Source organism: Anser brachyrhynchus (genome assembly GCF_964034855.1).
Source record: "Anser brachyrhynchus genome assembly, chromosome: 7".
NCBI lineage: Eukaryota > Metazoa > Chordata > Aves > Anseriformes > Anatidae > Anser > Anser brachyrhynchus.
In genome coordinates this window covers 1,345,982-1,467,877 of record NC_137701.1, presented here as the reverse complement: position 1 = coordinate 1,467,877, position 121,896 = coordinate 1,345,982, and the positions used below count along the sequence as shown (strand labels likewise).

The 121,896-nt window shown below is 48.0% G+C and overlaps 2 protein-coding genes, 2 long non-coding RNA genes and 1 other non-coding gene across 91 annotated transcripts; 4 read left to right on the top strand and 1 right to left on the bottom strand.

The window, feature by feature from the left end:
* Nucleotides 1-2,399: 2,399 nt before the first annotated feature.
* On the bottom strand, nt 2,400-44,452 carry TRAK2 (trafficking kinesin protein 2). 26 transcript variants are annotated; one of them, XM_080599644.1, is made up of 22 exons: nt 44,238-44,452; nt 43,318-43,370; nt 41,408-41,460; nt 35,031-35,349; nt 34,157-34,233; nt 26,557-26,669; nt 23,670-24,003; nt 22,546-22,737; nt 18,540-18,593; nt 17,928-17,998; nt 17,177-17,293; nt 16,760-16,969; nt 14,857-14,935; nt 13,632-13,762; nt 13,356-13,430; nt 12,006-12,143; nt 10,952-11,031; nt 10,090-10,290; nt 9,656-9,954; nt 9,038-9,316; nt 8,247-8,346; nt 2,400-6,615 (listed from the first exon to the last, which is right to left on the bottom strand). In XM_080599644.1, exons 7-22 carry the CDS (start codon nt 23,704-23,706, stop codon nt 5,937-5,939), a joined length of 2,742 nt encoding a protein of 913 aa, XP_080455770.1. In that variant the 5' UTR covers nt 23,707-24,003; nt 26,557-26,669; nt 34,157-34,233; nt 35,031-35,349; nt 41,408-41,460; nt 43,318-43,370; nt 44,238-44,452; the 3' UTR covers nt 2,400-5,936. The 26 variants fall into 26 exon arrangements, with proteins under 26 accessions (XP_080455770.1, XP_080455762.1, XP_080455771.1 ...); XM_080599636.1 differs by having other exon boundaries at nt 34,157-34,215; XM_080599645.1 differs by lacking the exon at nt 34,157-34,233.
* Nucleotides 22,765-29,826, top strand: LOC308198105. Its single transcript, XR_013953638.1, has 2 exons — nt 22,765-23,564; nt 28,419-29,826. It is a non-coding gene; the product is annotated as an uncharacterized lncRNA (long non-coding RNA).
* STRADB (STE20 related adaptor beta) lies at nt 32,724-41,247 on the top strand. 13 transcript variants are annotated; one of them, XM_080599713.1, is made up of 13 exons: nt 32,724-32,830; nt 33,740-33,833; nt 34,921-34,977; nt 35,272-35,352; nt 35,712-35,811; nt 36,308-36,429; nt 36,894-37,002; nt 37,532-37,655; nt 38,253-38,424; nt 38,834-38,938; nt 39,162-39,391; nt 39,983-40,025; nt 40,430-41,247. In XM_080599713.1, exons 3-13 carry the CDS (start codon nt 34,966-34,968, stop codon nt 40,580-40,582), a joined length of 1,251 nt encoding a protein of 416 aa, XP_080455839.1. In that variant the 5' UTR covers nt 32,724-32,830; nt 33,740-33,833; nt 34,921-34,965; the 3' UTR covers nt 40,583-41,247. The 13 variants fall into 13 exon arrangements, with proteins under 13 accessions (XP_080455839.1, XP_080455838.1, XP_080455836.1 ...); XM_080599712.1 differs by having other exon boundaries at nt 32,726-32,858; XM_080599716.1 differs by lacking the exon at nt 32,724-32,830 and adding an exon at nt 32,875-32,906.
* Nucleotides 44,453-44,528: 76 nt separating the features above from the next.
* Nucleotides 44,529-73,163, top strand: LOC308198093. Of its 50 annotated transcripts, XR_013953594.1 has the most exons (20): nt 47,224-47,415; nt 47,592-47,742; nt 52,436-52,581; nt 53,773-53,860; nt 55,687-57,740; nt 58,887-58,937; nt 59,063-59,271; nt 59,369-60,952; nt 63,430-63,565; nt 63,649-63,699; nt 68,171-68,226; nt 68,467-68,513; nt 68,614-68,782; nt 70,182-70,317; nt 70,401-70,451; nt 70,577-70,785; nt 70,883-71,655; nt 72,209-72,344; nt 72,428-72,486; nt 72,604-72,903. It is a non-coding gene; the product is annotated as an uncharacterized protein (transcript). The 50 variants fall into 50 exon arrangements; XR_013953605.1 differs by lacking the exon at nt 47,224-47,415 and adding exons at nt 44,548-44,754; nt 45,724-46,030; nt 46,798-46,994 and having other exon boundaries at nt 63,430-64,226; nt 68,171-68,782; XR_013953623.1 differs by adding an exon at nt 63,778-64,226 and having other exon boundaries at nt 47,222-47,415; nt 68,171-68,782.
* A 157-nt stretch (nt 73,164-73,320) lies between these two features.
* On the top strand, nt 73,321-77,856 carry LOC308198104. The gene is made up of 2 exons (XR_013953637.1): nt 73,321-75,961; nt 76,596-77,856. It is a non-coding gene; the product is annotated as an uncharacterized lncRNA (long non-coding RNA).
* The last annotated feature ends 44,040 nt before the right edge of the window (nt 77,857-121,896 follow it).

Sequence of the window (121,896 nt, the reverse complement as noted above, 5' to 3'; positions counted from 1 at the left end):
TTGTTTGAGCAGCAACTGCTGTGTGTCCAGTAATATTTCTTCAAAATTTGTTCATAGAGGAATGGATCTAATACCATGTTTTGGGCTTGTGCACAAGTACTAGAGACTAGTCTTTTCTGTAAACAACTTGCAATATACCCAGTTTGGTCACATAGGTAATGGTAGGCATGAATGTATCGAGTGTTTTACAGGCTCTGCAGGCAGATGCCTACTTTCAGCAGAATTAGCTACTTATATCAATACAGATAACGGATTGAGAGTACAGATCGACTTTATATATACACCAAATAAAAGTGAAAATGATCACACATATTTTAATACCCTTCTTTGAACATGAGCTTCAACTGATTTAAAAAAAAAAACACACTAAAATGGCAATTCAACTTAATAAAAGCAGTAAAGCCTACTCAATTCCCCCCAGCTGTCACCTGACAAGAGCTACTAAACATGCATTAAGAGATTAGCAAGATCTACAGGTGCTGAGCAAGCAGAAGAAAAGTCTGTCCTTCCAACTATTAATATAATACCAGAAAGAGTGAGGGTAACTCCCAGCAAGAGTCCCACAGGGTCCTCACTAAATCCTGCCCTGCTGAATCAAAGAACTTTTGTAACTGAACTCTAATGGCTTCAATTTAACTCACTCCCCAGAAGCCCAACAGCATCAGACCTTTCCCCTTATTACATCTGAAGTGCTAGAGAATAAGAAAAAAAAAAAAAAAGTCCACAGACTCTTAAACCTGAGAGTGTACCGGCTTAGAACAAAGCTGGCTGGGCTCGGCTGGCTGAGCCGTTGGGCTCAGGTGTTTCAGGACAGATGAAATCAACAGAAAAGAGTGGCTGCTTTTCAGGGCCTTCTTCCCCCAAACTCACCTTTCTCTCCAGTGGCAGCGGAATCCCTCATCCCCCTGGAAACTGGAGAAGAACTTTAAAGAGTACATGCAATGTTTTACTGGGCTTTCTGAAGGATACACAGACACGTTATGTCAGCAGCTGAGAAGCTAGGAAGCCCAAACCTTAAGGAGAGAATGACTAAAATACATAAACATCATCAAATCAGTATTTATATATGTATGCTTTTTTAACATCACCATGTTATGTATGTATGACATGTATGGCAATAATAGGAACTTTTATCTGTCTAGCAAATGGTGTAACACAGCACAGCACAGAAAGTGTCCCAAGTTTGTTGTGGTGGCCTATTATAAGGATGTGCAGCTATCAGAGACTGCGTCATGACCAGTTCAACCCTCAAGACATCCAACTCAGGCTTCAGCATATGAAATGTTGAGCTGAAAAGTCAGCTTCAGTTTGACAAGGGTGCAAGTCTCATGTTAGAAAAGAAAGAAAGCTAAATAAATACAGGATATATACTGTAGGATAGTGGTGATTCCCAGTTCCTTGAAATGTTCGACACACAGACTACTAGAGGAACCACTGCCAGTAATTAAGTTCGGTGAACCAGAGTAAGAACCCGTTAGTTGCAAATCAATGCTGCTTCCATTCTGTACCATGGAAGGAACCAAGTGTTTTGGGGAAAATGATAAGAGCCTTTCAGCCAGAAAAGCACCTGCAGAAGTGTGCACTGGAAGTATGCACAACTGGAGGCTGACATAACAGACAAAAATTTGGCACCAATGTGCAAAGGGAACTTCAGTGATACCTGCACAAAGGCAGTACTCCTCAAGGGTAAGTAGCTTGGTTTCAATCTCTTCTCCCATTTTATGACAAATATAGAGGAGGGCTGACATAACATCAGCTACTAAGACAGAAAAACAACAGCATTGATCACACACTTCTGTGTAAAAAGACTCAATCCTCCCTTGAAGGCCTGAAGAAAACGAGGGAAGAATATATACTTCCAAACAGGAGACCATAAATGCAGAACCCCTCCCCAGCCTAATGGATACTTAAGTCTAGCAAAGAAGTCCAATCTCTTTTCTATTTTTTGCTAGTTGACACCATAATGCTAGAACACATTATGTGCTGTAAAATGATAGGAGAGAAAAACAACTACAAGAGTAACAGAAAACACGAGGACATTCATTTAAATTGAGGCTCACATTCTGTCTAGAAATTGATGAGCTATTCGTGAATTTCTGTGAAGTTTTTCATTACGTAAAATGCTTTTCAAAATGCAGCAGAAGGTACTCTTTAAGTGTGTTTTTTCTTTTTTTTTTCTAGATTTAACTATCACACTTTTACATTGCAATCAAAGTCTAACTGCAGCTTGTATTGCACATCTATACTACCTTTAATTGCTTAGGTATAAACACAACAGCAAACAGCCTAGCACAGCCTGATAAAATTTTTGAATCCATTTGTCAGATAGCTTTTACAGACAGTGCTTGTGCAGATATCAGCTCACCAAGCTTGTGCACCACTCACTAAATTCCAGCCGATTTTTAAAAAGGTCTAATTTTAGTTTTATTAAAGAACGTTGCAGTATAGGAGACGATACCTGGACTAAACCACACAAGATGACCAATATATTGAAAAATGACATGTTATACATGTTTATTATGAAATTTACATTCCACTGTAAAACAACAGTAAGTGCAATAAGCTGATGAAAATAAAAACAAAACAACAACAACAAAAGTTCCTAGACCATTCAAAAACATTGTGTGTAATCCTCTTGTGTAACAGTCAAAGAAGGCCCAAACCTAACATTCTCCTTCCCTCTCTGCTGCTCTTTAACTTAAAGTAGACTTTTGGCTTCATCAACCACAGGTATTTGAAGTGTGCAGTTATCTCCAAGTTTATCAAACACACTGAAACTTGAGCTGTATGTCTATAAAACTAGAAAGCTATATATTTGTACTTGGTTTAAGCCAATCTGAGTAAAGGTAAAAACTACAAGAATTTCTCTCCCAGTGTCTTGAAACTTTCACAAACATGGGTAATTTCTTTCTTTGTAACACCTATTTTTGTCTCAAACCTGCAAGGTAACAGAACCTTTGCCAAGTGCATTTCTCCATCAATTCTCCATTAATTCACTCAACCAAATCACATTTGCACAGGACAAAATGATCTTATGCAGGAGCTCAGTCATCTTAGTCACGCGAGTTCATTTCATCTCTTGTAAGAGGCAACAAGCCAAATCAGTTCCTAGAACAATGGCAACTTTAATATATTGTCAGAAACATGTATGTTATTCAAAAAAAGTTTGTCTTCTAGGTTTTGGCACAAAGCAGTAAACTTGGAAGAAGTGGTAAATCTTTCCCTGTTGCTGCAAGCCAGACACATGCATACAAAAAGCACAACAGAATTTCAATAGCACTGTGCCACAGCATCAAAAACTGGATAAATGCAACAGTATACAAATTCTTTCATCATCTTCCTGCCTTGTGTAAAGTATCTGAGAATACATTATCCTACAGAAAACAGACAAACAAACAACCTTGCAACATATCCATAACACAGTTTGAACTGAACCAGTTTATATTGCTAGGCTATGGAATATGGAAGTGTCCCAAAGAGAAACATGCATTTAATTAATGTGCTGTTATATAAATTTTAATGGAAACCTGGTCTGCCAAAGGAATTCTGATTTAATTGATTTGCTGTTTATATTGATAACTCCAGCCATTCGATCAGTGTGTTAACTAATGAAGCTAGTTAGAAACACAGTGATATACCTTTAGAAATTGTCTGTCACTTACTTACATGTATTCCTATAATAAATGTACATAAAATGGACATACTTTTGACACATTATATACTTCTCTGTTTATACCAAAACTGTCTAACCTTTTGTCAACTCATTCCTTAGTTCACTGGAGAGCAACATTACCTCCTCCCAGCCCTTTCATTCTTACCTTATTTAGCTAGGTAAGACCCTGTGCACAGTTAAGGAAGTACAAACAAATACTTACACAAAAGAAGTAAATATTTTTCATTAAAAAAATATTAACCCATATATAGTATTTTAAATAAAATTCACCTTTTATAAGTTTAAGTTTTTGCTTAGATATCAAAAGGCAACTCCAGGAATTCCTGAATATTTCTGTGCGCTGCTGACAGACAAGTTTCTGTTGAGAATCCCTGTGCAAGTTTGAGGTGGTTACTCGTTTTAATTTTACAAAAAAAAAAAAAAAAAAAAAAAAAAAAAAAAAAAAAGACTGCTATATCAAAGAGTCATCATAAGATCTATAGGGATGTACAAGCAGAAGGGCCACATATAAATCAGTTGAAGAAGCTTTGTTTTCCTACCCTATTCCACTCAACCCTGAAGCAAAAATGGTGCTGATTATTTTGTTGTGCCATATGCCAAATGCAAATCAGTGTAATTATACCAATGCTTCACACCACGCACCCAAAAAGATACCAGCCATTATGTTCCACATACACTACAACAGCCAAGGTAAATGTTGACTGTTTTATCTAATTGTATGGAAACAAACTTTAAAATAATTTAAATATGTTGATAAGTACAGTGAAAAATCACATACAGATTAAGAATCCCTTTCCACTCTGGTCACTAGCCTATTCCTCCAAAGAACTTGGGGCAAAAACTTCTTCTTCTTTAAGTTACCTTACAAATCTATTGTAGATTATTCAGTTATAACTAAAAGCTTGAACAGAAAGGAAACCAAAAAGCAGCATGGACAATAACACTTCGCTGAATACCACTCAGAAATCAGATTTCTCCAAATGATTTTTCTTTTGGGACAGAAAGCCTGCCTTAGTTCTGTTCAAAAGCAGATTCGGAACCATTCTCCATCATTGGAACACCGGATTCCAACAGATAAAATGTTCATAATGTGTATCATAAAATACGTGTTCAAAATACGTGTACAAATAAAATATGTGTTCATAAAATGCTACAAAGAATACTAGCTTTCACCTCGTTTCTGAATATAGAATGGTAAATTTTGCTCTGAAGGAAATCTTTTAAACAAAATCCTGCCTAAAATCAGAAATACCTGACTGAAAGGCATGATGTTTACTGCAAAACTCTAAAATGTATAGAATGTCTACCTGTCAAGAGAAGAGTCAGATTACGGAATTTTCAAGCACTTAAGTAAATGCTCTCTGTGTATTTCAAATAGAATTGAAATAATTGAATTGAGAACCTAGTTTCAGTGTTGCAAAAGGAAATAAGAATGTGCCTGAGATTTTATTGCATGTGCAAAAATACCCTCATTTAAAAAGATGCATGGGACACTTTGGAAAGATTTCTTAGCTTGAAATTTTCACCTAATATATACTTTTCTGCTTCGTAATTCTTATTCTTTGCACCTTCCACTGTATGCTTCAGAAGCTCTGGAAAGAAATTAACTTCTGTTAATACCTCAGTAGCACAATTGCACTCTTAAAAAACAAATGCTGACCACATATTTTGGTGTTCATAAGTATAAGTACTGTTTTCTTACATAGAATTAAAGGTTCTCTCACCTGATTCTCAATGTGGGGAGTTCAAAAGAGTATGGTTTCTGAACTAGAAAATACAAGAATCAAAAATGTCCCAAGTTTTTGCATTTGTTTGTTACAGAAAACTTGGACCAATGATGCTCGTCAGAATGATCATTATTTTAATATTGTATTTAAATGATATGGTCTGACTGCTAACAAATAGTAAAATCCTATGGTCATATGACAGAAAAAATAGAACAGCACCTGCAAGATGGTTTTACAAATACAGTTTAAAAGGTTAAAATACTGAGAATGTCTACAATGGTCTTTTATTTAAGCTAAGACAGATGCTGAAGGGATCACAAAACTAAGCTTTGGCTTATTTCTTTTCTTATCTTCCACCAAAGCCTTCTTCCTCAAACCTAAGCATTGTTCTTTTCTCCTTGATCCCAACACTTCTCTCCCCCCCCATCTTTTAACATGCACATGCCTTCTTCAACTCTTCTGTAACACACCTAACCATGCCCATACTGGATGTTTATCCCTCAAATATTATTTACTATGCTAGAAGTCCATACCAGTCAATCCTCCTTTAGGATATCCATTTTTGACGACTGTGTGCAGATTGGAGCTCCCAGTGCTCCAATCATGGCTGGAAGACTCTGGTTTCTTCTCAGTCCTGCCATTAAGTTGCTACCAGCATTTAAAAACACAGCTGAGTCCTGCCTCCGCAAGCTAACCTCTGGCCCCTGATTCTTCCTGTGGTCCTCTGTCTCAGGGGGCTTAACCACCCTGGCAATACCCAGCCTCTTCAGCCTGTCCACTAGGTTCATCTTCAGCTGGCCTATGTCTGGAGCGTTGCGGGAGGGCTTTAGGCCATACATTTCCTGCAAGAATGTTTCTGCTGGTCGGGAAGCCAGGAAATTTTCTGAGTGATGCACTCGAGGCTCAAATGGTGAAAGGGAAGGACAAGGTGAATGTGAGGGAGAATTGGGTGGAGTAGAAGGAAAAGGGACTGTTTGAGGGGGCTGTAGCAAAGGCAGTTTTTCTAATAGGGGGCTATCATAAACCTTGGCAGAGATGCCTCGTTCTTGCAAAAGCTGTGCCAGACTGCTGGTGCTGCTGAGGGTAGTAGTTGAATCTCCTCTGTTGGTGAGAAATTCTCCAATATTAAGCCTGTAAGACATGGCTGGAGTGCTCACTACTGGATTTCCAGTGCTGCTGCCACTATTTCCAAGTGAAAATGGGGCACACGTGGAGCTGAAATAAAATAAAAATGAAACAGAGAAAATACACACATTAGACATCTTCATACCTGCTTGACTCTGTATGTGCCTTTTAGTGTATGAAAGAAACAAGAAAAAGAAAACTCTTGTTACTTATTCTGGTAACTTCAGCTTTAGTAGTTTCACTATTTGTGTTCTGCAAAATATCTAGACGAAATTGGTTGACAGAGAGGTTTTGGTGTAAGTACCAAAGAATTTATTTTTCATACATAATTTTTAATGTCTGGCCATGGAGAGGAAAAACTTCTGATAGGACAGGGAGTAATGTTTTTAAACTAAAAAAGGGTAGATTTAGATTAGGTATTAGGAAGAAATTCTTTACTATGAGGGTGGTGAGGCACTGGCACAGGTTGCCCAGAGAAGCTGTGGATGCCCCATCCCTGGAGGTGCTCAAGGCCAGGTTGGATAGGGCTTTGGGCAGCCTGGTCTGGTGGAAGGTGTCCCTTCCCATGGCAGGGATTGGAACTACGTGACCTTTAAGGTCCCTTCCAACCATAGCCATTCTACGGTTCTATGAAAGAAAAATAAATTGTTATGACAAGATTACGCCAAGTGTTCTATAATCAAGTTCATTGTTGTGTTTTACCTTCTGTTTAGAACAAAACTTAATTTTTGAAGTTAAGGTTAGATATGATAGCATAAAACTTTTCAAGACCAGCTGTCAGTTCAGAGCTTTTAGGTGAACGTTTCATAAAACAATTACAAAGGCATTTAAGATGACAAAACATCGAGAAACTTCGCTGAAGAACACATTAGTTGAATTGCTAAATTTCCAGACAATGAAACCTGAATACCCAAAGCTACCTATGATAAAACTCTAACAAGTGGCACATTTGGATGAAAGACCCTGTTGAATGATACTAGCTGTAGTGTATCACACAAATACTAATCTTTATTTCCCATGTACAAACGCTGCAATCTCTTCTGCTCTATATTAATTCAAGATGATGCTTCCTGAAACACTGAGTATAATTATGTTTTCTGAAAGGACATTTCTTGATGGATACTGGACGTTGGACATACTTAGGGGACTCTTAATAGAGGAGATTAATAACTTAAAAAATGCAAACAAGTTAAATCAGGATTTGCAATTTGAATTGGACACTTGACCCACTTAAACTGGTATTCTGCTTTAAAGAGCACAACCAGCCAAGCCACAATGTATTCAGCCAATTGTCATGAAAACCTTAATACTATAGTCACTTTTTTTTAATTTTACACAACCAGAAATATAAACTGTGCTCAACTACAGTGTATTAGATAGAACATCGACATCCAGCAATAACTTAGTTTTTAAAAAGGACAGAATAAAACATATTATGTCAGGGTTTTGTTGTTGTTATTTTTGTTTTAATACAACAGGTATATGATACAAGGAATTTGCTATTTTAAGAGTATAAATTTGCTTCCTTTAAGTTACCTTAACCTATTCTAACTCTCACTGTGGAGAATTTCTAGTTTCCCCTTTGTAAATACAACCATTTTTATGTGTAACTTTTTATGTGCTGCCTAACTGTCTTGGTATTTTTTAAAACTTGTTCATATATCAGAAGACAGAACACAATTGTTCAATCCCACGCAGCAATTCTTAGGATGTTATCATACCTGGGAGTAACTTGGGTGATATCAGATGGGTGAAGGATTCTACATGTAGTAAAGGTAAATGTGGAATTTGTTGAAGATAGACATTTTCCAGGATTTGAGGCTGCAATGTAGAGAATTTACATCCCGTAAGACTGATTAGTACTAATGAAAGCAAAGTTTAAGATGATGCTATTAGCATTGCTAATCTTTTTGTTGTTGTTGTTTTTTGTTTTGAAGTAAAGAACAAACACAACAAAGACATCATTACCCCAAGGCCAAATATTTTCCATTGAGAAAAAGATACTACAATCAGTTTATTTTAAAATCCATTTAGTTACTTGCTTTATGCTTTTTTTCCCAATTTAAGATGAGCTGAAACTACACTCTTCAAACGTTAGTAACATTAATAACAACAGAAGCCAACTAGCACTACAAGAACCACTAACATCCAACCTGAACCTAAAAGCAAGGATCATTCTGCACAGACACAGGCTTCTAACCTTGCAAAATGCTCTGAAGATGAAGAGAACTGGAAGCAACTGTACCACCTGTATTAAATTGTATTTGAGCTAGCACTTTGAATTACTGTAGTATGGAACTGCATAAAACTAAGTTCTTGGAGGCAAATTCCTAAACCAAAATAAATGTTAACAACGTCCTGAAAAAAAAAAAGTCCTGAAAAGAAATTCCAGTCTGAAATCCCACACTGTAATCAGACAACTCAGCAAATAAACAGTGATGAAGTCCTTGCAAAAAAAACAAGCAGAAATTGGCATGCAAAAGGAGGAAAAACTACTAACTATGCTTCTTACCAGTGAGTGGTACTGCTACTGAAGTAATAGGTGACAGGAAAATCCCTGACTCTTGCTTTGACACTGCACACTTCTTTTTCTCTGGAAAGGATGGTTGCACTTGAAATGTTATACCTCCTTCACCTTCTTCCTCATCATCCTCCTCCAAGTCAGAGATGTGGTACACACCATCATCAGTCAGAGGGGTAAAACCTTTTGTAACAACACCTGGTCTTGGGTCCAGAATGGTGCCTAGGTTGGGTCGAGCAAGCTGCTGCCAGTGAAACAGGGTCTGAGATCCTGGTGTGTCAAAAGAAGAGTTCCTGAGAGCCATTACTTAAAATTACACTGAGTTACAAGAATGCTTGTTATAAAAATTTCAGCCAACTGGTGCGGACATTGATACACATAGTGCGCTTGGATGGCAATGCCAAGCACAAGAAAAAGCCTAACACTTAGCACCTTTATAAGAAAGCCAAGTACAAAGCAACACTCTGGTGAGCTAGCTGGTACATAGCCAGCAAATGCTACTTCTTCCTCTTATTACATATCACATCTACCTGTACACACACCAACAATAATTTAGTTGGCAAATTAATGTGAAATCTTTTTCTAGGAGAAGGAAGATCATCCTCTTACCTTCGATGGGCTTGACAATTTGCAATTTTTCTGGTAGGAGGACACGGAGGTTACTAGAGCTGGCAGAGAAATCAGTGAATTCTGAGTTTGTACCCAAGGAAAAACAGCTTTCTGTTGGTGTATTACTACCACTTGCCCCTTCTTTCTGCTCAGCCAGCAAATGCATTTTTCGCTCACATTCCTCCTCAAAGAACTGCTTCTCACTCAGGTAGTTCTGATGACGGAGGGAGAGCCTGTGCAGAGCTGTGACTAAGTCATTGTCTCCAGGGGTTCCTGGCTGGCCACACTTATGCGTGCCCCTGTGAGAAACATGAAATAATAATAGATATTAAGACTGCCAAATTAAATATTTCTCTCTTTTGCATGGCAGAGGTCCAGTGTGGATTTAGTTTTAAGTCACTTAGTTTAGAAAGACAACAGACTGTGTTTCCTACTTCAAATTCTTCTCAGAGCTGCTCCTCTGGGTCATCTGTGTTTGGCCCTCCGAATGTAAGCCAGACTGAAAAGGCTTTGCTGTCATAACAACACTTGACCTATTAGAACCAGGAATCGGTAATGGGACAGAAAAGGAAGACGAGCGTCCACGAGTGACATTAGCAACCTTGACAGTGTTGAATACTCGTTTATGTTGACCCCTGCAGGAAAAATCAAGGAAACAAACATGAGTTTCAGAAACACTTTTTAAAGGATAACAAAGTTTTGAGCAACAGATTTGCAAAAGATGGCAGACACTGGACTAAAAAGATTTAAGCCCAGAAGAACAGGATTGCCTAACACACCCATGTTTTAGGGAGTACTGCTCTAATAAGTATCTGAATTACCACTCACTTTGACCTGAAAGAACAAAACAGTCTATTGATAACCACCTGATAAATTTCAGGAGCTTATATTTAACTCTTGCTCAAAAGTAAAGTCTTCAGGAATGTCTTCAGCTTTATAAACTGTTAGCAGTCTTTCAGCTATAATTTCATTTGCCAGAGATTTTTATATAAGCAGTAAAAGCAATAAAACTAGTGCTGCGTACCAGAGCATCTGCATCAAAAATCCCAGAAACTGAAGAATGAATTAACATTTTAGCAAATTCCCAACTTCCTCAATGGAATCAAATAATAGCAGGTTTTGAAGTTGAAAAGTTACAAATACTGCAAAGAAGTTACAAATACTACAAAAAAAAAGTAGAAAATTTATCATAGAGTGAACATTCACATTTATAGATTTCCAGAAATCAGTTTCACCTTACTTAATACAAGCACATGAAAAAGTATTGAAATGACACACAGAGATCTAAAAACATACTTCTGCTTGGATAGAAGAGATTCATCACCCTGACTCAATTCCTTCCGCATTGTCCCTTCAATTTCTGCTGCAAGGGAATCCTAGAGAAAAATGGGAACCAGAAGAGTTGACATGTTAATAGAAATCTTCTTCCTAACAATTTTAGCAGAAAATATCTTTTTAAAATACTCTAAAATTTCTTTTTTTTTTTTTCCCTCATTATTATGTTTCACGCTGTGTGTAATACACAAACCTGTAAGTCTTTGAAGGGGGTGGCAAGCAGGAGAATTTTTACACCATAATTACACCTAAATATAACTGGTTTGGGTTCAGTTTTCATTTTAAAAATCTGTTCTTTTTTGGTACTTCTAAAGTTAATTTCTAAAGTTAAGCTACAACTGTAAGAGCACTTCTTACAAGGTCAAAAACATACATGAAGGATTCTGTATATGCAGAATGATCAACGAAAGCCTGACAAAGTCCCAGCACAGCCCAGAAATTTGTGAGTACACTACTCAGAATATACCTGACACTTAGAAGAAGAGGAAAATAAATGCTTTTTTTTCCATTGGTTTAGTTATCTTCAGCAATTAGCCTAAGGTTATATATTTCTGATTATGCTTAAAATTTAATCTCACAAGATAAGGAGCTGAGGAGATAAAATTACATCATAAACTACATAAAGAAAGAAAAATACAGTTTGAACTCTCTCTCAAAAAAAGGTTTGTTTCTTAAAGAAATGCTGTCAAGTTATAAAATTTAATACACATATACTGGCATAATGGAGCACTAGCTATTGATCATACCAATTCCTGTACTTAACAGAAAAGTCATATAAAAAGGAAAAAACATTTTAATATCACAAAATGGTAAATGAATGATTAGTTTACTAAACATTAAATTATCAGAAGCGTACACATTAAAGAAATGAAAAACTGTTAGCTCAGCTCCTTTGCCTATTACAAAATCGCTTCCACTGCAGCTCCTGTAACAGCTGTTTTACTCTTACAGTTCTACGCTATTACAGGCCCTATATGTGCCAGTAGGTATACAACATGCTAGCAGTATTTATTACCACAGGAAATGCTCCATGTAACTGGGGATGGCAGAGACAAGCAACAGAGCGGGCTCTGCTGCGCAGCAACTTCACTTCTTCTTGTGATTCGTGCAATATCCCTAGACACTCTGCGTTCCGATCTTGCAGCTCATGTAGCTGAAAGAAAAAAAGTATATGTGATACCATTAAACTTCAACAGAAGCAAATAAAATACACAGTAAAGCTGAGTAACTCCTACAGAAACCAATATAGATGGGACTATAATATTTCTCCCATTGCACAGCACACACCAACATCTGGAATTGGAAGCAGTAATAGACAATGCTCAGCATATCACCCATACCAATTTTAGTTGTGACACATATATACTCAAGAGTATACAATTCAAAGTAAAATACCTTGAAAAACTCCGCAAATATTGATGCAAAAGAAGCAAAAGAGAATTTCCTTAAGATCTAGTGAGCTACAGTATTGATATAAGCAGCAATATTCACATGAAAGCACTCCGTTTCTCATAACTACTAATAACAACAAAATTTACCTAGTCTGAACACCTTGTATGCCTTTCAGACTCCTGTGAACTACAAAAATATTTGTGTAGACTTAACTAAACATAGTTATTCTTTTCCCCCATCATTTGACTCCAACCACAATGAAAAAACATAAGTTTTAAATAATTAAAAGTTCTTGCTGCTTTTATGCTGGTTTCAGCTGGGATAAAGTTAATTTTCTTCCTAGTAGCTCGCATGGTGCTGTGTTTTCTATTTAGGATGAGAATAACACTGATAACACCCTGATGTTACAGTTGTTGCAGAGCAGTGCTTACACTAAGTCAAAGACTTTTCAGCTTGTTGTGCTGCCCAGCCAGCAAGGAGGCTGGCTGTGCTTGAGGAGCTGGGAGGGGACAGAACAAAGACAGTTGACCCAGACTATCAATGGGGTATTCCGTAACATATGGCATCGTGATGAACAATAAATATGGTGGGGTGTTGGCTGGCGGAGGGGTGTGCTGCTGCTTGCGGTCTGGCTGGACATTGGTCAACTGGTGGTGAGCAATTGCACTGTCCGTCACTTGCCTTGTATGTTCTTTTATCATTATTATTATTTTTCCTTCCTTTTCTATCTTACTCAAGTTTTATCTCAATCTACAAGGTTTTTCTAACCCCTTTTTTTTTTTTTTTCTCCAATTCTCTTCCCTATCCCACTGGGGGAGTGTGGTGATGGGAGTGATTGAACAAAATGCAGTGCTTAGCTGCCTGACAAGTTAAACCACAATAGTCATTTAGTTTTTTTTCCTCTTGTATTCTCTTTACTCGCCCAACCATCCATCCATCCATCTACCCATCCACCCACAAAAGCCTTAAGTACCTCTGCTGTCAGTTGTCTCTGAGCATCTTTGGAAGCTTGTAAGTGAAGTTTCAGCTCTTCCTTTTCAATCACATGCTGAAAGCACAAAAAAGCGCTAATTATTTTCTTAGCCAATTCCCCTAAGGAAGTCGATCCTCTGCCATACTTTCCTGAAACAGCCACTTTCTTGTGATATAACCCCTGGTCTGCAAGTAAATTTTTATCCACTATAAGCATGCACATATGTACGTGAAAGGTACGCACATACACACACACCCTCCATCAGCACTCCCTTACTTCTTTGAGTTTATGCTGAAGATCAACAATCTGAGACAGAAGGGATGAGATCTCTTCCTGGTAGCGAACCAGCTCCTCACTCTTCTCTGACAACTCCTCTGTTATTCTGGAAATTTGAGCATTTGTTTGCCCTACAAAATTAAAAGCAACTTAGAAGAAAGGAAAAGGAAACAGAAAGGGAAACAACTCGCTCCCCCCAACTAACTGAAACAAAAAATATCCTCCCCAAAACAAACAAAGGCTCACCCCCCCCCCCCCAAAAAAAAACAAACAAAAGAAACCACACACACCAGAAAAGATCAACCAGAAAGTCAACAACAATCTGCAAAATAGCTGATATTCTTAGGAAGTTAATTCAGAGTACATATGAGTAGGAGCCTTAGAATATGCACAAGGAAATCAAAAAGAGAAGGGATAGGTAGGAAGAGAAAGAGAGTTAACTTCAAATGCAGGTGTAATATATTAAGAGTTGAGTATGCAGAACCTGACATACATAGCACAGATACGTGTAATGACCATAACATAATCCAAAGCAAGCTGCTATAAATTATTTTAAATGACATAGGGCCTCATGAGCAGGGCCAGACTTATTGGAATATGATGAAGTCAGGTTCTGAGTTGATCTTGTTATTAACTACCATTCTCTGTAACCAAAGAGATTTTGTCATACCTTCTCAACATAACATACACCTACTTAGCTTTTGATTTTGGTGACTATCTATTCCCCAAAGTCCCACTGCATAGAGTTTTCAGTTTTTTTTTTTTTTTTCCTTTGAACATCTCATGAACTAAGGTGACAAAGCACCTCAGAAAGCTGAAATATTTTTATACAGTTGGAGTTTCTTGTGCACTTGACCTGAAAGGATAGCAAAGTCATAGTAAAGTCTGATCGATTTTGCATAAAGATGGGACTACATATTTAGAAGCATAACCTTTAAGCAACAAAGTATCTATCTTATTTATTTCTAAACAAGAAAAAATCTTCCATCAGTGCTAACCAACTGAGTTAGAAAAATGATTCTCTAACAGTGCTAAATATTTATTTTTTAAAATACTGTAAATTAGCTAAATATACCCTTTCATTGATAGCGGTTTTTGTACCTCATAGATTTACTATAAGACTGAAATTACTGAAGCTCATTTTTCAGGGATAACTAAGAGAAGGTTTAGGCACTAGATGTTCAAATACTATTTTGCTTTTGTGAGAAACAGCTTGGATACTCACGGAGCTCTTTGACACAGTCACTGACTAGCTGCTGTTCCTTCTCTTCATACGTAATGGTTTCTGTCTTCAGATGGCAAGCCTTCAAAAAAAATTATTGGTTTTCCAATTTCAGTTTATCCATACATATATTAATGTTACATGTTTTTATTTTGGATATTGTTACAACGGAAGAATTTCTCCTCTCTCTCTGATTTCTATGCATCTCTCTGTCCTTACTAACCATTTTTTTCCACCATAGTCTGTTTCCCTGAATTGTATGACTTTTGAATAACAGACATCCACCCACAGACACATGAGCAAAACCTGATCTCTCTCATGCCTCTACTAAAATAAAAAATATTGCAGAAATATGTAATTTGGTATGGAAATGTAAACCAACACAGTAATCAGAAGTAAACAACTGAATTTGCTTTTGAGCTTCTTAAGGCAATGAAACTTTGAAAACTAAATTTTTAGCCAACTCCATGACAGTGCTGAAAAGCTCTCAATAGAACAGCTTTTCCCCTTATTCCTCAACTGTTTTACTTAGACCGGAAATTTTCTGGGCCAGAGACTGCATCACAACAGGTCTAAACAACATCGATCATAGTAAATTCCCATCTCCATTTGGACTGTCAGGATGATTCCTGATATTAAACTTTGCACACATAAGCATGCAAGTTCACAGGACTGCATTTGACTCACCCTAGTACTTAGTAATGGTGTTTAAAGATTGTCCAAACAAGCAGAAGTACAGCTACACAAGTGTAGATAAACACACTTCTTTATATAAAGCTGTTACACAAAAATAAAAACGTGCAAATACAGGCTCAATATGATTGAGGCTACTTCAAGTCAGTGAAGGTTATGTTATATCACAGAATGATAGCAGTCTCTTTTTAATTCCATTCTTTCCCCCACTAAGATAGATTGAATTCACCCCTGGTCCATAAAGTTCTGTAATCATATATGGGGTTAGGAGCATAATAAAATAAATCTGACCTTTCCCTCTTTCTTTTCTATTCAGCACTACTGAACTATCCATTTGCTCCTAAGAGTTTTAGGGAATATGTGCATCTCATTCTGAATATTTTGGAGACAAATCAAGGAGAAGAGTGTATCTTTTCACATTAAAGAATTCTAGTTCTCACTGTATTGTTGTAACAAGCTCAAAAAACAACAAACAAACAAATCACCCAGCTTTCTTACAAAGGACACCCAAACTTTCTTAAAAGGAGAAAACAAACAAACACACACTTGACCGATTTCCTGTTTTACAAATTTTCCACTTTCCACCTCCAAACAAGAGACATTGTGCATCTGCAGATTTCAAATCTTGTGACCATTGGTTTCATGAGTTCTATAGCCATTTGTTTTGTCTAGCCATTTAGTCCCTATGCTTGTAAAGGAACACTTACCTATATTAATGTTTTATACATGAAAGAGACCAATTAAAATATGGAAACTAATAACATAGTCAGAACTTACTGAGTCTCTAAGAGGATTTGAATGAAAGCTTATTAATCCTTAAGACTGAATATACATTGACAAAGATGTACTGTCAACTCAAAGTTTGAATTCACAAAAGACTGCTACTAATTGCAGTCAGGTTTACACCAGAACTGGTCGCACAAACTTGAGGACCTGATGGGTCCAACTACTTTTGCTGGGTGCTCACATAGGTTCCCCTATTTCATCATATACCACAAAGGTATTGAGAAAGGAGTACCAGAGGACTCAGAAAATAATGAATAGTAGTAAAGGAAACGGAAGGACGTGGAGGAAAAGTGTTTGGATATGATTTGCATACAGTGAAACAAAATAGTTATATATTCTGAGAGAAGCCTAGATGCTGCATTTTTTTTAACAATCCCAATTTATCTCATATCCAGTAGATAAGGTACACACTGTAAGTCAGCTATACCTTCGATCGGAGAGCAAGGTTCTCCTCTTCCAGCTCCCTGAGTTTATCTTGCAAGATATCCAGCTGCAAAAGACCTTGTGATACACTGAAAGACTCATTGAAACGAAGTGGTGTAGAACAGCTGGAATCTGTTTCACTTTCCTCAGAAGCAATTGAAACAATACGAAGTAGGTCATCCTTCTTTGATAGTTCATGCTGCAGCTGGTTAACCTAGCACAAAAGAAGATCACCAGCTTGTCAGTTCTTGGACCATGAAAGCTGACTGAACTATGGTAATTAGGAGAATGTTTTCTAAGTATACTTACGTAGTTTGAAAGCAGAAATCAACTGTTTTCACAATGAAATAATATGTTTTTATTAATTCTCTTCTCATCATCATAAAGAGATGGAAAAAAAATGAAAAAAATATTCACTCACTTGATCTAGAGTTTGTCCTAACTGTTCTTCTAGTGCTTCATTCTGTTCTGTCAACAGCTGGTTTCGCTTAAGCAGGGCTTGTCCAATTCGAGCTGCCAGTTCCAGGTCCCGGTCCTTCTGCTCATAAAAAGTGTACAAGTGTCTACTTTTAATCAGATAAAGTTTAAATACAGAGTAATTTTAGATTTTCATAGCTACTGTTTAACACAGCACTCTGAGATCCCTACTCACTCTCAAATGGATTGCTTCTGCAACATTGATAAAACAATAATTAATGTTTCATCCTTTGGATCCAAAACACATCCATCACTATGCTTCTCTTCCACAGTCATTGTCAGTAACAGGGGGAGGGCACCTAACCTGGGTACAGCACTGGTGAAGTTATATGGGCTCTATTGTGTCATTCCAAGAAGTCGTGTACACTTAGGCCTGTTGTCTTTCAAGTGACAGATTCTCCAGAAACAGACTGCTTAATTGGAATAGTGATGAGAAGGTAAAAGCCAAGTGGCACTGGGAAAGCAGAAGAAATCTCTTTCTTTCTCATTACATGCTAGCTCCTATGAGGTATCCATAGTATTGCTAAATTTTGTTTCTGAGGTGGTGCAAATGACTGGACAGCTTCTTGTGAAGCCATATGTTTGATAAGCAGCTCCTGAAGATAACTGAAGCAAAAATTCCAGGAGCTGAATAATTTCCTCAAATACATGTCCTCATATGTATTAACACAATTATATTACAGAGATGAGCATACCTCAGCTAGCAGATGTTTGACCACGTCAGTGTCACTGTAGGTTTTCTGCTCCACATTATCTGTGCCTAAAACTGAGAAGAAAAAAGCATACTTACTGAAGTTGCTTAAGTACAAGAAGACTGCTTGGAAGGGAGAGAACTAAAACACAGAGGACATTGTTTATACATGCTCAAATACAGCAACTAGTTGTGGAAACTAGCAGAGGTTATCAAAATGCATCTTAACTTCAGAAGTATGAAACGATGTTCATTTAAGAGATTGATCCAAACTATTGAGCATTTACAGCTTTTAGCAGAAAGAAGTTGAGGTGCTTGCACATCCTTCAAATTTAGAAAAAGGAGAAGAATCTCTTTAGATCAACTTTTTGAATACAGATAAGCTATTAAATCATCCAGCCTGCTGGGGAGAGAGAGAAGTAATGTATATCCATATATAGCTGAAAACACCTGCAGACTTTATTGAGAACAAGTAGTATTTCAAAAACAGGACTAAGTCAAGAAGAAATGAAGAGCAAAAAGAATTTGTCACAACTCTGAACAAAACTTGGAGCTACAATATAAAAACACTGTCCTGAGAAACAGAATATGCTAGTAAAGAAGAAATCTGAATTACCTTGTCCAAATTTGTGAGATCCAGCAAAGGAGGAGGGAGGAAGTTCAATAAGAGCTACAGTACCAGAAAAGGAAAGACGGGGAAGAAAGAATAAAAAGGAGAAAAAATTAAAATTCAAGGAAATAGTCAACTGGGTCTGGCTGGGATGGAGTTAACTTTCCCCATAGCAGCCCATATAGTGTGGTGCTCTGCACTTGTAGCTAGAACAGCACTGACAGCAAGACTGTCTTAACACACACCCCCCCCCAGTGACCTAAACAAACTAAAGGGATTTTCCATACCATATGACAGCATGCTCAGCAATAAAAGCTGAGCCAGAGGAAAGAGAAGGGGGGGGACTCTTGTTATGACTCTTGTCATCTGTCTTCCTGAGCAACCACTATGTGTATTGAGGCCTTGCTTCCCAAGACATGGCAAAACATTGCTTGCTGACAGCAAGTAGAAAATAATTGTTTTCTCCCTTTATTTCTGTGTGGCCTTAAATTTGCTATTTTTGCTTTAGGGACTCAGGACCATGAAAGCAAAGAAGGCAGCAAGATAAGTTGAATAAATATGAAAGTATCTACTTCAATTGAAGACATAAGTTAACCTGTTTTGAAACTAATTCTATCATCTCTGCATTGTAAAATTATTATGAGATTATAATGGGATTTGGTCTAAATCTATTTCTGAGATTTTTCTGCCTTGTTGAGACTTGATTCATGCTCTGAGTACATAGTAGTATTGGTTCTGTTTGTTGTTGTTTTTTTGTCTTTGTTCTTATTGAGGGCTGCTGATGTGGTTATGAGATAGAGAAGTGCTAAGCTGAAGTGCACACTAACTTTATATACGCGTGTTATGTAAGCTATGTATATCCTTTATGTAGGTAATGCCCACAGATAACCTTGCATAACATAACACTGAGGCTATACGTTAGGAACAAAAATAAGTTGCATTTTAGTATAGAAGAAAACTTATATAGTCTTGAAAGACAGGAGAAAAGAAAGAACAATACAGAAGAAAGAGAAACAGTTCAGTAAACCTCAAGCAGTTTAACAGGGAAGAAAAATGAAACTAACAAATCAAATACTTTTTACCAAGTAGATTAGTAGGCATAAAAATCAAACACATGCTATTAAGGAGTGTTGAATTTAAAGCACTGCCATTTGCTAACTCTATTTCCAAGTGGTACAAAAATAGAAAACCATCCTTACAAAATTTAAAGTACTTGTATTTGCATTTTGGAGGTCAGTTATACTGTGCCACTTTGACATCGTTTGCCGAGAGGGCACTCATCTTACTAATATTTTGAAAATTCACTGCCCAATAACCTCCAGCCCTTAGCAGGCAGAATATTATAGCCAGCTCTCCTGTGGTAAGTATTCCCACCAGATGATTTCAAGTAGAAGTTTCTATCCAGTGCTAAGTCAGTTTAATAAAGATCTATGTTAGTTACATACATGGTTACTCTGATAGGTAGGTTCCTAAAAACACAAACAAGTATATCTGCTCTGGTAAATGAAATCTCAGAACAGCTTTGAAACTTAGCTCCATACAACTTTTGTTACTTTCTTACACTACAGAAAAAAATTATACATAGTTGTTATAACTCTCTACTGTGAACACGTGCAATTTCTGCTTACTCACCTCGCCATGGGAAGGCTGCAAGCAACTCTTCATTTTGGTTAATATTCTTGTTATGTTGTGCCATGTTCCTTTATTCACATATACAAAGTAGTTCTAAAGACAGATGTTTTGTAATTTGAGGTTTCTTATTCTACCAAAGTTGAAGGAGAAAATATTTTTCCACCTCACAGAAGACTAGGTGAGTACCAGTAGGAACTCACACTAAGTGGATCGCTAATTAGATCCACCTTCTAATAGGCAGCAGCAGCTATAAAAAGAGGAGGAGCAAGTGCAGCAAGTATTGCATTGCTATTTTCCCCCTAGATGTCAAATACAAATTGAGTCAAATGATAAGTTCACCATTCTTTTCAGCAAAAGTTGCAAAAAATTTCCATTTGTATATAGAGGGAGAGAGAGATGCATAAAACTCCCAAGTTATGCTTCACAACTATGATTGTCACATTTATTCCCAATTCCAGTCAATACTAAGAAAGATATAAACTTCAGCTAACAAGCTATTTAGCAGTGACTATAACTAAATACTGATTTTTATTTCTATCTGTCCGGGACCTTCCCAGTATTCTCCTGTAAGTTACTAGGCTCAGATGATAACAGTTACATTCCTTCTCTTTGTCTAGCCAATTTCTAGGGGAAACAAAAAAGCATATTTCTCTTGAATTTATATGACTCAACAGTTACAACAGTGTTGACAGAGTTAGTTATACCTAACAGTGATCTTTTAAATTAACGTGATGTATTTCACATCCAAGTTGGGCAGCCAAATTTTAATCTCACATATAGAAGCATCTATGTTATCCTAAAATTCTAAGACAGACTCATTCTAAAGATTCACTTCTGGACAGACATTTACAATGATAGTTACAGTGCATTTTTAAGAATATCAAGAAAACTAAGAAAACTGTTTAAAAAAAAAAACAACACCTCTCACAAGCAGTTCACTATTTTCACAGGAGAAATTCCTGTAGTTGCAAAGAACTTCTTGCTGGGTGAAAGAGGAAGACACCAGTTTCTGTAGTATTTTGACAGCCAAATAATCATGACTTAAAACCCCTGCCACCTCTCACTGCTTGAAAATGCAAGCTCACGCTGACTGAAGTGTCTTCTCTTGGAGCAATGTGCTTCATTACACTGGAAATGCAGGCACTGACCAGAGACACATTTGATGTAAAGTTGCTATCAGCACTGACAGACTTTGAACCCAATTCTTTCTAATTAAAGCTTAGAGATAAGTACACACCCCACTGACTACACATAATCACTTCAATTGAACTATAAAAGTGGTCACTCAATATAAAATTATTTGTTTACAGTATTATTATCAGAAACAGACCAAGCAATAATCATTAAGTGGCTTTCAAAATGCTTTCCACAGTTAAAAAAAAAAATTCAGGCATGAAAGTTCAATCAAAAACAAGCTTGCTTTAAATCAGGGATTGCTGCATGTGTAAAAGGTAATATGTTACTTTTACTTAATCATTTGCTATACGCCCTGGGTGGAGGCTGAAAATACAAACAACAAAAAATCCCTGTGCAGAGGTGACACATACGTCAGAGAGGCATTGATTACAGAGAAATAGTAAGTTGAACCTAAATACCAAGTTAATTCTCCGAAGTGGTTCCTTCCAATAGAGGGAGGAAACAGGACGTAGCCATTTCTCTAAACTGTTTACAACGTTCCCCTCTTTTCACATGAAAACACTTGAAATTTCAGGCAAATTACTGTTTAGTTCTTCTGGCAACCTTTATATATGTTTAAAATCAAACGGTATAGAAGGTTTCTTCACATGATACGATGCCGTTCATTTTCTTCTTAATGATCTGCTAGCTTTAAGGACTGCTGTAATCACAACTGACTGGTAGCAAAAAGTTACTTAGTATTTTCAGAACCTGAAGACAGTGATCAACATCCACATAGTGCCCACCTACAGGACATTCACACAATTTGTATCTCCAGAAGAAACCATTAATAGCATTTCAAAAGCAACATTGACACACAACATCAGAACAAATACCATCAAAAGAACCATAGCATTGTTAATGTTCATAAAAACAGAACTGCTGTATACTCCATACCTCTCGTATCACAACTAATCTAGCACAATTCTAGGTTCCTTCCTCTTTTTCACTATCAGATGTTTCCACTCTTATTTCTAAGTGAAATCTAATGATTAGGCAGCCATGGGACATGCTAGCTCAGCTCTTAGAATGGCAGAGCTGAACTACAAGCACTTCCTCTGTACTCAGCTTTTCATTCCACCTCTGCAAAAATGTCCAGATTTGAACACTACACTTAAACATTAACCAGTTTATATTTACATTTTGCTCTTCAATAAATGTCAATGCCAAAAAAAAAATAATTCTTAGGCCCAGGTATACTCACTCATGTAATGGAAAGTCTCCTCATTGTGAACTGGAGAAGAGATTTTGGGAAGATGACCATGGCAGTTCGACTGAATCCAGTCTTGATTTTCATACAGATACAGAGAGTCCACTCGTAACTTGTAATCTGGCAACTGTTCTTCTAGCATGCTCACCAATTCTACCTCAGGGAGGTCCTCAGTGGAGCAGACATCTAAAAGTGAGTAAATGCCACTAACAGTACATTACTATTGAATATGCCATATATTTATTATATGCTACAGCAGTATAGATTCTACATACTATAAAATACTTTTATAAACTTTCAGTAGGTTTGAAAAAATTCTTCTGTACTGGACAAATTACCAGAAAACTGATTGATATTGTAGTATTTGCAAATTCCTCATCCCCAAGTGATTCCGTAACTTCCTGCAAAGCTGTTCTAGCCATGGCTCCATCTGACTTCTTAAATACAGTGCATTTAATGAGCTTCAATTTGTATCTTTCCCTGCTTATTGAACTAAAACACAGACCTACATTTTAGCAGCAGTTGATTTCCTGAAGGAAATTCAGTTGATTTCCTGAATGAAATTCACATACTTCTTTGTCTTCTGTTTATTGTTTTGTTTGGTAATTAACATAGGCTTGAATAAAGTAAATAAAAATATCAACGGAATACTACCTTAAAATCAGGCAACTTAAATACTAAATTCTATTATCATCCATATGGAATCATCCTTTATGTGAACATGGTACCCAAACTTCTAAACAGTAAAATTTAGCTCTTCCTGTTTTTCCCCCTTAGTCTCTTTGAGATTATTGCAAAAAAGGAACATTAAGTTGCTAAAGTACTGCACATCAAGGGTATACAATGATTATCTTTTGAACATTTCCACCAAAGATGAAGACTGTCTTCAGTATCTTTCAATGGAAGAAATGCCAATATTGACAATTAACACTGAATCAAAAACATCTTACAATGGAAACTGATTTTACAAGCTAATTAAAGGACTCACCATTTTTGTTGATTTGCAATATCAGGTAAGCAATACAAAGAATATCAAATTCAAGGCAGTTTTCAGGTTGGTATTATTTAAAATATTAGATACATTCAGGACTTGTAACAGAATTATTTCTCCAACTTACCAGAGACGCTCTCCAAGACCTTATGATCAAAATTCATGAGTCTTTTCTTCACAGTTCACTTCTTTAGAAGTAACATTCTGTAGTCAGATTGTGCACTGTCCCCTTATTGCTTTGGCAGAAAGATGGGTTTGATTTACAGAATAAGGGACAGCCATCAAGCTACTGAGATGTTAACAAATCTGGCATCAACTCACTTCTGTACACGGATTCATACTCCAGATCTATTGCTGTCTTAGGACATGCTCATTTCTTTCATCTGACTTACTACTCATCAGCAGAAATATCTATAGGATATTTCATATAAGCTTCACAAGCTTCTCAGCTCAGCCATCACCTAGAAATAAAACAAGAACACCAGAGCTTAACAGATTTCACGCTTTCAAATGAGACCAGTCGATTAACATGACCTCATTTCTTTCAGACTGAGTTTCCACCCTGTACTACTGTTTAACCCCCAAAATAAAAATAAATTAAAAGATTAAAAAAAAATAATCCTTAGTTTAAACATTACATTATATATTAAATGTGTCATTAAAAATACGCCTTTTCCCTGCAAACATGACATCTCACCTTCACCACTGACTTCGTCAATTACTGTTTGTTTATACTATTCCTCCTCTTCCATATAATATTTAGTATACTACAGGCTCATTTACTGTAGTGAGGCACTTTCCTTCAACACTGAAGGACAGCAGCTCCAACTAAAGATAAATTTTCTTCAGGCTACTAAGTGCATTTAAAGCAACGGGTTTTAAAGGCAGGATTTCAAAATCATCATTCTGAACATTAGATTGGCATAAAGAAATTTTACTGGACTGTTGTCTTCAATCTCTTCCACTTTAGAAGTCCACTGATTAAGATTTGGATCTATCAGAAATTTACGATCTTATTACAGACTGATGATCTTCCATGTAAAATGTAAGAGTAATCCTACACAGAAAAACAAAAAATGCAAGAGAACAAGGTCTCATTTTCCCTCCTTCTACATTCAGTAAACACATGATTCTCTTTAAAGCTTACATTAATTTCAAATTTGCTCTTAAGAGTTTCCCCAAGCACAAACACAAATTTGTCTTGTCATCTGTAGTAATCTTTCATTTGACAAGCTCAAAATGGACAGTGCAGGAGCTTTTTAAAGAAAGCCAAGAGCCTGCCTGTTCATCTGCTTGTACAGTTTAGCAGGAGATCAAGAAAGAATTTTCTTCCATTAAAGTCAGCTTATACTTATGAACAATACCTTCTTCCTTTGTATTTTATTTACCTGTTTTAATTATTATCTATATTAGACACTTACTAAGAACTGTAGGACTGAGATTTCAGATACATTTGTTATTTGAAAGTTAATTTGTTATGGGACTTTGATTCTTAGTGATGTAAGACCATTTATTCAATTTTTATATTGACATTCCTCTTGCATTATATTATGTATTTCTGTCAATGATCCCCAGGTCCTTTTCTGCAAAGCTGCTATCCAGACTGTTAGCCCCCAGCATGTACTGGTACACAAGTTTATTCATCCCCAGGTGCAGGACTTTGCATTTATCTTTGTTGAACAAGAGGAAATGCCAAAATCTGAAATGCAGGACATCCTGACTGAACTGAAGAAGCACTTTAAAAAAAAAAAAAATAATAAAAAAAAATGAGGGTGACTGAGCACTGGAAAAGGTTGCCCAGATAGGTTGTGGAGTCACCACCTTTGGAGATATTCAAAAGCCATCTGGAGATGGTCCTGGGCAAGCAGCTCTGTGTGGCTCCGCTTAAACAAGATTTATTTCTCAGTTAAACAAGTACTTAAAAGTACTCACAGCAGTTCTTACTGTGTTTGTGATGTAAACCACATTTGACATAAGGAAAAACCACCTCACAAGGCAAGGTGGTTTGGGTCTCTTTTTTTTTTCTCCATCAGACATGCCAAGATTACATTCCTTACTTTGCAAGTATGGTATTGAGGGACTTCAATACAGTATCAAATGTTGATCAGAAGGAAGAACAAAAATTTAAGAGACAACTGTTTAACAAGCAGTTAGATAGGTAACATAATATTAACAGGGAGAAGCTTGCAAGTGGCCTTACTAAATAAACTGAATAAAAATGCAAAATTACTGTTTCTTTTGGTTATTCAAGCTTTAATCTCAAGACTGTTATGCTGTTGTATGAACTATGGTTATGACCTCTACCCTAAACCATATTCAAAAGCTGCCAATTAAACAAATCCAAATCACATTAAAGGAAGAAAGACAGCATACAGTTACAAGACAATGCAGCATTATAGCAGTTGTGACTAGTCAGAGCCTGAGGCCGGTAATAAACGTTTGCAATGGCAATCCTGCCCCACAGATGAGATATGTCAGCATCCATATGTATGGTTTCCACCTACATTACCTTTGTAGTGTTATTAATGTATAAAGTGCAATTACAAAAGGTATTAATTAAAAGCAGTACAAAGAGATGGAAGACATCCCAGAAAATCACCACAGGACACACAAAATCAGTTCTATTTCTAAGCAGAACGCTTCATGCAGCACAGAAGCTACAATTCTACAATAAATACCTTAATCCTATACTCGTTTTGCACAGAAATCTCATGGAAGCATTGTAACACCAGAGTTGTCTGTGTCTGATAAGGTAGATGCATTGGGCTGTGCCACCTACCAGTAGTAACTATGCCACTTAAGCATCAAAGCAGCACACTTTTGATAAAAATTATTAGAGTCCAGAGCTTACTTTATTGTTCATTATTAGTGACTGTAATCTCCAAACTTAAGAAAGTCCTGTCTGGACTAAAAGATCAAATTACTTATTTAATAAATAACTGTAAATATTCTATACAAGTCAACCCTGATTAATATTCCAGACACATGAAAGTGAGGAAATTTGTAACTAATACCTGATTTTTCTTGCTTTTTTCTCCCTCACAAAATTTATACTCTTGTCCAATTTTAAAAACAATTATCCAATGCAAGGCAGAATCCTTCTTTAATCTGTCACTTCTGCAGCTTTCTAGGAAGGCAAGGGAAAATCAGAGGAATGGTCAACATGAGCACAATATTTCTAGGAAGGCAAGGGAAAATCAGAGGAATGGTCAACATGAGCACAATATTTCTTATCAATTGACACTCAAGCTTTTATTGATTTTGTCTACCTTAAATAGTCATATGACTTGAAACAGATTTACCTGAGAATTTAAAGACTGTCATTAGCAAAGACATTATCTCTGCATTTAAGTGACATCAGAAATGATGGAGACTACTGAGACACAAGTGGCTGAAATACTTGGAAGTTTCCAAGTGCACGTATATAAGGCCAAAATTCTGAACAGCAAAAAAAATCACTTATCTACTGTCTGTGCTTAGACTGACTTTCCAAAATGATGAATCAATAGCAAAATTTATAAAGCTGAAAATTCCTGTTCTACTTGATGAAAGTTACTATTCTTGCATACTTATAATAAATGCAAGTATTTCTCTAAAACAATATAAAAATATTATTTTCAGTAATAGCAAGAACATAAGGAATGACTGCTTTTGCATGAAGATTTCATTAATTTTTTTTTGATCTATGCAAGTAATGTAAACTCAAAACAAAAAACAATTGAGTCATATCCAATTTGCGCTATATATAGTTAAGTTACTATCTATATGTGTAAGACACAGTCCAAATACCGGTGCAAGTGTTTTTGTAAAATCAAACAGAATTAGTCATCCATATTCTACAGGTATAGTCATAGGTACAAGCTGATGAAAATTTTCACATGCGGACTTACAACTTCTTCTAAATAAGCAAACTGGAAATAATATGAAAGTATGCAGTCTTACTCTGACATTTTATCAGCTACTATTTTCAACATTTCCTATAGTCTTACTGTCATATTTACTTATATGTGTATTTATAACTAGTCTGCCTCGAGTTTCAAAGATTTCTTAAGTGTCACAGAAGAAATTTGATCTAGTACAGCAATACATTTCACAAACTGTATTCTAAAAATTATTTCCATTTTATAACCACGTGACAGTGGATGATATTAATCCAAGTCAATGTTTTATTTATATTTGGTTAATCACATTACAAAATATTTCCTCTGTATTTTTTTAAACCAAAACCTTGACAGTCTATAAAGAAAACAAACAAAAAAATGCTATACCATGTGTACTATGGTTGTTTTTTCATAACTGTTTAAGTTTGTTATTATGCAACATAACTCAGAAGACTTTCTATCAACAGAGAGCTCAAATTTGAATTAACTGAAAGCTGAGATGAGTTGCTTTTCCAATTGGAAATACTAGACAAACAAATGTATGTGTACATTTCTTCATGCATAAAAACTTCAAAACATATTCAAAATATGTCATCTTTTTTGACATCATCCAAACTGAAATATAAATATACTCTTATTTCCTCTGTTTTCCATTTGAGAGCAATTGAATACTCACCATCACCTGGAAAGACTAAACTAGATTTGTTCCTCTGTGCAATTATAGGATACGAGACAACAGGCCACAACTAACACAAATAAAATTTCAACAATGAAGAAGATTCTAAATTAATTTTCCAAAAGGATGCCAAATGAATGAGTCAATTACTCTAGAATTCTGAATTTTACTGTTAGGTTAATATATAATATAAAAACAATTTTATCGAGTCATTAAACACACTACTTTTTATTACTACAATTGAAATGTTGTCAAGTCAGCTAGTAACAAGAAAAATATTTTGCATTTCAAGGTTAATGAAACAGTTCTATTCTTACAGCAAACATGACCACACTGAATTGCTGCCAAAAACATTCCTGGGACTGCTGCTCAGAGGCAGAGACCAAATCCTCCAACAGTACATAGCAAGAGATGGAAGACAAAGTAATGTATACTGAAAAACAAGTCTGTGTGAACTTTTTCTATCACAACTAACACTTGCTGCATTCCTAACACCAATGTTGCTTTCAGCCATTACTGTCCCTATAGAAACCTAAATGTTTGTTTTTCTCTCATGTAAGGAAAAAAAAAAAATCCTTTTAAAGAGTAAGCAAACACAGTCCTAATAACATACTACTAAATAATCACAAGCAAACCTCAACTATACACAGTAATAACCTCAAGAAACTGATATATGAAAAGAACTCTAAGAAAACAGAATAAAAATAGAACCCTGTGCATGTCCTGGATTTTTTTGAATTTGGGGTGGGATAAGGGTTCAGAGTGAAAGCTGGAGAACACATCTTGGAAAATGACGAATATCAAGAGGGTCACGAAGCTGGCCACAACAGTTCTCTCAGGCTTTTCATCCAGACTTCAGCCAAGACAGACTCACTTTAACTGTATGAAGTTCAACAAGGCCAAGTGCCGGGTCCTGCACCTAGGGCACAACAACCCTAAGCAGCGCTACAGGCTGGGAGGTCAGTGGTTGGAAAGAAGCCTGGCCGAGAAGGACCTGGGAGTATTGGTTGATAGTCGGCTGAATATGAGCCAGCAGTGTGCTCACGTGGCCAAGAAGGCCAACAGCATCCTGGCTTGTATAAGAAGCAGTGTGGCCAGCAGGTCTAGGGAGGTGATTGTCCCCCTGTACTCGGCTCTGGTGAGGCCGCACCTCGAGTACTGTGTTCAGTTTTGGGCCCCTCGCTACAAGGACATCAAGGTGCTCGAGCGAGCCCACAGAAGGGCAACGAAGCTGGTGAGGGTTCTGGAGAACCTTATGAGGAGCGGCTGAGGGAGCTGGGATTGTTCAGTCTGGAGGAGGCTCAGGGGTGCCCTTATTGCACTCTACAGGTACCTGAAAGGAAGCTGTAGCGAGGTGGGGGTTGGTCTATTTTCCCACGTGCCTGGTGACAGGATGTGCCTGGTGACAGGACGAGGGGAACAGCCTAAAGTTGTGCCAGGGGAGGTTTAGGTTGGATATTAGGAAGTACTTCTTTACTGAAGGGGTTGTTAGGCATTGGAATGGGCTGCCCAGGGAAGTGGTTGAGTCGCCATCCCTGGAGGTCTTTAAAAGACATTTAGATTTAGAGCTTAATGATATGGTTTAGTGGATCACTTGTTAGTGTTAGGTCAGAGGTTGGACTAGGTGATCTTGGAGGTCTCTTCCAACCTAGATGATTCTGTGATTCTGTGACTTTTTCTCCTTGTCAGCCATTTGCAATAATATGCAATTTCCATTGGGGGGGGGGGGAACAAAAACAAACAAACAAACAAACAACTTAAGTACAGGTATATAAGCTTTATGCATATGTGTACATGTATGCTGCTGCATATCACAGTTTGATAGCAAGGTTTTTGGCAAGTCCTCCATGCTTGGAGGTTGTCTATACCACCGTTACCACACAATGTAAAAATAACATATCCTTAATAGAATTCTATCTTCAGCTGAACCGATGAATGCTACCTACAGGAAATACCCATATCAAGTTTTATTAATTACTACTTCTTTTCCATAAATGCACAATCAAAACATTACTACGCATATACATTTATTTCTTGCAGGTAGACTTTATTTCTTCTTTTAGTTATTTTGTTTTTTTTTTTAAGAAAAAAAGAACTGTCATGAATCCAGTATTTGTTGATTAGGGAGTATAAAAATGTGATATACACTCACGAGGCAAGTGCTGTGCTAGTATTTCATTAAAAGTTTGTTAGAGGGTTCTTTAAAAATTGAATCTTGTTGTCTATAAAGTATACAAGTATACTTCAAATGAACGTAACATTTTCCACTAAAATCACTAATGTTTTCAGGTTGATGCACAGCTGAATTCAGTCAAGCAAGTGATTTAAAGTTCTTAATATATACCCCAGCTAGTGCTCAGCATTTTAACAGTTATAATTCTGTATTTATTAAAATAAACCAGACTGATCTGTAAGACCCAGTCACCAGAGTACTGCTAGCAATCCAACTAGATAAAAGGATTTGTCATCTCTTTTGTAAACATCTCTATGAAAATGTTATTTTTGTATCTTCTGGGAAAACTATCAACAAATCACGTTTATCCCTCCTAAAATATTGCCTTTCAACTGCATGATATTCACCACAGCAAGGCCTCTATTAGATGTAAACTATCAGCAGAAAAGCCTGTGATTTTCCAGCACTCTACTCCTTAAGTTATATTTTCAAATACTCATCATAGAAATTTGATAAACTGATACAGTTCTAACAGAGGACACCATCACTAAAGAGCTGTCAAATTTCAGCTATTAGTAATTCATTGTTTTCATATTACCTTCTATATTAAAAGCACAATTAAAAGCAAGCAAGCAAACAAAAAAGTATGCACACTTTCAGTACAAGAATGAGGTAAACAACCTACTTAACTTTCCTGAAATGTATATATACCAAAAGCAAGAAAATAGAGATTCAAAGCAAAGGCAATGTAGTCAAGAAACACAGTAGTAGAAATGAATATTGAGCACACTTATCTGGTTGAAAAGCATTATTTACTAGTCGTCTACAGTGCATTTCCTTTATGTTTCCTCAAGTCCTTCAAACCAGTGTACCTCCAAACAGACAAGATGATGTCTGGCTGTACCAATACGAACAGAGTGCCAAATACCTTCACATCTAAGGTATCACATCACCCCCAGTCTGCGCATCCAGTCATGTAGTCTTAGCTGTGGACGAGAACTGGAAAGATGGAAAAAAGACTAACAGGTTCTCCTTTAGACAACAGAATTAATGAGATCCAGCTTTCCATATATCTGTCCTACTTTTTTCCTTCCTCCTTCTGACAAAATAAATTAAATTCTAGTTATACTATGACTAGTGGTGAAAATATATGAAAAGAAGAAGATAACAGATGAACTTCAGTATATCCTACATAATATTCTTAGCAGCCAAGCATCAGTAATTAAATAAAATCAGATAGTTGCAGGCTTTAGTGAGTGGTTATCATTACACCAAAGACCAAAATCCTAAGAAGTCAACAAATTTTTACTTGGAAATACACCTTTATACAAAAATAACAAGTATATGAAAGCTAACCTGCTATGCTACCTTGTAACACATTGTGTCAAAAGTTATTTCCTAGTAGAGTAGGTATTTGCATTGCATTCTCACAATCAGTCAACAGTATCTCTGAAAAAACAAAAAAGTATGTTTTCAACAGCCTATAGATTGATTCTTTTAATAAATAAATAAATAAAGGTTGCAACTCCATATAGCACTTTTTCACTAGGGTGGCTGACAGGAAAAAAGCTATTATTACAGTTTACTCAGAAGATCAGAATGCAACACTATAATTAAAAAATTTATGGAAGCCAAAATCTCCTTGCCCTCAAAACCATATGTATGATGGACCACAATTAAAATTTCATCAAGCTTTGTCTTCTAAGAGCAGAAACATGAACTTCCAAGCAGAGCCCACATGATTTAAAATCCGTATTTTCATAACACAGGAAACTAGAGAGCATGTTGAAGGTCACACCGTCTGCCGTGCCTGCAGTCACAGCCATCACTAGCAAGGGTCTAACACCTGACTGCAGTCTAAGCATATATATATTGAACGGATAAAGCCTTAACATAATGCGTATCTACATTACCACCCGAAAACAAACAAACAAACAAACAAACCATTTCTGTCAATTGCAACACAGGAAAGGATGAGGAATTCTTTGTTTGCCTTCCCTCCCCGGGAGCGTACGCCATACGTGACGGTACGGCTCGCCCGGAGCCACAAGGCCAGACGAGTGGGGGACCAGCCCCGTGCTCTCACGGCACGCCAAGCCGCGGCGCGCCCCCCGCAGCGCCCCATGCCCAGCATGTCGGCTGCTGCGGGAGAACCCAGAGAGCGCGGCGGTACCACAGCTCAGCGGGGGACGGCCCCAAGAGACAAGGGAGAGAATGCAGCTCTGAAGAGGTTAACACGCGAGACAGAGAGAAGAGACCAGGGCGACTGTGCCACCCTAGCTCAGCGCCGAACACCTCTTACCCGCCCCGAGCCTGCTCCGGCGCTCCACCCCCCCGCCCTCGGCACCCGAGGTCGACGGGGACGCCAGGCGGCAGCCCCAACGTAATCAGCCGGCGGCTGAGGCAGGGCGGCGCTGGCTTCCGCCCGCCTGCGGCCGCAGAACTACAAATCCCAGCAAGCTGCGCGGCAGGGCCGAGTCACCCACCGGCGCAAACCGTCAGCCCCACAGTACGCCGTGCCGCCTCCACCGCCCCCTGCGGCTCCGCTTGGGCTAAGAGTGAGGCGGGGCCTCGGGCTGGCGGCGGGTAGGAACGGGCGCTTCCTTCCCGCAGGGCTTCACGGCCGTGCTGGGGGTGAGGGGGCCCCGGGCCGGTAGCGCCGCACTCCCAGGCCCACTGCGGAGGAAGCCGGGCGGGCCGGGGAAGTGGGAGCGGGGGCCGCTGCTGCCGCGCTGGCAGGGGCATAGGCAGGGGCAGCCCGATCCTGGCCGCCGCGGGGGGCCGGAGGGAGGTGGGGGCGCCGCGGGGAAGGCGCGGTGCACGATGAACAGAGCAAGTGGGGAGCGGCGCTGCGGGAGGCTCCCGGGGTCACCCTGCCTCAGGGTATGTAACAAGGAGCTGCTGCGGCCGCTCCCGCATTCGAGTGCCAGCTGCGGCCCCGCGGGAACAGAACCGCGACCTGCGGTTGAGGTACTTGGGCTTTGGGCTGCAGAGTCTTCGCAGTTTGCAGTTTGTGTTTTCCTGTGAATAGATCAAACTGCTTTCTCCCGGCACTGTTCACCGCATCTGAAGCTTTGGCCAAGCTAGGATGAATGTGTCAGTTCAGCTGTGGGCTGCTGCTCTCACGATCTACAGTACAAAGAAAGACTGTGTTGTAGAAAGAAAAATGTAGAAAAGGTTTAGGTAGGGACGTGACCCAAAATCATAATGAAAATGGAAGCAATATTAAACTACAGAAGGAAAAAAAAGAAAAAACACCTTATTGATGTTATTTGAAAAATGTGAATCACAGACACATCTGATGGTTGGTCATACCCTTTCATACCTTTGAACAAATTCTTCAATTTCACTTTAGTATGTTCTAGTTATCAAGACTTTATTCTTCAGCCTAACTTTTGCAGATTCATGTTCCAAGCAACAGAGTAACTTATTTTGTATGATGGCATGAGATTTCTTTCTTCCAATAGGAGAAGGATACCATAGCTGTTACAGTACTGGCCAATGTCTCGGGGCATTTGCATTTTTTTCCTACCCTGCCACAGACTTTCTCAGTGAAGCTGGGTAAGTCAAGTCCTGATCCTTGGAAGAAGCCAAATACCTATTAAGGATCTCTTTTTGTCTCCATTTTTCATCTTTAAAAAGGAATTACTTCAAGCAATTTTTTTAGGATAAAGATATTAAGGATTAGATATTTGGCAGTGGATGGGTGGTCAGTGCTTGTTACCTTTTCAGACTGTTGCCTTGATTAAACAGCATACATAATTTAAATGATGGATATAATCAAGCCTATCTCCTTGATAAACAGAATGATCAGTCTCTGATGTAGTAGTTCACCATTTTAAAGTTAACTTTCAAGCAATAATCACGTGTTAAGATGGAATTACCTCCCTTGGTGGATTTTATGTCATCTGCCAAGTAGGATTCTTCATGGTAGAAGACTCACCTGTAGATCATCAGGTAGCTAAAGTAAATTAGTTAGTCTCACTTTACACTTCAGAAACCTCATATACTTATTAGACAGTCATCTCTCTCTCCTCCCCACGTAAGCTTTCAAAACATTAGGCAGAAAGCAAGTCTGCTAGGGGACTTGCAAAGTGGCTACTCTGATCTGTGATGTTTGAACGCTGATTCTGTAACCTAAGTAATGTGAAAAAATTAGTTGTTTTTCCTCCTTTTCTTACTCAAGTTCCCTACAGTAGTATTTGCACTCTACGTTTCACAACTGAGAGTAATAGCTTTTGGCTTGCTTTTTGTGAGCTAGTTCATCTGCACGCAGCTGAGCTGAAATATGACTAGTACAGCTGTGCTCCTTTAAAACATACATTTTTTTTTCTTTCTTATGAACTGCTAGTGATTCATGAATCTATTTCTTCTTTATTCTCTGCACTTATGCAGTTAACTTGTAATTACATTGCTCGTTCAGAAATGGTAATAGGATTTCTTAACCCATGAATTAAAAAGGAAAACTTTAGTTGAAACGTACGTTGCACGCTGCTTAAAGGTTTGATACAAGCAGGCCTTCCCAAACCTGCAGAAGTTTGTGTGTGTGAGATAACAGGAATGCCTCACAGCTCTGATTTAAAGAGAGACTGATGTTCGTCACATGTTCATGGACAATCTTATGTTGTTGCTACTTTAATTTTTCTAGGATAAATGGGTGTATATGACTTTTCCCCTCATCTAAAGCAGTTCCATGTCTTGTTTGGTAAGTTTGTATTTAAGAATCTTTGACTGTTGTACCTAGTTACCCAGTCATACCTGAAAGTGAGAAAGTTCTGGTGAAATGTCATACGTGAGGAGATTTCCACAGTGCTGTTGTATCAACTTTCGGGAAAGGAGACTGTTTAGTTCTGGGTCTGCCATATGCTCTGTGTTGTTTCTTAACTGCTTGTAGTGGAAAACTTTCTGAACTTATAGGGATTACTTCCGATGTTTTCCCCTTGCCATGTTTAATAAATTGCAGCAAGTCCACTAACACTCGCTTGTTTCTGTTCTCAAGGACTGTTCCTGTATTCTACGTACACCAGTTGAGTCACTCAGACCAGAAAAGCAATCTCAGAGCAGCATCCATGAATGCCTGGTAAGAAGAAAGAAAAAAAATTAACTGGCAAAGTTAAATATGAAGCTGTACATGTGAAAAATTATCTCATTAGGGGGCACATCTTAAAAAAAATAACCACAGTACTTCGGGTCTCCCACTTCAGAAGAGAACTATAGGTGACTAAGTATTACTCTTAATCTTGTAGTAGTTTAAAAAAAAACACAAAAAAACGCAGCAGCTTATTTATCTAAGTCTCAGCATAGTGGTAAAAGCACTGTCCTGAATATTCTGACTTGAGTATTTGATCTTAACATTCTGATTAATGGTATTTCTGCATTTACTTTAAACAAATAAATGTACACAGTAATTCTGAAAACTGTGTTTTTCCCCACTGTTAGGCTGATTCTGAACTAGCCTGGATTCCCCCATCTACAGGAGGGAATGAAATGATATTTTGTTCTTCCAATGTCTCTCACTATGAACTCCAGGTGGAAATAGGTAATATAACCATACCTTAAAATATTTCTTGTTCTTGCAGATGCATTCTCTCGCTAGGTTATTGCTAACTGCAATAAATATTTATTAAGTTTGGAAAATGTATTATCAGCTTACTAGAACTAATCTTGTATCTACTTAGTTGAGAGAAGTACAGAACAGCTCTCATGTTTCAGTTATCACTTGTTTTAAAATATAAGAAATCAACAGTTATCTGAAATTTTCTTTTGAAGTTTGTGCATTTGGACATCAGTGTCTCTTTTAATATAAGGTATGTGAACAATAAATACAGCATTAACTTCATCTCTTACCATTTGGCTACTTGAGTTGATTGTCCTAAGGATGTCTGCACTGAATCCCACTGTGCATGTGTGTTTATTCTAATGTGGATACTAAAAGTGATGTAAAGTGTAACTGCAAAGTGATCTCTAAATATGAAGAAAATTATGTGGTAGATTATTACATTTTCCATTGTTAAGGTATCCACTTCTGGTTTCAGGAAGGAGATTCAACAACTTAACTTCAGTCTACCTTGCACGGCATACACCTACAGGCATGCAAGTTGCTGTAAGGATCACAGACCTAGAAAGTTGCTCTGAAGAGCATTTGAAAACCTTACAGGTAAAGCAACAGCAATTCAGTGCCAGTTTGGTGAAGATACTGATGAACACACAGGAGTTTACTAAACAGAGGTAGCCTTCGTGTTTTTACTGGGTCATTTAGGTCACGTTTTCACTTCAAAGGCACAACGCGAGGCATGTATAAATTTGAGAGTTGCTTTCTGAAGAAACCATTGGCAAATGTTTTAGAAATCCTCATAATTGTACAACTTTTCTTTTGAAAGGCATTTTGTACTCTGCATTTAACAGCAAAACTTCAGACCATGAATAAACTAGACTTGACTTCAGACAAACGCAGTCAAACACAAACTATTTGGATTTCTATTGCAGGCTACGCACATCACCTGCAACTCAGTATAAATGCCCCCAGGGAACAGTTCTTTCTACTGCTTACTGACATAATTAATGCTCTTAGTAAGACAGATGTCTTGTGGTTAACATATCCATTTTCATTTAATTCCATAGAATGAGGTGGTTCTATCCCACTTTTTCCAGCATCCCAACATAATGACGTTTTGGACTGTGTTTACAGCTGGTAGTTGGCTTTGGGTCATTTCTCCATTCATGGCCTATGGTAAGGACTGTTAACTGCAGTTTAGGAATAGTAACAAAAAAAGGACTGATACAGTTTATGCCACACAGTTCATGAGTGTTTTTTAAGCATCTCCTGTCTTGTACAGAAGAAGGGAGTGGAGCACACCTTCCTAAACCAATTGTTTAGAGAAGCCTTCTGTATATCATCTTCCTCCCCAGCAAAGATTGGCATTTGAACTTAAATTGCAGTTAATCCTAACAGCCACAATGTGTGGAATGATAACTGAGAGATGCATTTGACTTTACAGAATTTTTAATTTTGCCAACAGAAAACTTGTTTGGTTTCAGTGCAGGTTTGGCATAGACTTTCAGTTACCCAGCATGACTTGACTGTGATCTTTGATGGATGCATCAGCTGCATCCATGTAAGTTTTCTTGATGTACCATAGGCAGTATAAAAACAAGAATACCACTCTTGTGAATGCATGCAAGGAAGCAAGCATAGACAAATAGTTTAACAAGGCTTGTTAGACTTAGATAGTTGTTAGTGATTTTTCCCCCTCTTCTAGGTTCTGCTAGACACCTGCTGAAGACTTACTTTCCTGAAGGAATGAGTGAAGCTTTGATAGGGAACATTCTGTTTGGTGCAATCAGAGGATTAAATTACATGCACCAGAATGGCTACATTCACAGGTAGGAGAATGTCAGTGCCATAGGTAAGAATCACATTACAGCATCTAGTTTATTAAGAATTTAGTTTCATTTCAAAACCCATTTTCATCTCACGTGTTGTCTCCTTTCCTTTTTCTGTATTCCTTCTTATGTCAAACATAGTGCAGGAGCATTTTTTTTAATAATATAGCAGAACCAAGTTTGCAGAAGCTTAACAAGAACAGATATCCACAAATTGTTTAAAGACAGCTGGTACAGGAATTGTATTTCTGTAACATCAGTCCTCTTATTTAAATCATTGTATACATTTGTCTGGGTTTATGTTTTTGAAGCTGAAGAGAATGAGAGTTGTAGAAGTAACTTCCTTACTTTACATCCTTTGCCAGAAAGGAAGGTCCTTCTCCAATTTCTGGCAATCAGTTTTTCTTGCCAGCCTCTTCTCCTCTCTTTTGGGGTGTATTAAAAAAGACATACTGAGTGAAGACCTTTCATGAAATTAATCTGATAAATAGAACTGAATGTAAACATCTCAATGTAAGTTAATGAAATAGGAAAGCCTTTCTACTTTAGTGGTGCTTTGACTAATGTGTAACTAAAATTTACAACTTTGTATTACAGGAATATTAAAGCTAGCCACATTCTGATTTCAGGGGACGGACTGGTTTCTCTCTCTGGTTTAAACAATCTTTACAGTTTAGTTAACAATGGACAAAAGTCAAAGGTGGTATATGATTTCCCCCAGTTTAGTACATCTGTACTTCCTTGGCTGAGTCCTGAACTACTGAGACAGGTCAGTATAAATTACACTTCATTCTTCCTATTTCAAAGTTACTGGAAGTACTCAACTTCTAGCTTAAGTCTGCTTGTGGAAGTGCAATAGAAGCTGTTGAACTGCAGCTTCAAAACAGAACAAAACAGATATGCTGAATTTGTAGTTTTCCTAAAGAGAACAGGTTTTAAAGCCATTAGTAAGGTGGTGCTGTACAACTGAATCTCTTCACCTGACTTTCTTCCTGAAAACTAGTGCAGAGCCTAAAAATTCTCTTCAGATTTTTGAAAAAAGCCGCAGGTTTCACAATTTGTTGATTGCCTCAATCCTATGTAGACTACAGGATATTAAAATCTTGTAATATGTAGATGTATTTTTGTCTGTACTGATCAATAGCTTTAGTGATGCAGTAGTTTTATTCGTCTTACAGGATTTGTCTGGGTATAACATGAAGTCTGATATTTACAGTGTGGGAATCACAGCATGTGAATTAGCCAATGGACGTGTTCCATTTCAAGAGATGCCTTGCACTCAGGTATGATGCTGAACTAATCTCTACTTCAGAAAACTCTGATTATTTTGTTTTATTGAGAGAAATCAGTACTATTACTGATGAAATGATGTCTGCTTTTAGTTATTTCGAACATGCATGCTTCTTGCTAGATCAAATAATCCTTCAATTTATGAAGTTTCATAGTATAGCCTGTGTAGGTCTAGATAGGTGCTGGAATCTTCTAAATGATGTTCCTTTCTACTAGATGCTGCTGCAAAAACTGAAAGGTCCTGCATATTGTCCTTGGGATATAAATACATTCCCCCATGGGGAATCCAGGATGAAGAATTCCCGATCAGGTGTTGATTCTGGAATTGGTGAGAGTATGACACGCACAATGACCAGTGAAAGACTAAAAATTCCCTTTTCCAAAACGTTTTCCCCTGCCTTCCACAACTTGGTAGAACTTTGTTTGCAACAGGATCCCGAGAAAAGGTAATATTCTCATAAAAATTAATTTTCTGTCACTTCAGTCTTAGACTAAGTATAGCTCACAGTTTAGGATACAATAATTAGTTGAATGCTGTTAAAATCGGAATTTCAGACCAGAATTACTCTACAAAACACTACACTTAACATTGGTCTTGTACTTTAAGAACTATTATGCCTGGTAACGGAACTGTGCTTTTACAGGCTTGTTTGACATCCCCCAGGCCTGAATCTCTTACAATGACTGTACTTCGTATGGTGGTTCAACAAGTTTAATTTTTAAACCTGCACTCTGTCCAAGAAAAAACAACAAACTGAAGTATGTTTTCAGTACGATGTCTTTTCTGAATGAGACATTAAATTCTTTGTTAAGCAGAAAAATGAAAAGAAAACTAAAAGTAAACTGATCTGTTTAGTAGTGTCCTTGCTATAAACTGAGGCACAGAGTTTGAGTTCTGTGCTGCCTTCCTCATGCTTCACATTTGTTCTATGGACAAATAACCACACAGCTGAAACTGATTTGTCAACCTAGCCCCTTTTCCAAAAGCAGTATTTAACTTTTCAAAATGTAATTTTATCATTCATTTTGTGTTCCAGGCCATCAGCAAGCAGTTTGCTTTCGCATATGTTCTTCAAGCAGGTGAGTTTACTAATTTTTATTAAATGACACAGCTATAATCTAAATAAGTCACAAAATTTTAGAGTTGGATTATGGAATAATTAGATCAGCTGAAAGCAAAAAGCAGCAGGTAACAGCCTATTTGCTTCAAACAGTTTTTATTTTATTATAAGTTGGCCTAACTAATAAGAAAATTGGTTAATATTCTTGATTAAAAGCAGAAGAACTGCATAGCTAATGTGATCAGTTGTGGAAGACTAATTCAACTTTCTCTAGAGTAAGGAAAGGTAAACCTCTTTTCCTGTTGCTTTCAGTATTGTAACATGAAAGAACATGGCTCTATGATTTCATGTGTTTTTAATGGTCAGATACAAGGTTATGCAGATTTATGGGCAGTCCTTTTTTGTTTCTTTTCTTCTTTCTAGATAAAAAAACAAACACAGAGCTCACTACTGTCCCTGTTACCGCCTCCTGTTCAAAATAGTAGATCAGAGCTCTTGGCACTGCCCTCAGCAGCAGCTGGGACTGAACTTGGATGCATTACTACAAATCAACATGAAACAGACTGGGAATTCTAAGTAGACACCAAACAATCATACCTCTCCTGTGCTTCAAAGAAGGAAAATGTGATTTCTACTTGCTGCTTTACTTTGTATGGTTAAAATACAATTAGACAAGGTATACTTGAAAATGCAGTTGAAGTGGCCATATTTCATTAACTTAATCCCATCTGGGCATCACGAAGTGCAGTACACCTCACTTTCTCTGACCACAAGGAAAACTGTATATAGAGAATGACTGACCTCTTATCTCCCTCTTTCCAAATATTTCTTTAAAAATACAACAGGAGCCCTCTTATTTGTTGTCTATAATGCATTTTTTTTAGCTCACATTACTGCAGATCAATTGCCTTTCTGAATGCAAGGCTTCGTTTTTTTGTCTTTTCATTATCACCCAAATGATATGATAGTAAGGAGGAATCCTCTACTGCAGAAATTAGCTGATGATACGAAAAAAAAAAAAAATCTCACACCTCCCAGAAGACATTTTTCTCACTTGACATGCTGTCAATACTTGCCCGTTTAGCAGTCCATCAAGTCTTTCCTGCAATTTTAATATTGCATGTTGTCCAAAGAAACTACTTGAAAATGACTCATACTCTTGCATTTGTCTACAGTTTTAGTACAAATTTGTGCTTTTGCATCTGCATTTATTGATGTCTTGAAAAAAAAAAAAGATATATCCTCACTACATTTTAGGAAAAAGTTCTGTCCCAAAGTACCTATTACTGACTAGTTCTGACAGAAGTGAAAGTGTATAGATACAGAATGGACACATTTTGAGTTTTTAACTTATACAACATTCCACTGTTAAGTACTTGAATCTTACACAGCTGGGCTTACCTGCAACCAGTCTTGAGAATACTTCTGCTTTGCCAGCAGCTTCCGTGAAAAGCCTTGAAGGCAAAATGACCAGAATTCAAGCCTGAGATGCATGAATTTCTAAATGACCACACTGAAGTATTAATAAAAAAAATCAATTCTACTCATTATGTTGTGAAGAGAGCTCTTATAATTCAAAACATAATAGGTAAAACTAAAATTAAGAACCTTTCAATCAACTTACCCTATCTGCCTCCATTTGTTTCTGTAATTCTAGTACTTCTATTTTCACCACAGTTCAATTATACTAACAGCTTATTGTTACTGCAAGAAATAAATTTCATATTTATGTCAGCTACTAGTTAAGAAAATAGTTATTTAAATGGGTAAGTTATTCTAGTTAGTCATAAAAATATTAATAACTTGTGCACTCTTTAGAGAAGACGTTAGTCTTACATGAACCCCCTAAGGTTCTTAATTCCTAACCACTAAGAATTTTAACTTTTAAAATAAAATACAGAATCTACAAGTAATTTTTAAGTAACAGTATACATAAACCCCAAGTCAAACAAGTGAAAATATGCATGAAGTTGTACATATTTCAATTACAGACATCTGAATATTATTACACTTTCAAAAAAAAATGCAGAAAATATCATACAGCTGAAGTGCTAGTGTTTGCAAGCTTCATTTGAAAGAATGGTACCCTGCAATCCCTCTATAAAAATAAACTTGAATACTAATAATGAACTTAAGACTGATTTAAACAACCAACTATTCCAATTGAGTTACTGTGCTGCTATCTTTCTTTCTGTGGAAAAACTAGAATTACTTTTTTCTAAATACTGTTCCAGTTCATGTACTAATGTAACTTTTAAGAAGGAAGTGAGATGCAGTATTATAAGTTAAAAAGCTCAAAATTCTTACTGTTAGAACTGCTGCATTAAAAAAAAAATCAAACAAAAGCAATTAAGAGGCACTGTGACTTATATTAATTTTTAAAATAACCATAAATACTTGAAACTAGTCCCTGAATAAGTTTACTGAAAGGTTTGTTGTAGTTTTGCTCATAAACTGTGATACTTTCCTCTAAAGAATAATGCAAAATACATCAGTTAACATCTAAAAAAGTGTAAACATCATATTGTTGAGGAGGTTTCAACTACCTGGCACCTGAAAGCAAATTCTTGGAAACAAAACTGTGTTCGACTGGAAATCTGAAATATGGTGCTATGAAAAAGTTTTTGCATACAATTAGTGTTTTCAAAATCTGACATACATGATCTGTATCGTTAAGATGCAAGTTGTTGGGACTTTCCATTCCAAACTGACACACTTCTCAGCAGAATAAACCTGTTATTTCTCAGAGCACCTGTTTATTTACTTTTACTCATACCAAATGTGTTACTAGCATATGAACTAGAGCTGAAATTAGACTTGAAATTTTCAAGGAATATTGTATTTAAGCTCCATGAGATTTTTTTTTCTTATACATTTACAAAATGTTTTCATGATCAGTGAAACAAATTGATAGCTTGGTTACTTTTGGAGTTTTGATACTCATAGAAATGGAACACAAGGTTTTTTGCTGCCACCTTTCTTTTTGCTAGTATTTAACACTACATGAAATAATGAAATACCTGTCACAACAGAAAATTTACATTAAGTAATATTATCCTGAATATGTGCTTAATGCTTCAGTGCTCTTGAGTTTTTTACTGTCTTGGTCCAATACCATAGGAGTTTGTGAATGCCTGAATGGATGAGCATAGGGAGAAGTGTGATTTACTCAGAATAAACTTGATGTACTACATAAAGTTCTTAAAAAATTCTCAGTGCAATAAATACCCGTTGAAGAGATGATAATTTATTCCAATTGATACTACTAAGGAACAAAAGATTACAAAAATTATTACCTAGTTTTACCTTACCTCTCTCTTTTCCCTATCCCCTCCTCCTCAAGCATGGTGTAAGCAGAGTAAGCCTAGAAGACAGGATGAAATCACAGAAAATCGTTTGAAAACCATTGTTCTGAATGTCTCCAACAAGAGGGAGGAACTAAATGTAGGTGATTTACATGCCCTATTTTTCATGCTAGTAAGTAGCTTTGCTAAAGTATATTAGGTTGTCTAATAAAGCTCTAAAACAACTAAGCTAGCTGCAATGACCTGTCCTGATGATGGTCTTCCCTATCCTGTGTGACTGAGGAAAAAATACTAGAATTCAGTGATACGGAGACATGGGGTTAGAAATTAGAGGGTGATTGATTAAGAATGAATATGTAGGCAACACTCATTGCATAATATGTGCTATGTTTGCGATGTACTGTGGTTGTGCTGCGCTTAGGCCTCGAGATAACAGGAGACCCTGGGACCCCAAGAACCACATCAAACCAAACTTATGGTTTGGACTGTGACCAAGAGCTCAGAGATAAAGAGGACTGTTTGTAAAAGGACAAGATAAAGAATGCCAAACTTGCAAGGCCTCGAGATAACAGGAGCCCCTCGGACCCCGAGAACCGGATCAAACCATCATTATGGTTCGGACTGTGACCAAGGGCTCAGAGAGCATGCACAAGGAAACGACGTGAAAAGTTCAACTCTGATTAAGACATCTTACTTCATCCCGACGACCACCAGAGAGCACTACGCAACCGCAGAAGGACTGATAAGATAATTAGCATACGAAGCGGGGCTAGGCGGAGCTAGGAAATGAATATGCATAGATGTGTTGCAAAACCTAATGCATATGTAATATTTTAGGGGATAAAAGAGAACGCGAGTGAGCAAATTGTAGCGTATGCATTTGGGAGCTATCCCGCATGCGCCCGGCGCCGAAATAAACTACATACCGACTTTATAACTCATTTGCTTTTGAGTTGTAGAGTTCTTCCGCGAATCAGGGGCGCCGCGCGGTAGGCGGTTCCTGGGGAAATGGCCCTTGTGCGGCGGGGGGGCTGCGCCGCGCCGTGCCGGACCCGTGCTCCGCGGGGCCGTGGGGTCTGGCAGTGGCAAGCCCGGGCGAAAAGGGACGGACAAGGGAGAGACAGCACGGAGAGGAAAGGCGGGGACCGGGACGGTGGGTGGGCGTTCCGGAGTCCCCGCGGGGTCAGGTGGGCTGCTCCGTCCCGAGGCATGCTGGGAGCTGTAGTCCTGCGCTGCAGGGCGGCCGCCTCGGTCGCTGCACAGCCACCCCGTTGTCGCTGTCGCTTTGGCCCGCGTAAGACGTGTCACACCCCTGTGTGTTCTCCTGGGGGGGGTGACAGCTCAGCCTCCGGATCCTTACTGAGGAGGAAGCCGGCGGAGAGAGCGAGCGAGAAGCGCCTGAACCGCGAAATCGTCCCAGCGGCACCCAGAGTGGGAGCTGCGGTGAGTGTTCTGCTGCCCGGCCCCTTTCTTAACCTGTCCCCTGTCCCGTGGAACGGTGGGGAATGGGATGGCGCGAGGCGGAGGGGGGACCGCTGCTCGGGGAGGGCTGGGCGTCAGTCAGCAGGTGGTGAGCAATAGCATCACGCATTGCTTGCTTTGCAACCTTCCCTCATCATTGTTACGATTTCCCTGCCGTCTTTGTCCTATTAAACTGTCTTTATCCGAACCCACGAGCTTTGACTTTTTTTTCTTCCCGAGTCTCCCATGGTGGGGAGAAAAGCACCACTCAGCCATTCGCTCTGGCCACCTGCCGGGTTAAGCTGGAACGAGAACACAAATGGGAAAGAGTAGAACGCATGTCTCCTTGTTTGGCTTTCAAAAGGAAATGGACTAACAAGTTACTCTAGTGAACGGTTTGGGGTTGATTGGGCAAGTTCTCCTGACTTCAGGAACTTTTTAGGACTACCGGTCTTCTCTTTCTAATGTTATTTTTCATAATACTCACCGCAAACTGTTGCCGAATTTGAAACAGTTACAGGGAGGTTGCCTGTGACATCTTTGCATCTCTCTGGAAAGGGGGATGTGTTACGCAGAGGTGTGACTCTTTTTCTGTAATCTCCCATCAAAACTTTCTGGGTAAATGGATCCTTCAGCCCGTTGGATACAGACGACCTGCAGGGTTGTCTGCCATTCCCACGATAGGGATAGCTGAAAAGTGGGTACCGAGCGGGAAGGAGATCTGAGCGACAGCTAATGTTGCCGTCGAGAGCACCGTGGGATGGGAGCAGCCAGGGACAGGATGTGGAAGGAGAACTCGATGAGAAGGAGCTGCTCTGGAAGGTGGAGGCAGGCAGCGACCCAAGAGGACCAAAATCAGCAGGGGAAGGTGGGATCGGGGAGGAGGGGGGATGTTAGGAATGTTAAGAGAGGGGGAGCAGCTGACAAGAGCAACTTTTCCCTTTCCTACAGAGGGAGATGATGATGGAAAGCCTGCCCTGAGGAAATGCTTGCCATTTGCCATTCAGTCTGTAAAGCCACGCATGCATCTTCCTGAGAATGGTTGCACGTGTGTGGCGTTGCAGGCTGTTAGCTGCTTGGGCAGGGATCTCTCCGTGCGGGGTGGCAAGTCCCCAGGAAAGCCATTTTCTGGTGGAAGAAAGCCCGGGGGGACTTCTCAGAGGTAAGGAGCCTTCAAATGTACGGGGACCCCTAACTCATGCGCCAAGCATGCGAGACAAATGTCCGTGGCACGAAGATCGAGGACGACTTCTCAGAGGTAAGCAGCTTTCCCTTTGTTTCCCCGTCCTCTCAGGAGCCCTCCTTACGTTCTTTGTGTACTCTTGAGGCCCACAACAATTATTTTCTCCTCTACTTAGCATTCCTAGTCCCCACCGTGGGGAATAATTGCCTCAGGTGACCTGAAAATTAAACTGATATTCACATTTTAAAGAAAAGGTACAGCGCTGAAGAAGCTTCCAGGGTGGAGCGTAGCTGTGCTACATAAAAGATCCCAAGGCCTCCAGCCTTAGATGTTGATCACACTGGGGGAACCTGGCGTGCTGACTCTAAGAGGAACAGCAGTACGGAGTGTAGAGTGGAGCAGAGGTGCCATGGCTAAGCTCTGTGACGAGACGGGAACTTGGTTGTTCTTGTGCATAACTGAGACTGACTTCCAGCAGAATAAGAGTGTTATTAATGGGGTGCTCTCAGACCCTGAGAGCAAAAATACACTCGCCTTGGAAAGATCCTGACATGGGGCAGAAGCAACGATAGAGATGGACAGTTTTACCTCAGGGCCACCGAATTTATTTGGGCAAGTTCCAGAACAAATTTTTGAGCAATTCCAGCCTCTGGAGGAGGTGTTCGTGTTCCTCTTGCAATATGCAATGAGAGAGGACCAAGCATACCTGGACCTTCTTAATAACAATAATAATAAAAAAAGTTAAAAAAAAAAAAAAAAGGCAACACAGGGGCAACCTCTGCCCTAGGTTGTGTAAACGCATAAAGCTGTGAGTGGCGGCTTGTTTTTGTTTTTTGTTTTAGCTCGCACATCAGCGCTGCTCCGCGAAGCCCTGACTGCCGCTCTGCTTCCGCGCATGCGCGGAGCCGGCCGGCTCGTCTAAGGAGGGGGAGCCGGGCGGCACCGCAGGACCCCTGCCCGCGGCAAAATGGCGGCGCCCTTCTCCGGAACGGGAGCCGCGCCGCGCCCGGCACGGCACGGCACGGGACGCCGAGGCGCGGTACCTCTCCGGGAAGGGACTGGACGGGACGGGACGACGCGGCGACGGGAAGGCGGTTGGGGCGCCACGCGGTGGGCGGGTTCTGCGGAAAAGGCCCTTCTGCGGGGCGGGGGCGGCGCCGGAGCGGACCGGAGCGGACCGAGCGTGCTGCGGGGTCTGCACTGTGCGGGGCTTCGGGGGGCTGGGGGAGAGGGCGGCGGAGCGGCGGAAGGCGGCGGGGGGGGGGTTGTGTGTTCCTGGCCGACTCCGCTCTGGGTTGGATGGACTGCTCTGTCCCCAGGCATGCTGGGAGCTGTAGTTCTGTGGTGCCGGGCGGCCACGTGGGCTCCGGGGCGCGCGGCCGGTCTTTCCCCGAGCCGGGGCCGGGCCGTGCGCGCCGGGAGGCGCAGGTTGCCGCTGGCTGCGAGCGCGGCTGCCGGCGGTGAGGCGAGCGAGAGCCTTCGGGGGCGCTTCCCCGGAGCGTCGGGCCGGCAGGGGTGGGGGCTGCGGCGGCCAGGCGCGGGTCCTCGCTGCGCTTGATCGTTGGACTGTGCCTCGGAGGTTTTCCTCTCCCTGTGTTCTGACAGCCGGTTCTTTCCTTTTTCTGCGGTTCACCAGGGCAGAAGCAGCTCCCCACCGCTAGGACCCCTGTGGGTTTTGTTGCCGAGCAAAGGTGGCACACCGGGTAAACCGAGAAAAGCTGCAGCTGGTGTGCTGCAGTTGCAGGTTTCCCAGGAGAAAGAGCAGCTCGTCTGTCCCGACTGTTCAGGTATGTCGTAGCGATCTTCGGGTGAAATCGAGGCGTGAAGGGGATTTTGTTGGCTCTTTCAGATAGCTGTTCTTACCGAAGATCCCATTGGTTGCAAAAGGTAGTAGTAACCTTGCAGTATCTACGTTCTGTAGTGTCTGTAGCAAAATATACTGGCGGATAAACAAATGAGCAGATACACATACACATGACTCTACAGCTGAGATTAAATAACGTGTAGTTTTTTCTGTGTTTTATCTTTCAAAGCACGTTGTTGCTAAGCGCCGGAGCTTTTTGCTCATGTTACCGAGGAAAGGAATGGCTGCGCTTCTCCCCCCCTCTTTTTTTTTTCCCTCTCCTCTTCTCCCTCAGTGACAGGGACTTGAAATGTTTTTCTTGCATGTCCACGTGAAAATTAAAAAAAAAAAAAGTAGATGGTGAACACTGACAGAATTGGGTGACTTTTTCAAGCTAGAGAGCAAATAACGTGGAAATTTCTAGTACGTTAGTGTTACTCTGTTAACAAAACCGACGTACTAGCCGCTTGCTGTTCCTAGTTTTTTGGTTTGGCTTGGTTTTCCTTTCAGTAGTCTCCCCAAAGGCCTTTGTAGACAAAACTTTGTCCTGCTTCAGCTTTAAGAATTATCCTAGAAATAATGAACAAGTGCTTGCAGGGCTTTCCAGAATGCTAGTTGTGGTTGGTCAAGAAAGACTTGGGAGGCAATTCCTTTCACAGAATCGTAGAGTGGTTTGGGTTGGAAGGGACACTTAAAGATCACCTAGTCCATCCCCCTTGCCTCCATCAGTGGCATCTTTCACTAGGTCAGGTTGCTCAAAGCCCCATCCAGCCCAGCTTTGAGCACCTCCAGTAATGGGGCCTCCACAACTTCTCTGGGCAGCCTGTTCCAGTGTCTTACTACCCTCACTGTGAAGAATTTCTTCCTTTTGTTCGATCTAGATCTGTCCTCTTTCAGTTTATAGCTGTTGCCTTGCCCTGTCACTACAGGCCCTGGTAAAAAGTCCTTGCCTGTCTTTTTTGTGAGTCCATTATACATGTTTAAAGGTAGTAATGAGGTCTCCCCAGAGCCTTCTTTTCTCCAGGCTGAAGCGTGACAGAGCCCTGCTGCTGGCTTGCAGATCAGTGCCGAGCTACCGGAAGGAGGTTTTTATGTACTTTTCCACTTCCTTCAAAGGGAAGTTGAAGCACAAACAAGCTGACTGAGAACACTCCAAAGTGGTAGACGTGAGACTTTTTGTAGGACGCCAGGTCTTTTCCCCTGTGAGCGGAAGGAAAGCTTGTTCGGGCACAGGTATCTATCACAGAGGGATGCAGCTCTCTCGTTACCACTTCTGCTGACTCCTGAAGCGATCCTCTGCGCTGGTCTGATATCCCTGCCTGTCTGTGGCAAAAGAGTTTGTCCCTCAGATTGCAGAAGCAGCATTGTGGAATTTAGGTTGTGGTAGGTATCGAGGCTGTATTCATGAAATCTCATCCATCTCAAGTGTAGTGGTTTAACCTGGCCAGCAGCCAAACACCACACAGCTGTTCGCTCACCCTCCCCTCTCCCTCTCTGGGATGGGGGAGAGAAACAGGAAAGTGAAGCCTGTGGGTTGAGATAAGGACAGTTTATTAAGACGGGAAAATAATAACAATAATAATGATGATGATGATAGTATTACTAATAATAATGTGTACGAAACAAGTGATGCACAATGCAATTGCTCACCACCCGCTGACCGATGCCCAGCCTATTCCCGAGCAGCCAGCCCCCCCACCCCGGCCAGCCACCCCTATATATTGTTTAGCATGACGTCAGATGGTATGGAATACCCCTTTGGCCAGTTTGGGTCAGCTGTCCTGGGTCTGTCCCCTTCCATCTCCTGCTGCACCCCTAGCCTGCTCGCTGGCAGGACAGAGCGAGAAGCCGAAAAGTCCTTGGCCTGGTGTAAGCACTGCTCTGCAACAATTAAAACATCAGCATGTTATCAGCGCTCTTCTCATCCTAATCCAAAACATAGCACCCTACCAGCTACTAGGAGGAAAATTAACTCTGTCCTAACTGAAACCAGGACATCAAGATACTACCTATCCTTGCAAACCTTGCTTCTGTGAAATCCAAGTCATTGTCCTTACCCCAGTAATACCGAAGGGAGAAATGCTCTATTGAGAAATTATCAGAAAGACAGAATCTGTTTTGGCAAGCCTCCCTTCCTTGGAATCCGTGGATTCCTTAAACTGGCCCTGGCATGAGTATTTGAAGCAAACGCTATCCAAGAAAGAAAAATTATTTTATCTCTCATTTATCATTCTGTAATAGTTCCAGCTGACTTCAGTGACAGCATAATAGCGAAAGTGATTTCACTCTCTACCAAATAAAAACATAAATTACTTCTTTTGACTGTCTTGAAAGAATGGTACTAATAATAAGTAGGTGAGAAAACCAGAACTGTTGCATTTCAGGAATTTTAGGTGGCCTGAGAAACACACAGAGTGCACTAGGGTAGCAGCACAAAAGTATCTCAAAAACGGGCTCCTGCAAACAGAAAGACCTTTGGGGGGTCACTGACATTTGGTCAGAGTGGGCTGACTCAGCCATCATTCTGCCTTCATAATATTTCATAGCAGTTTTGCGATATTGCAGGTCTTCAGCTTAAGGAAGACTTTTTCTTCCAGGGATTTTCCCTACTGCTTTTACTTCAAACATTACCAGGAAACAAAGTTGGAAGTTCTCACGTGTCCATTCAAGGCTAGGAGCTGGTTACCCAGCAAGATGCTTGCTCGAGGCACGGGCTCACCAGCTGATTAAATAACTGTCCTGGGCAGGAGCGTGTGGGACAAAATACTGCAGACAGCACAATCCACGTGTTTGGTTGCTTAATGCCACTGAGCTATGCTTTCATAGCAGGAATGTGTCAGAAGTAGCAGTAATCCAGGGAAATGACACAAACCTGGAGGTAGGCAGTCAGCTTTGTGAGCAGGGAGTGCTGGCGTGGCCCTGCTCCCCTGACTACACCTGTGTGAATCAAGTAGGGGAAGTGAGTATGGGCGTGGTATTTCAGCCCTTTCAGGGAGCTGAACATCACCTGAAAAGATGATGACATCCCTGCCCTGAAGGACCTGCCCACTGCAGTCTGTAGCATTGTGTGCATTTGTAGCTTGATGGGCCTTAGAGTAGGAGACTGTGGGATGCTGGGGCTAGGATTTGATTTGGGGGTTCCCGCCGCAGCCCCACGAGCTTATGTGTTAAGTTTAAGCTTGGAAATAGAGGGGGAGTGAGGGAAGGAAAAAACAAAGCCTTGCAGAGCCTCAGCTCCACCGAGGAACGAATAACAGTCTGTTTGCTTCTGGAAGAACTTCCCACTGCTGAGGATGGATGGGGCGGACCCCAAAAGCTAGATGGGATTGTGTGAGAGCTGGTGATAACTGCCAGCAGGACTCCACAGCTGACGATAGACATCGCTGATTTTGATGTCCATCACAACGGAAAATGCTCGTTTCATTCAATTTGGGGAAGTCATGTGAAACTCGCAGACAGAAACAATATCAGTGAGACTCTGCTATGCAGTCATGTGAAAGCTTAGCATAGCGAAGAAACAGTGTGTACTAGGTAAGGTGAAAAATGGAGTCACACCTCCAAGAAGTCCCAGTTTGTGGCCTTTAAGCTCTTTTTTTGGTGGTGGTGGGGGGGAAGGGGGAGAGAGAGATGAATATTACCCACCAGAAAGGTGACCAAATCCATGCCTAAAAAGGTCAGCTGCTAAAAGCTTTTATAAATGATCTTTGTACTGCAAGTTTCAGTTTTCATGAAGCCAAGTTGAGATAAATCCGAAAATTTCTACGGGTTTAAAAGAACGCTTACTAAAATATTCTTGCCATTCACAATAATAATGGAGTGAGTGAACTTGTTCCACACAGTGACCTTACTTTTTTTTTTTGTATTCCAGCAAATTGTGTACAATCCTAGGAGCGTAGGTACAGTCTTGTGTAGTGTTGTCATTCTGCCCCACCACTCTGATATCTAACAAAGTAATACTTTCTGGATGTTGTCTACGAATTCTTTCCTTCCTTATGTAAGAGGTCGATACACATATCGCCTAGTTTGTCATAGAGCATCGCTGAAGTACTGTTTTATTTGTATTTATGAAGACAGCAGAATGAAAGATAGCAGCTGGGTGACTCCCACCGAGATGGTTATTAGGATAAAACAGTGAAGTTTCTAGCATATATTAAAAAGCCTGGAGGAATTAGCATAGCTTGCAGGAAAGTGTGCTGGAAAGAGATGGTATTTGACAGCAAGCGTGAAAACGTTGTCTTTTTACCAAGAATGATGAGAACTGATGTATCTGCCCTGTGTTTGAGTGAGTGAGTGAAGAGGAGCTGAGCATGGAGTTTGCAGGGGAATTGGGAAATGAATGAGAAATGGAATGAATGAGATAATTTAACCTCCTTTCCATGCAAACCTGTGTTTGTTTTTTTTTTTAATCCCATACTTTTGTTATTATCCAGAATTTTTAATATAACTCTATTTTAACTGGTTCGGTTTTACGGGTAGCAGCTAACTATAAAAAGAATTAAGAACCTGAAGTGTCCTTGGAGCTGCTAACTCTACCTCTGTATCTGTTCCCTAAGAAGATGCCCTGGATTTAAAGATGTGTATTAAATGAAGTATGAGAAGAAACAGCTTCTTCTGACACTTGCGCTCCTTTTCTTCAGCTCGTGCAGAAGGCTGACAGCCTGTCTCACTCTCATCAGTGCTATCCCACCAGCTCCTTTAGGAGCTCAGCACCATGTTTGGCCTGTTGTGATCTTCCCAATCTCCTCATTTCTGTGCTGCAACACCACCATCCGCGAGAAGTCAGGTAGGATCTGAAGACCTTTGACATTGCTAAAGAATCAAACCTCAGCTGTCATTTTTAGCCCTTTGTATTCCAGATGTTTGTTTTGCTGGACGATAGTTTCATTTTTGATTTTGTAATATGTTCTTTGTAGAGGTTATTTTAAGCAGACAAGTAGGTAGCCTCCTTCCTTCAGTGGAATCGTGCGGGTTTTAGCAGAGCTCTGCACATCTGAGCAGTTGCCCAGTGGTTCTGGTCTTGACACGTCTCTAAAACCTTTGTCTGCCTCGCCCCTCCTCTTTGTGTATTAAGATGCATGTCTCTGCAAAAACTATGTACGCTGTGCATAAGATGCCCAGTGGTTATGGGGCATTTTCAGCGTTTCACAGATAAGACTCCATGTTTACTTAATCACTTAAGTGTAGTCCTGGCTTTAAGCGTAGGTGTAGCTAATGATGATTACTGAAGTGGTTATAAAGTTCAAAATGTTTGTGTATATCTGTATAAATATATATATATATACATACATATGTATATGTATGTGTGTGTGTATATATATATATAATGAAACTGAGTCTGTGGAGTAAAAGACTTCTCTGATTGTTGCATATATTCATCTATCAGCAGACTCGTGCAGGCTGATCCAAACTGAGTGCTGTGACTTTTTTGTTGCCTGGAATATGCAATCTGTGCACCCCAGGTGTACCTGGTCTATTAACTATCTCTTATATTGTGCCACCCCGTTAATATCAGTGGATGTACCCAGCACCACCTTGGGGCTACACATAATGTGGAAATTCCTAGTATGTTAATGTTACTCTGTTTACAAAGCTGACATACTAGCCGCTTGCTGTTTCTATTTTTTTTTGTTTTTCTTTTCAGTAGTCTCCCCAAAAGTTTTTGTGGACACGTTGTGTATCTTTTCTGTTCTTCCAGGATTTGTTTGTCAGGAAAGACGACCATGAAATCCGAGGGCTGTGGACAACCATCTACCAAATGGTTGTTGCAGATGCCTTCGGTCACGTCATTTGTCCTTTTAGCTCACCCTTTCCTTTATCTTGAGTTGAATATTTTTTGCAGCGCTATGTTTGCAGTGGTAACATTGCTGCCGAGGTGTTTTTGATTAAAAACGATCTTAACTGTAATAGTGAATTCACTGAGTGTGGCTTTGTATAATGACTCCCATGATCATAACATTTTTTTCCTTTGTCACAGAGAGGAAAAAAGCTCTTTCCAGTGAGTTGGAGAAGGAATTAATTATACCTCTGCCTCATCCTGTGAGACCAGAAGACATGGAGTAACTGTAAGCTGTGATTGTCAGGAGACACTAAAAGTATCGGGTTCCTTCTCTGCCTGCCTCCCAAGGCCTCAGGGATGAGAAATCTTAGGCTTTATGTTTTTCCCTATGAAATACCGTCGTGTTAAGGGGCGTAGCTGGCTAACTGTTACAGGTCTGGTTGGATTCAGGTTACTGAACTATCACGGTCACGGATTCACCAATAACGTAGCACATCCTTGATCTAGTCGCATTCAATGAGAACTATCACGGCTAGGAACAATGCAATGAAGGGCAATTTATTACAGCAACAGGGACATAGGTTCTTTGGATTGCTGGAGATAAATTCACTGTCCGCAAAAGCAAGTGAGCATGCATGAGATACACAGGTACTCATACTGGCTATTAATGTGTTAAAAGGCACAAAGGCTCTAGAGATTTCTAAGTTTCCATGGAGACACCTGGTACAACCAAGTGTTCAAATCTTACCCCACGACAGCAAGGGGAAGAGAGGCTCAGCCCATCGACTGATCCCGGAAGTCAGAAAGGTATCCTTCGTGATGTTATCTTCCCTAACATCCCCTTTCACTTAAGCCAATTTACATTGTCCGCTGATTTATTCTCTTTAGTGACCAGTGATAGGACCCGCAGGAATGGTGTCAAGCTGCGGCAGGAGAGATTCAGGGTAGACATCAGGAAGAGGTTTTTCACTGAGAGGGTTGTCGCGCACTGGAACAGTCTCCCCAGGGAAGCAGTCACTGCACCAAGCCTGTCAGAGTTTGAGAAGCGTTTGGACTGTGCACTTAGTCACATGGTCTGAATTTTTGGGTTGACCTGTGTGGTGCCAGGAGTTGGACTCGGTGATCCATGTGGGTCCCTTCCAACTTGGGATATTCTATGATTCTATGATTATTTTCTGTCCTTGAGTGACTCTAGTCAGGCATATCTTGGTTATGATTGGCAAAAAGTTATCTCACTTTTGTTTAAAGGAGAAATTCAGAGTGCATGCTCAGTGAGGGGTGGTCGCACCTTGGAGGCACGGAGCTTTTGGGATGGAGGTGTGTTTTGATATTATAATGATGATATAATGAGCAAAAGTTCACTAGAGTACAGCGTTTTTTCAAAAACATGACAGGTCGTTGGCTCAGGGTAGCAAATGTGCAGCGTATCGGTCTCGGTGTGCACAAGAGCATCGGCTCCCCATCTCATCACAGAGCCTATCTGTGGTGTCTCCACTCCACTCTACGCTCTGTACTGTTCCTTAGAGTCAGCACACCAAGTTCACCTAGTGCAATAGCATGTAAAGTTGGAGGCCTAGGGAACGCTTAGGTAGCACAGGTACCCTCCACCCTGAAAGCTTCTTCAATGCTGTACATTTTCTTTAAAATGTGAATATTAGTTTAATTTGCCTAGTTACTTCAGGCAATTATTCCACAAGTACCAAAAGTGATATTGAGAAGCATAATTCCAGCATCTCTGTTGGTAATAGCTTCATACTTCTGTGCTTATCCTTGTGGCTTTTCCCTTTCGCATACTGGAAAGGCAGAGACTGTTCAACAGAGTCATCTCTGATCCAAAAACCAAAACTCTGATTTCATCCCAAACCAACACTCTCTGATGTCAGTAGGAGTAAAATTGCTATTACTCTTGGTCATCCTGGCCGTCGCAGTTGTGCCTCTGTTGGGCTCTCTGTCCAACCCTGTTGATCACCCCTGTCCTGCTCCTTGCCCCCTGGGTGGTTTTTCTGGCCCTCTGCCCCGCTGGCTGTCCGTCCACCCAGTTCTTCTCTTGCTGCTTGTGTCCCACTTGTGCTGTTTTCCTTTGTTTTTTTTTCCTCCTTCTGTGCATCACAGCCCATTTCCGCAGGAGGCAACCGTTCCCCATAGGATGGACGCTGAGACGGATGGACAGACCTGCTCGATGCCTGAGCCTCGCAGCCCCCCAGAGGAAGGGGAGAACGTCTGGGCAGGGAGTTCCACTGCAGTCTCCCTGCCAGGAGTCCTGCGCAAGAGTTTAATAAAGTTCGCTTTCTGGCTTGTGCTGCCCTCTGTGTTTGTGGCCTCTGTAAGTGGCCGTGTTGCTGGTTGCAGGTTCCTGGGTGTGGAGGGGGCAGGGGCTGGGGGGTTGGCCCTGTGTTCATTGTCCATGGGGGAGCTGATGGATACAGACAAGCGATCTGGGTGTGGGGGCCACCCTGCTGGAGAGGCTGCAGGCTGGGGGGTGGGGGGGAAGTAAGGACAGCAATGGTGGGGGTAGGCCTGTGCTGTCTTTGCTCCCTGGGCCAGGTGTGGTGGGGCTGGTGTGCTCGGAGGGAGTGATTGGCAAGCGTGACCTGGGTTGGGGCTGCTGCGGAGGAGCAGGTGAGAGAGGGACTGGGGTCCCTGGTGAGGGGGAGGGAAGGGTGTTGGGGAGGCTGGGTCCTGCGCGATCGGCGGCTGGGGTAGGGAAAGCTGCGGGGGGTAGGCGGCAGGTCAGAAAGTACAGATTTTGCTCTGGGGCGGTGGCTGGGAGCATCTTGCCCCAGAGCATGCCGGGAGTTGTGGTCTTTGGGCTATGGGCTTCCGGTCGGCCATGTTGGTTTCCAGAGCACGCCGGGAACTGTAGTTTCATGTTGCCGCTCGGCACAGTGCCATTTAGGATGGGCAGTTACTTCCTCCGCGCCAGTGGAGAGGGGTGCCTTTTCTTGCCGTTTCCTTGTGGTGTTCCACGCGGCTCCCGCCGCTTCCCTTAACGAGCAGATGGCCTGGGAACCTGTGCCTGCCGTTCTGCTTCTGCCCATGCATGGAGCAGGCTGGCGTGGCGGCGCCTGGTGTCACCTGGTGGCCGAACAGCGAGCGGTGCTGCAGGCGAAGAGGCGCTGCAGTGACGCGTTGCTCTCTGCTCCCACCTACTGGCAAAAGGGGGGTACTGCAGGCGGAGGAGACGCGCATGCGCTTTAGCAATTGCCAAACTTTGTGCCCCGCAGCATGCCGGGAGTTGTGGTCTTTGGGCTCCGAGCTTCCTGTCGGCCACTTTGGCTTCTGCGGTATGCTGGGAAATGTCGTTCCACGTTGCTGCTCGGCTTCCAAGCCGGAAGCAACACGGAGACAGGTAGGAAGGGCAGTTGTTTCCTCCGCACCAGTGGACCGGGGTGCCTCTTTTTGCCGCTTCCGTGTGGTTTTCTGTGCGGATCCCACTGCTTCTGTTAACGAGAAAACGTTTTGAGAAGCCGTGCCTGGTTCCACGCATGCGCAGAGTCAGCTGGTGAAAAAGCAGTACCTCTGGCAGGGGCCGGTGTGCATGTGCAGTAGTGGTGCGTCGCCCTATGCCGCCGCCTGCTGCTGGAAACGTAATACTGCAGGCGGAGCGGCTGGGGCAGGGAAAGCCCCGGGCGGGGGGTGGGGAGGGGCGTCGGGCTGCAGGTCAGGAAGCCGGGGGCTGGCTGCGGGGCATCCGCAGCGTCAGGTGATCTGAGGGTCTTGCCCCACAGCGTGCTGGGAGTCGTGGTCTTTGGGTTTCGAGCTTCCTGTCGGCCATGTTGGTTTCCGTGGCATGCTGGGAAACGTAGTTTTTCACGTTGCTGTTCAGCTTCCTAGCTGGGAAGGGCACATTGCTCAGGGCAGTTATTTCCTCCCCGAGACGACGTGGGGTGCGTTTTTCTGCCGTTTTCATTTGTGGTTTTCCACGTGGTTCGCACTGCTTACGTTATTGAGAAAACGGTTTGGGAAGCTGTGTCTGCCGTTCTCAGGATGAGGGCGGTAGCGCCCTCTGCCACCACCTGCTGGCGGAAAAAATCAGTAACGCAGGTGGAGCCATGTAGGACTTCTCAGAGGTAAGAAGCCTTCAATGTATGGGGACCCCTAAACTTGTGCGCCAAGCCCGCAAGACAAATGTCCGTAGCACGGAGCTCAAGGACGACTTCTCAGAGGTAAGCAGCTTTCCCTTTGTTTCCCCATCCTCTCAGGTGCCCTCTTTACGATGCTTGTACACACTTCAGGCTCACAACACTCATTTTCTCCTCTACTTAGTATTCCTAGTCCCCGCCTAACCCCCACCCCCCACTTTCCAAGGACCTATGTGCTCTTCTCAGGTCCCTCCTGAGGTCCTACAGGTCTTTTAAATCTGCTTAGTGTCTTTTCCAGGTTGTACTGTGCCACTATTTTTTCCCCTGCTCCTTTTGAGAATGTCTGTACCCTTCTCAGATCTTGATTGGGTTGGCTTTTTTGGACCCATCTGCATAGCCTTTTGTTTTTTAGATAGTCTACTAAGGTATGTTACTTTGCTTGTGAGTTATTTTACTACATTGAATTGCTTTTTTGTGGTTTGTAATCTGTTACACTCCTAGATTATTTCTACCTATGTAAAGAAAGGTTTCAGCTAATTACAGTCAAAAAAAGTTTTAGTTACCTACTTGCTCATATTGTCATTTCAATAATCAGAACTGAAGCAAAAGCACAGGAATTGTTACTTCTAGTAACACTCCACACATCATTGAGCTAAGCCAAATAAAAAATGCAGCTACTGGTCCTCCTGCTCTCTTTATCCCTTCCTGTGCTTTGCCCCTCCTCCTTCCCAGGTGATTGGGACAGGGTGCCGGGTGGGGCCTAATGGTATATGAGCAGCAGGTGTCCTATATGAGAGCTCATATGAGAGCTCCACCCGAGCAGCTCTTTGGGGGAGGGGAGGGGAGGGGAGGGGAGGGGAGGGGAGGGGAGGGGAGGGGAGGGGAGGGGAGGGGAGGGGAGGGGAGGGGAGGGGAGGGGAGGGGAGGGGAGGGGAGGGGAGGGGAGGGGAGGGGAGGGGAGGGGAGGGGAGGGGAGGGGAGGGGAGGGGAGGGGAGGGGAGGGGAGGGGAGGGGAGGGGAGGGGAGGGGAGGGGAGGGGAGGGGAGGGGAGGGGAGGGGAGGCTCTGTTGTGGTGGAGCTCGGTCGCCCACCCCAGTAAAACCACCACAAGGGAAGATGTTCAGGTGTTTCCCTCTGAGGGTCTGAGGTGAGGCTGTTTGGGCCAGAGGAGCGGTGTGGCAGGTGGTTGCTTGCAAGCACAGTGGTCATTTTGTCCTTTTGTGTTGCCAGGTGGCATGGGTGATGCTGTCTACTCCTTTTGAGCTTGGATCTAATTTCCAGGTACAGAGGCAAGTGGACTGCGGTTTTGAAATGATAAAATGAACTATGGCGTCACTTCTGTTGTTGAGGGATGGGTGCTAATGGTGGCAGCTGAATGTTTATCTTCTGTGTTTTTCTTTGTTCAGGTGGAAACGCAGTGTGCGATACAGGATGTCATGACCCGAGCTGCCTCTGGAGTGACTCTGGTGGGCGATGAAGAGATGTAGCAGTTGCTTTTGGGGTGCGGTTGTCACTGCAGTTATTTTACGACATCAAATAGAGTAAAATTCCAGTTTGCCTTTTCGAGGTGCTGTAAGTGGCTAAAGAGAACAGATGGAAGCATCTGCTCTGTGGGGTAGGTAAGCTGCTGAGGTAAAGGAGGGGATGAGAGTAACTGACCTAAGGGTGCTGTGGCTATTGCTGCTGTGGTTGCTTTCTCTTCTGTTTCTCAGGTGCCACAGGCAAGGTGGACTGTGATAGTCTTCAGAATAGGAGCAAAGCAGGTCACTTGAATGCTGCCTGGTTCCCGAGAAAGGGGTTGTAGAGGAGAGAAGCTTTCAATATTCAAAGCTGAAGCAAAAGCATGGGCATTGCTGCTTCTAGAGACACCCCAGTTCTCTTGTCTGCACTCTGCATGGTGTTGAGCTAAAATCCAAATGAAAGAAAAAAAAAAAACACAGCTGCTGCTTGTCCTGCTCTGTCTACTTTGTTGTTTCTTGCCCCTCCCCTTTCCCAGGTGCTTGGGTTTGGGTGCTGGGTGGGGCCAAATGGTATATGGGCCCCAGGCAAGGCATGAGGGAGCTCCTTCTGCCTGGGCTGCTCTTAGGGGTAAGTGCTTTGTTTTTCCTTCTGTCAGTTGCAGGGTTCTTTAGGTGGGTCAGAGTCTCTGGATTTCTAGATTGCAAGTGCTTGGAATTCACTTGTTAGAGGGCTATTTAGCAGAGGTTGCCAGCTCGCTCGTTTTTGGGACGGTGGTCTACGCTTCTGTTTTGGGGTTATTTTAATCTCGAGATGTATCAAACCTCTTGTGTAACTCTCCAGAGGACTAAAAAGAGCTTGTTTACACACTGCAAGAGGCTTGACCACAGGCGCAGTATTACCAAGAGACTGAGCAGGGTCATACCAGAGTTACCTTTTTCATCTGTAAAGGGTAAGTCTGTGATTACCCCTGCTGGGGCTGTTGTGTGTGCATGGCTTTTTGGCATTTGTGGAGCTCAGTTGTTTTTGTGTGTATGTTCTTACTTTTTTTTTGAAGGGCAAATTGTGTGCTGAGTGTGGTTGGCAAGAGGAGGTGGGGAGTTGTCTGGCAGGGGAGCTGTTCAGGACTGGTAGGTTTGGTTTCTAGGAGCGTGCGGCATCCTTCCTGACGTGGGATGCGACTGATTGTTGGGCAGGAATGTTCCAGCTGTGGTGTGTCTTAAACAATGTAGCTTGTGTAGTGTGTGTTGTGCGGCCCAGGCAGAGTTTGCTGTGGCGCCGTGAGTGAAGAATCTCAGTTAGAGCTGGTGAGCAGCTGAAGTAAAGGAGCTGGGAAGAGAGAGGTATTGCCGCAGGTACGCTGTGGCTGTGAGGTGCCTCAGTATGGGTGACTCGTTCGGTGACAAACTGGAGCTGATTGATATGGTGATGCACGAAGGGTTAAGAAGAAGGTTACTCAGGGGCATAGAGTGGTAACCAGGCTAGAATAAGAGACAGTGGGAACCAGTAAGAAGGAGTTGTTAGGCTCGGATGGGCCTATAGCGGGCTATGCGTGATCAAAAGGAATGCACCAATCAGAAGCCTGTAACTATGTTTGCCAGCCATGTGCAGCGCGTGTAGGGGCCCAGAAAAACTATGTAAGATCTGGCATCGGGGCAATTAAAGGTCTCCATTTCTCGACTATCTTGGAGTCCGTGTCGTCATTCCCTTCAAATGGTAACCCCGTCGTGATAAGGGGTAGAGAGATGCTGTATGGGCATCCGGAGGGAACCCAGCCGAATGAATCAAGCTTGCAGCTGGACTGCAGCTTCAACCCTGGGACATGGCCTGAAGGACAGGTGAGCGGCTGGGCATTCACGATGGGAGCCAATATCTCAGCAGAAGAGGCAATAGTAAAATTATTAACGCAATTATTAATAAAAAGGGGTGTAAAATATGACCCGTTTAAGATAAAGCTACTATCGAAGTTTTTGCAAAAGCAAGGGGTCCCCTCGATGGTCTCAGCTGTGTTTCTTGTAAAGACTTGGGAACAAGGGGGGAGAAAGTGTGGGAGGCAGCATCAAGTGGGGGATACAAACGCTGCTGGGCTGTGGGCCCTCACCTTGCTCCTCCCTGCTGCCAGAGGGCAGCACCACGGCGGCGGGCAGGGTCCAGCACCAGTGGCAGTCCCCGGAGCAAGGCAGGAGCTCACCGGAGAGGAAGAGCCATGGCTCGCCGGGCTGCAGAGCTGACAAGTTAAGACCACCTTCATCAAGCCCTTCCAGTATTATTCGCCGGACTTCCTCGTTGGACACACTTGCTGCTCCCTATCTTGCTGGACAGTGGCCTCGTGATAATCGTGGCCAAGCTGTTCCATGTATGTGAGACAAAGCCACTCAGGCTGAAAGTGCCTGGGCTGAATAATATTTAGAAAAGAAGAGAAGCTCACACAAACGTTCAGCATCATGGGGCAATCAAATGGTTTTGCAAGATGTCTTTTGTATGAAAAGGTGTATTTTATAACAAAGACTTTTGTGGTGTGTAGCAGATAGTGTTTAAAAGACACTTTTCTGGTGACAATTCTCTCCCCCCTTTCCCCACACACACTTTTTTTAGTAGGGAAATTTCTTTTTACTTGGCTGTTTTACAGCTACTGGGACCAAAGGATTGCTGAAGTATTTCAGCAGTCTCAAATTATGTGACCTTGCTGAACAGCCTCAGCCCTAAACAAAATAAGACAAGTTAACGTGTTTGAAAATTTTAAAATTGAAGAGTATCTAAAAAGCAGTGTTAGTCTGTGGTGTACTTTTTTTGTTGATATCATAAATTTGTGTTTCAGGTAAGTCCCACGTAAATAACTGTCTTATAGCAATAAACTTTACTGAGCAAGTAAGCGTAAATCACAGTGGCCTCTACAAGTCCTGCATTCAGGGTGCATTGAGCCCCTCTTTAAAACATTATGCAAAAGTTCAGCAAATGAAAAATGTACCAGGAGGTATTAAAATATTAGGTCTGTTAAACTAGTAAATGAGCAGAATTTGATTTGCTATCTTTCTTCCCATTAAAATAGAGAGATGTGTGCAGATGGGACTAGAGAGCTCTGTTTTCAAGTAACAGCTCTGATTTACACTGAAGAAATTGTTGAGGGGGAGAAGGTTTTAAAGGTAGTGGGTTTGTGCATCAGATTTGCGTGATATGACCAGTTGATGGTTCTTCTCCAGTTTTTGCGGATATTAATTTGTTCTGAAACAGTTGCAGAGAAAGTCAAAGTCTAAGATATACTGCTTTAGATAGGTTGTTTAAAACTGGTATGACTGGATTCACAGAAGATGGGCTCATTCAGGTGAAGGAAGTCTGTGATTCTGTTGATTGCTGTGGCAGCTCTACTTTAATGTGAATTCACACTACAGACTCAGAATTAAGTAAATACAACAGCTCTTGTTTTAAGGCCAGCTTTTACATGTATGCACCCAAAAATTAGCCTTAAATTTCACATGTGCTGTCTTGTGCCATAGCAGAGCTGCAAGGTAAAGTATTTAAATCAATTTCAAAATCTCTTTGAGAGTGTGTAGAACTTTTTTTAAAAAAAAACCTCTTATGTATAGAGTTGGAATATTTGGCTTTCTGGGGGGTTAATCTGTGCGTTGTTCAAGCACAGTCTTAATGAAAGAGTTCAAGTTCTTTTAGCACACTTTAAAACCTAACTATGCATAGGCCTAGTCAGTTCCTTGATTAACTGCTTTGGAGCTTAAAAAAGAAACCCTTAATGTGGTTCAGCTGTCCTTTCCTTGCTTGATGCTGTAGTCCTGTAGCAACAAATTTAAGTACTTGAGAAAGGAAAAGATAATGATTATTTTGTTTATCGCGTTTGTTGCAATTATAATAGTTACACCATGCCTGCTGCAACGATTGCAAAAAATGATTAATTGTTCGTGGCACACAATTTGGCTTGTAGAAACAAAGAAAGGGGGAATTATGGGTGACGCGTTCGGTGACAAACTGGAGCTGATTGATATGGTGATGCACTAAGGGTTAAGAAGAAGGTTACTCAGGGGCATAGAGTGGTAACCAGGCTAGAATAAGAGACAGTGGGAACCAGTAAGAAGGAGTTGTTAGGCTCGGATGGGCCTATAGCGGGCTATGCGTGATCAAAAGGAATGCACCAATCAGAAGCCTGTAACTATGTTTGCCAGCCATGTGCAGCGCGTGTAGGGGCCCAGAAGAACTATGTAAGATCTGGCATCGGGGCAATTAAAGGTCTCCATTTCTCGACTATCTTGGAGTCCGTGTCGTCATTCCCTTCACCTCAGGGTGTGATTTTCTCTTGTATCTGCAGGTGCCTAGTGCAGTCTTGGACAGGGAAATCCCCATGTCATGGAGCAGTGAGGGAAGGTGAGAATGTTGTGAGCGAGGTCATCCCTTATCGGAAGCGAAGGGAAAGACGTTCAGGTGTTTCCCTCTGAGGGTCTGAGGTGAGGCTGTTTGGGCCAGAGGAGCGGTGTGGCAGGTGGTTGCTTGCAAGCACAGTGGTCATTTTGTCCTTTTGTGTTGCCAGGTGGCATGGGTGATGCTGTCTACTCCTTTTGAGCTTGGATCTGATTTCCAGGTACAGAGGCAAGTGGACTGCTGTTTTAAAATGATAAAATGAACTATGGAGTCACTTCTGTTGTTCTGTTGTTTTCAGATAGCCTAGTCAAGTGTGTGATTTTTCCTGTGAGTGATGTTATTTCATGGAATTGGTTTTTCTTTTTTGGCGTGTCATCTGTGGTGCTCCTAGATTTTTCTTCCTATGCAAAAAGAAAGGTTTAAGCCAATGCCAGCTGAAGATGATCAGTTACTTGCTTGGTCATATTGTCCTCTCAATATTCAAAGCTGAAGCAAAAGCCTGGGGATTGTTGCTTCTAGAAACACCCCACTTCTCTTGTCTGCACTCTGCATGGTGTTGAGCTGAAAACCAGATGGAAAAATAAAAAAGGAAACCACAGCTGCTGCTTGTCCTGCTCTGTCTACTTTGTAGTTTCTTGCCCCTCCCCTTTCCCAGGTGCTTGGGTTTGGGTGCTGGGCGGGGCCAAATGGTATATGAGCCCCAGGCAAGGCATGAGGGAGCTCCTTCTGCCTGGGCTGCTCTTAGGGGTAAGTGCTTTGTTTTTCCTTCTGTCAGTTGCAGGGTTCTTTGGGTGGGTTGGAGTCTATGGACTGATGCGTACCGGTTTCTACTTGGAAATGCACATCTCTTTGAGGTAAGGGTTCGAAGGATCTGTTAGAGGAAAGCAATCTATATAGTAGGAGCAGGTGCATTTATTGCATGCAGCTCTTCTTCAGGTGAGTAATTGTTAGAGCGTGTTTACGGATAGGGTGGTAATGTTAGCTTGTGTGCTCTAGGTCCCTTAAAATTTTACAGCTTGATTGGGGCTTCCTGTGAGTCTTGGCCTGTATGTCAAATATTATGCAAGTTCCAGCTGTGGTGGTAAAGTGATGGAGCAGGGTTTAGGAGAACTGGCTCATGGAAGCTCCCTGTGCAAGCATGTATCTGAAAAGAGCAGAAGGAGGCAGGTAAGGTGTAGTCTTTTCCAGGGTTAGGGGCAGTTTGTTATATTTCTGGAGCTTTTGCCTGTGGTTTGGCTGGCTGTGGAGTCTTTAGACCTTGCAGCCTTCTAGATGTTAAGTGCTTGGAATTGACGTACTAGAGGTATGTTTAGGAGGGGTTGCTGGCTAACTTGTGTTTGGGAAATGGTGGTGGTACGGTTCCTTGACTGCATAAGCGCAGTATTACCTAGAGAGTGAGCAGGCTCACCTTTTCCATTCGTGAAAGATAAGTCTGTGATCGTGGCGCCGCCCGGGGAACATTTGTCTCAGATCGAGCTAACCTGCAGCTGAGGTAAAGGAGCTGGTGCGAGGGAGGTATTGCAGCAGGTACGCTGTGGCTGTGAGGTGCCTCAGGGTGTGCTTTTTGAGTTGTCTCTGCAGGTGCCTAGTGCGGTCATATTTGCCTCATTGGTGCTTTATTCAGCATTTCTCTCCCATCAGGGAGTATCCATTTTCCCTCAGACTTCGTGGCTCCTGATTCCTTAAAGAAATCTCTCTTAAAATTTTTTAGTTCTTTCTTAGTTTTCAACAATTCCCTGAATCCTCTCTCGATTTATTCTCCGTTTTCCCTCAGACATTAGGTGCCTTAAATACCTGACTTCTCTTTCTACATATTGTAATTTATTTTTCAATACTCCCAAGCCCTGCTTTCCCAGAAAGTTGAATAGCTTGTTAGTAGCTTCCTTCACAACTGTTTTCTCGTGTTCTGACAATAAACGATCATCCACATTTTGTAACAGAAATTCCTCCTTGGGAGGTTGGAATTGCTCCAAAATCTGTTCTAGAACTTTGCCCAAATTAATCGGTGGCCCTGTAAACCCCTGAGGTAAAACTGTCCATATGTATTGTTGCTTCCGCCCCCACTTCAGAGTCTTTCCAGTCAGAGGTGAATATATCTTTGCTCTCAGGGCCCGAGAGCACTCCATTAATACCACTGTTATTCCAGTCTAACAATTTACTATTTGAATGCCCAATTTCATCATCAAATCCCTTCCCAACAAGTTAGTCCCTGCCTTGGGTACATACAATAATTGCCTAGAGATCATTTTATCCCCTAGTCTCAGCTTGGTATCCCCCAAAGGTGGCACTGTTATCCCAGCCCCCATCTACCCCCATCACTTTTTAGGGTTTCATTAGTTAATTTAATCCCTGATACTTTACAGGCCGGTAATGACCTAGCTGCCCCAGTGTATTGGGTTTGATGGCAAGGTTTGGGGGGGGGCTGCAGTGGCAGCCCCCCACGTGGAGAATCCAGAAACCTCCCCGTAGCAGATAAGGGACAATTTCATCCGGCCCCAGAGGGGCTCACCGCTGCCCAGAGCCAAGCCATGAGCAACACAGTCCGTGCCTCTGTGAGAGCACATCCATGAAAACAAACGAACAAACAAAAACCTGCTGCTCAACAGCAGCTGGGAGAGTGAGGAGTGAGAAACCTCCCCGCAGACACCAAAGTCAGCACAGAAGGAGGGGGTGGAGGCGCTCCAGGTGCCGGAGCCGAAGCCCCCTGTGGCCTGTGGAGACGCCCCTGGTGGAGCAGGCTGCCCCCCCCCCATCCCCCCCCCTTGTCGATACTTGGGAACCTGACCAAACACCACAGCAAATATACCAAAACTTCTAGACTGTTACTTAGATAATGCCTACATCCTCTTTCCCTGCTCATTCAACTTTCCCAACTCATTCAAAAAAACAGCTCTGTCAAACATTACATACCCCACCTTTAACACCTTCAATAACCCTTTTTAACACTTCTTCTTATCTTTCTCCAGCCTGTACTTTCACCAAAGTCTCAGTCATTAGCCAACTTAATTCCATACCTTTCTCCCTCATCCCATTTTCCTTCTCTCCTCCTTCTTCCACTCCGGATATTCCTACCTGAAGTGGCCAGCCTGCCCACACTTAAAACATCCCATCAAAGCCTGTCCCTGCTAAGATTCAGGCCGCAACACGGGTAGCTTTCCTTGCCTGCCATTCCTTCATCTCTCTTCCTCTCTTTTCCATCCTGGCCCTGACTCCCCCTGAAGATTTTCTTCCTCTTTCTCCAGCCCTCTGCCTGACTACTTGCTACACTGTCAATACCATTAGTTTCACTCTGTGCTTTTCCTTCTCATCTCCCCTCTTGACACACACGTTCAGGGCCTCCCACAGGAGGGCCCCCCAGTGACTGTTCACTACATCCCCCCCCACCTTCTGGAGCATTTTCTGTGTATCTTGCCAGGCTTCAATCACAAAATGAACTTTCAAGAGCCCTTGGGATACCGGGTCCTCAGCATTCATCCCCAAGTACTTTCTCATTCTGACCCCAAGTCTCTCATGATTTCTGTGTTGCACACTATTATTCTTCCAGCCAGGATCAGCAAGTGGTTATTTCTGCCTTGCCGGTATTACCCCTGGTCCTGGAGGATGAGTTCTTTCCCATTTTTGTATAGCAGCTCTCCTCCTGATCATTCCCATTTCTTTCCCTGTAAACAACATATTTATATACATAATTTCCACCCCCCCGAGTATAAGTTAGGTCCTAGGAAACTCCTAATCTCTCTGCTGGTAAGGAGGGGGGGAAGTTCACTTAAGGGGATACACAGTTAGTGTTAGTACTGTTAGTATCCGGAAGGCAAAATTCTCAGTACCTCTTCTACCTTGTTTTAATTCTTGCCAGAGCCTAGAGTACGCTCTTCTCTAGGGACAGTGTTAATTGCAGTCCCTGTCTCCTTTCCTGGAGCGGCTGCTGCTGCCACCGGTGCAATATTAGGATTATAGGGAGCATAACTTGGCTCCTCCTCCAAAAAAAAGGAATCTTATCGTTTACACATAAATTTCAAGCCTGAATTTTTATCAGGCCTGTATTTTGGCCAAAATACTGCTGTTTCCTTAATTGGTTCTTTTTGTCTTAGTAATTTATTCTCGATTGCAATGGCGGGCGCCCCACAAGCAGGAGAGCGCACCTACTACTAGTTCCAAAACACAGTTTATATACTTTTTGATGACAGGACCCTCCCCTGTTTCCCCACTGGAGTGGGTAATCCAGGTTCACAATCTATCTGATGCTTCACAGGCAATGCCTGGCCTTCAGTTTCTGGCCTGTTTTTGAGATGGTAATGTTTCCTCCCCTTATCTGGCTTGACTTAACATAGTGATTTTTACCTGATTGCTCTAAGGAGTCTGGTTGTCTGCATTTTAGGAGGTCACCTGCTGAGCTTTCTTATCACTGTAAGCATATCTCAATACCACATTCCTTCCTTCTAAACTATGTAACACTGCAAAAACATTTCTATTCCCACAAGAGTGAGCAGGCTCACCTTTTCCATTCGTGAAAGATAAGTCTGTGATCGCGGCGCTGCCCGGGCGCATTTTCGCGCAGCGCCGCTTGGACACATTTGTCTCAGATGGAGCTAACGAGCAGCTGAGGTAAAGGAGCTGGTGCGAGGAAGGTATTGCAGCAGGTACGCTGTGGCTGTGGGGTGCCTCAGGGTGTGCTTTTTCTGTTGTCTCTGCAGGTGCCTAGTGCGGTCTTGGACAGGGAAATCCCCGTGTCACGGAGCAGTGAGGGAAGGTGAGCGTGTTGTCAGCCTGGTCGTCCCTTAACCGAAGTGAAGGGATGTAGTGGGTTTATGTGGCAAGGTTTTGGTAGCAGTGGGCTCTAGGGGTGCCTTCTGTGGGAAGAGTCTAGAAGCTGCCCCACGTTAGGTAAGGGCCCCAGTGCTGAGCGGAGCCAATAAGTGGTGATGTTTGCGTGTCTGTGAGAGCATATTTAAGAAAGGAAAAAAAACAAACCACACGCTGTGCCACACAGCAGCTGGGAGAGCAAGAGGAGTGAGGAACAGCCTTGCAGGCGCCAAGGTCAGTGAATAAGGAGGGGGAGAGGTACTGCAGGCGCCGGAGCAGAAGTCCCCAGCGGCCTGTGGCGAGGGCCATGGTGAAGCAGGCTGTCCCCCTGCAGCCTATGGAGTACCACGGTGGAGCAGGGTTCCACGCTGCAGCCGGTGGAGGAGACCATGGTGGAGCAGGTGGACCTGCACTGATGGAGGCTGTGGCCTGTGGAAGACCCCTGCCGGAGCAGATTCCGGGCCGGACCTGTAGACCGTGGAGAGGAGACCACGCAGGAGCAGGTGAGCTGGCAGGAGCTGCTGCCTGTGGGGGATCCAGGTTGGAGCAGTTTGCTCCTGAGGGATGGACCCCGTGGTATGGACCTACATCTGGAGCAGTTCTTGAAAAGCTGCTGCCTGTGGGCAGCCCACACCAGATCAGTTCACCAAGGACTGTATCCTGTGGGAGGAACCCCACAGCACAGGGGATGAGGGCGTCCGAGAAGGAGTGGCGGCGAAGAAGTGCTATAGGCTGACCATAAACACTGGTCACCTGCACCGCTGGGGGGGAGAAGGTGGAAGAGGGTGGTTGTGGGGGGAAGGTGCTTTTGGTTGCTTTCCTTCGTTTCTCGCTTCTGTAGGTTGTGTAGTAATAAGCAATAAATCTTACTATCTTCCTATGCTGAGCGTGTTTTGCCCGTCACGATATTTACTGTGTGACCTCCTCTCCTCGTCCTTATCTTAACCCTTGAGCCCTTTTCATCATATTTTTTCCCTGTTATTCTTTGAGGATGGGGAGTGAGAGAGTGATTGTGGTGGAGCTCGGTTGCCAACCCCAGTAAAACTACCCCAGGGGAAGACGTTCAAGTGTTTCCCTCTGAGGGTCTGAGGTGAGGCTGTTTGGGCCAGAGGAGCGGTGTGGCAGGTGGTTGCTTGCGAATACAGTGGTCATTTTGTCCTTTAGTATTCCCAGGTGGCATGGGTGATGGTGGCTGGTCCTTTCGAGCTGTGCGTTGTTCAAGCACAGTCTTAATGAAAGAGTTCAAGTTCTTTTAGCACACTTTAAAACCTAACTATGCATAGAGCTAGTCAGTTCCTTGATTAACTGCTTTGGAGCTTAAAAAAGAAACCCTTAATGTGGTTCAGCTGTCCTTTCCTTGCATGATGCTGTAGTTCTGTAGCAACAAATTTAAGTACTTGAGAAAGGAAAAGATAATGATCTTGTTTATTGCGTTTGTTGCAATTATAATAGTTACACCATGCCTGCTGCAACGATTGCAAAAAATGATTAATTGTTCGTGGCACACAATTTGGCTTGTAGAAACAAAGAAAGGGGGAATTATGGGTGACATGTTCGGTGACAAACTGGAGCTGATTGATATGGTGATGCACTAAGGGTTAAGAAGAAGGTTACTCAGGGGCATAGAGTGGTAACCAGGCTAGAATAAGAGACAGTGGGAACCAGTAAGAAGGAGTTGTTAGGCTCGGATGGGCCTATAGCGGGCTATGCGTGATCAAAAGGAATGCACCAATCAGAAGCCTGTAACTATGTTTGCCAGCCATGTGCAGCGCGTGTAGGGGCCCAGAAGAACTATGTAAGATCTGGCATCGGGGCAATTAAAGGTCTCCATTTCTCGACTATCTTGGAGTCCGTGTCGTCATTCCCTTCACCTCAGGGTGTGCTTTTCTCTTGTCTTTGCAGGTGCCTAGTGCAGTCCTGGACAGGGAAATCCCCATGTCATGGAGCAGTGAGGGAAGGTGAGAATGTTGTGAGCGAGGTCATCCCTTATCGGAAGCGAAGGGAAAGACGTTCAGGTGTTTCCCTCTGAGGGTCTGAGGTGAGGCTGTTTGGGCCAGAGGAGCGGTGTGGCAGGTGGTTGCTTGCAAGCACAGTGGTCATTTTGTCCTTTTGTGTTGCCAGGTGGCATGGGTGATGCTGTCTACTCCTTTTGAGCTTGGATCTAATTTCCAGGTACAGAGGCAAGTGAACTGCTGTTTTAAAATGATAAAATGAACTATGGAGTCACTTCTGTTGTTGAGGGATGGGTGCTAATGGTGGCAGCTGAATGTTTATCTTCTGTGTTTTTCTTTGTTCAGGTGGAAACGCAGTGTGCGATACAGGATGTCATGACCCGAGCTGCCTCTGGAGTGACTCTGGTGGGCGATGAAGAGATGTAGCAGTTGCTTTTGGGGTGCGGTTGTCACTGCAGTTATTTTACGACATCAAATAGAGTAAAATTCCAGTTTGCCTTTTCGAGGTGCTGTAAGTGGCTAAAGAGAACAGATGGAAGCATCTGCTCTGTGGGGTAGGTAAGCTGCTGAGGTAAAGGAGGGGATGAGAGTAACTGACCTAAGGGTGCTGTGGCTTTTGCTGCTGTGGTCGCTTTCTCTTCTGTTTCTCAGGTGCCACAGGCAAGGTGGACTGTGATAGTCTTCAGAATAGGAGCAAAGCAGGTCACTTGAATGCTGCCTGGTTCCCGAGAAAGGGGTTGTAGAGGAGAGAAGCTTTCAACATGCAAAGCTGAAGCAAAAGCATGGGCATTGCTGCTTCTAGAGACACCCCAGTTCTCTTGTCTGCACTGTGTATGGTGTTGAGCTGAAAATGATATTAAAAACAACCACAGCTGCTGCTTGTCCTGCTCTGTGTACTTTGTTGTTTTTTGCCCCTCCCCTTTCCCAGGTGCTTGGGTTTGGGTGCTGGGCGGGGCCAAATGGTATATGAGCCCCAGGCAAGGCATGAGGGAGCTCCTTCTGCCTGGGCTGCTCTTAAGGGTAAGTGCTTTGTTTTTCCTTCTGTCAGTTGCAGGGTTCTTTGGGTGGGTTGGAGTCTATGGACTGATGCGTACCGGTCTCTACTTGGAAATGCACATCTCTTTGAGGTAAGGCCTTGAAGGATCTGTTAGAGGAAAGCAATCTATCTATATAGTAGGAGCAGGTGCCTTTATTGCATGCAGCTCTTCTTCAGGTGAGTAATTGTTAGAGCGTGTTTACGGATAGGGTGGTAATGTTAGCTTGTGTGTTCTGGGTCCCTTAGGATTTTGACAGCTTGATTGGGGCTTCCTGTGAGTCTTGGCCTGTATGTCAAATATTATGCAAGTTCCAGCTGTGGTGGTAAAGTGATGGAGCAGGGTTTAGGAGAACTGGATCGTGGAAGCTCCCTGAGCAGCAGGAGGCAGGTGAGGTGTAGTCTTTTCCAGGGTTGGGGGCAGTTTGTTATATTTCTGGAGCTTTTGCCTGTGGTTTGGCTGGCTGTGGAGTCTTTAGACCTTGCAGCCTTCTAGATGTTAAGTGCTTGGAATTGACGTACTAGAGGTATGTTTAGGAGGGGTTGCTAGCTAACTTGTGTTTGGGAAATGGTGGGGTACGGTTCCTTATTTGGGGGTTCTATTTTAGTCTCTGGGTATATCAAGGCATTTGCGTAACTGTGCAGAGGATTCACAAAGAGCCTCAGTATGCATGGCAAGGGCCTTGACTGCATAAGGGCAGTATGAGGAAGAGGCTGAGCAGGGTCACCGTTTTCATCTGTGAAGGGTAACTCTGTGATTGTGGCACTGCCCGGGGCTTGTTTTCGTGCGGCGCTGCCTGGACACATTTTGGCACAGTGCTGCCTGGTCATGAATCTCAGAGCTAACGAGCAGCTGAAGTAAAGGAGCTGGGAAGAGAGGTATTGCAGCAAGTATGCTGTGGCTGTGAGGTGCCTCAGGGTGTGGTTTTCTCTTGTCTCTGCAGGTGCCTAGTGCAGTCTTGGACAGGTAAACCCCCATGTCATGGAGCAGTGGGGGAAGGTGAGAGTGGTGTCAGCGAGGTCATCCCTTATCGGAAGCGAAGGGAAAGACGTTCAGGTCTTTCCCTCTGAGGGTCTGAGGTGAGGTTGTTTGGGCCAGAGGAGCGGTGTGGCAGGTGGTTGCTTGCAAGCACAGTGGTCATTTTGTCCTTTTGTGTTGCCAGGTGGCATGGGTGATGCTGTCTACTCCTTTTGAGCTTGGATCTGATTTCCAGGTACAGAGGCAAGTGAACTGTTGTTTTAAAATGATAAAATGAACTATGGAGTCACTTCTGTTGTTGAGGGATGGGTGCTAATTGTGGCAGCTGAATGTTTATCTTCTGTGTTTTTCTTTGTTCAGGTGGAAACGCAGTGTGCGATACAGGATGTCATGACCCGAGCTGCCTCTGGAGTGACTCTGGTGGGCGATGAAGAGATGTAGCAGTTGCTTTTGGGGTGCGGTTGTCACTGCAGTTATTTTACGACATCAAATAGAGTAAAATTCCAGTTTGCCTTTTCGAGGTGCTGTAAGTGGCTAAAGAGAACAGATGGAAGCATCTGCTCTGTGGGGTAGGTAAGCTGCTGAGGTAAAGGAGGGGATGAGAGTAACTGACCTAAGGGTGCTGTGGCTTTTGCTGCTGTGGTCGCTTTCTCTTCTGTTTCTCAGGTGCCACAGGCAAGGTGGACTGTGATAGTCTTCAGAATAGGAGCAAAGCAGGTCACTTGAATGCTGCCTGGTTCCCGAGAAAGGGGTTGTAGAGGAGAGAAGCTTTCAACATGCAAAGCTGAAGCAAAAGCATGGGCATTGCTGCTTCTAGAGACACCCCAGTTCTCTTGTCTGCACTGTGTATGGTGTTTAGCTGAAAATGATATTAAAAACAAACAAAAAAAACAACCACAGCTGCTGCTTGTCCTGCTCTGTGTACTTTGTTTTTTTTGCCCCTCCTCTTTCCCAGGTGCTTGGGTTTGGGTGTTGGGCGGGGCCAAATGGTATATGAGCCCCAGGCAAGGCATGAGGGAGCTCCTTCTGCCTGGGCTGCTCTTAGGGGTAAGTGCTTTGTTTTTCCTTCTGTCAGTTGCAGGGTTCTTTGGGTGGGTTGGAGTCTATGGACTGATGCGCACCGGTCTCTACTTGGACATGCACATCTCTTTGAATCACAGAATCGTCTAGGTTGGAAGAGACCTCCAAGATCATCTAGTCCAACCTCTGTCCTAACACTAACAAGACCTCCACTAAACCATATCACTAAGGGCTACATCTAAATGTCTTTTAAAGATCTCCAGGGATGGCGACTCAACCACTTCCCTGGGCAGCCCATTCCAATGCCTAACAACCCTTTCAGTAAAGAAGTTCTTCATAACATCCAACCTAAACCTCCCCTGGCACAACTTTAGCCCATTCCCCCTTGTCCTGTCACCAGGCATGTGGGAGAATAGACCAACCCCCACCTCTCTACAGCCTCCTTTAAGGTACCTATAGAGAACAATGAGGTCACCCCTGTGCCTCCTCTTCTCCAGGCTAAACAACCCCAGCTCCCTCAGCTGCTCCTCGTAAGACTTGTTCTCCAGACCCCTCACCAGCTTCGTTGCCCTTCTCTGGACACTCTCGAGCATCTCCATGTCCTTCTTGTGGCGAGGGGCCCAAAACTGAACACAGTACTTGAGGTGCGGCCTCACCAGAGCCGAGTACAGGGGGACAATCACCTCCCTCGACCTGCTGGCCGCACTGCTTCTTATACAGGCCAGGATGCTGTTGGCCTTCTTGGCCACCTGAGCACACTGCTGGCTCATATTCAGCTGCCTATCAACCAGTACTCCCAGGTCCTTCTCTGCCAGGCAGCTTTCCAGCCACTCATCTCCCAGCCTGTAGCGCTGCTTGGGGTTGTTGTGCCCCAGATGCAGGACCCGGCACTTGGCCTTGTTGAACTTCATACAGTTGACCTCAGCCCATTGGTCCAGCCTATCCAGATCCTCCTGCAGAGCCTTCCTTCCCTCGAGCAGATCAACACATGCACCTAACTTGGTGTCATCTACAAACTTACTGAGGGTGCACTCGATCCCCTCATCCAGGTCATCGATGAAGACATTAAAGAGGACTGGCCCCAGCACTGAGCCCTGGGGGACTCCACTAGTAACCGGCCTCCAACTGGATTTGGCTCCGTTCACCACTACTCTTTGGGCCCGGCCATCCAGCCACTTTTTAACCCAACAAAGCGTACGCCAGTCCAAGCCACGAGCAGCCAGTTTCTTGAGGAGGATGCTGTGGGAAACGGTGTCAAAAGCCTTACTGAAGTCAAGGTAGATCACATCCACAGCCTTCCCCTCATCCACCAAGCGCGTCACTTGGTCACAGAAGGAGATCAGGTTCAGATTTTTCTTCCTATGCCAAAAGAAAGGTTTAAGCCAATGCCAGCTGAAAAAGATCAGTTGTTTGCTTGGTCATATTGTCCTCTAAATATTCAAAGCTGAAGCAAAAGCCTGGGGATTGTTGCTTCTAGAAACACCCCAGTTCTCTTGTCTGCACTCTGCATGGTGTTGAGCTAAAATGCAGATGAAAAAAAAAACCACAGCTGCTGCTTTGTCCTGCTCTGTCTACTTTGTTGTTTCTTGCCCCTCCCCTTTCCCAGGTGATTGGGTTTGGGTGCTGGGCGGGGCCAAATGGTATATGAGCCCCAGGCAAGGCATGAGGGAGCTCATTCTGCCTGGGCTGCTCTTAGGGGTAAGTGCTTTGTTTTTCCTTCTGTCAGTTGCAGGGTTCTTTGGGTGGGTTGGAGTCTATGGACTGATGCGTACCGGTCTCTACTTGGAAATGCACATCTCTTTGAGATAAGGGCTAGAAGGATCTGTCAGAGGAAAGCAATCTATCTATATAGTAGGAGCAGGTGCCTTTATTGCATGCAGCTCTTCTTCAGGTGAGTAATTGTTAGAGCGTGTTTACAGATAGGGTGGTAATGTTAGCTTGTGTGTTCTAGGTCCCTTAGGATTTTGACAGCTTGATTGGGGCTTCCTGTGAGTCTTGGCCTGTATGTCAAATATTATGCAAGTTCCAGCTGTGGTGGTAAAGTGATGGAGCAGGGTTTAGGAGAACTGGATCATGGAAGCTCTCTGTGCAAGCATGTATCTGAAAAGAGCAGCAGGAGGCAGGTAAGGTGTAGTCTTTTCCAGGGTTGGGGGCAGTTTGTTATATTTCTGGAGCTTTTGCCTGTGGTTTGGCTGGCTGTGGAGTCTTTAGACCTTGCAGCCTTCTAGATGTTAAGTGCTTGGAATTGACGTACTAGAGGTATGTTTGGGAGGGGTTGCTGGCTAACTTGTGTTTGGGAAATGGTGGGGTACGGTTCCTTATTTGGGGGTTCTATTTTAATCTCTAGATATATCAAGGCATTTGCGTAGCTGTCCAGAGGATTCCCAAAGAGCCTCAGTATGCATGGCAAGGGCCTTGACTGCATAAGGGCAGTATGAGGAAGAGGCTGAGCAGGGTCACCTTTTTCATCTGTAGAGGATAAGTCTGTGATTGCCCCTGCTGGGGCTGCTGTGCATTCATGGCCTTTTGGCCTTTGTGGACCTGAGGGTGTTTCTTTTCTGGCTCTAGTCTCTGTGCTTGAGACCTCTGCAAGGAGCTGTACTGTTTGCGTGTCCATCACGGGCCTGCCCTTCTTTCTCTTTCTTGTAGGCCTTGTCATGGGCATGGACTAAGCTGGAAACTTGAAAGAGGCACGAGGGTGAGTGGATGGCAGTGTGGGCCCTGAGTTGGTGGGTGGATTGTTAGTCTGTTTGGCCTGTCCAGCAGGCTTTGCAAGCACTTGTGACAGCATTGTGCATCTCCTGCCATGTTCCTGAGGGGCGTCAGTGGGTCCAGTTCCTGAAATGCTGACCCATCAGCATAGCCTTTTGGTTTTCAGATAGCCTGCTCAAGTGTGTGATTTTTCCTGTGAGTGATGTTATTTCATGGAATTGGTTTTTCTTTTTTGGCGTGTAATCTGTGGTGCTCCTAGATTTTCCTTCCTATGTAAAGGAAAGGTTTAATGCCAGCAGAAGATGATCAGTTACTTGCTTGGTCATATTGTCCTCTCAATATTCAAAGCTGAAGCAGAAGCCTGGGGATTGTTGCTTCTAGAAACACCCCAGTTCTCTTGTCTGCACTCTGCATGGTGTTGAGGTGAAAACGAGATAAAAGAACCACAGCTGCTGCTTGTCCTGCTCTCTACTTTGTTGTTTCTTGCCCCTCCCCTTCCCCAGTGTCCTGGTTCCAGTTAGGACAGAGTTAATTTTCCCTCATAGTAGCTGGTAGGGTGCTATGTTTTGGATTAGGATGAGAAGAGCGCTGATAACATGCTGATGTTTTAATTGTTGCAGAGAAGTGTTTACACCAGGCCAAGGACTTTTCGGCTTCTCGCTCTGTCCTGCCAGCGAGCAGGCTAGGGGTGCAGCAGGAGCTGGGAGGGGACAGACCCAGGACAGCTGACCCAAACTGGCCAAAGGGGTATTCCATACCATCTGACGTCATGCTAAACAATATATAGGGGTGGCTGGCCGGGGTGGGGGGCCGGCTGCTCGGGGATAGGCTGGGCATCGGTCAGCGGGTGGTGAGCAATTGCATTGTGCATCACTTGTTTTCTTACACATTATTATTATTAATACTATTATCATTATCACTATTATTATTGTTATTATTATATTCCTGTCTTAATAAACTGTCTTTATCTCAACTCACCGGCTTCACTTTCCCGTTTCTCTCCCCCATCCCAGAGAGGGAGGGGGGAGGGTGAGCGAACGGCTGTGTGGTGTTTAGCTGCCAGCCGGGTTAAACCACAACAGCCCTTTTGGCGCCCAACGTGGGGCACGAAGGGTTGAGATATCGACAAATCTGACCAGAGTGTGTTAAACTAAAATTGGTATAAGTATTGGACCTGCTTAATAGTTGCTAGTCACGATGTTGATTGCCTTAATCTCCAGTCTGCTGTACCTGTATTCCAAATTGAGTTTTATGGTGCGTTACTTTCTGTATGTGCTCCCTGTTGCACTGTTTATCCTTTCCGGGCCCTGGTTTAAGATTGTTATGGTACTGTGCGGTGTAACAATGGCTTATGAAATGATGAAATATCTGGTCATGACTTTAACCTGGTATTTGTACTCAGCACTGACGTCAACTCTGTACTTTGGAACCCATATCTCGGAAACTATTAGCAATTACACCTATTGCCTGTTTTCGTTAGGGAGCCAATCTGTGAAGGGGACAGGGGAAGACATGTTTCCCTACCTGTTCACTCTCCCTTTCTCCTTCACCACCACCCTCTTATCCCCCGAGCTAGTTACGGTGGTTCTCCGAGATGTTGAATATCCTTGGGATACTCAGACCAGCCTGCTCTTGTTGTTATGTCTCCTGAATGCGCTTCAGGTTTTGTTGAGGGTTAAACAACTACTTAGGAATCTCATCCGGAGATCTGTCTTGAGGCGGGATAGTTGCGAGTGGCAGGGAGTGTGGGAGGATATGGGCAGGTTTCTAGAGCAGTGGTCACCTCCAGTGTTTTGGACATTCACCCCTGAACAACTGCAAAATCCTAAAAAGCTGGCAGAATGCTTGAAAAAAAGGTGTCATGACTCTGGCAGTTCCAAAGTGACACAAATCACTGTAGCGTGCTGGGGTCTGGCTTGTGCCTATCGAGCTGCAATTGATGCTACTAGCAACCTAGCTGCAGCTCCTGCAGCCGCTCCTGCTCCGGCAGCCATTCCAGTTCCCGCTCCGGCAGCCGCTCCAGCTCCGGCAGCCGCTCCCGCTCCAGCTCCGGCAGCCGCTCCAGCTCCTGTGTCTGGGTCAGAGAAACGAGCTGTAGCAGTGCACGTTGACCCCGCAGAGGGCATTCCAACCCCTGTGGCAGACCCTGCGTCTGGGTCAGAGAAACGAGCTGTAGCAGTGCACGTTGACCCCGCAGAGGGCATTCCAACCCCTGTGGCAGACCCTGCGTCTGGGTCAGAGAAACGAGCTGTAGCAGTGCAAGTTGACCCCGCAGAGGGCATTCCAACCCCTGTGGCAGACCCTGCGTCTGGGTCAGAGAAATGAGCTGTAGCAGTGCAAGTTGACCCTGTAGACAAGGTGAAGAAATGGTATAGAGGCTCAGGTCGTTTAGAACGCAAACAGTCTTCTGCTAAGTCTGGGCATAGTGAAGATGAGGCTGGGCCATCAAAGGTGCAGGAGACTGAAGATGAGGATGGGGATATCAAAAAATCAACAGTAACTACCCGGACTCTATACCAGCGTGAGCTACGAGATGTGCAAAAAGATTTTGGTTGCTGTATAGGTGAGCAGCTTGTCACCTGGCTGCTCCGGTGCTGGGACACTGGAGCCGATTATGTGGAATTAGAGGGCAAGGAAGCCAGGCGGCTGGGATCCCTTGCTAGGAACGCATGCATTGACAAAGCAATTGGAGATGGAGCACGATCTCGCAGTCTCTGGAGGCGTCTCCTGTCAGCTGTGCAGGAAAGGTATCCCTTCAAGGAAGAACTTGTATGTCTACCAGGCAAATGGACCACCATGGAGAAGGGAATTCAGTACCTGAGGGAATTGGCCGTACGGGAAGTAATTTATAAGGCCCTAGACGACGCACAAACAGCCGCAGATCCAGATGCAGTCCAGTGTACACCACCTATGTGGCGGAAGTTTGTACGGAGTGCACCATCATCATATGCCAGCTCATTGGCAATAATAGCCTGGAAAGCGGAGGAGAATCCCCCAGTGAATGAAGTGGCTAAATTACTCCGGCAGTACGAAGGAAATCTCTCCTCTTCCCTACAGGCCTGTGTCTCGGCTGTGGAGAAACTCTCTGAAGAGGTCCACCAACTTAAAGAGAATTTATCTTCCCTTCCACCTGAACGAACCAGTGTCCACCAGCTAAAAGAGAATGCTTTGGAGAAACTTTCTGAAAAGATCCACCAACTTGAAGAAAGATTATCTTCCCCTCCACCTGAACGAAACAGTGTCCACCAGCTAAAAGAGAATACTTTGGAGAAACTTTCTGAAAAGATCCACCAACTTGAAGAGAGATTATTTTCCTCCCCACCTGTACAAACCAGTGTCTCAGCTATTAGGGGTAAACGTTCATCTATGCAAGGAAGACAATATGGTGGGCACACACACCGCGCCACCCTGTGGTTTTACCTACGTGACCATGGAGAGGACATGAGAAAATGGGATGGAAAATCTACTGCGACCCTAGAGGCACGGGTACGTGAATTGCAAAGGAAAACAATTGGGAAAAAGGAATTCTCTGAAAAGTTTGCTGCTCCAACTTCCAGCAGGCAGTCCTTTAGACACAGAAACGAAGATTCTGACCAGGACTAGAGGGGCCCTGCCTCCAGCCAGGGGGAGGAAAGGGACAATCGAGTTTATTGGACTGTGTGGATTCGATGGCCTGGCACGTCAGACACACAGAAGTATAAGGCTTTGGTAGACACCGGTGCACAATGTACTCTAATGCCATCAAGCTATACAGGGCCAGAGCCCATCTGTATTTATGGTGTGACGGGGGGATCCCAGCAGTTAACTGTATTGGAGGCTGAAGTGAGTCTAACCGGCAATGAGTGGCAAAAGCACCGTATTGTGACTGGCCCGGATGCTCCGTGCATCCTTGGCATAGACTATCTTAGAAGAGGATATTTCAAGGACCCAAAAGGGTTCCGCTGGGCTTTTGGCATAGCTGCCTTGGAGACAGAGGACATTAAACAGTTGTCTACCTTGCCTGGTCTCTCAGAGGACCCTTCTGTTGTGGGGTTGCTGAGGGTTGAAGAACAGCAAGTGCCGATCGCTACCACAACTGTGCACCGGCGGCAATATCGCACCAACCGAGACTCCCTGCGTCCCATCCATAAGCTAATTCGTCAACTGGAGAGCCAAGGAGTGATCAGCAAGACTCATTCACCTTTTAATAGTCCCATATGGCCAGTGCGAAAGTCTAATGGTGAGTGGAGACTAACAGTGGGCTACCGTGGCCTGAACGAAGTCACGCCACCACTGAGTGCTGCAGTGCCAGACATGCTAGAACTCCAGTATGAACTGGAATCAAAGGCAGCCAAGTGGTATGCCACAATTGATATCGCTAATGCATTTTTCTAATGCATTTTTCTCCATCCCTCTAGCAGCACAGTGCAGGCCACAGTTTGCTTTCACTTGGAGGGGAGTCCAATATACTTGGAATCGGCTGCCCCAGGGGTGGAAACACAGCCCTACCATTTGCCATGGACTGATCCAGTCTGCGCTGGAGCAGGGGGAAGCTCCTGAACACGTGCAGTACATCGATGACATCATTGTGTGGGGTGACACTGCAGAAGAAGTTTTCGAGAAAGGGAAGAAAATAGTCCAAATCCTTCTGAAGGCCGGTTTTGCCATAAAACAGAATAAAGTTAAAGGACCTGCACGAGAGATCCAGTTTTTAGGAATAAAATGGCAAGATGGACGTCGTCAAATCCCAATGGATGTGATCAACAAGATAACAGCTATGTCTCCACCAACTAGCAAAAAAGAAACACAAACTTTCCTAGGTGTCGTGGGGTTTTGGAGAATGCATATTCCAAATTACAGTCTGATTGTAAACCCGCTCTACCAAGTAACCCGTAAGAAGAATGCTTTTGAATGGGGCCCTGAGCAACGACAAGCCTTTGAACAAATTAAGCAGGAAATAGTTCATGCAGTAGCCCTCGGGCCAGTCCGAACAGGACCAGATGTAAAGAATGTGCTCTACACCGCAGCCGGGGAGAATGGTCCTACCTGGAGCCTCTGGCAGAAAGAACCTGGGGAAACTCGAGGTCGACCCCTGGGGTTTTGGAGTCAGGGATACAGAGGATCTGAAGCCCGCTATACTCCAACTGAAAAGGAGATATTGGCAGCATATGAAGGAGAGTTCGATCTGCTTCGGAAGTGGTCGGTACTGAAGCGCAGCTCCTCCTGGCACCCCGACTGCCGGTACTAGGCTGGATGTTCAAAGGAAGGGTCCCCTCTACACATCATGCAACTGATGCTACAGGGAGCAAGTGGGTTGCACTGATTACTCAGCGGGCTCGAATAGGAAACCCCAGTCGCCCAGGAATCTTGGAGGTGATTATGGACTGGCCAGAAGGCAAATACTTTGGGATATCATCAGAGGAGGAGGTGGTTCGTGCTGAAGAAGCCCCACTGTACAACAAGCTACCGGAAAATGAGAAGAAATATGCCTTGTTCACCGACGGGTCCTGTCGTATTGTGGGAAAGCATCGGAGATGGAAAGCTGCTGTATGGAGTCCTACACGACGAGTTGCAGAAGCTGCTGAGGGAGAAGGTGAATCGAGTCAGTTTGCAGAAGTGAAAGCCATTCAGCTGGCTTTAGATATTGCTGAACGAGAAAAGTGGCCAGTTCTCTATCTCTATACTGATTCATGGATGGTAGCAAATGCCCTGTGGGGGTGGTTACAGCAATGGAAGCAGAACAACTGGCAGCGCAGGGGCAAGCCCATCTGGGCTGCGGCATTGTGGCAAGATATTGCTGCCCGGGTAGAGAACCTGGTTGTAAAGGTACACCATGTAGATGCTCATGTGCCCAAGAATCAGGCTACTGAAGAACATCAAAACAACCAGCAGGTGGATCAGGCTGCTAAGACTGAAGTGGCTCAGGTGGACCTGGACTGGCAACATAAAGGTGAATTATTTATAGCCCGATGGGCCCATGACACCTCAGGCCATCAAGGTAGAGATGCAACCTACAGATGGGCTCGTGATCGAGGGGTGGACCTGACCATGGACACTATAGCACAGGTTATTCATGACTGTGAAACATGTGCTGCAATCAAGCAAGCCAAACGGTCAAAACCTCTTTGGTATGGAGGACGATGGCTGAAATATAAATATGGAGAGGCCTGGCAGATTGATTACATCACACTCCCTCAAACCCGCAACGGCAAGCGCCACGTACTTACAATGGTGGAAGCAACCACCGGATGGCTGGAAACATATCCGGTGCCCCATGCCACCGCCCGGAACACTATCCTGGGCCTTGAAAAGCAAGTCCTATGGCGACATGGCACCCCAGAGAGAATTGAGTCAGACAACGGGACTCATTTCCGAAATAACCTTATAGACACTTGGGCCAAAGAACATGGTATTGAGTGGGTGTATCACATCCCCTATCATGCACCAGCCTCTGGAAAAGTTGAACGATACAATGGACTGTTGAAGACTACACTGAAAGCAATGGGTGCTGGGACATTCAAAAACTGGGATACACATTTGGCAAAGGCCACCTGGTTAGTCAATACCAGGGGATCTGCCAACCGAGCTGGACCTGCCCAATCAAACCTGTTACGCACTGTAGAAGGGGATAAAGTTCCTGTAGTGCACGTAAGAAACATGCTGGGTAAAACAGTCTGGGCTACTCCTGCCTCAGGAAAAGGCAAACCCATTCGTGGAATTGCTTTTGCTCAGGGACCTGGATGCACTTGGTGGGTAATGCAAAAGAATGGGGAGGTCCGGTGTGTACCTCAAGGGGATTTGATACTGGGTGAGAATAGCCTATGAGTTGAATTGTAGTATGTTAATTATTATATAATACTGTATGTCATCACTACCATGATTGCTATATATCATAGATGAAAATGGTGATTAATCAGAATGTATTGGAAAGAGTGTAACCTGAGCATGACATAAATGGTATGGAATAAGGGGTGGATATCTGTCCTGGTTCCAGTTAGGACAGAGTTAATTTTCCCTCATAGTAGCTGATAGGGTGCTATGTTTTGGATTAGGGTGAGAAGAGCGCTGATAACATGCTGATGTTTTAATTGTTGCAGAGCAGTGTAGACACCAGGCCAAGGACTTTTCGGCTTCTCGCTCTGTCCTGCCAGCGAGCAGGCTGAGGGTGCAGCAGGAGCTGGGAGGGGACAGACCCAGGACAGCTGACCCAAATTGGCCAAAGTGGTATTCCATACCATCTGACGTCATGCTAAACAATATATAGGGGTGGCTGGCCGGGGTGGGGGGCCGGCTGCTCGGGGATAGGCTGGGCATCGGTCAGCGGGTGGTGAGCAATTGCATTGTGCATCACTTGTTTTCTTACACATTATTATTATTAATACTATTATCATTATCACTATTATTATTGTTATTATTATATTCCTGTCTTAATAAACTGTCTTTATCTCAACTCACCGGCTTCACTTTCCCGTTTCTCTCCCCCATCCCAGAGAGGAAGGGGGGAGGGTGAGCGAACGGCTGTGTGGTGTTTAGCTGCCAGCCGGGTTAAACCACAACAGGACTCACTGCAGTGCATCCCCAGTGGTGCCAGTGCACTCTCTGGACTCACTGCACTGCATCCCCAGTGGTGCCAGTGCACTCTCTGGACTCACTGCACTGCATCCCCAGTGGTGCCAGTGCACTCTCTGGAGCCACTGCACTGCATCCCCAGTGGTGCCAGTGCACTCTCTGGACTCACTGCACTGCATCCCCAGTGGTGCCAGTGCACTCTCTGGACTCACTGCACTGCATCCCCAGTGGTGCCAGTGCACTCTCTGGACTCACTGCACTGCATCCCCAGTGGTGCCAGTGCACTCTCTGGACTCACTGCACTGCATCCCCAGTGGTGCCAGTACACTCTCTGGACTCACTGCACTGCATCCCCAGTGGTGCCAGTGCACTCTCTGGACTCACCGGGGTGCATCCCCAGTGGTGCCAGTGCACTCCCTGGACTCACTGCACTGCATCCCCAGTGGTGACAATGCACTCTCTGGACTCACTGCAGTGAATCCCCACTGGTGCCAGTGCACTCTCTGTACTCACTGCAGTGCATCCCCAGTGGTGCCAGTGCACTCTCTGGACTCACTGCACTGCATCCTCAGTGGTACCAGTGCACTCTCTGGACTCACTGCACTGCATCCCCAGTGGTGCCAGTGCACTCTCTGGACTCACTGCACTGCATCCCCAGTGGTACAAGTGCACTCTCTGGACTCACTATACTGCATTCCCAACGGTGCCAGTGCACTCTGTGGACTCACTGCACTGCATCCCAAGTGGTGCCAGTGCACTCTCTGGGCTCACTGCAGTGCATCCCCAGTGATGACAGTGCACTCTCTGGACTCACTGCAGTGCATCCCCAGTGGAGCCAGTGAAGTCTCTGGAAACAATGCAGTGAATCCCCAGTGGTGCCAGTGCACTCTCTGGAGCCACTGCAGTGCATCCCCAGTGGTGCCAGTGCACTCTTTGGACTCACTGCACTGCATTCCCAGTGGTGCCAGTGCACTCTCTGGACTCACTGCACTGCATCCCCAGTGGTGCCACTACACTCTCTGGACTCACTGCATTGCATCCCCAGTGGTGCCAGTGCACTCTCTGGGCTCACTGCAGTGCATCCCCAGTGGTGCCAGTGCACTCTATGGACTACCCGGGGTGCATCCCAAGTGGTGCCAGTGCACTCTCTGGAATCACTGCACTGCATCCTCAGTGGTGCCAGTGCACTCTCTGGAGTCACTGCATTGCATCCCCAGTGGTGCCAGTGCACTCTCTGGACTCACTGCACTGCACCCCCAGTGGTGCCAGTGCACTGTCTGGACTCACTGCACTGCATCCCCAGTGGTGCCAGTGCACTCTCTGGAGTCACAGGGGTGCACCCCCAATGGTGCCAGTGCACTCTCTGGACTCACTGCAGTGCATCCCCATTGGTGCCACTGCACCCTCTGGACTCACTGCACTGCATCCCCAGTGGTGCCAGTGCACTCTCTGGACTCACTGCAGTGCATCCCCAGTGGTGCCAGTGAACTCTCTGGACTCACTGCACTGCATCCCCAGTGGTGCCAGTGCACTCTCTAGATTCACGGCACTGCATCCCCAGTGGTGCCAGTGCACTCTCTGGAGTCACTGCACTGCATCCCCAGTGGTGCCAGTGCACTCTCTGGACTCACTGCACTGCATCCCCAGTGGTGCCAGTGCACTCTCTGGACTCACTGCACTGCATCCCCAGTCGTGCCAGTGCACTCTCTGGACTACCCGTGGTGCATCCCCAGTGGTGCCAGTACACTCTCTGGAGTCACTGCACTGCATCCCCAGTGGTGCCAGTGCACTCTCTGGACTCACTGCACTGCATCCCCAGTGGTGCCACTGCACTCTCTGGACTCACTGCACTGCATCCCCAGTGGTGCCAGTGCACTCTCTGGACTCACTGCACTGCATCCCCAGTGGTGCCAGTGCACTCTGTGGACTCACTGCACTGCATCCCCAGTGGTGCCAGTGCACTCTCTGGACTCACTGTTCTGCATCCCCAGTGGTTCTAGTGCACTCTCTGGACTCACTGCACTGCATCCCAAGTGGTACCAGTGCACTCTCTGGATTCACTGCACTGCATCCCCAGTGGTGCCAGTGTACTCTCTGAACTCACTGCAGTGCATCCCCAGTGGTGCCAGTGCACTCTCTGGACTCACTGCACTGCATCCTCAGTGGTGCCAGTGCACTCTCTGGACTCACAGCACTGCATCCCCAGTGGTGCCAGTGCACTCTCTGGACTCCCTGCACTGCATCCCCAGTGGTGCCAGTGCACTCTCTGGACTCACTGCACTGCATCCCCAGTGATGCCAGTGCACTCTCTGGACACACTGCACTGCATTTCCTGTGGTGCCAGTGCACTCTCTGGACTCACTGCACTGCATCCCCATTGGTGCCAGTGCACTCTCTGGACTCACTGCAGTGCATCCCCAGTGGTGCCAGTGCACCCTCTGGACTCACTGCACTGCATCCTCAGTGGTGCCAGTGCACTCTCTGGACTCACTGCACTGCATCCCCAGTGGTGCCAGTGCACTCTCAGGACTCACTGCACTGCATCCCCAGTGGTGCTAGTGCACTCTCTGGACTCACTGCACTGCATCCCCAGTGGTGCCAGTGCACTCTCTGGACTCACTGCACTGCATCCCCAGTCGTGCCAGTGCACTCTCTGGACTACCCGGGGTGCATCCCAAGTGGTGCCAGTGCAGTCTCTGGACTCACTGCACTGCATCCCCAGTGGTGCCAGTGCACTCTCTGGACTCACTGCACTGCATCCCCAGTGGTGCCAGTGCACTCTGTGGACTCACTGCACTGCATCTCCAGTGGTGCCAGTGCACTCTCAGGACTCACTGCACTGCATCCCCAGTGGTGCCAGTGCACTCTCTGGACTCACTGCAGTGCATCCCCAGTGGTGCCAGTGCACTCTCTGGACTTACTGTTCTGCATCCCCAGTGGTTCTAGTGCACTCTCTGGACTCACTGCACTGCATCCCCAGTGGTGCCAGTGCACTCTGTGGACTCACTGCACTGCATCCCCAGTGGTGCCAGTGCACTCTCAGGACTCACTGCACTGCATCCCCTGTGGTGCCAGTGCACTCTCTGGACTTACTGTTCTGCATCCCCAGTGGTTCTAGTGCACTCTCTGGACTCACTGCACTGCATCCCAAGTGGTACCAGTGCACTCTCTGGAGTAACTGCACTGCATCCTCAGTGGTGCCAGTGCACTCACTAGACTCACTGCACTGCATCCCCAGTGGTGCCAGTGCACTATCTGGAGTCACTGCACTGCATCCCCAGTGGTGCCAGTGCACTCTCTGGACTCACCGGGGTGCATCCCCAGTGGTGCCAGTGCACTCTCTGGAGCCACTGCAGTGCATCCCCAGTGGTGCCAGTACACTCTCTGGACTCACTGCACTGCATCCCCAGTGGTGCCAGTGCTCTCTCTGGACTCACTGCAGTGCACCCCAGTGGTGCCAGTACACTCTCTGGACTCCCTGTACTGCATCCCCAGTGGTGCCAGTGCACTCTCTGGACTACCCGGGGTGCATCAATAGTGGTGCCAGTGCACTCTCTGGACTCACTGCAGTGCATCACCAGTGGTGCCAGTGCACTCTCTGGACTCACTGCACTGCATCACCAGTGGTGCCAGTGCAGTCTCTGGTCTCACTGCACTGCATCCCCAGTGGTGCCAGTGCACTCTCTGGACTCACTGCAGTGCATTCCCTGTGGTGCCAGTGCACTCTGTGGACTCACTGCACTGCATCCCCAGTGGTGCCAGTGCATTCTCTGGACTCACTGCACTGCATCCCCAGTGGTGCCAGTGCACTCTCTGGACTCACTGCAGTACATTCCCTGTGGTGCCAGTGCACTCTGTGGACTCACTGCACTGCATCCCCAGTGGTGCCAGTGCACTCTCTGGACTCACTGCAGTGCATCCCCAGTGGTGCCAGTGCAGTCTCTGGACTCACTGCGCTGCATCCCCAGTGGTGCCAGTGCACTCTCTGGACTCACTGCACTGCATCCCCAGTGGTGTCAGTGTACTCTCTGAACTCACTGCAGTGCATCCCCAGTGGTGCCAGTGCACTCTGTGGACTCACTGCACTGCATCCCCAGTGGTGCCAGTGCACTCTCTGGACTCACTGCACTGCATCCCCAGTGGTGCCAGTGCACTCTCTGGACTCACTGTAGTGCATCACCAGTGGTGGCAGTGCACTCTCTGGACTCACTGCAGTGCATCCCCAGTGGTGCCAGTGCACTCTCTGGACTCACTGCACTGCATCCCCAGTGGTGCCAGTGCACTCTCTGGACTCACTGCACAGCATCCCCAGTGGTGCCAGTGCACTCTCTGGACTCACTGCACTGCATCCCCAGTGGTGCCAGTACACTCTCTGGACTCACTGCACTGCATCCCCAGTGGTGCCAGTGCACTCTCTGGACTCACCGGGGTGCATCCCCAGTGGTGCCAGTGCACTCCCTGGACTCACTGCACTGCATCCCCAGTGGTGACAATGCACTCTCTGGACTCACTGCAGTGAATCCCCAGTGGTGCCAGTGCACTCTCTGTACTCACTGCACTGCATCCCCAGTGGTGCCAGTGCACTCTCTGGACTCACTGCACTGCATCCTCAGTGGTACCAGTGCACTCTCTGGACTCACTGCACTGCATCCCCAGTGGTGCCAGTGCACTCTCTGGACTCACTGCACTGCATCCCCAGTGGTACAAGTGCACTCTCTGGACTCACTATACTGCATTCCCAATGGTGCCAGTGCACTCTCTGGACTCACTGCACTGCATCCCCAGTGGTGCCAGTGCACTCTCTGGACTCACTGCAGTGCACCCCTGTGGTGCCAGTGCACTCTCTGGAGTCACTGCACTGCATCCCCAGTAGTGCCAGTGCACTCTCTGGGCTCACTGCAGTGCATCCCCAGTGATGACAGTGCACTCTCTGGACTCACTGCAGTGCATCCCCAGTGGAGCCAGTGAAGTCTCTGGAAACAATGCAGTGCATCCCCAGTGGTGCCAGTGCACTCTCTGGAGCCACTGCAGTGCATCCCCAGTGGTGCCAGTGCACTCTCTGGACTCACTGCACTGCATTCCCAGTGCTGCCAGTGCACTCTCTGGACTCACTGCACTGCATCCCCAGTGGTGCCACTGCACTCTCTGGACTCACTGCAGTGCATCCCCATTGGTGCCAGTGCACTCTCTGGGCTCACTGCAGTGCATCCCCAGTGGTGCCAGTGAACTCTCTGGAAACACTGCAGTGCATCCCCACTGGTGCCAGTGCACTCGCTGGACTCACTGCACTGCATCACAAGCGGTGCCAGTGCACTCTCTGGACTCACTGCACTGCATCCCCAGTGGTGCCAGTGCACTCTCTGGACTCACTGCACTGCATCCCCAGTGGTGCCAGTGCACTCTCTGGACTCACTGCAGTGCATCCCCAGTGGTGCCAGTGCACTCTCTGGGCTCACTGCAGTGCATCCCCAGTGATGACAGTGCACTCTCTGGACTCACTGCAGTGCATCCCCAGTGGTGCCAGTGAACTCTCTGAAAGCACAGCAGTGCATCCTCAGTGGTGCCAGTGCACTCTGTGGACTCACTGCACTGCATCCCCAGTGGTGCCAGTGCACTCTCAGGACTCACTGCACTGCATCCCCTGTGGTGCCAGTGCACTCTCTGGACTTACTGTTCTGCATCCCCAGTGGTTCTAGTGCACTCTCTGGACTCACTGCACTGCATCCCAAGTGGTACCAGTGCACTCTCTGGAGTAACTGCACTGCATCCTCAGTGGTGCCAGTGCACTCACTAGACTCACTGCACTGCATCCCCAGTGGTGCCAGTGCACTATCTGGAGTCACTGCACTGCATCCCCAGTGGTGCCAGTGCACTCTCTGGACTCACCGGGGTGCATCCCCAGTGGTGCCAGTGCACTCTCTGGAGCCACTGCAGTGCATCCCCAGTGGTGCCAGTACACTCTCTGGACTCACTGCACTGCATCCCCAGTGGTGCCAGTGCTCTCTCTGGACTCACTGCAGTGCACCCCAGTGGTGCCAGTACACTCTCTGGACTCCCTGTACTGCATCCCCAGTGGTGCCAGTGCACTCTCTGGACTACCCGGGGTGCATCAATAGTGGTGCCAGTGCACTCTCTGGACTCACTGCAGTGCATCACCAGTGGTGCCAGTGCACTCTCTGGACTCACTGCACTGCATCACCAGTGGTGCCAGTGCAGTCTCTGGTCTCACTGCACTGCATCCCCAGTGGTGCCAGTGCACTCTCTGGACTCACTGCAGTGCATTCCCTGTGGTGCCAGTGCACTCTGTGGACTCACTGCACTGCATCCCCAGTGGTGCCAGTGCATTCTCTGGACTCACTGCACTGCATCCCCAGTGGTGCCAGTGCACTCTCTGGACTCACTGCAGTACATTCCCTGTGGTGCCAGTGCACTCTGTGGACTCACTGCACTGCATCCCCAGTGGTGCCAGTGCACTCTCTGGACTCACTGCAGTGCATCCCCAGTGGTGCCAGTGCAGTCTCTGGACTCACTGCGCTGCATCCCCAGTGGTGCCAGTGCACTCTCTGGACTCACTGCACTGCATCCCCAGTGGTGTCAGTGTACTCTCTGAACTCACTGCAGTGCATCCCCAGTGGTGCCAGTGCACTCTGTGGACTCACTGCACTGCATCCCCAGTGGTGCCAGTGCACTCTCTGGACTCACTGCACTGCATCCCCAGTGGTGCCAGTGCACTCTCTGGACTCACTGTAGTGCATCACCAGTGGTGGCAGTGCACTCTCTGGACTCACTGCAGTGCATCCCCAGTGGTGCCAGTGCACTCTCTGGACTCACTGCACTGCATCCCCAGTGGTGCCAGTGCACTCTCTGGACTCACTGCACAGCATCCCCAGTGGTGCCAGTGCACTCTCTGGACTCACTGCACTGCATCCCCAGTGGTGCCAGTACACTCTCTGGACTCACTGCACTGCATCCCCAGTGGTGCCAGTGCACTCTCTGGACTCACCGGGGTGCATCCCCAGTGGTGCCAGTGCACTCCCTGGACTCACTGCACTGCATCCCCAGTGGTGACAATGCACTCTCTGGACTCACTGCAGTGAATCCCCAGTGGTGCCAGTGCACTCTCTGTACTCACTGCACTGCATCCCCAGTGGTGCCAGCGCACTCTCTGGACTCACTGCACTGCATCCTCAGTGGTACCAGTGCACTCTCTGGACTCACTGCACTGCATCCCCAGTGGTGCCAGTGCACTCTCTGGACTCACTGCACTGCATCCCCAGTGGTACAAGTGCACTCTCTGGACTCACTGCACTGCATCCCCAGTGGTGCCAGTGCACTCTCTGGACTCACTGCAGTGCACCCCTGTGGTGCCAGTGCACTCTCTGGAGTCACTGCACTGCATCCCCAGTAGTGCCAGTGCACTCTCTGGGCTCACTGCAGTGCATCCCCAGTGATGACAGTGCACTCTCTGGACTCACTGCAGTGCATCCCCAGTGGAGCCAGTGAAGTCTCTGGAAACAATGCAGTGCATCCCCAGTGGTGCCAGTGCACTCTCTGGAGCCACTGCAGTGCATCCCCAGTGGTGCCAGTGCACTCTCTGGACTCACTGCACTGCATTCCCAGTGCTGCCAGTGCACTCTCTGGACTCACTGCACTGCATCCCCAGTGGTGCCACTGCACTCTCTGGACTCACTGCAGTGCATCCCCATTGGTGCCAGTGCACTCTCTGGGCTCACTGCAGTGCATCCCCAGTGGTGCCAGTGAACTCTCTGGAAACACTGCAGTGCATCCCCACTGGTGCCAGTGCACTCGCTGGACTCACTGCACTGCATCACAAGCGGTGCCAGTGCACTCTCTGGACTCACTGCACTGCATCCCCAGTGGTGCCAGTGCACTCTCTGGACTCACTGCACTGCATCCCCAGTGGTGCCAGTGCACTCTCTGGACTCACTGCAGTGCATCCCCAGTGGTGCCAGTGCACTCTCTGGGCTCACTGCAGTGCATCCCCAGTGATGACAGTGCACTCTCTGGACTCACTGCAGTGCATCCCCAGTGGTGCCAGTGAACTCTCTGAAAGCACAGCAGTGCATCCTCAGTGGTGCCAGTGCACTCTCTGGACTCACTGCACTGCATCCCCAGTAGTGCCAGTGCACTCTCTGGACTCACTATACTGCATTCCCAATGGTGCCAGTGCACTCTCTGGACTCACTGCAGTGAATCCCCAGTGGAGCCAGTGAAGTCTCTGGAAACAATGCAGTGCACCCCAGTGGTGCCAGTGCACTCTCTGGAGTTACTGCACTGCATCGCCAGTAGTGCCAGTGCACTCTCTGGGCTCACTGCAGTGCATCCCCAGTGATGACAGTGCACTCTCTGGACTCACTGCAGTGCATCCCCAGTGGTGCCAGTGCACTCTCTGGAAACAATGCAGTGCATCCCCAGTGGTGCCAGTGCACTCTCTGGACTCACTGCACTGCATCCCCAGTGGTGCCAGTGCACTCTCTGGACTCACTGCAGTGCATCCCCAGTGGTGCCAGTGCACTCTCTGGACTCACTGCACTGCATCCCCAGTGGTGCCACTGCACTCTCTGGACTCACTGCATTGCATCCCCATTGGTACCAGTGCACTCTCTGGGCTCACTGCAGTGCATCCCCAGTGGTGCCAGTGAACTCTCTGGAAACACTGCAGTGCATCCCCAGTGGTGCCAGTGCACTCACTGGACTCACTGCACTGCATCACAAGCGGTGCCAGTGCACTCTCTGGAGTCACTGCACTGCATCCCCAATGGTGCCAGTGCACTCTCTGGACTCACTGCACTGCATCCCCAGTGGTGCCAGTGCACTCTCTGGACTCACCGGGGTGCATCCCCAGTGGTGCCAGTGCACTCTCTGGAGCCACTGCAGTGCATCCCCAGTGGTGCCAGTACACTCTCTGGACTACCCGGGGTGCATTCCCAGTGGTGCCAGTGCACTCTCTGGACTCACTGCACTGCATCCCCAGTGGTGCCAGTGCACTCTCTGGACTCACTGCACTGCATCCCCAGTCGTGCCAGTGCACTCTCTGGACTCACTGCTCTGCATCCCAAGTGGTGCCAGTGCACTCTCTGGAGTCACTGCACTGCATCCCCAGTGGTGCCAGTGCACTCTCTGGACTCACTGCACTGCATCCCCAGTGGTGCCAGTGCACTCTCTGGACTCACTGTTCTGCATCCCCAGTGGTTCCAGTGCACTCTCTGTACTCACTGCACTGCATCCCAAGTGGTACCAGTGCACTCTCTGGAGTCACTGCACTGCATCCCCAGTGGTGCAAGTGCACTCTCTGGACTCACTGCACTGCATCCTCAGTGGTACCAGTGCACTCACTGGACTCACTGCACTGCATCCCCAGTGGTGCCAGTGCACTCTCTGGACTCACTGCACTGCATCCCCAGTGGTGCCAGTGCACTCTCTGGACTCACTGCAGTGCATCCCCAGTGGTGCCAGTGCACTCTCTGGAGTCACTGCAGTGCATCCCCAGTGGTGCCAGTGAACTCTCTGAAAACACAGCAGTGCATCCTCAGTGGTGCCAGTGAACTCTCTGGACTCACTGCAGTGCATCCTCAGTGGTACCAGTGCACTCTCTGGACTCACAGCACTGCATCCCCAGTGGTGCCAGTGCACTCTCTGGAGTTACTGCACTGCATCCCCAGTGGTACAAGTGCACTCTCTGGACTCACTATACTGCATTCCCAATGGCGCCAGTGCACTCTCTGGACTCACTGCACTGCATCCCTAGTGGTGCCAGTGCACTCTCTGGACTCACTGCAGTGCAGCCCAGTGGTGCCAGTGCACTCTCTGGACTCACTGCACTGCATCCCCAGTAGTGCCAGTGCACTCTCTGGGCTCACTGCAGTGCATCCCCAGTGATGACAGTGCACTCTCTGGACTCACTGCAGTGCATCCCCAGTGGAGCCAGTGAAGTCTCTGGACTCACTGCAGTGCATCCCCAGTGGTGCCAGTGCACTCTCTGGAGCCACTGCAGTGCATCCCCAGTGGTGCCAGTGCACTCTCTGGACTCACTGCACTGCATTCCCAGTGGTGCCAGTGCACTCTCTGGACTCACTGCACTGCATCCCCAGTGGTGCCACTGCACTCTCTGGACACACTGCATTGCATCCCCATTGGTGCCAGTGCACTCTCTGGGCTCACTGCAGTGCATCCCCAGTGGTGCCAGTGAACTCTCTGGAAACACTGCAGTGCATCCCCACTGGTGCCAGTGCACTCACTGGACTCACTGCACTGCATCCCCAATGGTGCCAGTGCACTCTCTGGACTCACTGCACTGCATCCCCAGTGGTGCCAGTGCACTCTCTGGACTCACCGGGGTGCATTCCCAGTGGTGCCAGTGCACTCTCTGGACTCACTGCACTGCATCCCCAGTGGTGCCAGTGCACTCTCTGGACTCACTGCACTGCATCCCCAGTGGTGCCAGTGCACTCTCTGGACTCACTGCACTGCATCCCAAGTGGTGCCAGTGCACTCTCTGGACTCACTGCACTGCATCCCCAGTGGTGCCAGTGCACTCTCTGGACTCACTGCACTGCATCCCCAGTGGTGCCAGTGCACTCTCTGGACTCACTGCACTGCATCCCAAGTGGTACCAGTGCACTCTCTGGAGTCACTGCACTGCATCCCCAGTGGTGCAAGTGCACTCTCTGGACTCACTGCACTGCATCCTCAGTGGTACCAGTGCACTCACTGGACTCACTGCACTGCATCCCCAGTGGTGCCAGTGCACTCTCTGGACTCACTGCACTGCATCCCCAGTGGTGCCAGTGCACTCTCTGTACTCACTGCACTGCATCCCCAGTGGTGCCAGTGCACTCTCTGGACTCACTGCACTGCATCCCCAGTGGTGCCAGTGCACTCTCTGGACTCACTGCAGAGCATCCCCAGTGGTGCCAGTGCACTCTCTGGACTCACTGCACTGCATCCCCAGTGGTGCCAGTGCACTCTCTGGACTCACTGCACTGCATCCCCAGTCGTGCCAGTGCACTCTCGGGACTCACTGCACTGCATCCCCATTGGTGCCAGTGCACTCTCTGGCCTCACTGCAGTGCATCCCCAGTGGTGCCAGTGCACTCTCTGGAGTCACTGCAGTGCATCCCGAGTGGTGCCAGTGCACTCTCTGGACTCACTGCACTGCATCCCCAGTGGTGCCAGTGCACTCTCTGGACTCACTGCACTGCATCCCCAGTGGTGCCAGTGCACTCTCTGGACTCACTGCACTGCATTAACAGTGGTGCCAGTGCACTCTCTGGGCTCATTGCAGTGCATCCCCAGTGATGACAGTGCACTCTCTGGACTCACTGCAGTGCATCCCCAGTGGTGCCAGTGAACTCTCTGAAAACACAGCAGTGCATCCTCAGTGGTGCCAGTGAACTCGCTGGACTCACTGCACTGCATCCCCAGTGGTGCCAGTGCACTCTCTGGAGTCACTGCACTGCATCCCAAGTGGTGCCAGTGCACTCTCTAGATTAACGGCACTGCATCCCCAGTGGTGCCAGTGCACTCTCTGGACTCACTGCACTGCATCCCCAGTGGTGCCAGTGCACTCTCTGGACTCACTGCAGTGCATCCCCAGTGGTGCCAGTGCACTCTCTGGACTACCCGGGGTGCATCCCAAGTGGTACCAGTGAACTCTCTGGAGTCACTGCACTGCATCCCCAGTGGTGCCAGTGCACTCTCTGGACTCACTGCACTGCATCCCCAGTGGTGCCAGTGCACTCTCTGGACTTACTGTTCTGCATCCCCAGTGGTTCTAGTGCACTCTCTGGACTCACTGCACTGCATCCCAAGTGGTACCAGTGCACTCTCTGGAGTCACTGCACTGCATCCCCAGTGGTGCCAGTGCACTCTCTGGACTCACTGCAGTGCATCCCCAGTGGTGCCAGTGCACTCTCTGGACTAACTGCACTGCATCCTCAATGGTGCCAGTGCACTCACTGGACTCACTGCACTGCATCCCCAGTGGTGCCAGTGCACTCTCTGGAGTCACTGCACTGCATCCCCAGTGGTGCCAGTGCACTCTCTGGACTCACCCGGGTGCATCCCCAGTGGTGCCAGTGCACTCTCTGGAGCTACTGCAGTGCATCCCCAGTGGTGCCAGTACACTCTCTGGACTCACTGCACTGCATCCCCAGTGGTGCCAGTGCACTCTCTGGACTCACTGCAGTGCATCCCCAGTGGTGCCAGTGCACTCTCTGGACTCACTGCAGTGCACCCCAGTGGTGCCAGTACACTCTCTGGAGTCACTGCACTGAATCCCCAGTGGTGCCAGTGCACTCTCTGGACTACCCGGGGTGCATCCCCAGTGGTGCCAGTGCACTCTCTGGACTCACTGCACTGCATCCCCAGTGGTGCCAGTGCACTCTCTGGTCTCACTGCACTGCATCCTCAGTGGTGCCAGTGCACTCTCTGGACTCACTGCACTGCATCCCCAGTGGTGCCAGTGCACTCTCTGGACTCACTGCAGTGCATCCCCAGTGGTGCCAGTGAACTCTCTGAAAACACAGCAGTGCATCCTCAGTGGTGCTAGTGCACTCTCTGGACTCACTGCACTGCATTCCCAGTGGTGCCAGTGCACTCTCTGGAGTCACTGCACTGCATCTCCAGTAGCGCCAGTGCACTCTCTGAACTCACTGCACTGCTACCCCAGTGGTGCCAGTGCACTCACTGGACTGACTGCAGTGCATCCCCACTGGTGCCAGTGCACTCTCTGGGCTCACTGCAGTGCATCCCCAGTGATGACAGTGCACTCTCTGGACTCACTGCAGTGCATCCCCAGTGGTGCCAGTGAACTCTCTGAAAACACAGCAGTGCATCCTCAGTGGTGCCAGTGAACTCGCTGGACTCACTGCACTGCATCCCCAGTGGTGCCAGTGCACTCTCTGGAGTCACTGCACTGCATCCCAAGTGGTGCCAGTGCACTCTCTAGATTAACGGCACTGCATCCCCAGTGGTGCCAGTGCACTCTCTGGACTCACTGCACTGCATCCCCAGTGGTGCCAGTGCACTCTCTGGACTCACTGCACTGCATCCCCAGTCGTGCCAGTGCACTCTCTGGACTACCCGGGGTGCATCCCAAGTGGTACCAGTGAACTCTCTGGAGTCACTGCACTGCATCCCCAGTGGTGCCAGTGCACTCTCTGGACTCACTGCACTGCATCCCCAGTGGTGCCAGTGCACTCTCTGGACTTACTGTTCTGCATCCCCAGTGGTTCTAGTGCACTCTCTGGACTCACTGCACTGCATCCCAAGTGGTACCAGTGCACTCTCTGGAGTCACTGCACTGCATCCCCAGTGGTGCCAGTGCACTCTCTGGACTCACTGCAGTGCATCCCCAGTGGTGCCAGTGCACTCTCTGGACTAACTGCACTGCATCCTCAGTGGTGCCAGTGCACTCACTGGACTCACTGCACTGCATCCCCAGTGGTGCCAGTGCACTCTCTGGAGTCACTGCACTGCATCCCCAGTGGTGCCAGTGCACTCTCTGGACTCACCCGGGTGCATCCCCAGTGGTGCCAGTGCACTCTCTGGAGCTACTGCAGTGCATCCCCAGTGGTGCCAGTACACTCTCTGGACTCACTGCACTGCATCCCCAGTGGTGCCAGTGCACTCTCTGGACTCACTGCAGTGCATCCCCAGTGGTGCCAGTGCACTCTCTGGACTCACTGCAGTGCACCCCAGTGGTGCCAGTACACTCTCTGGAGTCACTGCACTGAATCCCCAGTGGTGCCAGTGCACTCTCTGGACTACCCGGGGTGCATCCCAAGTGGTGCCAGTGCACTCTCTGGACTCACTGCACTGCATCCCCAGTGGTGCCACTGCACTCTCTGGTCTCACTGCACTGCATCCTCAGTGGTGCCAGTGCACTCTCTGGACTCACTGCACTGCATCCCCAGTGGTGCCAGTGCACTCTCTGGACTCACTGCACTGCATCCCCAGTGGTGCCAGTGCACTCTCAGGACTCACTGCACTGCATCCCCAGTTGTGCCAGTGCAGTCTCTGGTCTCACTGCACTGCATCCCCAGTGGTGCCAGTGCACTCTCTGGACTCACTGCAGTGCATCCCCAGTGGTGCCAGTGAACTCTCTGAAAACACAGCAGTGCATCCTCAGTGGTGCTAGTGCACTCTCTGGACTCACTGCACTGCATTCCCAGTGGTGCCAGTGCACTCTCTGGAGTCACTGCACTGCATCTCCAGTAGCGCCAGTGCACTCTCTGAACTCACTGCACTGCATCCCCAGTGGTGCCAGTGCACTCTCTTGACTCAATGCAGTGCATCCCAAGTGGTGCCAGTGCACTCTCTGGGCTCACTGCAGTGCATCCCCAGTGATGACAGTGCACTCTCTGGACTCACTGCAGAACATCCCCAGTGGTGCCTGTGAACTCTCTGGAAACACTGCAGTGCATCCCCACTGGTGCCAGTGCACTCACTGGACTCACAGCACTGCATCACAAGTGGTGCCAGTGCGCTCTCTGGAGTCACTGCACTGCATCCCCAGTGGTGCCAGTGCACTCTCTGGACTCACTGCACTGCATCCCCAGTGGTGCCAGTGCACTCTCTGGACTCACCGGGGTACATCCCCAGTAGTGCCAGTGCACTCTCTGGACTCACTGCACTGCATCCCCAGTGGTGCCAGTGCACTCTCTGGACTCACTGCACTGCATCCCCAGTGGTGCCAGTGCACTCTCTGGACTCACTGCACTGCATCCCCAGTCGTGCCAGTGCACTCTCTGGACTACCCGGGGTGCATCCCAAGTGGTACCAGTGAACTCTCTGGAAGTCACTGCACTGCATCCCCAGTGGTGCCACTGCACTCTCTGGACTCACTGCAGTGCATCCCCAGTGGTGCCAGTGCACTCTCTGGACTTACTGTTCTGCATCCCCAGTGGTTCTAGTGCACTCTCTGGACTCACTGCACTGCATCCCAAGTGGTACCAGTGCACTCTCTGGAGTTACTGCACTGCATCCCCAGTGGTGCCAGTGCACTCTCTGGACTCACTGCAGTGCATCCCCAGTGGTGCCAGTGCACTCTCTGGACTAACTGCACTGCATCCTCAGTGGTGCCAGTGCACTCACTGGACTCACTGCACTGCATCCCCAGTGGTGCCAGTGCACTCTCTGGAGTCACTGCACTGCATACCCAGTGGTGCCAGTGCACTCTCTGGACTCACTGCACTGCATCGCCAGTGGTGCCAGTGCACTCTCAGGACTCACTGCACTGCATCCCCAGTGGTGCCAGTGCACTCTCTGGACTCACCCGGGTGCATCCCCAGTGGTCCCAGTGCACTCTCTGGAGCCACTGCAGTGCATCCCCAGTGGTGCCAGTACACTCTTTGGACTCACTGCACTGCATCCCCAGTGGTGCCAGTGCTCTCTCTGGACTCACTGCAGTGCATCCCCAGTGGTGCCAGTGCACTCTCTGGACTCACTGCAGTGCACCCCAGTGGTGCCAGTACACTCTCTGGAGTCACTGCACTGAATCCCCAGTGGTGCCAGTGCACTCTCTGGACTACCCGGGGTGCATCCCAAGTGGTGCCAGTGCACTCTCTGGACACACTGCAGTGCATCCCCAGTGGTGCCAGTGCACTCTCTGGACTCACTGCACTGCATCCCCAGTGGTGCCAGTGCACTCTCTGGACTCACTGCACTGCATCGCCAGTGGTGCCAGTGCACTCTCAGGACTCACTGCACTGCATCCCCAGTGGTGCCAGTGCAGTCTCTGGTCTCACTGCACTGCATCCCCAGTGGTGCCAGTGCACTCTCTGGACTCACTGCAGTGCATCCCCAGTGGTGCCAGTGAACTCTCTGAAAACACAGCAGTGCATCTTCAGTGGTGCTAGTGTACTCTCTGGAGTCACTGCACTGCATCTCCAGTAGCGCCAGTGCACTCTCTGAACTCACTGCACTGCATCCCCAGTGGTGCCAGTGCACTCTCTGGACTCAATGCAGTGCATCCCAAGTGGTGCCAGTGCACTCTCTGGGCTCACTGCAGTGCATCCCCAGTGATGACAGTGCACTCTCTGGACTCACTGCAGAACATCCCCAGTGGTGCCAGTGAACTCTCTGGAAACACTGCAGTGCATCCCCACTGGTGCCAGTGCACTCACTGGACTCACTGCAGTGCATCCCAAGTGGTGCCAGTGCGCTCTCTGGAGTCACTGCACTGCATCCCCAGTGGTGCCAGTGCACTCTCTGGAGTCACTGCACTGCATCCCCAGTGGTGCCAGTGCACTCTCTGGACTCACCGGGTTACATCCCCAGTAGTGCCAGTGCACTTTCTGGAGCCACTGCAGTGCATCCCCAGTGGTGCCAGTACAGTCTCTGGACTCACTGCACTGCGTCCCCAGTGGTGCCAGTGCTCTCTCTGGACTCACTGCACTGCATCCCCAGTGGTGCCAGTACACTCTCTGGACTCACTGCACTGCATCCCCAGTGGTGCCAGTGCACTCTCTGGACTACGCGGGGTGCATCCCAAGTGGTGCCAGTGCACTCTCTGGAGTCACAGGGGTGCACCCCCAATGGTGCCAGTGCACTCTCTGCACTCACTGCAGTGCATCCCCAGTGGTGCCACTGCACTCTCTGGACTCACTGCACTGCATCCCCAGTGGTGCCAGTGCACTCTCTGGAGTCACAGGGGTGCACCCCCAATGGTGCCAGTGCACTCTCTGCACTCACTGCAGTGCATCCCCAGTGGTGCCACTGCACTCTCTGGACTCACGGCACTGCATTCCCAGTGGTTCCAGTGCACTCTCTGGACTCACTGAAGTGCATCCCCAGTGGTGCCAGTGAACTCGCTGGACTCACTGCACTGCATCCCCAGTGGTGCCAGTGCACTCTCTGGAGTCACTGCAGTGCATCCCCAGTGGTGCCAGTGCACTCTCTAGATTCACGGCACTGCATCCCCAGTGGTGCCAGTGCACTCTCTGGAGTCACTGCACTGCATCCCCAGTGGTGCCAGGGCACTCTCTGGACTCACTGCACTGCATCCCCAGTGGTGCCAGTGCACTCTCTGGACTCACTGCACTGCATCCCCAGTCGTGCCAGTGCACTCTCTGGACTACCCGGGGTGCATCCCCAGTGGTGCCAGTGAACTCTCTGGAGTCACTGCACTGCATCCCCAGTGGTGCCAGTGCACTCTCTGGACTCACTGCACTGCATCCCCAGTGGTGCCAGTGCACTCTGTGGACTCACTGCAGTGCATCCCCAGTGGTGCCAGTGCACTCTCAGGACTCACTGCACTGCATCCTCAGTGGTGTCAGTGCACTCTCTGGACTCACTGCAGTGCATCCCCAGTGGTGCCAGTGCACTCTGTGGACTTACTGTTCTGCATCCCCAGTGGTTCTAGTGCACTCTCTGGAGTCACTGCACTGCATCCCCAGTGGTGCCAGTGCACTCTCAGGACTCACTGCACTGCATCCCCAGTGGTGCCAGTGCACTCTGTGGACTCACTGCACTGCATCCCCAGTGGTGCCAGTGCACTCTCAGGACTCACTGCACTGCATCCTCAGTGGTGCCAGTGCACTCTCTGGACTCACTGCAGTGCATCCCCAGTGGTGCCAGTGCACTCTGTGGACTTACTGTTCTGCATCCCCAGTGGTTCTAGTGCACTCTCTGGACTCACTGCACTGCATCCCCAGTGGTGCCAGTGCACTCTCAGGACTCACTGCACTGCATCCCCAGTGGTGCCAGTGCACTCTGTGGACTCACTGCACTGCATCCCCAGTGGTGCCAGTGCACTCTCAGGACTCACTGCACTGCATCCCAAGTGGTCCCAGTGCACTCTCTGGAGTCACTGCACTGCATGCCCAGTGGTGCCAGTGCACTCTCTGGACTCACTGCACTGCATCCCCAGTGGTGCCACTGCACTCTCTGGAGCCACTGCAGTGCATCCCCAGTGGTGCCAGTACACTCTCTGGAGTCACTGCACTGCATCCCCAGTGGTGCCAGTGCACTCTCTGGACTCACTGCAGTGCATCCCCAGTGGTGCCAGTGCACTCTCTGGACTAACTGCACTGCATCCTCAGTGGTGCCAGTGCACTCACTGGACTCACTGCACTGCATCCCCAGTGGTGCCAGTGCACTCTCTGGAGTCACTGCACTGCATACCCAGTGGTGCCAGTGCACTCTCTGGACTCACTGCACTGCATCGCCAGTGGTGCCAGTGCACTCTCAGGACTCACTGCACTGCATCCCCAGTGGTGCCAGTGCACTCTCTGGACTCACCCGGGTGCATCCCCAGTGGTCCCAGTGCACTCTCTGGAGCCACTGCAGTGCATCCCCAGTGGTGCCAGTACACTCTTTGGACTCACTGCACTGCATCCCCAGTGGTGCCAGTGCTCTCTCTGGACTCACTGCAGTGCATCCCCAGTGGTGCCAGTGCACTCTCTGGACTCACTGCAGTGCACCCCAGTGGTGCCAGTACACTCTCTGGAGTCACTGCACTGAATCCCCAGTGGTGCCAGTGCACTCTCTGGACTACCCGGGGTGCATCCCAAGTGGTGCCAGTGCACTCTCTGGACACACTGCAGTGCATCCCCAGTGGTGCCAGTGCACTCTCTGGACTCACTGCACTGCATCCCCAGTGGTGCCAGTGCACTCTCTGGACTCACTGCACTGCATCGCCAGTGGTGCCAGTGCACTCTCAGGACTCACTGCACTGCATCCCCAGTGGTGCCAGTGCAGTCTCTGGTCTCACTGCACTGCATCCCCAGTGGTGCCAGTGCACTCTCTGGACTCACTGCAGTGCATCCCCAGTGGTGCCAGTGAACTCTCTGAAAACACAGCAGTGCATCTTCAGTGGTGCTAGTGTACTCTCTGGAGTCACTGCACTGCATCTCCAGTAGCGCCAGTGCACTCTCTGAACTCACTGCACTGCATCCCCAGTGGTGCCAGTGCACTCTCTGGACTCAATGCAGTGCATCCCAAGTGGTGCCAGTGCACTCTCTGGGCTCACTGCAGTGCATCCCCAGTGATGACAGTGCACTCTCTGGACTCACTGCAGAACATCCCCAGTGGTGCCAGTGAACTCTCTGGAAACACTGCAGTGCATCCCCACTGGTGCCAGTGCACTCACTGGACTCACTGCAGTGCATCCCAAGTGGTGCCAGTGCGCTCTCTGGAGTCACTGCACTGCATCCCCAGTGGTGCCAGTGCACTCTCTGGAGTCACTGCACTGCATCCCCAGTGGTGCCAGTGCACTCTCTGGACTCACCGGGTTACATCCCCAGTAGTGCCAGTGCACTTTCTGGAGCCACTGCAGTGCATCCCCAGTGGTGCCAGTACAGTCTCTGGACTCACTGCACTGCGTCCCCAGTGGTGCCAGTGCTCTCTCTGGACTCACTGCACTGCATCCCCAGTGGTGCCAGTACACTCTCTGGACTCACTGCACTGCATCCCCAGTGGTGCCAGTGCACTCTCTGGACTACGCGGGGTGCATCCCAAGTGGTGCCAGTGCACTCTCTGGAGTCACAGGGGTGCACCCCCAATGGTGCCAGTGCACTCTCTGCACTCACTGCAGTGCATCCCCAGTGGTGCCACTGCACTCTCTGGACTCACTGCACTGCATCCCCAGTGGTGCCAGTGCACTCTCTGGAGTCACAGGGGTGCACCCCCAATGGTGCCAGTGCACTCTCTGCACTCACTGCAGTGCATCCCCAGTGGTGCCACTGCACTCTCTGGACTCACGGCACTGCATTCCCAGTGGTTCCAGTGCACTCTCTGGACTCACTGAAGTGCATCCCCAGTGGTGCCAGTGAACTCGCTGGACTCACTGCACTGCATCCCCAGTGGTGCCAGTGCACTCTCTGGAGTCACTGCAGTGCATCCCCAGTGGTGCCAGTGCACTCTCTAGATTCACGGCACTGCATCCCCAGTGGTGCCAGTGCACTCTCTGGAGTCACTGCACTGCATCCCCAGTGGTGCCAGGGCACTCTCTGGACTCACTGCACTGCATCCCCAGTGGTGCCAGTGCACTCTCTGGACTCACTGCACTGCATCCCCAGTCGTGCCAGTGCACTCTCTGGACTACCCGGGGTGCATCCCCAGTGGTGCCAGTGAACTCTCTGGAGTCACTGCACTGCATCCCCAGTGGTGCCAGTGCACTCTCTGGACTCACTGCACTGCATCCCCAGTGGTGCCAGTGCACTCTGTGGACTCACTGCAGTGCATCCCCAGTGGTGCCAGTGCACTCTCAGGACTCACTGCACTGCATCCTCAGTGGTGTCAGTGCACTCTCTGGACTCACTGCAGTGCATCCCCAGTGGTGCCAGTGCACTCTGTGGACTTACTGTTCTGCATCCCCAGTGGTTCTAGTGCACTCTCTGGAGTCACTGCACTGCATCCCCAGTGGTGCCAGTGCACTCTCAGGACTCACTGCACTGCATCCCCAGTGGTGCCAGTGCACTCTGTGGACTCACTGCACTGCATCCCCAGTGGTGCCAGTGCACTCTCAGGACTCACTGCACTGCATCCTCAGTGGTGCCAGTGCACTCTCTGGACTCACTGCAGTGCATCCCCAGTGGTGCCAGTGCACTCTGTGGACTTACTGTTCTGCATCCCCAGTGGTTCTAGTGCACTCTCTGGACTCACTGCACTGCATCCCCAGTGGTGCCAGTGCACTCTCAGGACTCACTGCACTGCATCCCCAGTGGTGCCAGTGCACTCTCTGGAGTCACTGCACTGCATCCCCAGTGGTGCCAGTGCACTCTCAGGACTCACTGCACTGCATCCCAAGTGGTCCCAGTGCACTCTCTGGAGTCACTGCACTGCATGCCCAGTGGTGCCAGTGCACTCTCTGGACTCACTGCACTGCATCCCCAGTGGTGCCACTGCACTCTCTGGAGCCACTGCAGTGCATCCCCAGTGGTGCCAGTACACTCTCTGGAGTCACTGCACTGCATCCCCAGTGGTGCCAGTGCTCTCTCTGGACTCACTGCAGTGCATCCCCAGTGGTGACAGTGCACTCTCTGGACTCACTGTAGTGCACCCCAGTGGTGCCAGTACACTCTCTGGACTCCCTGTACTGCATCCCCAGTGGTGCCAGTGCACTCTCTGGACTAGCCGGGGTGCATCCCCAGCGGTGCCAGTGAACTCTCTGGAGTCACTGCACTGCATCCCCAGTGGTGCCAGTGCACTCTCTGGACTCACTGCACTGCATCCCCAGTGGTGCCAGTGCACTCTGTGGACTCACTGCACTGCATCCCCAGTGGTGCCAGTGCACTCTCAGGACTCACTGCACTGCATCCCCAGTGGTGCCAGTGTACTCTCTGGACTCACTGCACTGCATCCCCAGTGGTGCCAGTGCACTCTCTGGACTTACTGTTCTGCATCCCCAGTGGTTCTAGTGCACTCTCTGGACTCACTGCACTGCATCCCAAGTGGTACCAGTGCACTCTCTGGACTCACTGCACTGCATCCCCAGTGGTGCCAGTGCACTCTCTGGAGTCACCGGGGTGCATCCCCAGTGGTGCCAGTGCACTCTCTGGAGCCACTGCAGTGCATCCCCTGTGGTGCCAGTACAGTCTCTGGACTAACTGCACTGCATCCCCAGTGGTGCCAGTGCTCTCTCTGGACTCACTGCAGTGCATCCCCAGTGGTGCCAGTGCACTCTCTGGACTCACTGTAGTGCACCCCAGTGTTGCCAGTACACTCTCTGGACTCCCTGCACTGCATCCCCAGTGATGCCAGTGCACTATCTGGACTACCCGGGGTGCATCCCAAGTGGTGCCAGTGCACTCTCTGGACTCACTGCAGTGCATCCCCAGTGGTGCCAGTGCACTCTCTGGACTCACTGCACTGCATCACCAGTGGTGCCTGTGCAGTCTCTGGTCTCACTGCACTGCATCCCCAGTGGTGCCAGTGCACTCTCTGGACTCACTGCAGTGCATTCCCTGTGGTGCCAGTGCACTCTCTGGACTCACTGCACTGCATCCCCAGTGGCGCCAGTGCAGTCTCTGGTCTCACTGCACTGCATCCCCAGTGGTGCCAGTGCACTCTCTGGACTCACCGGGGTGCATCCCCAGTAGTGCCAGTGCACTTTCTGGAGCTACTGCAGTGCATCCCCAGTGGTGCCAGTACACTCTCTGGACTCACTGCACTGCGTCCCCAGTCGTGCCAGTGCACTCTCTGGACTACCCGGGGTGCATCCCAAGTGGTACCAGTGAACTCTCTGGAGTCACTGCACTGCATCCCCAGTGGTGCCAGTGCACTCTCTGGACTCACTGCACTGCATCCCCAGTGGTGCCAGTGCACTCTCTGGACTTACTGTTCTGCATCCCCAGTGGTTCTAGTGCACTCTCTGGACTCACTGCACTGCATCCCAAGTGGTACCAGTGCACTCTCTGGACTCACTGCACTGCATCCCCAGTGGTGCCAGTGCACTCTCTGGACTCACTGCAGTGCATCCCCAGTGGTGCCAGTGCACTCTCTGGACTAACTGCACTGCATCCCCAGTGGTGCCAGTGCACTCTCTGGACTCACTGCAGTGCATCCCCATTGGTGCCACTGCACCCTCTGGACTCACTGCACTGCATCCCCAGTGGTGCCAGTGCACTCTCTGGACTCACTGCAGTGCATCCCCAGTGGTGCCAGTGAACTCTCTGGACTCACTGCGCTGCATCCCCAGTGGTGCCAGTGCACTCTCTAGATTCACGGCACTGCATCCCCAGTGGTGCTAGTGCACTCTCTGGAGTCACTGCACTGCATCCCCAGTGGTGCCAGTGCACTCTCTGGACTCACTGCACTGCATCCCCAGTCGTGCCAGTGCACTCTCTGGACTACCCGGGGTGCATCCCCAGTGGTGCCAGTGAACTCTCTGGAGTCACTGCACTGCATCCCCAGTGGTGCCAGTGCACTCTCTGGACTCACTGCACTGCATCCCCAGTGGTGCCACTGCACTCTGTGGACTCACTGCACTGCATCCCCAGTGGTGCCAGTGCACTCTCAGGACTCACTGCACTGCATCCCCAGTGGTGCCTGTGCACTCTCTGGACTCTCTGCAGTGCATCCCCAGTGGTGCCAGTGCACTCTCTGGACTTACTGTTCTGCATCCCCAGTGGTTCTAGTGCACTCTCTGGACTCACTGCACTGCATCCCAAGTGGTACCAGTGCACTCTCTGGAGTCACTGCACTGCATCCCCAGTGGAGCCAGTGCACTCTCTGGACTCACTGCACTGCATCCCCAGTGGTGCCAGTGCACTCTCTGGACTCACTGCACTGCATCCCCAGTGGTGCCAGTGCACTCTCTGGACTCACTGCACTGCATCCCCAGTGGTGCCAGTGCACTCTCTGGACTCACTGCACTGCATCCCCAGTGGTGCCAGTGCACTCTCAGGACTCACTGCACTGCATCCCCAGTGGTGCTAGTGCACTCTCTGGACTCAGTGCACTGCATCCCCAGTGGTGCCAGTGCACTCTCTGGACTCACTGCAGTGCATCCCCAGTGGTGCCAGTGCACTCTCTGGACTACCCGGGGTGCATCCCAAGTGGTGCCAGTGAACTCTCTGGAGTCACTGCACTGCATCCCCAGTGGTGCCAGTGCACTCTCTGGAATCACTGCAGTGCATCCTCAGTGGTGACAGTGCACTCTCTGGAGTCACTGCATTGCATCCCCAGTGGTGCCAGTGCACTCTCTGGACTCACTGCACTGCATCCCCAGTGGTGCCAGTGCACTGTCTGGAGTCACTGCACTGCATCCCCAGTGGTGCCAGTGCACTCTCTGGACTCACCGGGGTGCATCCCCAGTGGTGCCAGTGCACTCTCTGGAGCCACTGCAGTGCATCCCCAGTGGTGCCAGTACACTCTCTGGACTCACTGCACTGCATCCCCAGTGGTGCCAGTGCTCTCTCTGGACTCACTGCAGTGCATCCCCAGTGGTGCCAGTGTAGTCTCTGGACTCACTGCAGTGCACCCCAGTGGTGCAAGTGCACTCTCTGGACTACCCGGGGTGCATCAAAAGTGTGCCAGTGCACTCTCTGGACTCACCGGGGTGCATCCCCAGTGGTGCCAGTGCACTCTCTGGAGCCACTGCAGTGCATCCCCAGTGGTGCCAGTACACTCTCTGGACTCACTGCACTGCATCCCCAGTGGTGCCAGTGTAGTCTCTGGACTACCCGGGGTGCATCAAAAGTGGTGCCAGTGCACTCTCTGGACTACCCGGGGTGCATCAAAAGTGGTGCCAGTGCACTCTCTGGACTCACTGCACTGCATCCCCAGTGGTGCCAGTGCACTCTCTGGACTCACTGCACTGCATCACCAGTGGTGCCAGTGCAGTCTCTGGTCTCACTGCACTGCATCCCCAGTGGTGCCAGTGCACTCTCTGGACTCACTGCAGTGCATTCCCTGTTGTGCCAGTGCACTCTGTGGACTCCCTGCACTGCATCCCCAGTGGTGCCAGTGCATTCTGTGGTCTCACTGCACTGCATCCCCAGTGGTGCCAGTGCAGTCTCTGGACTCACTGCAGTACATTCCCTGTGGTGCCAGTGCACTCTGTGGACTCACTGCACTGCATCCCCAGTGGTGCCAGTGCACTCTCTGGACTCACTGCAGTGCATCCCCAGTGGTGCCAGTGCAGTCTCTGGACTCACTGCACTGCATCCCCAGTGGTGCCAGTGCACTCTCTGGACTCACTGCAGTGCATCTCCAGTGGTGCCAGTGTACTCTCTGAACTCACTGCAGTGCATCCCCAGTGGTGCCAGTGCACTCTCTGGACTCACTGCACTGCATCCCCAGTGGTGCCAGTGCACTCTCTGGACTCACTGCACTGCATCCCCAGTGGTACCAGTGCACTCTCTGGACTCACTGCACTGCATCCCCAGTGGTGCCAGTGCACTCTCTGTACTCACTGCACTGCATCCCCAGTGGTGCCAGTGCACTCTCTGTACTCACTGCACTGCATCACCAGTGGTGCCAGTTAACTATCTGGACTCACTGCAGTGCATCCCCAGTGGTGCCAGTGCACTCTCAGGACTCACTGCACTGCATCCCCAGTGGTGCCAGTGCACTCTCTGGAATCATTGCAGTGCATCCCCAGTGGTGCCAGTGCACTCTCTGGACTCACTGCATTGCATCCCCAGAGGAGCCAGTGCACTCCCTGGAGTCACCGGGGTGCACCCCCAATGGTGCCAGTGCACTCTCTGGACTCACTTCACTCCATCCCCAGTGGTGCCAGTGCACTCTCTGGAGCCACTGCAGTGCATCCCCAGTGGTGCCAGTGCACTCTCTGGACGCACTGCACTGCATTCCCAGTGGTGCCAGTGCACTCTCTGGACTCACTGCATTGTATCCCCAGTGGTGCCAGTGTACTCTCTGGGCTCACTGCAGTGCATCCCCAGTGATGACAGTGCACTCTCTGGACTCACTGCAGTGCATCCCCACTGGTGCCAGTGAACTCTCTGGAAACACTGCAGTGCATCCCCACTGGTGCCAGTGCACTCACTGGACTCACTGCACTGCATCACAAGCGGTGCCAGTGCACTCTCTGGAGTCACTGCAGTGCATCCCCACTGGTGCCAGTGCACTCTCTGGACTCACTGCACTGCATCCCCAGTGGTGCCAGTGCACTCTCTGGACTCACTGCACTGCATCCCCAGTGGTGCCAGTGCACTCTCTGGAGTCACTGCACTGCATCCCCAGTGGTGCCAGTGCACTTTCTGGACTCACTGCACTGCATGCCCAGTGGAGCCACTGCACTCTCTGGACTCACTGCACTGCATCCCCAGTGGTGCCAGTGCACTCTCTGGACTACCCGGGGTGCATCAAAAGTGGTGCCAGTGCACTCTCTGGACTCACTGCACTGCATCCCCAGTGGTGCCAGTGCACTCTCTGGACTCACTGCACTGCATCCCCACTGGTGCCAAAGCACTCTCTGGTCTCACTGCACTGCATCCCCAGTGGTGCCAGTGCACTCTCTGGACTCACTGCAGTGCATTCCCTGTTGTGCCAGTGCACTCTGTGGACTCACTGCACTGCATCCCCAGTGGTGCCAGTGCATTCTCTGGTCTCACTGCACTGCATCCCCAGTGGTGCCAGTGCACTCTCTGGACTCACTGCAGTGCATCCCCAGTGGTGCCAGTGCACTCTCTGGACTCACTGCACTGCATCCCCAGTGGTGCCAGTGCACTCTCTGGACTCACTGCACTGCATCTACAGTGGTGCCAGTGTACTCTCTGAACTCACTGCAGTGCATCCCCAGTGGTGCCAGTGCACTCTCTGGACTCACTGCACTGCATCCCCAGTGGTGCCAGTGCACTCTCTGGACTCACTGCAGTGCATCCCCAGTGGTGCCAGTGCACTCTCTGTACTCACTGCACTGCATCCCCAGTGGTGCCAGTGCACTCTCTGGACTCACTGCACTGCATCCCCAGTGGTGCCAGTTAACTATCTGGACTCACTGCACTGCATCCCCAGTGGTGCCAGTGCACTCTCAGGACTCACTGCACTGCATCCCCAGTGGTGCCAGTGCACTCTCTGGAATCATTGCAGTGCATCCCCAGTGGTGCCAGTGCACTCTCTGGACTCACTGCATTGCATCCCCAGTGGAGCCAGTGCACTCTCTGGACTCACTGCAGTGCATCCCCAGTGGTGCCAGTGCACTCCCTGGAGTCACCGGGGTGCACCCCCAATGGTGCCAGTGCACTCTCTGGACTCACTGCACTCCATCCCCAGTGGTGCCAGTGCACTCTCTGGAGCCACTGCAGTGCATCCCCAGTGGTGCCAGTGCACTATCTGGACTCACTGCACTGCATTCCCAGTGGTGCCAGTGCACTCTCTGGACTCACTGCACTGCATCCCCAGTGGTGCCAGTGCACTCCCTGGACTCACTGCATTGTATCCCCAGTGGTGCCAGTGTACTCTCTGGGCTCACTGCAGTGCATCCCCAGTGATGACAGTGCACTCTCTGGACTCACTGCAGTGCATCCCCACTGGTGCCAGTGAACTCTCTGGAAACACTGCAGTGCATCCCCACTGGTGCCAGTGCACTCACTGGACTCACTGCACTGCATCACAAGCGGTGCCAGTGCACTCTCTGGAGTCACTGCAGTGCATCCCCACTGGTGCCAGTGCACTCTCTGGACTCACTGCACTGCATCCCCAGTGGTGCCAGTGCTCTCTCTGGACTCACTGTTCTGCATCCCCAGTGGTTCCAGTGCACTCTCTGTACTCACTGCACTGCATCCCAAGTGGTACCAGTGCACTCTCTGGAGTCACTGCACTGCATCCCCAGTGGTGCAAGTGCACTCTCTGGACTCACTGCAGTGCATCCTCAGTGGTACCAGTGCACTCTCTGGACTCACAGCACTGCATCCCCAGTGGTGCCAGTACACTCTCTGGACTCACTGCACTGCATCCCCAGTGGTGCCACTGCACTCTCTGGACTCACTGCAGTGCATCCCCAGTGGTGCCAGTGCACTCTCTGGACTCACTGCAGTGCATCCCCAGTGGTGCCAGTGCACTCTCTGGACTCACTGAAGTGCATCCCCAGTGGTGCCAGTGCACTCTCTGGACTCACTGAAGTGCATTCTCAGTGGTGTCAGTGCACTCTCTGGACTCACTGCACTGCATCCCCAGTGGTGCCAGTACACTCACTGGACTCACTGCACTGCATCCCCAGTGGTGCCAGTGCACTCTCTGGACTCACTAAACTGCATCACCAGTGGTGCCTCTGCACTCTCTGGACTCACTGCACTGCTTCCCCAGTGGTGCCAGTGCACTCTGTGGACTCACTGCAGTGCATCCCCACTGGTGCCAGTGCACTCTCTGGGCTCACTGCAGTGCATCCCCAGTGGTGCCAGTGCACTCTCTGGACTCACTGCACTGCATCCCCAGTGGTGCCTGTGCGCTCTCTGGAGTCACAGCACTGCATCCCCAGCGGTGCCAGTGCAATCTCTGGACTCACTGCACTGCATCCCCAGTGGTGCCAGTGCACTCTCTGGACTCACTGAAGTGCATTCTCAGTGGTGCCAGTGCACTCACTGGACTCACTGCACTGCATCACAAGCGGTGCCAGTGCACTCTCTGGAGTCACTGCAGTGCATCCCCACTGGTGCCAGTGCACTCTCTGGACTCACTGCACTGCATCCCCAGTGGTGCCAGTGCTCTCTCTGGACTCACTGTTCTGCATCCCCAGTGGTTCCAGTGCACTCTCTGTACTCACTGCACTGCATCCCAAGTGGTACCAGTGCACTCTCTGGAGTCACTGCACTGCATCCCCAGTGGTGCAAGTGCACTCTCTGGACTCACTGCAGTGCATCCTCAGTGGTACCAGTGCACTCTCTGGACTCACAGCACTGCATCCCCAGTGGTGCCAGTACACTCTCTGGACTCACTGCACTGCATCCCCAGTGGTGCCACTGCACTCTCTGGACTCACTGCAGTGCATCCCCAGTGGTGCCAGTGCACTCTCTGGACTCACTGCAGTGCATCCCCAGTGGTGCCAGTGCACTCTCTGGACTCACTGAAGTGCATCCCCAGTGGTGCCAGTGCACTCTCTGGACTCACTGAAGTGCATTCTCAGTGGTGTCAGTGCACTCTCTGGACTCACTGCACTGCATCCCCAGTGGTGCCAGTACACTCACTGGACTCACTGCACTGCATCCCCAGTGGTGCCAGTGCACTCTCTGGACTCACTAAACTGCATCACCAGTGGTGCCTCTGCACTCTCTGGACTCACTGCACTGCTTCCCCAGTGGTGCCAGTGCACTCTGTGGACTCACTGCAGTGCATCCCCAGTGGTGCCAGTGCACTCTCTGGGCTCACTGCAGTGCATCCCCAGTGGTGCCAGTGCACTCTCTGGACTCACTGCACTGCATCCCCAGTGGTGCCTGTGCGCTCTCTGGAGTCACAGCACTGCATCCCCAGCGGTGCCAGTGCAATCTCTGGACTCACTGCACTGCATCCCCAGTGGTGCCAGTGCACTCTCTGGACTCACTGAAGTGCATTCTCAGTGGTGCCAGTGCACTCTCTGGACTCACTGCACTGCATCCCCAGTGGTGCCAGTGCACTCTCTGGACCCACTGCACTGCATCCCCAGTGGTGCCATTGCACTCTCTGGACTCACTGCACTGCATCCCCAGTGCTGCCAGTGCACTCTCTGGACTCACTGCACTGCATCCCTAGTGGTGCCACTGCACTCTCTGGACTCACTGCACTGCTTCCCCAGTGGTGCCAGTGCACTCTCTGGACTCACTGCACTGCATCCCCAGTGGTGCCAGTGCACTCACTGGACTCACTGCAGTGCATCCCCACTGGTGCCAGTGCACTCTCTGGACTCACTGCACTGCATCCCCAGTGGTGCCAGTGCACTCTCTGGACTCACTGCACTGCATCCCCAGTGGTTCCAGCGCACTCTGTGGACTCACTGCAGTGCATCCCCAGTGGTGCCAGGGCACTCTCTGGACTCACTGAAGTGCATTCTCAGTTGTGCCAGTGCACTCTCTGGACTCACTTCATGCATCCCCAGTGGTGCCAGTACACTCTCTGGACTCACTGCAGTGCATCCCCAGTGGTGCCAGTGCACTCTCTGGACTCACTGCAGTGCATCCCCAGTGGAGCCAGTGCACTCTCTGGACTCACTGCAGTGCATCCGCAGTGGTGCCATTGCACTCTCTGGACTCACTGCACTGCATCTCCAGTGGTGCCAGTGCACTCTCTGGACTCACTGCAGTGCATCCCCAGTGCTGCCAGTGCACTCTCTTGAGTCACTGCACTGCATCCCCTGTGGTGCAAGAGCACTCTCTGGACTCACAGCAGTGCATCCCCAGTGGTGCCAGTGCACTCTCTGGACTCACTGCAGTGCATCCCCAGTGGTGCCAGTGCACTCTCTGGACTCACTGCACTGCATCCCCAGTGGTGCTAGTGCACTGTGTGGACTCACTGTACTGCATCCCCAGTGGTGCCAGTGCAATCTCTGGACTCACTGCAGTGCATCCCCAGTGGTGCCAGTGCACTCTCAGGACTCACTGCACTGCATCCCCAGTGGTGCCAGTGCACTCTCTGGACTCACTGCACTGCATCCCCAGTAGTGACAGTGCACTCTCTGGACTCACTGCAGTGCATCCCCAGTGGTGCCAGTGCACTCTCTGGACTCACTGCACTGCATCCCCAGTAGTGCCAGTGCACTCTCTGGACTCACTGCACTGCATCCCCAGTGGTGCCAGTGCACTCACTGGATTCACTGCACTGCATCCCCAGTGGTGCCAGTGCACTCACTGGATTCACTGCACTGCATCCCCAGTGGTGCCAGTGCACTCTGTGGACTCACTGTACTGCATCCCCAGTGGTGACAGTGCACTCTCTGGACTCACTGCAGTGCATCCCCAGTGGTGCCAGTGCACTCTCTGGACTCACTGCAGTGCATCCCCAGTGGTGCCAGTGCACTCTCTGGAGTCACTGCAGTGCATCCCCAGTGGTGCCAGTGCAGTCTCTGGAGTAACTGCAGTGCATACCCACTGGTGCCAAAGCACTCTCTGGACTCACTGCAGTGCATCCCCAGTGGTGCCACTGCACTCTCTGGACTCACTGCAGTGCATCCCCAGTGGTGCCAGTGCACTCTCTGGACTCATTGAAGTGCATTCTCAGTGGTGCCAGTGTACTCTCTGGACTCACTGCAGTGCATCCCCAGTGGTGCCAGTACACTCACTGGACTCACTGCACTGCATCCCCAGTGGTGCCAGTGCACTCTCTGGACTCCCTGCACTGCATCCCCAGTGCTGCCAGTGCACTCTCTGGACTCACTGCACTGCATCCCTAGTGGTGCCACTGCACTCTCTGGACTCACTGCACTGCTTCCCCAGTGGTGCCAGTGCACTCTCTGGACTCACTGCACTGCATCCCCAGTGGTGCCAGTGCACTCTCTGGACTCACTGCAGTGCATCTCCAGTGGTGCCAGTGTACTCTCTGAACTCACTGCAGTGCATCCCCAGTGGTGCCAGTGCACTCTCTGGACTCACTGCACTGCATCCCCAGTGGTGCCAGTGCACTCTCTGGACTCACTGCACTGCATCCCCAGTGGTACCAGTGCACTCTCTGGACTCACTGCACTGCATCCCCAGTGGTGCCAGTGCACTCTCTGTACTCACTGCACTGCATCCCCAGTGGTGCCAGTGCAGTCTCTGGACTCACTGCACTGCATCCCCAGTGGTGCCAGTTAACTATCTGGACTCACTGCAGTGCATCCCCAGTGGTGCCAGTGCACTCTCAGGACTCACTGCACTGCATCCCCAGTGGTGCCAGTGCACTCTCTGGAATCATTGCAGTGCATCCCCAGTGGTGCCAGTGCACTCTCTGGACTCACTGCATTGCATCCCCAGTGGAGCCAGTGCACTCTCTGGACTCACTGCAGTGCATCCCCAGTGGTGCCAGTGCACTCCCTGGAGTCACCGGGGTGCACCCCCAATGGTGCCAGTGCACTCTCTGGACTCACTGCACTCCATCCCCAGTGGTGCCAGTGCACTCTCTGGAGCCACTGCAGTGCATCCCCAGTGGTGCCAGTGCACTCTCTGGACTCACTGCACTGCATTCCCAGTGGTGCCAGTGCACTCTATGGACTCACTGCACTGCATCCCCAGTGGTGCCAGTGCACTCTCTGGACTCACTGCATTGTATCCCCAGTGGTGCCAGTGTACTCTCTGGGCTCACTGCAGTGCATCCCCAGTGATGACAGTGCACTCTCTGGACTCACTGCAGTGCATCCCCACTGGTGCCAGTGAACTCTCTGGAAACACTGCATTGCATCCCCACTGGTGCCAGTGCACTCACTGGACTCACTGCACTGCATCACAAGCGGTGCCAGTGCACTCTCTGAACTCACTGCAGTGCATCCCCACTGGTGCCAGTGCACTCTCTGGACTCACTGCACTGCATCCCCAGTGGTGCCAGTGCACTCTCTGGACTCACTGCACTGCATCCCAAGTGGTGCCAGTGCACTCTCTGGAGTCACTGCACTGCATCCCCAGTGGTGCCAGTGCACTTTCTGGACTCACTGCACTGCATCCCCAGTGGTGCCACTGCACTCTCTGGACTCACTGCACTGCATCCCCAGTGGTGCCAGTGTAGTCTCTGGACTACCCGGGGTGCATTAAAAGTGGTGCCAGTGCACTCTATGGACTACCCGGGGTGCATCAAAAGTGGTGCCAGTGCACTCTCTGGACTCACTGCACTGCATCCCCAGTGGTGCCAGTGCAGTCTCTGGTCTCACTGCACTGCATCCCCAGTGGTGCCAGTGCACTCTCTGGACTCACTGCAGTGCATTCCCTGTTGTGCCAGTGCACTCTGTGGACTCACTGCACTGCATCCCCAGTGGTGCCAGTGCATTCTCTGGTCTCACTGCACTGCATCCCCAGTGGTGCCAGTGCACTCTCTGGACTCACTGCAGTACATTCCCTGTGGTGCCAGTGCACTCTGTGGACTCACTGCACTGCATCCCCAGTGGTGCCAGTGCACTCTCTGGACTCACTGCAGTGCATCCCCAGTGGTGCCAGTGCACTCTCTGGACTCACTGCACTGCATCCCCAGTGGTGCCATGCACTCTCTGGACTCACTGCACTGCATCTACAGTGGTGCCAGTGTACTCTCTGAACTCACTGCAGTGCATCCCCAGTGGTGCCAGCGCACTCTCTGGACTCACTGCACTGCATCCCCAGTGGTGCCAGTGCACTCTCTGGACTCACTGCAGTGCATCCCCAGTGGTGCCAGTGCACTCTCTGTACTCACTGCACTGCATCCCCAGTGGTGCCAGTGCACTCTCTGGACTCACTGCACTGCATCCCCAGTGGTGCCAGTTAACTATCTGGACTCACTGCACTGCATCCCCAGTGGTGCCAGTGCACTCTCAGGACTCACTGCACTGCATCTCCAGTGGTGCCAGTGCACTCTCTGGAATCATTGCAGTGCATCCCCAGTGGTGCCAGTGCACTCTCTGGACTCACTGCATTGCATCCCCAGTGGAGCCAGTGCACTCTCTGGACTCACTGCAGTGCATCCCCAGTGGTGCCAGTGCACTCCCTGGAGTCACCGGGGTGCACCCCCAATGGTGCCAGTGCACTCTCTGGACTCACTGCACTCCATCCCCAGTGGTGCCAGTGCACTCTCTGGAGCCACTGCAGTGCATCCCCAGTGGTGCCAGTGCACTACCTGGACTCACTGCACTGCATTCCCAGTGGTGCCAGTGCACTCTCTGGACTCACTGCACTGCATCCCCAGTGGTGCCAGTGCACTCCCTGGACTCACTGCATTGTATCCCCAGTGGTGCCAGTGTACTCTCTGGGCTCACTGCAGTGCATCCCCAGTGATGACAGTGCACTCTCTGGACTCACTGCAGTGCATCCCCACTGGTGCCAGTGAACTCTCTGGAAACACTGCAGTGCATCCCCACTGGTGCCAGTGCACTCACTGGACTCACTGCACTGCATCACAAGCGGTGCCAGTGCACTCTCTGGAGTCACTGCAGTGCATCCCCACTGGTGCCAGTGCACTCTCTGGACTCACTGCACTGCATCCCCAGTGGTGCCAGTGCACTCTCTGGACTCACTGCACTGCATCCCAAGTGGTGCCAGTGAACTCTCTGGAGTCACTGCACTGCATCCCCAGTGGTGCCAGTGCACTTTCTGGACTCACTGCACTGCATCCCCAGTGGTGCCACTGCACTCTCTGGACTCACTGCACTGCATCCCCAGTGGTGCCAGTGCTCTCTCTGGACTCACTGTTCTGCATCCCCAGTGGTTCCAGTGCACTCTCTGTACTCACTGCACTGCATCCCAAGTGGTACCAGTGCACTCTCTGGAGTCACTGCACTGCATCCCCAGTGGTGCAAGTGCACTCTCTGGACTCACTGCAGTGCATCCTCAGTGGTACCAGTGCACTCTCTGGACTCACAGCACTGCATCCCCAGTGGTGCCAGTGCACTCTCTGGACTCACTGCACTGCATCCCCAGTGGTGCCACTGCACTCTCTGGACTCACTGCAGTGCATCCCCAGTGGTGCCAGTGCACTCTCTGGACTCACTGCAGTGCATCCCCAGTGGTGCCAGTGCACTCTCTGGACTCACTGAAGTGCATCCCCAGTGGTGCCAGTGCACTCTCTGGACTCACTGAAGTGCATTCTCAGTGGTGTCAGTGCACTCTCTGGACTCACTGCACTGCATCCCCAGTGGTGCCAGTACACTCACTGGACTCACTGCACTGCTTCCCCAGTGGTGCCAGTGCACTCTGTGGACTCACTGCAGTGCATCCCCACTGGTGCCAGTGCACTCTCTGGGCTCACTGCACTGCTTCCCCAGTGGTGCCAGTGCACTCTGTGGACTCACTGCAGTGCATCCCCACTGGTGCCAGTGCACTCTCTGGGCTCACTGCAGTGCATCCCCAGTGGTGCCAGTGCACTCTCTGGACTCACTGCACTGCATCCCCAGTGGTGCCTGTGCGCTCTCTGGAGTCACAGCACTGCATCCCCAGCGGTGCCAGTGCAATCTCTGGACTCACTGCACTGCATCCCCAGTGGTGCCAGTGCACTCTCTGGACTCACTGAAGTGCATTCTCAGTGGTGCCAGTGCACTCTCTGGACTCCCAGCACTGCATCCCCAGTGGTGCCAGTGCACTCTCTGGACTCACTGCACTGCATGCCCAGTGGTGCCATTGCACTCTCTGGACTCACTGCACTGCATCCCCAGTGCTGCCAGTGCACTCTCTGGACTCACTGCACTGCATCCCTAGTGGTGCCACTGCACTCTCTGGACTCACTGCACTGCTTCCCCAGTGGTGCCAGTGCACTCTCTGGACTCACTGCACTGCATCCCCAGTGGTGCCAGTGCACTCACTGGACTCACTGCAGTGCATCCCCACCGGTGCCAGTGCACTCTCTGGACTCACTGCACTGCATCCCCAGTGGTGCCAGTGCACTCTCTGGACTCACTGCACTGCATCCCCACTGGTGCCAGCGCACTCTGTGGACTCACTGCAGTGCATCCCCAGTGGTGCCAGGGCACTCTCTGGACTCACTGAAGTGCATTCTCAGTTGTGCCAGTGCACTCTCTGGACTCACTTCATGCATCCCCAGTGGTGCCAGTACACTCTCTGGACTCACTGCAGTGCATCCCCAGTGGTGCCAGTGCACTCTCTGGACTCACTGCAGTGCATCCCCAGTGGAGCCAGTGCACTCTCTGGACTCACTGCAGTGCATCCGCAGTGGTGCCATTGCACTCTCTGGACTCACTGCACTGCATCTCCAGTGGTGCCAGTGCACTCTCTGGACTCACTGCAGTGCATCCCCAGTGCTGCCAGTGCACTCTCTTGAGTCACTGCACTGCATCCCCTGTGGTGCAAGAGCACTCTCTGGACTCACAGCAGTGCATCACCAGTGGTGCCAGTGCACTCTCTGGACTCACTGCACTGCTTCCCCAGTGGTGCCAGTGCACTCTCTGGACTCACTGCACTGCATCCCCAGTGGTGCTAGTGCACTGTGTGGACTCACTGTACTGCATCCCCAGTGGTGCCAGTGCAATCTCTGGACTCACTGCAGTGCATCCCCAGTGGTGCCAGTGCACTCTCAGGACTCACTGCACTGCATCCCCAGTGGTGCCAGTGCACTCTCTGGACTCACTGCACTGCATCCCCAGTAGTGACAGTGCACTCTCTGGACTCACTGCAGTGCATCCCCAGTGGTGCCAGTGCACTCTCTGGACTCACTGCACTGCATCCCCAGTAGTGCCAGTGCACTCTCTGGACTCACTGCACTGCATCCCCAGTGGTGCCAGTGCACTCACTGGATTCACTGCACTGCATCCCCAGTGGTGCCAGTGCACTCTCTGGACTCACTGCACTGCATCCCCAGTGGTGCCAGTGCACTCTGTGGACTCACTGTACTGCATCCCCAGTGGTGACAGTGCACTCTCTGGACTCACTGCAGTGCATCCCCAGTGGTGCCAGTGCACTCTCTGGACTCACTGCAGTGCATCCCCACTGGTGCCAGTGCACTCTCTGGAGTCACTGCAGTGCATCCCCAGTGGTGCCAGTGCAGTCTCTGGAGTAACTGCAGTGCATACCCACTGGTGCCAAAGCACTCTCTGGACTCACTGCAGTGCATCCCCAGTGGTGCCACTGCACTCTCTGGACTCACTGCAGTGCATCCCCAGTGGTGCCAGTGCACTCTCTGGACTCATTGAAGTGCATTCTCAGTGGTGCCAGTGTACTCTCTGGACTCACTGCAGTGCATCCCCAGTGGTGCCAGTACACTCACTGGACTCACTGCACTGCATCCTCAGTGGTGCCAGTGCACTCTCTGGACTCCCTGCACTGCATCCCCAGTGCTGCCAGTGCACTCTCTGGACTCACTGCACTGCATCCCTAGTGGTGCCACTGCACTCTCTGGACTCACTTCACTGCTTCCCCAGTGGTGCCAGTGCACTCTCTGGACTCACTGCACTGCATCCCCAGTGGTGCCAGTGCACTCACTGGACTCACTGCAGTGCATCCCCACTGGTGCCAAAGCACTCTCTGGACTCACTGCAGTGCATCCCCAGTGGTGCCACTGCACTCTCTGGAATCACTGCAGTGCATCCCCAGTGGTGCCAGTGCACTCTCTGGACTCATTGAAGTGCATTCTCAGTGGTGCCACTGCACTCTCTGGACTCACTGCACTGCTTCCCCAGTGGTGCCAGTGCACTCACTGGACTCACTGCAGCGCATCCCCACTGGTGCCAGTGCACTCTCTGGGCTCACTGCAGTGCATCCCCAGTGGTGCCAGTGCACTCTCTGGACTCACTGCACTGCATCCCCAGTGGTGCCAGTGCGCTCTCTGGAGTCACAGCACTGCATCCCCAGTGGTGCCAGTGCAATCTCTGGACTCACTGCACTGCATCCCCCGTGGTGCCAGTGCAGTCTCTGGAGTAACTGCACTGCATCCCCACTGGTGCCAAAGCACTCTCTGCACTCCCAGCACCGCATCCCCAGTGGTGCCAGTGCACTCTCTCGAGTCACTGCACTGCATCCCCAGTGGTGCCAGTGCACTCTCTGGACTCACTGCACTGCATCCCCAGTGGTGCCAGTGCACTCTCTGGACTCACTGCACTGCATCCCCAGTGGTGCCACTGCACTCTCTGGACTCACTGCAGTGCATCCCCAGTGGTGCCAGTGCACTCTCTGGACTCACTGAAGTGCATTCTCAGTGGTGCCAGTGCACTCTCTGGACTCACTGCAGTGCATCCCCAGTGGTGCCAGTACACTCACTGGACTCACTGCACTGCATCCCCAGTAGTGCCAGTGCACTCTCTGGACTCACTAAACTGCATCACCAGTGGTGCCACTGCACTCTCTGGACTCACTGCACTGCATCCCCAGTGGTGCCAGTACACTCACTGGACTCACTGCACTGCATCCCCAGTGGTGCCAGTGCACTCTCTGGACTTACGAAACTGCATCACCAGTGGTGCCTCTGCACTCTCTGGACTCACTGCACTGCATCCCCAGTGGTGCCAGTGCACTCTCTGGACTCACTGCACTGCATCCCCAGTGGTTCCAGCGCACTCTGTGGACTCACTGCAGTGCATCCCCAGTGGTGCCAGGGCACTCTCTGGACTCACTGAAGTGCATTCTCAGTTGTGCCAGTGCACTCTCTGGACTCACTGCACTGCATCCCCAGTGGTGCCAGTGCACTCTCTGGACTCACTGCACTGCATCCCCAGTGGTTCCAGCGCACTCTGTGGACTCACTGCAGTGCATCCCCAGTGGTGCCAGGGCACTCTCTGGACTCACTGAAGTGCATTCTCAGTTGTGCCAGTGCACTCTCTGGACTCACTTCATGCATCCCCAGTGGTGCCAGTACACTCTCTGGACTCACTGCAGTGCATCCCCAGTGGTGCCAGTGCACTCTCTGGACTCACTGCAGTGCATCCCCAGTGGAGCCAGTGCACTCTCTGGACTCACTGCAGTGCATCCGCAGTGGTGCCATTGCACTCTCTGGACTCACTGCAGTGCATCCCCAGTGCTGCCAGTGCACTCTCTTGAGTCACTGCACTGCATCCCCTGTGGTGCAAGAGCACTCTCTGGACTCACAGCAGTGCATCCCCAGTGGTGCCAGTGCACTCTCTGGACTCACTGCACTGCATCCCCAGTGGTGCCAGTGCACTCTCTGGACTCACTGCAGTGCATCCCCAGTGGTGCCAGTGCACTCTCAGGACTCACTGCACTGCATCCCCAGTGGTGCCAGTGCACTCTCTGGACTCACTGCACTGCATCCCCAGTAGTGACAGTGCACTCTCTGGACTCACTGCAGTGCATCCCCAGTGGTGCCAGTGCACTCTCTGGACTCACTGCACTGCATCCCCAGTAGTGCCAGTGCACTCTCTGG

What these genes read in the sequence shown, in the direction of transcription:
- STRADB (XM_080599706.1), top strand. Translation starts at nt 33,096, where the DNA reads ATGAACAGAGCAAGTGGGGAGCGGCGCTGCGGGAGGCTCCCGGGGTCA. An exon ending in AACCGCGACCTGCGGTTGAG is followed by an intron (nt 33,243 to 35,271) that starts GTACTTGGGCTT and finishes TCTGTTCTCAAG; the next exon opens with GACTGTTCCTGTATTCTACG. An exon ending in TTCTCCATTCATGGCCTATG is followed by an intron (nt 37,003 to 37,531) that starts GTAAGGACTGTT and finishes CCCCTCTTCTAG; the next exon opens with GTTCTGCTAGACACCTGCTG.
- TRAK2 (XM_080599644.1), bottom strand. Translation starts at nt 23,706, where the DNA reads ATGAATTTTGATCATAAGGTCTTGGAGAGCGTCTCTG. An exon ending in TTCAGCATAAACTCAAAGAA is followed by an intron (nt 13,431 to 13,631) that starts GTAAGGGAGTGC and finishes TTGTGCTTTCAG; the next exon opens with CATGTGATTGAAAAGGAAGA. An exon ending in AGCTCTGAGAAGAATTTGAA is followed by an intron (nt 9,955 to 10,089) that starts GTAGGAAACACA and finishes TGTTTCTCACAG; the next exon opens with GGGCACGCATAAGTGTGGCC.